The sequence below is a fragment of the Xenopus laevis genome, chromosome 2L (genome assembly GCF_017654675.1).
Source record: "Xenopus laevis strain J_2021 chromosome 2L, Xenopus_laevis_v10.1, whole genome shotgun sequence".
Taxonomy (NCBI): Eukaryota; Metazoa; Chordata; class Amphibia; order Anura; family Pipidae; genus Xenopus; species Xenopus laevis.
The window spans coordinates 69,281,550-69,425,728 of record NC_054373.1 but is presented as its reverse complement, the minus strand read 5'-3'; the positions used below and the strand labels follow the sequence as shown (position 1 = coordinate 69,425,728).

The 144,179-nt window shown below is 41.2% G+C and overlaps 2 protein-coding genes and 1 long non-coding RNA gene across 4 annotated transcripts; 2 read left to right on the top strand and 1 right to left on the bottom strand.

Moving 5' to 3' along the window:
- The first annotated feature begins 38,385 nt into the window (after positions 1-38,385).
- Positions 38,386-41,320, top strand: LOC121399650. Its single transcript, XR_005965236.1, has 3 exons — positions 38,386-38,639; positions 40,978-41,021; positions 41,144-41,320. It is a non-coding gene; the product is annotated as an uncharacterized LOC121399650 (long non-coding RNA).
- Positions 41,321-42,508: 1,188 nt separating this feature from the next.
- On the top strand, positions 42,509-51,614 carry LOC108704546 (gastricsin). 2 transcript variants are annotated; one of them, XM_041582001.1, is made up of 9 exons: positions 42,509-42,627; positions 43,070-43,226; positions 43,300-43,417; positions 44,138-44,265; positions 47,093-47,292; positions 47,750-47,857; positions 48,667-48,811; positions 50,134-50,232; positions 51,368-51,614. In XM_041582001.1, exons 1-9 carry the CDS (start codon positions 42,572-42,574, stop codon positions 51,518-51,520), a joined length of 1,164 nt encoding a protein of 387 aa, XP_041437935.1. In that variant the 5' UTR covers positions 42,509-42,571; the 3' UTR covers positions 51,521-51,614. The 2 variants fall into 2 exon arrangements, with proteins under 2 accessions (XP_041437935.1, XP_018096611.1); XM_018241122.2 differs by having other exon boundaries at positions 42,512-42,627; positions 44,138-44,256.
- Positions 51,615-56,314: 4,700 nt separating this feature from the next.
- Positions 56,315-143,855, bottom strand: LOC108704549 (synaptophysin-like protein 2). The gene is made up of 6 exons (XM_041582000.1): positions 143,202-143,855; positions 143,047-143,115; positions 85,208-85,306; positions 65,576-65,797; positions 60,802-60,993; positions 56,315-56,899 (listed from the first exon to the last, which is right to left on the bottom strand). The coding sequence occupies exons 1-6, from the start codon at positions 143,265-143,267 to the stop codon at positions 56,783-56,785; spliced, it is 765 nt and encodes a 254-aa protein (XP_041437934.1). The 5' UTR covers positions 143,268-143,855; the 3' UTR covers positions 56,315-56,782.
- Between the last annotated feature and the right edge of the window lie 324 nt (positions 143,856-144,179).

The following is a 144,179-nucleotide window of genomic DNA, read 5'->3' as shown; positions in this document are numbered from 1 at the left end:
TTCTCAAGGAAACCGAAACGTCGGATAACAATGCTGTGTTACCAATAAAGACACTTTAATCACCTCTAAAATGAGTGTGCTGATCCATTACTACTGCATATTATGAACATTGATCGTGGACCTCTACTCTATTGGAGATCGAGTGCGGACACCCAAAGCATTTATATGCTTTGTCTAATAAATTACATTCCAGCTGCTTGTATTTACCAGTGTGACTGCTCACATATATTTAGTAGAAAAGTTGGATAGTTACTGTAGAAATAGGTTATAATTTGCTGCTGCATCACCTGGAGTGCTAGTGAGCAGCTGTTACCTGCCTTTAGTCCCCTTACTGGCCACATACACACAAGTGCTACAAGTCCTGAGACTTAGGAATTCTGATGTATAACTGAGCTCCTGCAAACACACAAATAATGACAAAGCCGCGCCTGCATTGATTTGATACATTGCATAGCACATACTCAGATGGCTACTTTCAATTCATTTGGCCAGTGTCGGACTGGGATACCAGGGGCCCACCAGAAAACCTTAGGATGAGAGCCCACTTTCCAAACTATTATTCCTCCTCTCCTCACTCACCCTCTTTATTCTCCTAGTCTCTTTTCTCTACAAACTATTCTCTATACTTTTTTTTATTAAGCGTCTTTATTCCCATAAATAAATAGCGAATGACCATGAAATAGGCCAAAAGGTTAGAAGCAGGAGGGCCCAATAACACCTTGGCTCACCGGGAGTTTTCCTGGTATCCTGGTGGGCCAGTCCGACACTGCATTTGGCTACTCGGGTGTTACATCATTAGTTCGTTTAGTAGCTCGATAAAGACAGACCAATTGCAACTAATACCTCAGCGAAAGGATGGTATTTCATACAACTTCCGCACTCACCTGTCTACATTGGCCAATCCAATTGTGTGTGACACAAACACACAGGAATGTGTTATTATCAGCAGAATGATAACCCCCCCAATTCACAAAGCATTAAATGGGTTGTTCACCTTTGAGATAACTTTTAGTATGATGTAGAGAGTGATATTCTGAGACAATTTGCAATTAGTTTTCATTTTTATTAGTTGAGGTTTTTGAGTTATTTAGCTTTTTATTCAGCAACTCTTTAATTTGCATGGTAGGGAATCTGGTTGCTAGTGTCCAAATTACCCTAGCAACCATACATTGATTTGCATAAGAAACTGGGATATGAATAGAAGGGCCTGAATAGAAGGAACAGTAATAAAAATTAGCAATAACAATACATTTGTAACCTTACAGGGCATTTGCTTTTTATAAGGGAGTCAGCGACACCCATTTGAAAGCTGTAAAGAGTCAGAAGAAAAAGACAAATAATTGATTTTGCATGTATGTGTGAATACTTGTATGAGTGCACGTGCGAGCTTTTTGGAGTCAGAATGTGTGTTTGTTTGTATACATAGTTGTGTCTGTTTAGTATGAATTAGTATTAGTCATACTAATACTGTTGGTCAGGCAGAAAAAATCAAGTAGGTTTGTTGTGTTAAGGTCAGCAAACATCACTCCAGTCCAGTGACCTGGTGAAGGCACATGGAGCTGCTAATAGCAGCTACTTAATTTAACAATTTACCTAATTTGAACATTCATATTGATACTACAGGGATCAGTTCTATAGCTGGCTGCAGAGGGTGGGTAGGGAGTGAAGAAATTATGCTGGACCTTATCCTAGAGTCCTGCATTGGGTCTGGTACCCGCAACGGTGTCGGGTTTTGGGCAGAAAACCTGATGTCCCCTGACAATGCGGGATGTCCTCAGATACCCTGCTTGGGTACTCAGGCTGATTGCAGGCTACATTCCCCCCACCTCCTCTTGTTAAATATAAGGAGCCAAGCGGTGACAGACTCATGATTTGAATTTTCCACCCACACTGGCTCATGTGAAATTGTGACTGTGCCATCCCTCTATAGTACTGGGATTCATGGAATTGCTACTGTGCCCTACTTCTATGAGTTCTGGGGATATTATACATGAAATTCACCCACTATTTTGTGCAGAGGGGGCCCTGAAGATTTTTTTGCAGGGGGGCCCTGGCATCTGAAGTTCCGCCACTGAATGCAAGTTATACACTAAATGGCAGTGTGTTGGGAGTTTCTTTAAATGAGAAGGATCTAGGGGTCTTTGTAGATAACAAGTTGTCTAATTCTGGGCAGTGTCATTCTGTGGCTACTAAAGCAAATAAAGTTCAGTCTTGCATAAAAAAGGTCATTAACTCAAGGGATGAAAACATAATTATGCTTCTTTATAGGTCCCTGGTAAGGCCTCGTCTGGAGTATGCAGTGCAGTTTTGGACTCCAGTCCTTAAGAGGGATATAAATGAGCTGGAGAGAGTGCAGAGACGTGGAACTAAATTGGTTGGAGGGATGGAAGACTTAAATTATGAGGGTAGACTATCAAGGTTGGGGTTGTTTTCACTGGAAAAAAAGCGATTGCAAGGGGACATGATTACACTTTACAAGTACGTTAGAGGACATTATAGACAAATAGCAGGGGACCTTTTTACCCATAAAGTGGATCACCGTACCAGAGGCTACCCCTTTAGACTAGAAGAAAAGAACTTTCATTTGAAGCAACGTGTGGGGTTCTTCACAGTCAGGACAGTGAGGTTGTGGAATGCACTGCCGGGTGATGTTGTGATGGCTGATTCAGTTAATGCCTTTAAGAATGGCTTGGATGGTTTTTTGGACAGACATAATATCAAAGGCTATTGTGATACTAAGCTCTATAGTTTAGTATAGGTATGGGTATATAGAATTTAATTAAAAGTAGAGAGGTGTGTGTGTGTATGGATGCTGGGTTTTCATTTGGAGGGGTTGAACTTGATGGACTTTGTCTTTTTTCAACCCAATTTAACTATGTAACTATTTGGGATGGCCTATCAGTCGCTGTCTGCAGGTGGAGCTACTACTGCTGTACAAGGCTCTCATTCCACAGTCTTCAGCTTTTACCTTACTTGGTGAGATAAATGAATAAAAAAATGCAAAACCCAGTACTAGATATAAAGGATATTTGAAAGAAAACTTTATAATACTGTACAAATTATACTGTATATTGTATAAGTACAATGTTCCAGAGATATATTGCGGTAACATAATGTTAATAATTCAGTTTATTAATCAGTTTTATGTAACTTTCAGACCGCATTCTAGAACGTTTTCCTAAAAAAAGAAAGTGTGTATGCACAATGTAATGGTAAATAATTCAGCCTGCTACTTCAAATCCACTTGGGTTAAACACAGTAGTAGGCAATAGATTTGCTAGTTGTCTAAAACAGGTATGAGGGGAATACCTCTCATGACCTCTCAGCCGCATTTGACACTGTAGATCACCCTCTCCTCCTCCAGTACCTCCAGTCGCTTGGCCTTCGTGACACAGCCCTGTCCTGGTTCTCTTCTTACATCACCAATCATTCCTTCAGTGTCTCCTACAATGGAGTATCATCTTCTCCCCTACCTCTTTCTGTTGGAGTTCCTCAAGGCTCTGTCCTGGGACCAGTACTATTCTCCCTCTATACTTCCTCCCTTGGCAAATTAATAAATTCGTATGGTTTCCACTACCACCTCTATGCTGACGATACTCAGATCTATCTCTCATCTCCTGATCTCAACCCAGAACTCCTAACTCGCGTCTCCTCCTGCCTGTCCGCTATCTCTACCTGGATGTCGCAACGCTACCTTAAATTAAACCTCTCTAAAACTGAAATGGTTCTCTTTCCTCCAATTAACACCAGTAGCATCCCCGAAGTATCCATCATAGTTAACAATTCCACTATCACCCCCTCTCCCCAGGCCCGGTGCCTTGGGGTTATCCTAGATTCTGCCCTGTCATTCACTCCTCATATCCAGTCACTTATTAAATCATGTCACTTCTACCTAAGGAACATATCCAAAATACGATCATTTATCACCCAAGACGCTGCCAAAATTCTTATTCACTCTCTCATCATATCGCGTCTAGACTACTGCAACTCTCTTTTAATTGGCCTCCCCCTCCAGAGACTGTCACCTCTCCAGTCCATAATGAACACTGCTGCGAGGCTCATACACCTCAGCAACCGCTCCTCCTCTGCCTCACCATTCTGTCAATCCCTGCACTGGCTTCCGTTACCTTTCAGAATCAAATTCAAATTAATGACACTGACTTTCAAAGCACTTCACAACTCTGCTCCACCCTACATCTCTGAACTCATCTCTATATACTCACCCGCTCGCTTACTACGCTCCTCTACTGACCTGCTACTCAACTCTTCTCTCATTACCTCCTCACATGCTCGCATTCAAGACTTTGGAAGGGCTGCACCCCTCCTCTGGAACGCTCTCCCACGGTCTGTCCGACTTTCTCCCAACCTTTCTGCTTTCAAAAAATCTCTGAAAACGCACTTCTTTCGAGAAGCCTACCCTCACTCTGCTTAACTACCAAACGCAACACCACATACAGTACCACATTTCTCACCCACTTACTTCGATTTTGCCCACTCCCACACCTTGTGTATTACTCCCTTCCCTTTAGACTGTATGCCTATGCATAGGGCCTTCCTCACCTCTTTGTACCTGTATTGATTGTGATGTTTGTTACTCCATATATTCTATATATGTAATTCATGTGATGTAGTTGTATAATCACATTTACTTTACAGTGCTACGCAATATGTTGGCGCTATATAAATACATGTTAATAATAATAATAATACCTACCTCAGCATAGTTTGATGTCATTTAGTATGCTATGAGAAAATGCAAGAGTTGCTCCTTATGTGGAGAAGTCTATTTTTTTACCTGTTTTTCCCAGTTATGTCCCCAACAACATATGTCATACCAACCTTGTGATCTTTGTATTCCCATTGGCTTCTTGCAAGTTGAAAGGCAGGATTCTTAGTTGTCTGCCCACCTACAATGGCTACAGGCCATTTGTATAAACACCACATATCCCCCTATAGTAGAAAAGCATTTGGACAACTATAATAAACAGCAACAATTAAACAGTATGCATTTTAAAACAATATTATACATTCTTCACATCACAAAGTCCTTGGTCCATGCAGGTCATTTTCTGATTCTCTCAATACGCCTTATAGGTTCACTTTCTTCAGGCTTTTTGCAGTTGACATCAGGAGTAGGAAAATGTCCATCAAATGGAGGTCCTCCAAAGTCATATCTAACAGGAGCAAGACCACTTACATTCCATATGCGTCCATCAGACAGTTCATATGTGTATGGTCCTCGCTGGCGTCTCACTTCAACTGGTGTAGTAAATTTAGATTGTCCTTGTTTCAGTATTCCTGGTTTCTCAATTCTGACTAAAGATCCAGGCTGAAGGTATACTTCTGTGGCACCACGTTTTCTGTCAGTATAAGCCTTGCATTTGGCTTGTTGATGTTTGACAATGTCAGCAGTAGACTATTTTGTAGGCTCAGTATTTTGTGGAAGTTTGATGTCTGCAACATGTAACTTAGTGTGCATCTGTCTGCCATGTAATAATTCAGCTGGAGATGATTGGGTTGTTGCATGGCACATTGCTCTGTAGTTATGTAGGAACTCTGTTGTAAATATTTTCCAAGATTTCCCAGTAAGATTTGCTGTCTGTAGTGCTTCTTTTAGACTGTTGAATTGCTCAATTTCTCCATTTGCTTGTGGTTAATAAACTGAAGATTTCCTATGCACAATATTCCCCTCTCTCAGAAAGGATTCAAATTCAGATGAGACAAACTGTGGTCCATTGTCTTATATTAACTCCTTTGGATTACCTTCTTTGCTGAAGACTGTAGACAGAAATGTTATTACTGTAGCTGATGTTATATGAGAAACAAATGCAATTTATATGAGAAACAAATGCATTTACTGTAATAGTCTATCAAGGTTATAGCAAATCTACAGTCTATAGGAGCATCTGTAAAGGACCGATAATATCAATAGTGCTTCCCATGCTGAATCAGGGAATGGTACTGGCTGAAGTGGTGGTGTATGTGTACCAGTATAGTTCTTGTAGTCTTTGTTTTGTACGTACAATTCCTTGATAACTCTCATGTGCAAGTTGTATGCGCTTTTCTCTCAAGGTTTCTGGTACCAGTAAACGGTGAGCTCCAAGGACAACATAGCCCTCTACTAAGGACAGTTGGTGTCTAATCCTGTAGTAAGGTTGAAGATCAGGACTGAGTTTATTCTCAGCATTTGGTCATTTAATTTGTAAGATGTCCCGTAGTTTTACTTGAATTGGACATGTGAGGCAAGCTTGCTTAAAATCAGCAGCTGTAACTGTAGATGATAGAAAAATCAGTCAATGCTACAACTACTATGTCCTCATCCAGTGTATCAGAAGCTGCAGGTAAAGGTAAACGTGACAAACAATCAGCAGTAACATTTTTCAAACCTGGTTTGTATTGCATTTTGTAGTTGAAATTCAGTCGTTTTCTGACCATCTAGCTTTACACATTCCAGCTTTTCCTAGTCCCTAAGCAGTGTAGTTAAAGCACTATAAGGTAAATTCTCTACCCCATAGATGGGTTCTCCATTTTTCTGTTGCCCGAACACATGCTAGAGCTTCTTTTTCAATGGTTAAATACTTACACTCTGCCTATGTAAGTGTTCTGGATGCAAATGCAACAGTTTTCTCTGTATGATCAGCATGGATCTGGGTGAGAACTGACTGCACCAACTCCATAATCTGAAGCATCTGTAGTAACCATAGTGGGTAGTGCAGAATCAAATAAAGCTAGCGCTGGACTGTTCACAATTAGCTGTTTCACTATTTCAAAGCTATGTTGAGCAGACTCTGACCACACCAGACAAAGTTCCAAGTAGTAGTGCTCTAAGTGGCTCCACAACTGAAGCATAGTTGGGAATAAACTTAGAATACCATGAAGTAAGACCTAAGAAAACTCGTAAGGTCTGGAAATCAGATGGAGTAGGTGCTTGTGTTACAGCGTTGGCATGGTCAGGGTCAGGCAGTAATCCATCTTGTGAAATGATATGACCCAGAAATGACAGCTGAGCTTGAGTGAAGTGGCATTTGGAAAGGTTCAGTTTCAGTCTTGCAGAATTAATGCATTTCAGAACATTTTTTTGGTACTTGTCATGAAGATCCATAGTTGGAGCGTAGACAATTCTATCCTCCTAGTAGCATTCTACACCAGGTATGCAATGGAATATAGAAGAAATCAGTCTTTGAAAACAACTCAGTGCTGAAGCCAATCCATAAGGTACACACTTGAACCGAAACAAACCATCATGGGTGATAAATGCAGTGAGGTCTCTGCTTTCCTCATGCAGTAATACTTGATGATAAGCACTCTGAAGATCCAGAGTAGAAAAGAATTTTGCTCCTCGGAGTTCTGAAAATATTTCCTCTATGTGTGGCAAGGAATGATTATCCATAACAGCTGCTTTATTAGGTTCACGGAGATTAACACACAATCGAATACCTCCAGTTTTCTTCATTGTTACAACAATTGGTGAAACCAATTCAGAGGATTCTGATTTTTAAATCACATCTTGCTCTACCTTATAATTTAGTTCCTGTGAGTCAGTCTCTCTTATAGAGTAGGGCATCTGGTTTTACATCTGGTCTCAACTTAAATTTGTGTACTTTTTGCACAACCCAGTGAAGTGTGGTGAAATTTTAGACACTGGCTGTGTGGCAGGCACTGGTGCTGTAGTAATGAGACCATCAACTAATTGTAGGTTTAATGCAGCAAAGAGATCCCTTCCAAGTATAGCAGTACCCTAAGTCACAATGTAAAAGTCACATTTTGCAGTATTTTATTCAAATTGTTCAGTCACTGGCAAGCAACCAAGCACAGGGATTGTATCCTTTAAGTAACTGACCAGTTTCAGGGCAGGTGCAACAAGCAGATCTTTTGCAAAGTATTTAAAAAAATATCCTTTGGTTGTATAGAAACAGCTGAACCTGTATCAAGCATCAGGTTAATGGTGTGCCCCTTGTCATCAGAAGCAGTATTGACGGTGCATATAAACTTGTCTGGAATAAATGTACCAGCTTTATCCACACTTAATATTGTAACATTTGTAGTAGTGACTTCATGAACATCATTAGCACAACTACGACAAATCTTAGCAAAATGTCCTACCATTTTACATTTTCGGCACTGTACAGCTTTTGCAGGACATGTAATTATTTGCGCATTGAGTCCAACAAACAGTTTTTTCTGGGGTCCCCAGAGGCAGTCCTGCCAGCTCGCTCCAAAAATCTTTTCTGCTCGCTCCAGGTGCCTTGGTCCAGGTTGTTGCGTCCCCCAAACTATGCCTAACGCGTTTCGCTGGATGCTACCAGCTTCCTCAGAGGCGTCTCTGCACATTACACATTTGTGGCTGGCTGTTTTCCAGATTCCCCCGTCTGCCCTATACGTATTCCCTCTTTTGGGGGTTTATATATATTCGATTTTGGATTCATGTACAGTTGAGAGACTGAAGGGGTCGGCAAGAAATAATCTAAGAGACTGACATTTTTTCATTGGGCTGCATTTTGTAAGCTTTATTGTTTTTAAGGTTTTTTAAAGGGAAGGTCAACCATAAACCACACCCCCCAGTGGCGACTATAACTCTCTGTTAAATTAGTTGTTGTAAATAAAATGTCATATCAAATCGGAAAATATGTTTTGGTGAGTACAAACTGTAATAGTTCTACTAGAAAGATCACCAAATGAGTCTCATACCCATGTGGGTATAGTGCTTCCTCAATATACAGTACATAATGTCTTCCATATGAAGAATACTAGTGTAAGGATGTGAAAATGTAGACACCCTTTATTGACAGGCACACCCTTAGTAATATGGACGCCTAAGTGGGTCCTTATGGGGGCCTTGGGCTTATGTAACCCCTGTAATTCTCACAGTGGATGCTAGATGGCACTGTGACATAGTATAAAAGGCTTGAAAACCATGAGGTCAGCATCCATTGCTGCTGAAACTTTCCTCTTTTATGTAGCAGATGTGGTGGAACTCAGTCTGAGTCTAGTAAAGTGATAGAGATGCAGCCAGAAGGGATTGTACATCTGGCGCGCTGTAACGGATCAAGATAAACACGCTGGTCGCGTTACATGCAGGGAAACACGATGCCCCGACGTTCAGAAAAGAAAGGAGCTTAAATTAAAATAGGTGTGCTTCCACGAACGATCACCAGGTGGCGCCTGATCTTACACTCCATTTACAAGTTGTATTCTGTATAGGTCTCCTGTGGCACTAAGTAAGATAAATCCATTCAAACATATACTGGAAGTAGTGGTGGCGTTGTGGATAGAGTGCTAGTTTCTGACCAGTGGGTTTAACTCCCTACATACTTTTATTTTTTCACTGAATTTGTCTCTTCTGCCGATTTTACATTTTCCCCTTATTTTTTCACTCAATTTGTCTCTTCTGCCGATTTTACATTTTCCCCTTATTTTTCATTTTCCCCTGTGTCTGTCTCTCCCTCCGATTTTTTATTTTCCCTTGTGTCTGTCTCTTCTGCTGATTTTACATTTTCCCCTGTGTCTGTCTCTCTTATTTTCCATTTTCCCCTGTGTCTCCTTCCGATTTTACATTTTCCCCTGAGTCTGTCTCTCCCTCGGATTTTTCATTTTCCACTGTGTCTGTCTCTTCTGCAGATTTTTCATTTTCCCCCTGTGTCTGTCTCTTCTGCAGATTTTACATTTTCCCCTGTGTCTGTCTCTCCCTCCGATTTTTCATTTTCCCCTGTGTCTGTCACTTCTGCCGATTTTTCATTTTCCCCTGTGTCTGTCTCTTCTGCCGATTTTAAATTTTCCCCTGTGTCTGTCTCTCCTTCCGATTTTACATTTTCCCCTGTGTATGTCTCTCCCTAGTCCCTCCGATTTTTCATTTTCCCCTGTGTCTGTCTCTTCTGCCGATTTTTCATTTTCCCCTGTGTCTGTCTCTTCTGCTGATTTTAAATGTTCCCCTGTGTCTGTCTCTCCCTCCGATTTTTCATTTTCCTGTGTCTGTCTCTTCTGCCGATTTTTCATTTTCTCCTGTGTCTGTCTCTCCGTCTTATTTTTCATTTTCCCCTGTGTCTGTCTCTTCTGCCGATTTTAAATTTTCCCCTGTGTCTGTCTCTCCCTCTTATTTTTCATTTTCCCCTGTGTCTGACTCTTCTGCCGACTTTTCATTTTCCCCTGTGTCTGTCTCTCCTTCCGATTTTACATTTTCCCCTGTGTATGTCTCTCCCTAGTCCCTCCGATTTTTCATTTTCCCCTGTCTATCTCTTCTGCCGATTTTTCATTTTGCCCTGTGTCTGTCTCTTTTGCCGATTTTTCATTTAACCCCCGTGTCTGTCTCTTCTGCCGATTTTAAATGTTCTCCTGTGTCTGTCTCTTCTGCCGATTTTAAATGTTCCTCTGTGTCTGTCTCTCCCTCCGATTTTTCATTTTCCCGTGTCTGTCTCTTCTGCTGATTTTCATTTTCCCCTGTGTCTGTCTCTCTCTTATTTTTCATTTTCCCCTGTGTCTGTCTCTTCTGCCAATGTTACATTTTCCCCTCTGTTCCTCGCTTCCCGATGTTTTATCTTCCCAGTGTCTCTCCCACAGCACGGACAATATGTCACTGTTGTAGTGTAATGGTTAAGGAAATGGTTTTAGACATAAAAGGACATAGGTTTGAACCTTGATAGTGCTTTTTTTTTAACTCTAGATCAATAAAAACTATATTTTAATTACATGTAACTGAGCTAAATAAATGTAAATGTATGTACATTTCAATCTTGGCTTAGCTACATTATGTAACTAGATAAACAGCTACTAGTAGTAACTACTTGTCATGGCTACAAAATGCACAATAGCGATACTTGATAATAGTGTCTTACTTAATTATCACTATTGTCTATTTTATAGTTATGAGAAGTCGTTGCTACTAGTAATTCTGTGAGTCTTCACTGTTAGGAACTTTTCTTTACAGAATCCACAAATCAGTGTGTCATTGGAAACCCTTTGTTACATTTACATAAAAGTGGTGCCAATGACGTGTGAATGCTCAACTAATCCTTGTGCTTTATCAAATGCAAATCAGCTGTGGTTCTATTCCAGGATCACCTGTAATTAGAAAAGGTGCATGAGCTCTGCTAAATCCACTCAATAGATAGTTTCACTATTCATAAAAGAACATAGTAGTGGGAAAGGAGTTACAGTTATGCAGCTAATCCAATCAATAGACGGTGGCAATGTGCAAGACGCAATGGAATTCCTAGTTCTGTGAATTTTAATTTTCCCCTGTGTCTGTGTCTTCTGCTCATTTTTCATTTTCCCTGTGTCTGTCTCTTCTGCCGATTTTTCATTTTCCCCTGTGTCTGTGTCTTCTGCTCATTTTTCATTTTCCCTGTGTCTGTCTCTTCTGCCGCTTTTTCGTTTTCCCCTGTGTCTGTCTCTTCTGCCGATTTTACATTTTCCCCTGTGTCTGTCTGTCTCTCTGATTTTTCATTTTTCCCTGTGTTTGTGTCTTCTGCCTATTTTACAATTTCCCCTGTGTCTGTCTCTCTGATTTTTCATTTTCCCTGTGTCTTTCTTTCTCTCTCTGATTTTTCATTTTTCCCTGTGCTCACTCACTGCTCAGGATAAAGAGAACGGTTGCATGGACAACATATGTATAAGCTATCTAAATATGCAGTACACAGGCAATAATGTCTTCATCTCATTTTGTTATTTTATTTAACATTGTAATTGTCCTTTTAACGTGTTACATCTGTACGAAAATAAAATTTTCGTCTTCGGAAAATATGGTGTTTCCAATTTATTCACAGAACTAGTGATTCCATTGTGTCTTGCATATTGCCACCTTCTATTGATTGGATTAGCTGCATAACTGTAACTCCTTTCCCACTACTATGATCTTTTATGAATAGTGAAACTATCTATTGAGTGGATTTAGCAGAGCTCAGGCACCTTTTCTAATTACAGGTGATCTTGGTATAGAACCACAGCTGATTTGCATTTGATAAAGCACAAGGATTAGTTGAGCATTCACACGTCATTGGCACCACTTATGTAAATGTAACAAAGGGTTTCCAATGACACACTGATTTGTGGATTCTGTAAAGAAAAGTTCCTAAGGCTAAGGCCACACTAGGCGATAGCCCCGCGATTTGACTCGCGGCGACTTTTCGCCGCGACTTTTAAGCCGCAATCGCTGGGGAAACTTTTGCGCTGGCGTCTATGGGGAATCGCGAAAAATCGCCAGCGTAAAAACACACGCGGCGATCTTTTCTCTACTGTCGCTCGAAATTGCCTCGCTAGGCGATTTCGAGCGACAATAGAAAAAAGATCGCCGCGTGTGTTTTTACGCTGGCGATTTTTCGCGATTCCCCATAGACGCCAGCGCAAAAGTTTCCCCAGCGATTGCGGCTTAAAAGTCGCGGCGAAAAGTCGCCGCGAGTCAAATCGCGGCGCTATCGCCTAGTGTGGCCTTAGCCTAACAGTGAAGACTCACAGAATTACTAGTAGCAATGACTTCTCATAACTATAAAATAGACAATAGGGATAATTAAGTAAGACACTGTTATCAAGTATTTTACATTTGTGCATTTGTGCATTTTGTAGCCATGAGAAGTAGTTACTACTAGTAGCTGTTTATCTAGTTACATAATGTAGCTAAGCCAAGATTGAAATGTACATACATTTACATTTATTTAGCTCAGTTACATGTAATTAAAATATAGTTTTTATTGATCTAGAGTTAAAAAAAAATCACTATCGAGATCCGAACCTATGACCTTTCATTTCTAAAACCATTTCCTTAACCACTACACTACAATAGTGACATCCTCTATCTATACTGTGGGGGAGACACTGGGAAGCGAGGAACAGCGGGGAAAATGTAAAATTGGCAGAAGAGACAGACACAAGGGAAAATAGAAAATAAGAGGGAGAGACAGACACAGGGGAAAATGTAAAATCGGCAGAAGAGACAGACACAGGGGGAAATGAAAAATCAGAGAGAGAGAGAGACAGACACAGGGGAAAATGTAAAATCGACAGAAGAGACAGACAGTGGAAAATATAAAATCGGCAGAAGAGACAGACACAGGAGAAAATGAAAAATTGGAGGGAGAGACAGACACAGGGGAAAATGTAAAATCGGTAAAAGAGACAGACACAGGAAAATGAAAAATTGGAGGGAGAGACAGACACAGGGGAAAATGAAAAATCAGAGAGACAGACAGACACAGGGGAAAATGTAAAATCAGAGAGAGAGACACACAGGGCAATGGAAATTCTATGGGGAGGAGGGGTAAAGACAGATGTGGCTGAGGGGAAAAAAAATCAGGAAGTAGAGAGAGTAGAGTAGAGAGTAGAGAGACATGGAGGTGGCTGAGGGAAAAAGTCGGGAGGATAAGATATAAATCATTTTTTTATACAAGTTATCTTTATCTTTTTAATATAAATTAGAGGGGAGAAAAGTTACATATAGTGCGGGGATTGAACATTGAACCCCTTGCCCAAAAGGCAAGCATTTAATCCATTAGACCACCACTACAACATAAATGCATGGATCTCTTATTTCCCTTAGTAAACCGTGCACTGTATACTGGAATTGATCACATTACCAAGCGGCCTCTAGTGGCAGCAACTTGTATTACATGCTGGTAAATGCGCTAAATGCGACGAGGCTTCATAGCACATTGCACTTGCTGCAGCTTAACTAGCGTTACAGCGCGATAAACATACAAAATAAAGTGACTCCACCTGTAGTTATACCCTTTAATAGATCACTCTAAGAGTGATAGATAGGGTATGTAGTTGAGCAGCTCAAAGCTCCGACGAGGATATTAGAGGGATTAAGATCCTGGGTATTACTGACCCCCATAGTAGGTCCTAAGTGTTAGACTCAGGGAAGTACGTAGTCTTCTGGGTTCTACCTAAAGTAATCCTGAAGATTGGGGAAATACCTTCACACAAGCTGCCTAACTCTCTGCTGTGTATTCTCTGCTCTGCAGGGAGTCGTTTTATGTTTGGTACAGTGAGTATACCTGGTTATATTGGTTGATCTATGTGTTATTCTATGTTCCATACTCCCCTGGGAACTCTGGTTTTGGTTAATAAACTCAGTTTATGGTTTAAGCAAAATAAAAATACTGGCACTAAAACTATCTATTGTGCATTTTTGTGTTTTTTGGTTAATAAACTCAGTTTATGGTTTAAGCAAAATAAAACTACTGGCACTAAATTGTGCATTTCACACTATTACAGTTGTGTGACCCATTGTGTCCAACATAGGGTCAATTTTGCAACCTCTAGATATGTATGTGGATGTGCAGTTACAAGAGGCAGTCTCCTTGATAAAACAGAGTTTGGTAGATACCACAGATTTTTTGAATAAACTGGATACAATTTGTCCACCAGATGGCACTTTTTTTCTTTGCTCACTGGATGTCAAAGATCTTTACACTTCTATCCCACACACTGAGGGGGTGGCGTGTATTAGAGCTTTGTTAGCACGTACAAATTTGCCCAATTACAAAATCAACTTTACCTGCACCCTGTTAGAAATGGTTGTTACGAAAAATTATTTTATGTACAAGGAAGATTTTTTTTCTACAGGAGCAAGGCTGTGCAATGGGTGCCAACATGGCACCGGCATATGCCAATGCATTTATGGATTCTTTTGAAAATACTCATATTTTCCATAACAATTAGTTTGGGGAGTATATTTTGAATTATATGTGATAAGTGGATGACACGTTTTTTCTTTGGGTTGGCACTGTAGTGGACCTACTTGAATTTCTTACACAATTAAACGGCATCCACACATCTCTAAAATTCACATTGGAATATCATGAGAGCATACTGCACTTCTTGGATGTGAAAATCATTTATTCAAAGGGAAAGTTTGAAACTACCCTGTACAAAAAAAGTATGGATAGAAACAATCTGTTAAAAGCCACCAGTTTTCATCCTCCAGCATTGTTTAAAGGGTTGCCATGCAGCCAACTGACCAGGGTTTGCAGAATAACATCTAATGATGATTTATATGAAGCAGAGTCCACACAGATGGTTAGAAAATGTATTGACAGAGGGTACAAGGAGTAAAATATGCTGCAAATGAAAGAGGAGGTAAAAAAGGTCCAGAGAAAGAAAACTTTAGAAAGGAGTACAAAGGGGGTTAAAGGACAAGGAAGGATCCCGTTCATTACGACATATGACACCATGCTAATGCTATACGCAAAACAGTAACTAAATACTGGGGGGTTTTAAAATCTGACCCTAAATATGGGAAATTGTTTACACAGTTACCATTATTTTCGTATAAAAGAGGCAGAAGCATAGGGGACCATTTTAATAAGAAAAAACCAACACAAAAAGAAAGTAATTTGGAACCCCCAAAAACCAGTGGCACGTTTCCATGCAGAAATTGTGGACACTGTAATGGGATTATACAGGGTGACAGTGTCAAACATTCCCTTAAAGGAACGAAAATAATTACAGGCTTCTGTACTTGTGTCAGTACTAACGTTGTGTACTGTATTAAATGCCCTTGTGGGTTGGCATACATAGGACAGACAGGCAGAAGTATAAAAGTAAGTCTAAATGAGCACAAATCAGTTATCCGTAAATGTACCACCCAAAGAGGAGGAAAGAGGAGGGCCAGAGAAAAGAAGAAAAGAAACTACGCTGGCACAACATTTTCATGAACAGGGTCAAAGGGTTTGCCAATTGAGATGGCAAATCTTAGAAAAAGTACGTGGCAGCAACCAGAAGGAAGTAAAAAAGAGGTTATTACAGACGGAGTGCTTCTGGATATGGCTGCTACAGACAAAACAGCCACGAGGGTTAAATGAGGAGTTAAATTTGAAATGTTACTTGTAATGTCAGTTTGTATCAATTTTGTTCCTATGCTTAATTCTTTGTAGTTACAATGTCTCTTTTATTCCCCTCTAGATTGTTTCAGTGAACGTGATTAAGAACAGGGAAAGCTTTCACCTAGGGTAAAGTAGTCTCTTTTCTTTAGTAGTTTTTGCTGCTTGTAAATTTTTTACTCGTTTTGATATGTGTAAATGTTTCACTGGTTTTTAGGAAATGAGGATCTTGCATTAACAGGTTGGATTAACCATTAAAGGACAAGAAGAAAAACACTGGACATTTTCACATTTGTGCGGATCACAGGATGTTTTTATTCACATTTTCTTCAAAACATTTTTCAAAAATGTTTTTATTCACAGCGTTTTTATTAAGGACTTTTATGCATAACTCGGGTTTATATGGCATGGTATACAAAGGGCTATTAGTAAAGCAATGTCTTTGACAAATGTGTTGGGTTTTACACTAGGAAATTGAATTGACATCAGGTGATAAGTGTATGTAATTATGAGGTTATTTATGTTGTGAGTGCACACCACTTTGCATGTCTGACGAAGGGGTCCATCCCCGAAATGTTACATCACAAGACTTGAATAAACACGCAGGGGTCCACCCCGCTTCACTTGCTGTTGAGTGTCTGGTGAATTTTTCACTTCTATGTATATTGGAGAGGTGCCAACCTCTTTTCCTGACACCACGCTAATTGACTGGAGTATGGGGTGCCGTTTGTCCCAAATACATTCTGTATACAAAACTATCCCTACTACACAGAATGAATGTCTCTCATGTTATATAAGTATTTGTGACCATAGACAGAGAAAAAAAATATACAAAAGACTTATTTCTATTAAAGAATGAAAACAAAATCTGGTTAGTGCACAAAAGGATGTCATTATATCACAAACTCCATTCTGTACAGTTTAACAAGCAATCTGTCGCACAAATATATAACCTCCATGTAACGGACGCACTTATGTGCAAAGTTACTTACAGAATGAATTATGTAAAAACAAAGTTGGACATAATATATAATACTGTAACTAACTAGTGCTTGTCAAGCTAGATTTGATTGACAAAATAGATATCTGTGACAGAAAGCAAGATTTTATAGTACAGGATTCATTCTTTCCACAAAATGACAGTTTTGTTCCACAAAACAGATAAAATAACCATTCTGTGAAGCAACACTGTCAGTCACATTCCTGAACCAATAAGAAGAAAGCTTATTGCCATATACAAACAAGATGAGAAGTGGCCAGCTCTGCTCCACATGGCTAAGCCAAAGTATCTGGCCTGCTATAGAGGGCGCCCTCTAATGTCCCCTGTCCTGCATAGTAATGAACATGAACAAACCTTTCCTAAAAGAGCTACTGTTAAACACTATAGGTTCATAAATGGAAGTTTTTACAAATGGCTGAGAAATATAATGCTGCACTTATAATGATTGTAGAGAAAGAAAAGTATGCAAAACTAATATAAATATGATCATTTTAGGTGATATGGCTATTCTTATTGTAGTAACCTGCTTGTGTGGCCATTTTGGTGAAGGGCATTCCTGCTGCTTTGCCATTATCTTATGACTCACTCCTGTTCCTCTTCCTGTCTAAGCTGAGAGCAATAATGGGACAGGCCACACCCACCTGCGATGTTGTATTAAATGTACCAGAAGTTACTGTGCTTGTCTGGCTGCTTTGCCTGACTCTCAGAGTCAGTTATAAGTTTTATATATGATAGTTAGACTCCAATGTCTCCTCCTAGCTGTAATCTTGCACCAATTAGCTTGTAGTAGTCTCTTAATAATGTGCTTAGCTATAGTTCAACTACTACATAATAGCTTTAGCCATAGACTTGGGACTAGGGTTGCCAACCAGCCGGTATTTTACCGGCCTAGCCGGTAAAATACCTGCCAAGGCCGGGATTACAAATTTACCGGCAATGTAGTTGCCGGTAAATTTGTAATACGATTAAAAGGAGCCCTCGACCTGCCCCCAATCCCATGGAACTTACTTTTTCTTTTACTTCTTCTAGTGTCCGTGGCGTGGCCCCACCCACTTTGATGTCACGGCCCGCCCCTTTTGATGTCACGGCCTGCCCCTTTATGTCCCCGCCGCCCAGCAGCCGGTAAAACATTTTAAAAAAGGTGGCAACCCTACTTGGGACTGATCATGTGCACACACATTGTGTTTAGTATGATGTGTAGGTTATATGAGCAGCCACTCTTGAGTACTGTGTGTAAACAAAAGGCTTCAGGACTTCAACTTCACCTCCTTTCATGAATTCGGGTCTTTTCGCCGCTTCGGGTCTTCAGCTTCGTCTTTTCGGCACTTCCGCATTCTGTAATATGCGAAATGGCCGCATGGCTCAGGCGCTCGTAAAGGGGACCCGGCTCTTTGAAAAATGCAGCACTTCTGGGCCCCCCTTCAGGCCCGGAACACTTGTCCCCCCTGCTAGCGGCCCTGGACATGCATGTGACATGGGCACAGTTGTGCTCTCTGCTCTAGTGTTGTGCCCACCTCGACCCACTCTGATGTGAAAGGGTTAAGCACAGGGCAGGTAAGGGGACGGCATCATTAGAGTCTTTTGTTATAAATAAATATAAAGCATTGTGCAGCTTGTTGCTTCTATATAAATAGATTATGATCCCCTAAAATTGCCCCTGCCTAAATGACCCCCTTTTGTTTACACACAGTACTCAGGAGTGGCTGCTCATATAACCTACACATCATATTATACAGAATGCGACTGTGCACATGATCAGTCCCAAGTCTCTGGCTAAAGCTATTATGTAGTAGTTGAACCATACCTCCCAACATTTTGGAAATAAAAAGAGAGACAAAAAATTATTTTGCATGTAGTGCAGCAATTTTTTTGACCACACCCATTTTGTGGCCACCCCCCCTAATTACCATGTTCATTTTACAAAGTTTGGCAGGTTATAAAAATGTGAAAATATTTCTCCTTATCTAAACTGTTAAAATTACTTATTTTCTTATCTCAAAATTGTTATAAAGCATTTTAGTTGCACCTGTTAGCTGTACTGGCCTCTCTGCCAAAAGCCAATTAAATTAGAAACTTTGTTTTTTTTCTGGCTGTTCAGTGCAGAGAAAAGAGGGACTTTCCAGTACAAATGAGGGACCTCAGGTTGAGCTGTCAAAAGAGGGACTGTCCCTCTGAAAAAGGGACAGTTGGGAGGTATGTGTGCACATGATCAGTCCCAAGTCTCTGGCTAAAGCTATTATGTAGTAGTTGAACTATAGCTAAGCGCATTATTAAGAGACTACTACAAGCTAATTGGTGCAAGACTACAGCTAGGAGGAGACATTGGAGTCTAACTATCATATACAAAACTTATAACTGACTCTGAGAGTCAGGCAAAGCAGCCAGACAAGCACAGTAACTTCTGGTACATTTAATACAACATTGCAGGTGGGTGTGGCCTGTCCCATTATTGCTCTCAGCTTAGACAGGAAGAGGAACAGGAGTGAGTCATAAGATAATGGCAAAGCAGCAGGAATGCCCTTAACCAAAATGGCCACACAAGCAGGTTACTACAATAAGAATAGCCATATCACCTAAAATGATCACATTTATATAAGTTTTGCATACTTTTCTTTCTCTACAATCATTATAAGTGCAGCATTATATTTCTCAGCCATTTGTAAAAACTTCCATTTATGAACCTGTAGTGTTAACAGCAGCTCTTTTAGGGAAGGTTTGTTCATGTTTATTACTATGCAGCACAGGGGACATTAGAGGGCGCCCTCTATAGCAGGTCAGATACTTTGCCTTAGCCATGTGGAGCAGAGCTAGCCACTTCTCATCTTGTTTGTATATGGCAATAAGCTTTGTTCTTATTGGTTCAGGAATGTGACTGACAGTGTTGCTTCACAGAATAGTTATTTTATCTGTTTTGTGGAACAAAACTGTCATTTTGTGGAAAGAATGAATCCTGTACTATAAAATCTTGCTTTCTGTCACAGATATCTATTTTGTCAATCAAATCTAGCTTGACAAGCACTAGTTAGTTACAGTATTATATATTATGTCCAACTTTGTTTTTACATAATTCATTCTGTAAGTAACTTTGCACATAAGTGCGTCCGTTACATGGAGGTTAAACATTTGTGAGACAGATTGCTTGTTAAACTGTACAGAATGGAGTTTGTGATATAATGACATCCTTTTGTGCACTAACCAGATTTTGTTTTCATTCTTTAATAGAAATAAGTCTTTTGTATATTTTTTTCCTCTGTGTATGGTCACAAATACTTATATAACATGAGAGACATTCATTCTGTGTATTAGGGATAGTTTTGTATACAGAATGTATTTGGGACAAACGGCACCCCATACTGGAGAGGCTGGGGACACAGGAATCCTTTTTGTGAATTGTAAGATGTGCACCAAGGGACAATGCAATAAGTGGTGCAACACAATTTACTATAGGCTATTAGCCTATAGCAATTAGATGGAACAATTTAAAAAACATAATTTATATGTTAGGATACCAAACATAATGGCATTGGAAGCTGATTTCTTTGTGGTTGATGGAGGTCAGTGTCCATTTATGCCAAAATGTATTTATAAAGGGTGGGTAAACCTGGATGTTATAGTGGCAGAGTTAAATGATACACATTTGAATAGCTATTGGAAAATAATATATTTATTACAACAACAAAATAATACAAAGTAGAAGCAATATATTTTATAGATACAGTAGATAGACAGACAGACAGACAGACAGATAGATAACAGGTAAACATATACTTAACTTAGGTTATCCTAGGTTAATTTAGGTTAATTGCTCTTATTCCTGATGTTAGCTGGGCTTATTACTTATTTTTGGAGGGACTTGTCTGTCTCAATCTTCTGCACTAGCTATGCAATGAAGATCTGCGACCAAAAGCCCAAAGTTACAAAAGAGCATTTGTAAGACTAATCCCAACGGCTTACTTTTAAAGTGCAGGAGTATTTTATACACATTCATTAGTGATGGGCGAATTTGCGGCGTTTCGCTTCGCCGAAAAATTCCCGAATTTCGCGCGAAATTCGCAAAACGGCGAAAAATTCGCGAAACTGCGCCGGCGTCTCGTTATTGACGCCGGCGCCCGTTTTTGATGCCGGCCCCCTTTTTTCCGACGCCGGCGCCCGTTTTTGACGCCGGCGTCCGTTTTTCGAAAAAAAATTTTTGACGCCGGCGAATTTTTTCCGCGAATTTTCGCGGGAGTTTCGCGAATTTATTCGCTGGCGGCGAATCGCGCAAATTCGCCGCGAATTCACGCCTGGCGAATAAATTCGCCCATCACTAACATTCATTTTTCATGCAGACCCATCACAGCCATGTAAAGCATTTCACTAGCGAAAAATACAACCCAGTTGCCATATACACATCCTTTTCCAGGACCTTGCTCCACCTTCCGGTCCTCACAGCCCGGTATACACTCTACGCCTCCCTGCCCTACTGCGGATAGAACTTTTCCTGTATGCCACTGTCACGCACGCCACCACAGACTCATGTGACACAGCATGCAACTGTAAAGGCCTACGCAGTTCCTTGCTAACCTTCGCAGAACTCACACGCACTCACACCCAAACAGTCCCAACATGCCAAAACTTAAAAGCTGCCGCAACCGCGCTTAAGGGCCACAAGCACCCTATCTAGACACTCTGACACTTACTAGAGGCTTATCCCACTATGCTTTCTAGCTAAGCACTATGACATTCACTCCAGCAGATAGGTTAAGGCAATCAACAGTCAACACAAAACCCGCAGACAAAGGATCAAACATGCACAACTTTCCTTCTAACTAGCAAGAGGGGGTTAGCATACATTTGACATACACACTTCTCTTCAGGTCAAAGGTTCATTTAGAGCAGCAAAGACAAACTCTTTTAAATTGTAGATTTAATAGTCCAAAGTGGACAGTGCATAAAATATAAAAAGATCAGCTACAATTACAAATAGCATACAAGGCAGCAAACAGTTATAAAATAAAAAGGGATACAAATACAGAAACCTACATACATCACCTACAGAAGGATCTTATATCCGGGGGAACGGAAGAATAACGACATATACCTCCCAAGCAGCTTGGTCCCCAAAGGCATACATCTTCCCAGTTGCCTGGACCCTTGATATCCAGGTTGGGAAGTGAAAGGTCACGACCCCATCCAATGAGAAAGGTGAGGGCGGGTCACCAATTTACAACTGGTTATTCTGAAAACATAGATCATTCAACCAGCCTAAACTATTTGTGGTTGTATAGCAAAATTATGAAACTATGAATATCAGGTAGGAAATATAATTCTCTTTCCATAGAGACCAAACACCCCAAGACCAACACATATTATTCTGGCCTTATCAGAATATCAGGTAACACTGGGAGGGATCATAATAATGTGGGCGTGTTTGGACTCCTCGAGAAGTCCTAGCTATAAGGTAAGTAATAGGTGCAATGATTTATATCTGTATTAGATGATATTTATGTTATGAGCATAAAACAATATTACATTTTAAATCTGCCTCGAGACAAGACCACTCCGCTATAGCGGATGATAGGTATGATAATTGGGTTTTCAGTCCCCTAGCCAGACAGTCTGTCCTTATGACATTTAGTGGGTATTTGTGAATTACCTTGTGTCAGCTGGAAAGACCTACTGGTAAATAAAGCATTAGAGAGATTATTATATGATCCCCTTATATATTTATACATAGTTATCATATCACCCCTTAAGCACCTCTTCTCCAGCGTGAACATCCCCAATTTGGCCAGTCTTTCCTCATAGCTAAGATTTTCCATACCTATCACCAGCTTAGTTGCCCTTCTCTGTACCCTCTCTAATACAATAATGTCCTGTTTGAGTGATGGAGACCAAAAACATTCTAGATGGGGCCTTACAAGTGCTCTATACAGTGGAAGAATGACCCTCCCTTGACTCTATGTCCCTTTTAATACAGCTCAAGACCTTATTTGCCCTTGATGCTGCTGACTGGCATTGCTTGCTACAGCCAAGTTTATCATCTACAAGGACGCCAAGGTCCTTTTCCATAATGGATTTGCCTAGTGCAGTCCCATTAAGGGTATAAGTGGCTTGGATATTTTTACATCCCAGGTGCATGACTTTACATTTTACATATTTACATAGTTAAATTGGGTTGAAAAAAGACAAAGTCCATCAAGTTCAACCCCTCCAAATGAAAACCCAGCATCCATACACACACCCTTCACTACTTTTAATTAAATTCTATATACCCATACCTATACTAACTATAGAGCTTAGTATCACAATAGCCTTTGATATTATGTCTGTCCAAAAAGTCGCCCAAGCCATTCTTAAAGGCATTAACTGAATCAGCCATCACAACATCACACGGCAGTGCATTCCACAATCTCACTGTCCTGACTGTGAAGAACCCCCTACGTTGCTTCAAATGAAAGTTCTTTTCTTCTAGTCTAAAGGGGTGGCCTCTGGTACGGTGATCCACTTTATGGGTAAAAAGGTCCCCTGCTATTTGTCTATAATGTCCTCTAATGTACTTGTAAAGTGTAATCAAGTCCCCTAGAAAGCGCCTTTTTTAAGAGAAAACAACCCCAATCTTGACAGTCTACTCTCATAATTTAAGTCTTCCATCCCTCTAACCAATTTAGTTGCACGTCTCTGCACTCTCTCCAGCTCATTTATATCCCTTTTAAGGACTGGAGTCCAAAACTGCACTGTATACTCCAGATGCGGCCTTACCAGGGACCTATAAAGAGGCATGATTATGTTTTCATCCCTTGAGTTAATGCCCTTTTTTATGCTAGACAGAACTTTATTTGCTTTAGTAGCCACAGAATGACACTGCCCAGAATTAGACAACGTGTTATCTACAAAGACCCCTAGATCCTTCTCATTTAAGGAAACTCCCAACACACTGCCATTTAGTGTATAACTTGCATTTATGTTATTTTTGCCAAAGTGCATAACCTTGCATTTATCAACATTGAACCTCATTTTCCAGTTTGCTGCCCAGTTTTCCAATTTAGACAAATCACTCTGCAAAGTGGCAGCATACTGCATGGAACCTATAGTTCTGCACAATTTAGTATCATCTGCAAAAATAGAAACAGTACTTTCAATGCCCACCTCCGGGTCATTAATAAACAAGTTGAAAAGCAAGGGACCTAGTACAGAGCCCTACGGTACTCCACTAACAACACTGGTCCAATTAGAAAATGTTCCATTTACCTCCACTCTTTGTAGTCTATCTTTTAGCCAGTTCTCTATCCAGGTACAAATACTACTGTATGTTCCAGACCAACATTCAATTTAACCAGTAACCTTTTGTGTGGCACTGTATCAAATGCTTTAACAAAGTCTAAGTAAATCACATCCACTGCTATCCCAGAATCGAGGTCTCTACTTACCTTCTCATAAAAAGAAATTAAGTTAGTCTGGCAAGATCTATTACACATAAAACCATGCTGGCACAAACTCATAGTATTATGATTTGCTATGAAGTCCAGTATCTTATCCTTTATTAACCCTTCGAAAAGCTTTCCTACCACTGACGTCAGACTAACTGGCCTATAGTTTTGAGGCTGAGAACAGGATACTTCTTTGAATAGAGGCACCACATTAGCAATTCGCCAGTCTCTCAGCACTATGCCAGATCTCAATGAATCCTAAAAAATTAAGTAAAGAGGTTTGCCAACCACAGAGCTAAGATCACTAATTACCCTGGGATGAATACCATCTGGCCCTGGACCTTTGTTAATCTTAACATGTATTAGTCTCTTTTGAATTTCTTCATGTGTGAACCATGCATCATTAGTTGTATTACTAGAATTGGGACTATTAAGAAGGAAACCTTCACTTACTGGTTCCTCATTTGATGAAAAATATGAGTTCAGAATCTGCTCTTTTATTTTGTTTTCATCAACCAGCTGACCCCCTCTGATAGTAAGGTTCCTACCCCTTCCAGCTTCATTTTTTTACTACTAACATATAAAAAATTTTTTATTTTTTTTATTTTTTTACTGCTTGCTGCAATATCCTTTTCTGTATCAATTTTAGCTTGCCTTATAACTTCTTTGCATGATTTATTGGTCTCCTTATAAAGGATTCGGCTGTCCCAGCTAACTTGAACGCCTTAAAAGCACGTCTTTTCTTACCCACCTCAACACCAATGCTTCTATTGAACCTAAGGTTTTGCTTTGCAACAACGTTCCTTGCTTACAAGTGGAATATACTGACAAGTCATTAATGAACAAGTTAAATAAAATTGGACCTAATACCGAGCCCTGGGGGACCCCACTAAGAACCTTACTACAAGAATGTACCATTAGCAACCACCCTCTGTACCCGATCCTGTAGCCAGCTTCTTATCCATGTGCAAGTGACTTCATTAAGCCCAACAGACCTTAGTTTAGAAAGCAGTCATTTGTGGGGCACAATATCAAACACTTTGGCAATATCCAAATAGATCACATCTACTGCCCCCCCACTGTCCAGCATCTTACTTACCTCATCATAAAAAGCAATCAAATTTGTCTGAGATGACCTATCCTTCATAAAGCCATGTTGATTGCTGCTCATAATGCCATTCACTAGGACAAAATTTTGAATGTGATCCCTTAACAAGCCTTCGAATAATTTGCCCACCACAGATGTCAAGTTTACTGGCCTATAATTGCCAGGCTGAGATCGTAATCCCTTTTTAAATATTGGAATAACATCAGCTTTTCTCCAATCCATAGGCACCATACCAGATGAAAGTGAATCTGATAAATGCTTAAATACTAAAATAGAGAGATGCCAAACTAAATGTTAAATAATTAAAAAAACACACAAGAGAAAAAAAATCAAGACCAACAGACCATTTACAAACTTTCTTGTTTGCATTCTATTTAAAGTTACAGGAGATTTACCCTTTTAAACTTAAATTATAAAAAAAATTTAAGAAGTGATGTGCTATGTATTACTAAATGCAAGATAGTGAGAAGATCCAGAACTTAAATTTTATTCAACCAGAACCTACACTGAAGATATGAGCCAACATGAGGTGCAAAATTATGTTTCTTGGTATTTACTTTTTAGGGGCATATTTATCAAGGGTCGAATTTCGAATTGAAAAAATGTAGAAATTCAAATTCAAAAAGACCAACTGAAATTAGGTTGAAGTTTTTTTTTGGCCGAATAGGTCCATTTTCGATTGAATAGGTCCGTAGATGGAAATTTGAAATGTTCGAATAAAATTAATAGCGCAATCGATCAAATTCGATTAGACGTTTTTCCCAAAAAAAATAGATTTTTCAAAGTCCACCAATTGACTCCAAATGGGTTCTAGGAGGTCCCCCATAGGCTAAAACAGCAATTCGGCAGGGTTAAGATGGTGAATGGTCAGAGTCGAATTTTTAAAGAGACAGTACATGATACATTTCGATATTCGATTTTTTTTATTTTTTTTCAAATTTGAATTTTTTTCATTTGAAAGTTCACCTCGACCTTTGATAAATCTGCCCCTTATTGCATATTTCAGCACTCCAGGCTGCGAAAAGTTGAGCCATCCACCATAACATCAATATGTGCAAATATGGTTTAAATGGTTTAAATACCCACCCCCTGAGTGAATAATGGCGCCAACATGACGTCATATAGTGAATACAAAGTGTAATTCGAGTCCATAAGGTCTTGTGTCCATTTCAGTTCATTTTTTTTTTTAACAACTGTTTTTATTTATTTTTCAGAGAACAAAACAAAATCAAATAGAGCAAGAAAATAATCTAATAGGAATTTGGAGGAGCACAGAAAAATTACATGAAACCGATATAGACTGTGAGCGAGACATTCACACATCTCCATCATAATCAGCAAACAACAGACGTAAGATATGAAAGTCCATACCCGAAATGCCTACCGTATCGCTTACACATTATTTATAGATAGCAGCCTATTGATTTGGTGACTCCTGGGGGGTGATTGGTGACTCTGTGTCTGTGAGCTATGGAGATTCCGTATATATTGATCCGTCTCTTGTACTACATTATTGCTATATAACAGTTCAGTATCAAACCACGTGGTATTCCGAAATGTGTAAATCGTTAAATGTTTAATATGGGTGGGGAGTGAGGATATGTATGTCATCCAGGTGGAAAAAAAAGCTGCTGTGTATTTCTCTTTATTTGTAGTAGTTTCCAACCAGTCCATGTGGAAGATGTAGTGAAATTTTTGTTTAACTAGCGAAAGTGGAGGTACTGAAGGGGAAAGCCAATGGTGAAGAATAGTTTTCCTAGATGCTGCCATTAGTCTTTCTGCTAAGCGTCTCTCCGATTGTGACAGCTTTAACTGTGGAGGGGGAATCCCAAAAAGCACCCATAATAAATTAAAGGGAGTTGAGTGATGTGTCAAAGATCTCCAGTACCCCTGTACATTTTCCCAAAATTTCTGTATGACAGGACAGAGCCAAATGCAGTGTAATAGATCAGCTCGAGGCTGACGGCATCTGAGGCAGTTGTCATTGTCTAGAACACCCATACGAAAGCGTCTTAGCGGAGTAAGATAGGAATGATGTAAAAGCTGTAATGACATTTCTTGGTATTTACTTGCGGACAATACCCGCATAGTTTTAGCATGATATTGGAGTATTTGAGCTGTATCTAGTTGCGGAAGCGCTGAGGTCCATTTAGATAAAAAGGTATCTGTCGATTCCACTGGTATAGAGGTGCGAATCATCCGATATATCTGGGATGTAGTTTTGAGTGAGTCATTTTTTGGCCATAAGGAATTTAATGGGTTCTCCTTATCCGCCTGAGATAGATGTTTAAGAACTGTCGTAGCGAAATGGATAATTTGGATGGAAAGCAAATAATCGTCGGAGAGAAAGGGGAATTTTCGAATAAGTGTATCATGTGGTAGGATAGTAAAAGTCTCACCAATGACATCCTTTACCAATCTCAAATTTTGATTTTGCCAGTCGAAAACAGTGCTATTATTTACCCCTGTCGGGAAAGTTGGATTACCAAGCCATGTCAGATATATGGAGTGATGAAGAGCTAATTTATGTCTGCGTCTTACTGCAATCCAGGTTTTATAAGTATCAAAAAATAGGGGGTGTTCAATCATATCCTGGGGAACAGCCTTTAGAGGGGAGTGAAGAAGCACATTAAGAGACACTCCACCTGACAGAAGTTGATCCACTTCCGTTGAAGTATAAGTGTTCCTGTTATGTATCCAATCACCTACAAACCTAAGTAATGATGCCTCATTATATTCTTTTATTTTCGGAAGATTAACTCCACCCTTATCTTTGGTTTGTTGTAGTTTAAACATACTTATCCTGGGCCTCTTTTTCTGCCAAATAAAGGAGCGAAACATTTTAAGCAACCTTTTATGATCCGACGGTTTTATGCTATATGGCAACATCTGTATTTTATAGAGAATTTTTGGGAATAGAATCATTTTTATCAGGTGAATTCTGCCTAGAAAGCTAATGTTTAAGTTATCCCAAGATTTTAACTCTTGCTGGATGTAGTCTATAGTGTGTAGTGTATATAGCGAATATTGATCGGATATAATTCAGTATGCTTTTTTGGTAGCTTAATTCCCAGATATGTAATATAAGAGTCCGCTACTTTAAAAGGGAAGTTATAAGTTCTGTTTGTTACACCAGGGTCCCCAAGATCTAGTGCCTCTGATTTATTTAGATTAATCTTAAACCCTGCAAAAGTGCTGAAAGTTTCTATTGTTTCCAGAATTGTAGGCAATTCCACACGGGGGTCATTAATAAATAGTAAGATGTCGTCAGCAAAAGCTGCTATTTTATATCCGGTGTGGCCTAGTGGAATCCCCGTGAATGTCTCATTCCGCAGCAAATGTTTTATTAGGGGGTCTAATGCGATATTAAACAGTAGAGGGGATAAAGGACAGCCTTGTCTAGTTCCCTGTTGAATTTCAAATGTTTCCGAATTGTAGCCATTAACTGTGAGAAAAGTTTGGGGAGAGTCATATAATGCTTTGAATAAATTTAACATATGTAGTCCGAAATGTTGAAACTTTAAAAGTCTCCTAATATGTATGTGAGCGATCCTATCAAAAGCCTTATCCGCATTCAGATTAATTAACAGTCCTCAATGTCTTTTTTCTAGGTTACAGTGGAAGATAGCAGCGATTGCTTTCCTAATGGCTTGGACTGGATATCTATTTTGGAGAAAGCCCATTTGGTTAGAGGTAAGTAAAGTGGGGAGAATTCGTTGTAGTCTATTAGCCATTATTTTCGTCAGAATCTTTAGATCCTGATTAAGGAGGGAAATAGGTCTATAAGAGGATGGTTCTGTACGATCCTTTCCTTCTTTATGTAATAAGATAATTCTAGCATCCGCTGCTCTATCCCACAACTTATTTCCTTGTAAGATGTCATTATATAAAGATGTTAGTAAAGGGGAAGTTTCTGGTAAGAGCAATTTATAGAATTCCACTCCTAAGCCATCTGGACCCGGAGATTTGCCATTTTTAAATTTAGTAATAGTCATTGCGACCTCTGATTCTGTTACAGGTGCATCTAGGATTTCCCTATCCTGAACAGAAAGCTTATTTAGATGAGCGTCTTGGAGAAACTTAAGGCCAGCCTCCGGGAAATCAAGAGTCCGCTGATATAGCTCTCTAAAATGGGATGCCATCATCTTTGTGATGTCTTGTGTAGTACGAGCCCAACCTGTAGGGGTTCGGAGTTTCTGAATAAAAGTATTGGACTGTTGCCGTTTGACCAAATTCGCTAACAATTTCCCTGATTTGTTTCCCCATCGATAGTATCTATTAGCAGTGTGACTCAATTTGTGTTGCAACTGTTCAGTCAATAAAGTATTAAATAGAGCTTTCGACTCAGTGTATTTTTTCTTAGCCGTCGTCGAATTAGTGGACTTAAAGTTTTTATAAGCCTGTGTAAGTTCCTGTTGTAGCAACCGATACCTTTCACTAAAGGACCTCTTCCGCTTGATCAGGTAAGATATAACGTGACCTCGCATCACCGGTTTGGCTGTTGCCCACAATAAGTTTTTATCATCCCAATGAGCTAAATTGTCATCTATATAATTGGCCCAATGTTGCTTTAAATAATTCCTAAAGTCTTCATTATGGTACAGGTAAGTCGGGAATCTCCAATTGTGCGAGTAAGGTTGGGGTACCGACAGACGTAAGGTAAGTCTCATGGGGGCATGATCCGAAGTATCTATGTTACCAATACTAACATCTTCTAATGAGGCTAAAAGATGAGTAGACACAAAAATGTAATCTATCCTAGAATGGGAATTATGAACTGCAGAAAAGAAGGTATAATCTCTGGTGTCTGGATATAGATATCTATAAGCATCTTGTATCTGGAGATGTTCGCATAGGGAACTCAGTGGTTTGATTCTATTTAAAGGATGTGTGGATGAGGAACCTGACTTATCCATGTAGGGATCACACACTGTATTCATGTCACCACCAATGATCAAATTTGAGGCCCCCCAGGAGTCTAACCGTTGAAGTAGATCTGCGAAAAAGGATCGATTTTCAGTGTTAGGAGCATACATATTAACAAGAGTATAATTATTCCCATATATATTCACATCCATAATGAGATATCTGCCCAGTTTGTCTTTGAAGATTTTCCCCACTGTGCTGTTCAGAGCAGAATGTAGGACAATCGCCACACCCCTAGATTTGGAAGTGTATGAGGCAGTAGTGACAGAGCCTATCCATCTATCTTTTAAAGAGGTCGTGTCACGTCTGCCCCAGTGTGTTTCCTGTAGGAAAGCTATATGGACTTTGTCACGTCTAAGATGGTCCAGTATTTTACGTCTTTTTATAGGGGTATTTAAACCCCCAACATTCCATGAAATTACCTTAATATTCTCAAGGACATCATCCCGCCCAGAGTTAGTAGCTTCTTGATTAAAGGGCATATTAACTTAACCTACGCCTTGTTTTTGGAAAACATGAATCTCAAAGAAAGAAAGAGGTCCGGTCTGGCTGTCCCAGCGAGCAGACCAGGATCCGGGGTAAGGCAGAGGTGTGGGAAAGTATCCAGCTCCGAAAAACACAATGGTCTCCAAATTCCAAATGAAAACACAAAAAACATAATAATAACAATTAAACAAAATATTGAACTTGTAATAATATGGCGGCCTCATAGCCGTGCGGTCACAACACGCCCTAGGTCACTCCAGAAATATATGAAATCAAGTATAAAGCAGGGAGGACCAACAAGTAAACATAACGTTATATAGTATGGAAAATTTTGTTATACAAACAGTATTCTGAGAAAGAAATATCCGGATCAGAAAAATCCAACCGAAAAAGAGAAATTGGCCAGGTCAAAAGAGAAAATCCTTGGAACACAAGATGAAGTTCGGTCTTGCTGACGGAGAAAGGAGAAAACTTCCTACAAAACGTTGTCTGTCCAGTCCATAAGGCCCAATATATAGCCAGCTATCGTCCCATTTGTATATAGAGAATAGTAGCGGCATTTTCCAAAGGATACTAAGACCATAGTCCGATTCCGAGAAGGTATAGAATGAACAAAGCTGCGATGTAAAATGATACCGGACCGGGAACAAAGTTCACAGAGTAGTCCTAAAAAGCGTCGTCTGTCCAGTCCATAAGGCCCAATATATAGCCGGCTATCATCCCAAGTAGCGACATTTTCCAAAGGATACTAAGACCATAGTCCTATTCCGAGAAGGCGCAGCATGAACAAAACTGTTATGTAAAATGATACCGGACCGGGAGCAAAGTTCACAGAGCAGTACAGCTCCTCTCCGAACCAAACACCAAGAACAAAAAATGCAACTCAGCAGGAAACCAAAGACGCCAGAGACGCCGATAGGCAGCAGAAGGTCTTCCAAAGAATCATAATCAACCCTCCTGTGTATTTTGCAAGTGTCAACATATATACGTGCTTCAGTTGGATTCTCAAAGAATTGCGGTTTATCGTTGGTTTTGCTAAGAATTTTCAACTTTGCCGGGTACAATAGAGAGAATTTATAACCCGCTGTGTAGAGAGCTTTACAGATTGGGGAAAATTCCCGTCGTTTTGCGGAAACAGAAGCAGAATAATCCTGAAAAATAGCGAGTCGGTGACCGTCATATAGCAAGTCCTTTGTTTTCCGATATGCATCCAGGATTCCAATTTTGTCAGCGAAGTTTAGTATCCTGAAGATCACTTGTCGTGGTCGGGCTGTATTTTCTTTTTGAGGTGGGCCAATCCGATGGAAACGCTCAATCTGAAAAGGCGGAGGTGATGCTGGTAGGTGGAGAGCTCCAGGGAGCCAAATCATTAGTAGATCCTCCAGATCCTTGCCTTTAACCGTTTCTGGAATTCCAACAATTCTCAAATTGTTCCGTCTGCTACGGTTTTCAAGGTCTTCAAGTTTCTCCGCCAAGATGGTAATTTCTTTCTGTTGTGTATCAATGACATTTTGCGCTTTGCCCACCTCATCTTCTAAAGACGATATACGGTCTTCTACTTCCGATAATCGTTGTGAATGGCTTGTAACTTCCTGAAGAACCTCGGAGATGGAATCTTTTATGGAAGCCAATTTTCTATCCAATAAAGGACCAAGAATCTGCACTAGGTCTTCCGCTGATGACATTTGTAGTCCAGAGTGTGGATGTTGTAAATCTGGTTCAGACTCCTGTTGAAAGTTTCCTGTCGATTTTTTCGCGTCTTTTGGTTTAGTGGATTTAGTTGTCTTTGGTGGCATGTTTACATTACTGTCCAGATATTTATCCATAACTAAGATACAGGTACAAGAATGCGTCGCTGTATCAATACTGAGCAGAATCTGGTGCACCTGGAAGGATTCTAAAGTTTGGCCCAAAACATTATGTGGAGTGAGAGCTTGGGCGTGAGTGTCGTTTTACCACATAATTTCTCTTACGCAACCAGATGCTTATCAGTCAGAGAGTTAGATTGCATAGTGTGGCGGAATCCTAAATTCCAGGCCTGGGTGAGAAAGACCATAATCAATCCAGCAAAATGTATTTACTCCTTCTGCAGCAGGATCTGCTTCCTCTGCAATATCCAGTAGAGCAATAGGCTATAGCAGGGGTCTAACTCGGCCTTTAACTCAACACGACAGAACAGTTATCTCTGCCTGATATGGCCTGTAGCTTGATAGTTCCTTGGGAGAGGCCCAGCACTTGAATGTTAAAAGTGTCCACTTTCTTGTATCTTATGGCCTAACCCACTGAAATAGCACAGCAGAGGATTCCAGCCAACCACAACGATGTAGCCCCACTCAAATACCGTTTTATTTATGGGGGGAGACTCGGTGCCCAACCAGGGGAAGTGGGGGGGAGCGCAGGAGAGAGAACCCGAACTCCTTATTTGCAACTGCGCAAGAGATAGTGTGCGCGTCTTGTGGCCTTGTCACTCTAGAGGCCTATATGGGAATCACGCGCCCCTCCCGCTGTACTCGCCTTCCCGCGACCGGACTCACTGTTTGAAGACAGCGAAGCGTTCGGTGACTGCAGCCAACCCGTTAAAGGTAAGCCGCCTTCCTCCAACACTCTAGTTTTGCGTTGCGGCCGGTCCGGGTCCACGAGGTTATCAGAAAAATCCAACCGAAAAAGAGAAATTGGCCAGGTCAAAAGAGAAAATCCTTGGAACACAAGATGAAGTTCGGTCTTGCTGACGGAGAAAGGAGAAAACTTCCTACAAAACGTTGTCTGTCCAGTCCATAAGGCCCAATATATAGCCAGCTATCGTCCCATTTGTATATAGAGAATAGTAGCGGCATTTTCCAAAGGATACTAAGACCATAGTCCGATTCCGAGAAGGTATAGAATGAACAAAGCTGCGATGTAAAATGATACCGGACCGGGAACAAAGTTCACAGAGTAGTCCTAAAAAGCGTCGTCTGTCCAGTCCATAAGGCCCAATATATAGCCGGCTATCATCCCAAGTAGCGACATTTTCCAAAGGATACTAAGACCATAGTCCTATTCCGAGAAGGCGCAGCATGAACAAAACTGTTATGTAAAATGATACCGGACCGGGAGCAAAGTTCACAGAGCAGTACAGCTCCTCTCCGAACCAAACACCAAGAACAAAAAATGCAACTCAGCAGGAAACCAAAGACGCCAGAGACGCCGATAGGCAGCAGAAGGTCTTCCAAAGAATCATAATCAACCCTCCTGTGTATTTTGCAAGTGTCAACATATATACGTGCTTCAGTTGGATTCTCAAAGAATTGCGGTTTATCGTTGGTTTTGCTAAGAATTTTCAACTTTGCCGGGTACAATAGAGAGAATTTATAACCCGCTGTGTAGAGAGCTTTACAGATTGGGGAAAATTCCCGTCGTTTTGCGGAAACAGAAGCAGAATAATCCTGAAAAATAGCGAGTCGGTGACCGTCATATAGCAAGTCCTTTGTTTTCCGATATGCATCCAGGATTCCAATTTTGTCAGCGAAGTTTAGTATCCTGAAGATCACTTGTCGTGGTCGGGCTGTATTTTCTTTTTGAGGTGGGCCAATCCGATGGAAACGCTCAATCTGAAAAGGCGGAGGTGATGCTGGTAGGTGGAGAGCTCCAGGGAGCCAAATCATTAGTAGATCCTCCAGATCCTTGCCTTTAACCGTTTCTGGAATTCCAACAATTCTCAAATTGTTCCGTCTGCTACGGTTTTCAAGGTCTTCAAGTTTCTCCGCCAAGATGGTAATTTCTTTCTGTTGTGTATCAATGACATTTTGCGCTTTGCCCACCTCATCTTCTAAAGACGATATACGGTCTTCTACTTCCGATAATCGTTGTGAATGGCTTGTAACTTCCTGAAGAACCTCGGAGATGGAATCTTTTATGGAAGCCAATTTTCTATCCAATAAAGGACCAAGAATCTGCACTAGGTCTTCCGCTGATGACATTTGTAGTCCAGAGTGTGGATGTTGTAAATCTGGTTCAGACTCCTGTTGAAAGTTTCCTGTCGATTTTTTCGCGTCTTTTGGTTTAGTGGATTTAGTTGTCTTTGGTGGCATGTTTACATTACTGTCCAGATATTTATCCATAACTAAGATACAGGTACAAGAATGCGTCGCTGTATCAATACTGAGCAGAATCTGGTGCACCTGGAAGGATTCTAAAGTTTGGCCCAAAACATTATGTGGAGTGAGAGCTTGGGCGTGAGTGTCGTTTTACCACATAATTTCTCTTACGCAACCAGATGCTTATCAGTCAGAGAGTTAGATTGCATAGTGTGGCGGAATCCTAAATTCCAGGCCTGGGTGAGAAAGACCATAATCAATCCAGCAAAATGTATTTACTCCTTCTGCAGCAGGATCTGCTTCCTCTGCAATATCCAGTAGAGCAATAGGCTATAGCAGGGGTCTAACTCGGCCTTTAACTCAACACGACAGAACAGTTATCTCTGCCTGATATGGCCTGTAGCTTGATAGTTCCTTGGGAGAGGCCCAGCACTTGAATGTTAAAAGTGTCCACTTTCTTGTATCTTATGGCCTAACCCACTGAAATAGCACAGCAGAGGATTCCAGCCAACCACAACGATGTAGCCCCACTCAAATACCGTTTTATTTATGGGGGGAGACTCGGTGCCCAACCAGGGGAAGTGGGGGGGAGCGCAGGAGAGAGAACCCGAACTCCTTATTTGCAACTGCGCAAGAGATAGTGTGCGCGTCTTGTGGCCTTGTCACTCTAGAGGCCTATATGGGAATCACGCGCCCCTCCCGCTGTACTCGCCTTCCCGCGACCGGACTCACTGTTTGAAGACAGCGAAGCGTTCGGTGACTGCAGCCAACCCGTTAAAGGTAAGCCGCCTTCCTCCAACACTCTAGTTTTGCGTTGCGGCCGGTCCGGGTCCACGAGGTTATCACCCCAGCGGGTGGACTTCGGGGACGCAAAAAAGGTGAGGGGGAGCTGCGACTCCTAAGAGGACTTCTCCCCTCTGTTTATCCTGAGGCACTCGTTGTTTGTTTGGCGAAATTGAGTGCGATGCTGCTCTTTAGACATCAATATGTCGGCAGTCTGCAGGAGCTCTGCTTAAAACGCGGCCATCTCTTGGGACCGCCCCCCGGAAGTCCATTTCAGTTCATTTAAAGAACATGGTGTAATTATTTCAGTTCACCACTGGGTGTCAGTGTTCGCACAGCCCTATCAAGTCAAAGTAATGCTGATAGTAATTGTGTCCATAGAAAAAAAAAAAAAGATACATATATAGTAACAAAAAAACTTCCTGATGTATACAAGCAATTAAAGAAAAGCAACAGTTACTTACAGAGTAGAAAGTGTTCAATTCAAACCCAGAGCTATATTATATATCTGTAAATCAGAGAAACAGGAAGGCATTGAAAACATGTGTAGCTCAGAATGGCACAATAGCAAGAAAAAGCAATGGTTACTTATGTCAAAAACCAATTCAATTGGAGTTGTCCATTCAGACCTTTTGGTGTCACACAATCTAATTCGTATATCCAAAAAGCCTCCCTTTTCAGTAGTAGTTTCTCAAGATCCCCTCCTCTGGGGGGCTTGAGTATCCGATCGATAGGCATGCACTTAAACTGGGATGGATCATGTCCTGCTTCCCGCCAATGTTTAGCCACTGGTTGTTGGGCAATATCTTGTTTGCCAGGGTCTACCTTACGATTGGTATCCAATGCTGCCCTGATACTTGCTCGGTGCATGTTAATCCTATCCTTTAATGGCCTGATGGTCTTACCACAGTAGATTAGGCCACATGGGCACTTGATGATGTAAACCACCATGGGGGAGGTACAAGTTAACCTATGTTTGATAAGATATTTTTTGCCAGTCCTCGGATGCCTAAATTCTGGCCCTAATATCAATGTGCCACATACCACACATCCTGTGCACTTGTACACACCTGGACGGGTACTTAAAAAATGTTGGGCTTGGGGCTGGGTATATTTGCTCACAGGGTCTGATGGACTGAGATACTCTTTAAGATTGGTGTTCCTAGAGTAGCTGAATCTAGGTTTACGAGGGACTTTATTGCCTATGCTTTCATCAATGGACACAATCTACCAGTGCTTGAGTATGGATTTCCTTATGTCGCTACTATAGGGGTTATATGTGCTGACATAGTACATATCATTACTGTTTTCGGTCTGAGCCTGGTTGGCATTGGGGTTTAGTAGATCCTCCTGTTTCATGGCCAGTACTGTGTTGATAGTTTCTCTGATTAGTGTGTTCGGATATCCTCTATCCAAAAACTTTCGTCCCATTTTTTCCAGATCCGCCTCTTTCTGTTTGGGGTCACTGTCTATACGTACTACTCTCAACATCTGGGACTTGGGAAGCGATTCAATAAGATGCCTAGGATGGTGGCTTGTATAGTGTAGTAGCATATTCCTATCGGTTTCTTTGGTGTACAAACGTGTATACAGTTTCTGATTAAATTATGTATCATTTTTTTTTTTCTATGGACACAATTACTATCAGCATTCCTTTGACTTGATAGGGCTGTGCGAACACTGACACCCAGTGGTGAACTGAAATAATTACACCATGTTCTTTAAATGAACTGAAATGGACACAAGACCTTATGGACTCGAATTACACTTTGTATTCACTGTATGACGTCATGTTGGCGCCATTATTCACTCAGGGGGTGGGTATTTAAACCATTTTTTGTTACACTGCATTATCCTTGAAAAAGGTCCCCAGGTGGGACGGAAACGTCGGTTAAAAATGTGTTTTGCTTGAAATAAACACTATTGCTTCACAAAATAACAGTGTGTGCTGATCCATCGTGTTACATACATGCCTGCTTTTGATCGTGCACTGCTGGAAACATCTGTTTGAGTGCTGGTACTGTGGGATCCTATATGCTACACAAGTTAGTACCGAGCACCACAACATTCATCAGATTGATTTCTTCGTTTTGGACCATACAACTTGCATGTGGATATGGCAAGTGACGACCAAAGTGTGGTGTATACAAGCAGAAAAGAAAACTTCACCACAGAGGAAATCCAGAGTATAGTATTCTCTGAAACCTTGACTGATACCTTCGGTAATCTGGGAGCTAAAGAGGCTTATCACGAGCTCTTGAGACTAAGCAAAAAGGATATTGAGCTGTACCTGCATGGTATCTCCCTATCGGACTATTATCGAGAAAAAAAGATACCGAAAGGTTTCAGAATCAATAACGTACCTACAATAGGCAGAAATAATCCAGACTTCTGCAAACGCTGGTGCCAAATTCTGGATCACTGTTCCCTGGACCTCATACTGTTAGTAATAGAAGAGGTCGGCCGAGAGCTGAAAACAGTCAAAAGTGATCTAGAAGTGTTCTGTACTGTGCACGACCCTATCATAGCATCGGATAAGGACACCGACTGGCAAGGACGTCTGCAGGATCAGATCGCTAAATACAGGGCTGATATTCTGTCCTTCAAAAATTCAAAGCGGCTAAGGGTTAACCTGGACTACAAGGAGTCCAGAGTGTACCGCTGGTTATCGGGTAACAGTCCCTTTAAGAGAAGAGGAGGAGTTCGCCGGCTGCAAAGACCACTGGGATACCAGCACGGAGGAAGCGGATCCGACAGTGAAGCAGAGAGCAGCTCGCAGAGAGACCTCGCCGGACGCAGCGCATCCCCTCCCACGCCAGCAACCACTCCTTCACCTTTTTTAGGACGAAAGACCGGCGCCAGAGATCCGGGCAAACCACCCGCAGGGGCGGCAGGAAGCACGCCGGTCACCACACGAGCCCAGCAGCAGCAGCAGATCAAGCAACGGGAGAAGCGAACATGATCTTCAACCTCTCTACATACACGCCGACCCCCACATAGATGGCAGTGCTACGCAGAGGGTTGAGTTTCGTCCCAATGGTGAGTAATCACCCTTTTAAACACGTAGTGGATAACTTTAAATTCACACGACAACTAAGACTGCGTGAACATTTCTCAGATTGTAAAACATGGGGGGAGGGTGCACCGACACTAGAGGAGGGAAGGAAAGACCCAGGCACGGAACTCTGCACAACAGCAAGTGATAAACGGTTTAAACCTGCCAGTACTTTTGATCCTCCTAGCAGCAATGCTTCCCTTAAGATTTTTCATAGGTTGTTAAACAACAATGCATTAGCGTGTTATCATAACAAGAAGAAATGGAGGGGCAACTTTAGCCCAGTAGAAAAAGAGGCTATGGAATCCCTAAAATCCAACAAAGAAATAATCATTAAAAATGCGGACAAGGGGGGTGCCATAGTAATTATGGACTATAGCTACTATAGAAACGAATTATTAATGCAATTATCAAATACTGCAAACTACGAGAGACTCACATTTGACCCCATGCAGCCATGCATTATCACCATAGGCAGTTATCTGAAAGATACTACCGACTTTTTAAATGTCATTGATATGCAAGTTGATGGTTTACTGCTAGTCACTATGGACGTACAAAATCTGTATACCTGCATACCACATGATTCAGGTATTACAGCAGTTGGGAATCTTATAACAAACAATTCCAGTTATGATGGCCCACCCATCGAGTATACTTTGAGATTACTTAATTTTGTCCTTCGGAAAAACTATTTTAAATTTGAGAATCAATTTTACCTACAACGTACAGGAATCGCCATGGGTTCAAGAGTAGCGCCAGCCTATGCAAATGCTTTCATGTATGAGTTTGAAAACGAGCACGAGATGTTTCGAACGCATGGTAGCTTTTTTCGGCGCTATATAGACTATATTTTCTTTTTGTGGACCGCTACATCAGAACAACTGGAATTGTATGTAGATTACCTTAATAAACTCAATACGCCTGTTAAATTTACTTTGAATTACAGTTCGCAGGAGATTAATTTTCTTGATGTTCAACTGTATAAATTTAATCAGAAACTGTATACACGTTTGTACACCAAAGAAACCGATAGGAATACGCTACTACATCTGGAAAAAATGGGATGAAAGTTTTTGTATAGAGGATATCCGAACACACTAATCAGAGAAACTATCAACACAGTACTGGCCATGAAACAGGAGGATCTACTAAACCCCAATGCCAACCAGGCTCAGACCGAAAACAGTAATGATATGTACTATGTCAGCACATATAACCCCTATAGTAGCGACATAAGGAAATCCATACTCAAACACTGGGAGATAGTGTCCATTGATGAAAGCATAGGCAATAAAGTCCCTCATAAACCTAGATTCAGCTACTCTAGGAACACCAATCTTAAAGAGTATCTCAGTCCATCAGACCCTGTGAGCAAATATACCCAGCCCCAAGCCCAACATTTTTTAAGTACCCGTCCAGGTGTGTACAAGTGCACAGGATGTGTGGTATGTGGCACATTGATATTAGGGCCAGAATTTAGGCATCCGAGGACTGGCAAAAAATATCTTATCAAACATAGGTTAACTTGTACCTCCCCCATGGTGGTTTACATCATCAAGTGCCCATGTGGCCTAATCTACTGTGGTAAAACCATCAGGCCATTAAAGGATAGGATTAACATGCACCAAGCAAGTATCAGGGCAGCATTGGATACCAATCGTAAGGTAGACCCTGGCAAACAAGATATTGCCCAACAACCAGTGGCTAAACACTGGCGGGAAGCAGGACATGATCCATCCCAGTTTAAGTGCATGCCTATCGATCGGATACTCAAGCCCCCCAGAGGAGGGGATCTTGAGAAACTACTGCTGAAAAGGGAGGCTTTTTGGATATACGAATTAAGGTGGCCATACACGGGCCGATAAAAGCTGCCGACAGACCGAGTCGGCAGCTTATTGGCCCGTGTATGGGGGCCCCCGACGGGCTTCCCCAATCGAGATCTGGCCGAAAGTCGGCCAGATCTCGATCGGATGGGATTAAAAATCCGCATCTGTTCGTTGATGCGGTCCCGCGATCCGACCGCCCGTTTGGCGAACGCTAGGATCCGATCGTTGGGCCCTAGGGCCCACGATCGGATCAGCCCGATATTGCTCACCTCAAGGTGGGCATATCGGAGGGAGATCCGCTCGTTTGGCGACATCGCCAAACGAGCGGATCTATCCGTGTATGGCCACCTTTAGATTGTGTGACACCAAAAGGTCTGAATGGACAACTCCAATTGAATTGTTTTTTGACATAAGTAACCATTGCTTTTTCTTGCTATCGTGCCATTCTGAGCTATACATGTTTTCAATGCCTTCCTGTTTCTCTGATTTACAGATATATAATATATCTCTGGGTTTGAATTGAACACTTCCTACTCTGTAAGTAACTGTTGCTTTTCTTTAATTGCTTGTATACATCAGGAAGTTTTTTTGTTGCTATATATGTATCATTTTCTTTTTCTATGGACACAATTACTATCAGCATTCCTTTGACTTGATAGGGCTGTGCGAACACTGACACCCAGTGGTGAACTGAAATAATTACACCATGTTCTTTAAATGAACTGAAATGGACACAAGACCTTATGGACTCGAATTACACTTTGTATTCACTGTATGACGTCATGTTGGCGCCATTATTCACTCAGGGGGTGGGTATTTAAACCATTTTTTGTTACACCGCATTATCCTTGAAAAAGGTCCCCAGGTGGGACCGAAATGTCGGATAAAAATGTGTTTTGCTTGAAATAAACACTATTGCTTCACAAAATAACAGTGTGTGCTGATCCATCGTGTTACATACAAGCCTGCTTTTGATCGTGCACTGCTGGAAACATCTGTTTGAGTGCTGGTACTGTGGGATCCTATATATATATATATATATATATATATATATATATATATATATATATACACCATTCAAAAATTCGTGCATGGTGCATCAACGCGTTTCGGCTCTCATAGAGCCGTCGTCAGGATCCTGCATTGATCAATGCCGTGAATGCTTTCTTTGAACTATATATATATATATATATATATATATATATATATATATATATATGCCCAAGTCAGTACGGTGCAAGTCAAAGCCAACTAACCTGAAATGCAAAAAAAAAATCTCTTAAAGTGGACCTGTCACCCATACATAAAAAATATTTAGATTCTTTTTTTTATTAAAGCATTCATAGCTGTAAGCTCATTTAAAAATCTCGGCTGTCAATCAAATGCCGTAGGCATAGAGGCGGGGAAATTACTTTCACTTTCCGTTCAGCACTTCGTAGATGTCACTCCTCTCCCCACATTCCCCCAGTTCTTTTAACCATTTAATTGTGTAACCAGGGCATGAGGATAGACATCTGGTCCCCCATTCTGGTACACAAACAAGATTCTGAGATGATACAAGGCTTGCCTTGTCCACAAAATGGCTCGTGCCTGCTTGCTCTAATTATGAGTTCCCAGGCTGAAAGAAACAAGATTCAAATAATTTATACAATGTAATTAAAGTTAATATTGCTTGACTAACACGATAAAATAGAATTTGGAAGATTTTTTTTGGGTGACAGTTCCCCTTTAATGTTATCTTACATGCACCCACCAAGACCAGATTCGCTATATGCCGAATCTTCAGTTTGGTGAATATCATCTGTCTCATAGAGGTCTTGGCTTCCTACATACATGCTACACATGGAACAGAAATTTATCTGAAGGTGAATTAAAACGTTGCCAACTGCAACTCTGCAACCTCTTTATCGGACAATCTCTCTTATCAAATTAAACTTGGAAGCTTAAATGGAAATCTTTGGTACCAGATTACTGGTTTCATTGGTGGAAATGGAGAGGTGTGGGACACATTAGAGGAGAATACACATTATAAGAGAGGGATTTTGTCTGTGGCTCCTAAATCTGTCTGCAAGCAGTGTAACAGAAAGATGAAGTGGGTGGTACTTGCTTTCATCTGCCTTCAGCTGGCAGAGGGGCTTATAAGGTGAGTAAAGGACATCAAAGCAAACTTGCGCTAAAAGAAAGTAACCAGTGTTTCTATATATTATATCTTATAACCACGTAGCCACAGTGGTACAGGTGGCACAGGTGTAGGTGAACCCATTATTGCTAAGCCCTGAAAACCTTTATTTGTCTATTAACTATCTAATAAAAGAGATCCGCTATTAATGTTAATCTTAGGGCAAATATATTTGTACTGTTCAGTATGTGACTAGAGCCCCAACGGGTTGGTCCCATGTTATAAATGGCTAATACTTAGTGCTATTAGATTAAGATAAATTAAGCCTATTGTAATTCTCTGCAAAGGACATGTATGTTTAGAAATTATAAAGATAAATCAGTATTGCCAATAATAGAAATGATTTTACTAATAAAAGTGTGGTGTTGCTTGGCATTCTGTTTCTTTCCTGTGCTGTCTTCTTCAGAGTCCCCCTAAAAAGATACAAGTCTGCCCGTGATATCATGAGGGAAAAGGGCATTCTAAAGGAATTTATGAAGACTCACAAGAGGGACCCAGCCTTAAAATACCACTTCAACCAGAAATATGACTTTGCTGTGGCATATGAGCCCATGTACATGGATGTGAGTAACATCAGGATAACAGTAAACACAATGCCATGTAAATAGTTATTCATAACTGCTGTGTTTTACCTAGACATATTATTATGGGGAGATCAGCATTGGAACGCCACCCCAAAACCTTTTGGTCCTATTTGACACTGGCTCTTCCAACCTATGGGTTCCATCCGTCAACTGCCAAAGCGAGGCCTGCAGTGAGTATAAAACTGTAAAAAAATGTATAATACCTTTGAATACAGCATCATATTGAACTATTAAGAGCATCCCAATATATGTATTATATTATTGTGGTGTTGTGTGTGTGTGTATGTGTATATATATATATATATATATATATATATATATATATATATATATATATATATATTTATAGGGGACCCTATGAAGGGCAACAAAAGAAAAGTTATGTTATTTAAGTTAAATCACTAAACTGAATGTTACCTAATAAATCTGATATATGCAGAGATGAATGGAGCAATCTCTAAATAATACCAAATATATATATTAAATAGATATGACAAATACAGTTTTCAGCCACATCTGTACAACTGAATTTACACTCCTGCAAAAGAAGTGCTGGTTGCCTAGACGGTAGGCACACATCAACTTGTATGAACAAACAAACAAACAAAAAAAAGACTTGATAGATTAATACACACAAAATATTATGCAATATTAGGGAACTTATTCCTTTTATCATGACTACTGGTGCAACTGGTAATAATAAAAGAGGTAATCTCCCCACCCATATAATATTGTATGTGTGTAGCTGCTTTGAATCTGTTTAGAAAATATATATCTGACACAATTTACTAACAGCTACTTTTCTATACAGTGTAATAAACAACTTTTTATAAGGTAATAATAAAACTGAAAAAGAAAATTATAATTAAGTAATTTCATTTTTAACCTAGGTAATCACAACCTGTTTAACCCCAGCCAGTCCTCTACCTATACATCTAATGGGCAGCAATTCTCAATGTCATATGGCAGCGGTAGCGTCACTGGTGTCTTTGGCTATGATACGGTGACAGTAAGTAATGTGAGCTGAAACCCATTTTGATTAAATGAATGTAACAATTCTGAGGTACAAAAGTAGCACAAATACCTAGGTGCTTCTGCAGTTATATGGTAAGTGCAAACTTGTACTGCAAAACTCACAAGTGTGTAAATGTTTTGACAACAGATCAAGGGGGTCAAGATTTCACCAACCGATCAAGAGCAAATACACCTATATAAAAGTTGGCCATACAGTAACCATATCTACTTATTATGAGTCATATTCAATTACATGAGAAATACTAACTTAATACTAATCTAATACTAATACTAATATCTAGTCAGAACCAGCTCATTTTTTTTAGTTTATCCTTAGTCCATGTACTTGTATAGCAGCTTTGAAAGTAGAAATACAGCAGTAAGCAAAACAAATAGGATATGACTAAAATGGAACAACATATGCAGGAATCAATCAAAAAAGGCCATAAGGCTGTTAGAGGTGTATTATTAAAAAAAAAACCTCCACTAACTTAGACAATTCTACAGTACTTATTCACCTAAGCCAGGTGAAGCCGTTAATGATAATAGAACAACCATTTGTCACTACAAGCACTCTAACTACTGGCTATTAAATCTGCAGTTACGTGTTAATCAATGTTTTAAGCTGGAGACAAAGATTTTAGCAAGCTGTTAGCTTGCCAACTTTTGTCACTTTCTCCACTTCTCCCCTGAACTTTTCTACAAAACATTAAAACAGTAGAAAAATAAACTTTCCAAGGTAGAAAACTTGGAGGAAGAGTGAAACAAAAATCTATTTCTCTTTAAAATTGTTAAAAAACATAATTTAAGAAAATGCTTATATTCTATTTAGGTTTACTGTGTGTTCTACATTCATTTCATGTATAAATACCCCAGGACTCATAGTAAGATGGTACAGAAATTATTTCATGTATAAATACCCCAGAATTCATAGTAAATTGGCACAGAGATTATTTTGTGTATAAATACCCCAGAATTCATAGTATGTTGGCACAGAGATTATTCCATGTACAGTATAAATACCCGAGAATTCATAGTAGGTTGGCACAGAGATTATTTCATGTATAAATACCCAAGAATTTATATAGTAGGTTGGCACAGATATTATTTCATGTATAAATACCCCAGAACTCATATAGTAGGATGGCAGAGTGGTAGTTTGAGGTATAATGCTCCAAGTCAGTACTAAGTAAATTATTTTGAGTGATAGAGACACTTACAAGTTACAGCAGAGGTGACAATAAGTAAAAACTTTCTTTATGTACACTGTGCAACACTATAAATGTGGACTATGTGGAGGGAAAATCAGTCAAGAATGGCAAGGTCAAGCAGATTGACTTTACTCTGGGGCAGGGTCTAAATGACCTGGCTTACGGAACGCATATTAGGACATCATCAGCTGAAATCCATTCCCTGTATGCGATCTCATATGCTAGAGGAATGCAACGTCGCCTGCTTTTACACTCACCCCTCTTCAAAGGAGATGTCACACCTCTCTCCTCCCTTCTCAGCTGTCAGGTCCTGCTCCTCACTCCTCAGCCATCTGACCTGGGTCCTCTCTCCTAACTCCTCCCTCCTCAGCAATCAGTCCTGGGTCCTCGCTCCTCCCTCCTCAGCCATCCGTCCTGGGTCCTAGCTTCTCCCTCCTGAGCCATCTGCTGTACCTTGAATTTGATTGCTGCAATTAAAAAACCTAAAATGCCTATTGGCTAAAAGGAATGGCAAGAACAAGTAACTATAATCAGGGCACAGAGCATTCTTCTTGTTTAGGACAGCGCATGCAGGACAACAATTTCCCCAGACGATGTCCTAAAATGCGTTCCGTACTGGCTATCAGTTTGATTCCTGCACTTCACATGGAATTCTCTCATGCCAGCCAGCTTTGTGAGTGCTGCTGCTGCTGTCTTGCCACATTCCTTTCCTCCATCTGTAACTAAAAGCAGTTCTGTGCAGCAGAAGGGGGCAGAGGAGGGATCAGATTACACCACACAAGATGTACTTGGCAAGTGAAAATAATCATGTCCTTTGTCACAGCCTCTCATGGTGGTGCTTCCGGATTGGCCAATTTGCATAGTGCAGTCTTCTGCTTTGAAGGACCTCCAAAGCTGGCTGCCTGAATGCCTGGCAATCCAGGGATTTCACAGGGGCCTTTTTGCCACACGGACGGCCAACGTGGACAATTTGCACAGGTTAAAATAGAGTTAAGAGGTTGAACTTGATGGACCTAACTCACTATGTTACTATAGAAGGAGTCCCTATAGTGATTGTTTTATATTTTTAATTGGGAATTCTCTTGTTGTTCCCTGAATCACAAGGGTTTGAATATGTAGAATGTATTTCACTGTGATTGAAAACACTAATGGCAAGCCAATGCTAGCTTTTATGTCATCTGTGCTATTACTTGTATGAAGAGCTGTGAAATCTGCCATTGTAACACAGGTTTTTCTTATTTAAGTTAGTTCATACATATGCTAACTAGTAAGAAAAAAACACCATGATTGTAAAAACATATTTATGAACAATTTATGAACAATTTTGAAAAAACTTAGGTTTGAAAACTATTAACTCTTCTTCCCCAAATTGAACATTTTGACAAATGTGTTATATCTGTGTATTAATTAGGAAGTGTCCCTTGTAGAGTCATAAGATGGTGTACATGCAAGAGTAAGAACACAAAAATCAGGACCTAGCTTATTTAAGACCTAGTCTATTCATCTAGGGGCTTGACTTTAACAATACCTAATTTAGAAAGACAATTATACCTATTTATTTCCAACCTGCTCAATAATTGCTTTGCTTCATTTTAACAGCTGAATTTCTTTATATTACAGGTTCAGGGACTCACTCTCACTAACCAAGAATTTGGTTTGACCTACAGTGAGAGTGGCAGCAGTTTCTATTACTCCAAGTTTGATGGCATTTTTGGTATGGCCTATCCTGCAATGTCTGCAGGAGGAGCTACTACTGCCATGCAGGGCATGTTGCAGCAAAATCTGCTCACTTACCCCATATTCAGTGTCTACATGAGCAGGTAAATGACTACACATGCAAATTATATGTGTAATAATAAGGTAGAATGAAGAGTCAATATGATAACATGAGCTTAATGAATATGGTAGAAATTATGGAAAATTAATATTTTAAATAATGTAACCCAGTTAAAGTGAAAATGGTGCCATCTAGATACTCCTGGGCTCAATATATTGCCCAACACCCTACCCAGACAGTGGTGGAACTTTGAACTAGGCATTTGCTCTTCTAGAGCTTGATGAAAAAATGTATCACAATTTACGTGTGAGGTTTTATAAATGTATTAAATAGATTAGACATTAGATTAAATGTATAATATGGCTTGTGATATTTTAGGTTTAGAATACAAGGATGTATCTTAGTAATCGTTTAAAATAGAAGATTATTTACATAAGCAACAAGTTATGCTTGTTTTTTCCCTACATATTGATAATATGTCTGTGGTTTTTAATGCATAGTCAGTCTGGAGAAGTGATCTTTGGTGGTGTTGATAACAACTTGTATTCAGGCCAAATCCAGTGGTCTGCAGTCACCCAAGAGGTTTACTGGCAAATTGGAATTGATGAGTAAGTAATTTAAACAACTATTATTTTATATTTGAAAAAGAGCAGGCAATCCGTCGATCCTAAACAAATGACTGTAACTTACCACAACACAACTGTCTCCCATGATAAAATTTTTTTTTAGAATTATGACTTTATATTAGACTCTTTTATTGTTTTCCAAAACATTAACCAATTTAGAATACTTGACCTCAAAATAAAAAGATAAAAGATGTTGCATCAGAGTTCTGTGTTCAGTATATATTTGGTTGCAAGATTGCATTTATATGTTCATATAATTCCTTGGTGACTTTTAAAATCTTAGTGAATTCCAGTAGCATTTCAGTTTAAGATTGGATTGGATTGTAAAAAGATAACAATGAGAAAGAAATATAAAAAAATTCCATGTGGACCTGAATGGCAGCAATATATGAGGATTATAAGTAGAATTACGACCCAGTCTTCAAATATACTAATTCCATGTGTGGGAATCAAGAGTTGGTCTAGCACTTTGAGATTAAATAAATTTTTAGGTGGAGTTATGGAAGAATATAACATAATAGAATGTAAGAGAAGCAGGAGCAGCTAGGTGTAATAGGGGAGTATGTTTGGAGGGAGAAAGTAGACATACAGAATTAGAATATCCAGTCTAGGTTTTGAAGGAGTGAAAATCTTCCAGGTTGTTATTCCATTGGACTACAGTGGAGAGGTTGGGAACTTAATCCAGAGAAATGCTTTTTATACTGAGCCTGGATTTTTATGCCTAATGCCTTCTACTCTACTAGAACTACTTAAATTTAGACTACTAAAATTCATATATTTTTTGTCTACAGGTTCTTAATTAATGGTCAGGCAACAGGATGGTGCAGTCAGGGCTGCCAAGCCATTGTAGATACTGGAACCTCTCCCCTTACCATCCCCCAGCAGTATATGGGGACACTGCTGCAGTACACTGGAGCACAGAATAATAATGGAATGGTAAGATAGTGTTTTTATATATGGTTGAAGCAGCTCACAAACAATGCAATCTTAGTTCTACTATTATAGTGGATATATAACACACTGATAATCTGAAAATGCCATTCTGAAACTAGGTACTTAACATGTTTAATAATGCCTCCTGAACTAAAACTTTCACACTTTGATAAACATGCAATAAATTTGCTTGGCAAAACAGTTTAAAACTTCTCTAGCGCTGAGTTATCACTAGCAAATGGTGTTATTCGCCTTTTAGTAAATTGGCAATGTCCATGCGAATTGCCATTTTGGCGAATTTTCACAAAAAAAATGAACATCGCTCTTTAGTAACTTTGCCCCATGGTATGGTTATCCAAATTATGGAAAGATCCCTAATCTAGAAAAACCTCAGATCCGAAGAATTCTGGATCATGGATCCTATACTAGAAGTACAAAAGACAGAAAATGAGAATGAACAGATAAACTTTATTTATTAGCCAGGGAAGGTCTTAGACTCCCACCCTATTATTGCCTCTGGAAGACCAGGAAAGTCATAAGACTTTACTGTAGTATACAAGAGCATTTCTATGTACTCTTAGCTACACAGTTACATATAGGTTATACACATGTAGGTTATACACATGCACATAAATGGATGTAAATATTGCACATTAAAGCCCTTTATTTAACAATGTTCAGTAAATCTAATTGCTAACCAGGGACCTCTAACTAGTGATGCTCATATGTACAAAAAAGTGCTTCTAAAGTTATTTGTATATACAACTGCTATTGAAAGCAGCATTTTCTTAACTCCTAGTTGATACATTTTAAATAATATTGCAAAAGTTTGAGTTCCCCAGCAAAGGCAGGTCTGTAATCAGCTGGCTTGTTTTAAATTATATCAACAGTCTGAGCAACCAGGGCAAAGAATAGAAAGGCCGTTTGGTAAGCTTTAATTTTTTTTGGCTGGTATGCCCTTTAATACAACTTGTTTTTGTTTAAAACAATGTTTCTCTGGTTATGATTTATTGCAGGTGATTTCAGTGGCGACAATCCTTACCATGTCAAAACCTGCAAAAGCATTATATGGACCTAACAGTTACAATGTATACATTTTTGTGCAATCTGGTTACAGCCATTTGCCACACCCATTCATGGACAAATTGCACTCATTCAGTTAACCAAATATGGCAAAATCAGTCAGCCATGTTTGTCCCTGACTAGCCAGCCTTAAAGACTTTTTAGAATGAATTCTTAGGTTGTAGCCAATGATTGTATTGCTTGTGATTTTTCCATGTGACCTGCTTCTAGTCATTACAGAAATTTATTTTCTCTCTCTCTAGTTTGTAGTGAATTGCAACAATGTTCAGAGCCTGCCTACCATTACTTTTGTGATAAATGGAGTCCAGTTTCCAATCCCTCCCTCAGCATACATAGTCCAGGTAAAGTGCCTGTTTCTAAAATCCATGTTTAAGATCTGATTTACTGTGGTATTCTCTGGTACAGTATATGTGCATGCTGCATAAATATAAGAAGATAATACACTAAGATATAAAACATCTGATTCTACATATTTTGGGAAATTTTTTTAGAATCCCTCATCAAGAACATCCCCATCAAATGTTCTTAGATTATGTATAGTATAGGGTAATTTACTATACCCTGGGGAGCTAGTGCAAGAGTGCACCACTCAGTGCTCATCCAAGCAGCACTTGTTCCCCAGAAATGCAGTTTTTGTACAGTATCAGGCAGGTGGTAAAGACAGGGCCCTAATGTGGCTGAACCTGCTAAGACTACTTACTACATGTCTCCCACTGCCTACCCCTCTTGGATCAAGTGCTGCCTAATTTAGGCAGAGGTCAATCCAAGAGGCATGCTGTAATATTTGTACTGCAGCAGCCTGCAGCAGTCTGTTAATGCTAGAAATTCTAAATTGACGGAGTGAAAAGGGACAGTCAGGCTGACAAAAGTCAGATTGACAAAAGTTAGGTTTAGGAACTTCAAGTAACAATTATTCAAAAAAGCAAACCGGTAGAAAATCAACCTACAGCTACATTTTTGTACACAATATTTTCAAAGGTAGTTTTTCATGTCAGTATCACTTCAACCTAGAGAAGTGGAACTTAATTAATAACGTGGAATTTAGGTTATATCCCTCATCACATGCCAGTTTATGAGGGCTTCCGAAGGGCCACATCCCGTCGCCGCGCCCATTCTCTTCTTTGTAATCTGATCGTTCAGCCCTAGGAATGAACATTCGGATTAACTCGATATCAACCTGCTGTTGGTGAGCATATCGGGAAAGATCCGCACGTTTGGTGAGGTCGCTTATCTTAACTTGCATGGCCACCTTTAAACAACAAAGATATAATAGCCTGAAAAGTTCAAGTGGTCCATTCAGTTTTATGGCAGACTTTATACAGTCAGAAAACTGATCAAACTGATTACAAATCCAAAAACATTTCAACTAATATTACTGTGAATTGTTTATGTTCTACAAGCATACACAGTGTTTAGGAAGATATTCTTCTGTTTATGTGAATGCTCATTTCAAATAAATATTTTCTTTACATTTAGAACAACGGTTACTGCACTGTTGGAGTTGAAGAAACGTATCTCCCATCTCAGAATGGCCAGCCATTATGGATCCTGGGGGATGTCTTCCTTCGACAATACTATTCTGTCTATGATATGAGCAATAATAGAGTTGGCTTTGCTCAAGCAGCATGAAGACGAGAAAATATGTTACCATTTACTCACACATGCACAATGCCAAGTTATGTTTAGCCCACATATATGAATCAATAAAACAGTTTCAAAAACAGATCTTAAACAGTTTATTCAGAGTATTGAAAAAAGTACTTTTTGAACCATTAAAGAAGAGATCACCTTATGTATTAATACACCTTATGTATTAATACAAAGTAATCATATTCCCTCTTAAAGTACTATGTTAGACACCCTTGGGTGAATCTAATTGCTAACCAGGGACCCCTGAATAGTGCTCCAAAAATCACAAAGTCACATGCTGATCGGTTTGTCACGAGATGGTGAAAAAACACTCACACAGAGAACACTCACACAGAAATACAATAAATAACATTTATACTGTATCACACATTGGCATCTAGTGGCTGAAGTTAAAATAAATCCCTAAGCAGACAGTTAAATATAGCAATGTTAATATAAAAATTACATTGTAAAAACCTTTTGTAGTACATCTCACACAAATGCTGATCATATAATACCCTTTGGCACCAGGGTTTGAAAATGCCTGATCCATTGTGACAATTTATATAACAATAATTTGATCCAACGCCCCTCTTTTCAACTGAAAATACAACTTTTATATAAATATATGCATCATGTATAAATTTATTTCTAAAGCACTGTTAAGGAGCTGTGGCACTGTACAATATATAAAAGTATACACAGGGAGGACAAGTCACATAATAAATACAATAACCCCAGGTTTGCTAGAGCCGCAGTGTTTCAGGAGTTTGTCAGTGACATCTTCCGGGGACCTGCTGGGGATCTTCGTAGTGGTCTACCTAGACGATACTCAGATTTTTTCCTCTAACATGAAGGAACATCAAAATCATGTTCGTGAAGTCTTACGAAGGCTAAGGGGAAATAATCTTTATGCGAAACTAGAGAAATGTACTTTTGGGGTTTCTTCTGTTCAGTTTTTGGGGTTTAACATTTCCAGCAAGGGTCTAGAAATGGATCCAGGCAAGGTGAGAGCAGTCCTGGATTGGACATGGATCGTTACATGCAACCCAAAGGTTTCTTTGTTTTGCTAATTATTACCGTCAGTTTATCAAAACATTTTCCCTCATTGTGGCCCCCATCACTAATCTGACTAAAAAGGGCGCTGACCCCAGCATGTAGCCCCCTGAGGCCATTCAAGCGTTTGAATTCCTCAAAAAGGAATTCAGTTCAGCCCCCATTCTCAGACACCCCGATACTGCACTACCTTTTATTATTGAGGTTGACGCCTCTGAGGTAGGAGCTGGGGCAGTCCTTTCTCAAAGGCACCCGACTATCAACAAATTGCATCCCTGCGCCTTTTTCTCCAGGAAGTTTTCATCTGCTGAGGTGAATTATGATATAGGTAACAGGGAGTTGTTGGCAGTCAAGTGGGTCTTTGAGGAATGGCGGCACCTCCTTGAGGGTGCAAAACATGTTGTGACGGTCTATACTGATCACAAGAATTTACTTTACATTGAATCTGCTAAGCGCCTAAATCCTAGGCAAGCTAGGTGGGCTCTTTTTTTCTCACGATTTAATTTTTCTTTGACATTTCGGCCTGGGTCTAAAAACACCAAGGCGGATGCACTCTCTAGGAGCTTCGAATCCATTTCTAGTGAGTGTACTCCCATCATCCCCAGGGAAATGATCGTAGCAACCCTAGAATCTGACCTTTCTTCTTTATTGCTCCCCTTACAAACATCCGCTCCTAATGATACTCCTTCTGGGAGTTAAGGGAACAAGTATTGAGGGAGGTTCATGATTCTAAAATGGCAGGACATCCAGGCATTGCTAAAACGGTGTCTTTGTTATCCCGTCATGTTTGGTGGCCTTCATTTAAACAAGATACTAAGGCCTTTGTAAATTCTTGTCAAAATCCTCTGCCCAGAGTTTGCTACTTTCTTTACCAATCCCAGAAAAACCATGGACCCATCTTTCGATGGATTTTATTGTTGATTTACCTCCTTCACAGGGGAAAACTGTGATCTGGGTGGTGGTGGATAGGTTTAGCAAGATGAGCCATTTTCTACCCCTTCCACACCTACCTTCTGCTAAATCCTTGGCTGATCTATTTGTCACTCACATTTTTAAGTTACATGGTTTTCCTGAAAATATTGTTTCTGACAGGGGGGTTCAGTTTGTATCTAAGTTTTGGCGTGCTTTCTGTTCTCTGGTTGGGGTTGAATTGTTCTTTTCTTCTGCTTATCACCCCCAAACCAAACTGAAAGGGTAAACCAGTCCCTTGAGCAATACCTCAGGTGTTATGTTTCGCATAACCAGTCCACATGGGCAGAGCTTTTACCCTGGGCAGAATTTGCGTACAATAATGCTACCAATTCCTCCTCAGGGGAGTCCCTTTTTTTGTGGTTAATGGGTTGTACCCCAAAGCATTTTCATTTTCTGGTTCCCCTGTTCTCTCTGCTAATTCTTGTATTGACCATTTTTCTAAGGTTTGGTCGCAGGTTCACGACTCACTGTCAGCAGCTTCCTCAGCTCAGAAAAAGGCTGCTGACAGAACCCATAGAGAAGCACCCCAATATAAAGTGGGAGACTCAGTGTGGCTCTCTACCAGGAATATTAAACTGAAGGTTCCCTCTCTCAAACTGGGGCCTAGATTCATTGGTCCATACCCCATTTCTGAAATTATCAACCCTTCTTGTGTTCGTCTTAAGTTGCCTGTTAATTTTAAGATTTCAGACTCATTTCACGTTTCTTTGTTAAAACCTGCTAACAATGTCCGTTTTGTTTCTGTTCCTCCCCAGTGTTATTTGAAGGTCAGCCTGAATTTGAGATCCAGGAGTTCCTCGATTCCAGCCTTGTGCGTGGTAAGTTGCAGTATATGACCAGGTGGAAGGGCTTTGGCCCTGAGGAGAACTCCTGGGTCTCAGTTGATGACATCAGGGCTGACCGCCTCAGGAAGCAATTCCATCAAAAATTTCCTGGGAAGCCTGGGGGTCCAGTGGCCCCCCCTAGAGGGGGGTAATGTAATGAAATTACCCGTGCGGCGGGGTCGCCCGACGCGTGGTTCTTAGACGTCATCTTGTTTCCTAGGGCGTGCGTGGTGCACCTGCGCGCCTCTTAAAGGTACAGGCGTGCTGCCGTGATTGCGCCAGCGTGCATTGACACACGTTTTGGCGCGAAATCTGACTGTATTTAAGGCCCATTCTGACTCCCAGCCAGTGCCATGATAGAACTCTGTTTCTAGTGGTTTCTGAGCCTAGATCTGAGCCTGATCCTGTTATTCTGATTATCTTGATTATCCGTGTTTGACCCTGCCTGTATCCTGACTACTCTAAACTCTGTATCCTGACCCAGCCTGAACTTTGACCACTCTCTTGCCTGATCCCATCTGTTTGATTACCCGGTTTTGACCCTTGCCTGCCTGACGATTCTTGATATCTGCCTGCCTTGACCCAGCCTATCTGACGATTCTCTCGCCTGCTCCATTTGTACCGTGACCTTCAGCCCAAAAGACTCTGCTAACAGCCGTGCCCCTTTGCCAGCCAGAACATCTCGCCTTGCATGCCTCGTTAAGTCCAGGTGGCACCCAAGTAAACTGAGGGCTCCTCCCGAAGCCCAATGGTGGTCACACTACTGGTGAAGCCGAGCCGAGACCAGGGTGCTTGGCACTTGTTCTGGTATTGGGTGCCGGTCGTGACACTCATGTTGTTGACATGATTATGTGAAATTAGATAATTTTTTGTTTTTGCACTGTTTCACTAGAAAGACTTACCAATAATAGCCAAAATCACTCTAGCACAGTAACCACGGTAACTAGTTCATTTGTTCTTTTTATTGTTCTTTCTGTAGCTGTCTGAACACTGATTGGTTTATATATGTTACTGCCCAGGATCAAATTTGCATAGGTTTTTAAAAGGGGTTGTTCACCTTAAAAAAACTTTTTTCAGTTCATCAGAAATGCTTTTTTCAAAATTTCTATTTTTATTTTTGACCATTTTTAAAAAATGAAAGTCTAATGTTCCTCTCTCTGGTGTTTCTGTGCTGCAGCTAAGTAGTTCAGGTACATATTTTACAATTTGCTACATTAGCGGATACATTTCTCAGCAGCATATGTGGGATATTAGCAATTATTGTATCAATTATAACAGCTGACTTCAATGAATTATGATCAGCAAAGCCAAAAATATGAAATGTATCAACAAATGTAGCAAATTAAACAGTTAACAGGGTTGGTGACCCCTGCCCCACCCAAAGCTGCTGATATGAAAAGGTGAAAATTATGCTTTAAATTTTGAATGAGCTTGACAGATAAAGATATTTTTTCCAAATATTTAGAAAGCACAGGCAAATTGTTCTCAAAGCAGTAGATAAGCCTGACCAGCTAACCTTAACTTTGAGTGTGTTAAAGAATGCCCCATTCCTAGAAGCTTTGCAATTGATCTTCATTTTTGCTATAGTTTTTGAATTATTTGCCTTCCTCTTCTACAGCTTTCCAGTGTTACATTGGGGGTCAGCCAAAAAGCTGTTGCTTATTCCTTATCTATCCATTCAGACCCTCTCCTGTTCATATCCAGTCTCTCAAACCACCTATGGTTAAGGTAAACAAGACTCTAGCAACCACATTTTTGACCAATATTAATGTTTAGCACCATGGAAAAGCAACATTTATTATTTATTTATCCTATGACTCCTTTAAAGTGAACAGCCTCTTGTGAATTATACAGTACAATGTAGTGGGTGTACTAGTTGATGAAATAAAATCACTCTGAATGTAGAGTACTTATTTTTTATTTAATAAATAGCACTAGACACTGGAGATAGATGGGTCATCTTACTGTGGACAGTTGAGAAAGATTATTCTCTTTGAAAAGGATATGGGACAATTCCAATAGAAAGCTTAATATGGGTCACACATATTTAAAAATAATACTATTATTGGCTGAATTATAAAGAGCTCAGCCCTGCTTTCTTCATTTGTATCTATGGGTTACTTGTTGTGACAGATAAAATATGCTGTATACTAGGCTGTATTAAATATGAGGCAACCAAACCTGTATTCACACAAAAAAAAAAAATATATATATATATATATATATGTTTTTGGAGCATATTCGCTAAAAGAGTGGACTGTGTCAAGGCAAATAATAAAGATCATAAAGAATTGAACAGTTTGTCGATTTTAAGCCTGTTAGAGAAAAGGGGAGAATTTCATTCCTAGAATTTCAGGAGATGAGCGTTGATGTTGGAAACCCAGGAATATGTATGTATCACTCGTGGTCCTCAACCTCTCCACACTGCAGATTCCTCTTTGGGGGCAGGTTTCTTACTGACCATGGTTTCTTTAAACACAAACCATATATTGGCAGCCCAGATAAGGAAATTCAGAAAGCCAAAGAGCTGTGTTGTAAAAGAGAAATAGCAATAATTAGACAATGCTTTGGGGTAAATATTCTTAACATAAACATTAGCATTCTGTTTATTTTGTCATTCTGTAAATTTTTGCTAGAGGAAATTTTGCCATACTTCACGCAACTTAGTCATATGTTATTTTGGTGGGAAAATGAGTATTTATAGAAAATACATGGAAAAGAGTTTTGTCTTGGCGAATGAACAATGGCGTACTGTCGCCAGCGAAACTTCATCAGAGTCAACATTTCTAAGCAAATTTTCTTTAGCGTTACTTTCTTACTAGCTAAACTTCATTCACATGCTTATGCTTATGTCAATTTAAATATGGTGGGTACATATAGGTCATAAATATATATATAAATATATATAAATGTATATATATACAGTATATATATACACAGTATGTCTTAATTAGTGATTGTTGGTGAAATTTCTGGAAAAAGGCCAAATTATTATTATAAATGTCAAAGGAAGCAAAATCAAGACAAAACATATCATCTATTGCAGTGATCCCCAACCAGTAGCTCGTGAGCAACATGTTGCTCTCCAACCCCTTGGATGTTGCTCCCAGTGGCCTCAAAGCAGGAGCTTATTTTGAATTCCAGGCTTTGAGGCAAGTTTTGGTTTCATAAAAACCAGGTGTACTACCAAACAGAGCCTCAATGTATGTAGACAATCCACATAGGGGCTGCCAAATGGCCAATCACAGCACTTATTTGGCACCACAAGAACAGTTTTCATGCTAGTGTTGCTCCCCAACTTTTTACTTCTACTTCTTTTACTTCTGAATGTTGCTCAAGGGTTCAAAAGGTTGGGGATCCCTGATCTATTGTCTATGAGCCTACCTTAAAACAAATGTGGCATGGGCTTCAATTGATTAAAAAAAAGTGTATATAATATTTATTTAACAGCTACAATTTGTAAACAAAATCCCACATTAAAATATGAAAAATGCCAGCGTTTTGTCTTTTTTATGACTTTTTTTTGGCTTACAGGATATGACGTCACTGACATAATAATGTTGAGGATGTAACTTCATCTTATCAATTCGCCAGGTAGAACCTGCCGAAACAGACTCTTTCAAAAGGGGTATGGTATTGGAAAGTTCGCACTTTGATAAATTTGCAGAGTAACGATCGTTCGCCTGAGTGAAAATTCATCTGGCAAAATGGTGCTAAACTTCTCTAGAGCAAAGCTTTTTAGCTAGCAAATTGTACTCTTCACCATTTTAGTAAATTAGCGATGTCCCTGCGAATTGTCATTTTTACGAATTTTCCCTTAAAATACCCACTTAGCCCTTTAGCAAATATGCCCCAATTAGGAGAGGGTTAGGATTCTTGGTCATTTTGTAGTTATAGTTGAATGAAAGGCATTAAAACATCTTAGGTCCTCTCAAAATCCTCCCCAATACTGGGCTGTTAACTGTAATACAAAGTAGTGGAATGGTATTCTAAACTAAGGTCTGTTGGGCTTAACTGGCTACAGGATCGGGTACAGAGGGTGGTTGTTAATGGTACATTCTCTACTTGGAGTAAGGTTCTTAGTGGGGTCCCTCAGGGCTCGGTATTGGGTCCACTTTTATTTAACTTGTTCTTTAATCGGATACTGTCATGGGAAAACATTTTTCAAAATGAATCAGTTAATAGTGCTGCTCCAGCAAAAGTCTGCACTGAAATCCATTTCTCAAAAGAGCAAACAGATTTTTTTATATTCAATTTTGAAATCTGACATGGGGCTAGACATATTGTCAATTTCCCAGCTGCGCCAAGTCATGTGACTTGTGCTCTGATAAACTTCAATCACTCTTTACTGCTGTACTGCAAGTTGGAGTGATATCACCCCCTCCCATTCCCCCCCAGCAGCCAAACAAAAGAACAATGGGAAGGTAACCACATAGCAGCTCCCTAACACAAGATAACAGCTGCCTGGTAGATCTAAGAACAACACTCAATAGTAAAAACCCTTGTCTCACTGAGACACATTCAGTTACATTGAGAAGGAAAAACAGCAGCCTGCCAGAAAGAATTTCTCTCCTAAAGTGCAGGCACAAGTCACATGACCAGGGGCAGCTGGGAAATTGACAAAATGTCTAGCCCCATGTCAGATTTCAAAATTGAATATAAAAAAATCTGTTTGCTCTTTTGAGAAATGGATTTCAGTGCAGAATTCTGCTGAAGTAGCACTATTAACTGATGCGTTTTGAAAAAAACATGTTTTCTGATGACAGGATCCCTTTAATGACTTAGGGGAGGGTGTTGTAAGAAATTTATCAGTGTTTGCAGATGACACAAAACTATCCAGCCCAATTAATTCCATCCAGGATGTGGCATCCTTGCAACATGATCTTGACAAACTGGCAATCTGGGCAGCTAAGTGGCAAATTAGATTCAATGTTGATAAATGTAAAGTCATGCAACTGGGATGTAAAAATATCCAAGCCACTTATACCCTCAATGGGACTGCACTAGGCAAATCCATTATGGAAAAGGACCTTGGAGTCCTTGTAGATGATAAACTGGGCTGTAGCAAGCAATGACAGTCAGCAGCATCAAGGGCAAATAAGCTGTATTAAAAGGGGCATAGAGTCAAGGGAGGAGGGGGTCATTCTTCCACTGTATAGAGCACTTGTAAGGCCCCATCCAGAATATGCCGTACAGTTTTGGTCTCCGTCACTCAAACAGGACATTATTGTATAAAGAGGGTACAGAGAAGGGCAACTAAGTTGGTAAAAGGTATGGAAAATATTAGCTATGAGGAAAGACTGGTCAAATTGGGGATGTTCACGCTGGATAAGAGGTGCTTAAGGGGAGTTATGATAACTATGTATAAATTTATAAGAGGATCATATAATAATCTCTCTAATGCTTTATTTACCAGTAGGTCTTTTCAGCTGACACAAGGTCACCCATTCCGATTAGAAGAAAAGAGGTTCTGCCTAAATATTCGGAAGGGGTTTTTTACAGTGAGAGCTGTGAAGATATGGAATTCTCTCCCTGAATTAGTTGTACAGGCTGATACATTAGATATCTTTAAGAAGGGGTTGGATAGCTTTTTAGCAAGTGAGGGAAAACAGGGTTATGGAAGATAGCTCATAGTACTAGTTGATGACTAGTCAGATTGTCTTAAAGACCCATCTGTTTAAAGAGGCCTATTCGATGTACCTTAATTAAACATTGCTGTATCAAAAATGACAAAGTGTTTATATAATCCTAATGTCTCAATTGTACCCTAACCTTTTAGTTTGTAAACCCTATTGTACTCTGTAATCCTTGTCTGTTATCCACCATTTATTCCCTGTTTGCTATAACTGCAGTAACGCACTGCGTATCTTGACAGCGCTATATAAATAAATGATGATGATGATGATGATGATGATTGCCATTTTGGAGTCAGGAAGGAATTTTTTCCCCCTAATTGGAGAGGCTTCAGATGGGTTTTTTGCATCAACTGGATCAACTTGCAGTTAGGCAGATTAAAAAAAACCAAAAAACTAAAAGGTTGAACTTGATGGACGTGTGTTTTTTAGTAACTATGTTACTATGTTTGTGACAGCCTTCTTGTACTACTTGACATAAAATTCCTTGCTTTATGGTGGCCAGGGACATGCACAGTTGAAGCCTATCCAGTCCTGACTTCAAATGTGCATGCTTCTGGGAAGCTGGGAAGGACAAAGAAGCCCAAGATGTTTGCCTTCAGTAAATCTGGTGATTCTTAACAATTATGGCAAAAAAGGCAGCATTTAGTTTCTACTGTGTTGTAGTTCAGCAGAGGGGAGGGAGGCATCTGAATAGGGCCTAAGATGTTTTAATCTCCATTAACCATGAATCATTTGAAAAAACTTGAATGACACGGAAACAAGTGGAATTTTAGGAGGGTTTATTTTGACTTACCACGGATAGATTAGCAAGGGCAAAATATGGTGAAGAGGCAGCATTGCAAGTGTCTTTTTCCATTTGGCATAGAGGCATTGATGAGACAAGGCTGGAAGGTTGAGTGACCACCTTCACATCCATCAGGCCTTTTCCCCAAGCTGAAGCTGCCACAAGCCACAAAAAGGCAAAGGCACCAGTCACACACAAATCCTATAGGAATGGCAGAAATTGCATCATTACAGTTTGCATACAGTCATATGAAAAAGTTTGGGAACCCCTTTCAGCCTGCATAATAATTTACTCCACTTTCAACAAAAAAGATAACAAGGGTATGTCTTTCATTTCCCAGGAACATCTGGGAAAGTGGGAGTACGGAGTGAGGTGTTTTCTGAACAAAGATTTTTAGTGAAGCAGTATGCAGTTGTATGAAATTAAAGGACCAGTAACGTCAAAAATTTTTACAAAAAAATTTGTTCTAAAACAACGAAAAAAAAAACACCAACACAAATTAAAATTTAAAATAGCAAAGCCTTTATTAAGAAATAAGTTACAGAAACTCCACTTCCTGTCCTCTTCAGAAATGGCGAAAGGGCGACAATCCATCTGCAGCGCTCGATTTCTCCTCCTGGCTATACACTGACAGCGTGTCCACTGCCGATCGCCTTCTCCAGCTCTTCTTCATCCAGCAGCAGTAGGAAGGCGATGTCTCCCGCTCCTCCGCTCCAGGAATGCAGCCCTGACTGCCGACTCCGTGCCCACTCCGTCACTGTCAAGGCAGCTGAAACAAAGCAGCCAGAAAAGAATGCGTCCAAGGAAGAACAGGCTGCATTCCTCCCCCTGAGTCTGAGCGCACAATGGATACCGATGCTGTTGCTGGGGAGGTAGGGGTTAGAGGCAGCCGTGGCCATCACTTCCCCCCTGCACACTGCTATCCACAGGTTTGCGGCTCGTCCTCCCCCGCAACAGCCTTTCAAGGCTCCTGCCCTCCTCCACGCAGCCAAGCTCAGTCCTCCTATTAGCGGATGCCGACAGTTTGGGACAGGAGAGCGAGCAAAGTTGTAGAAGGAAAGGCAGCAGGCAGCAGAACGTCTCCAGCAAATGTCATGTCCCGGGAAGGTGGCGAGTGACAGGCAGTGGCGCCACGAGAGACTGGGAGCAAGTAGGGATTGTTACTCTTGGAGAAAAGGAATCCTATAGGATTGTTGTTTTACCAGCAGCCTGGAAGCGTTCTTCCTTGGACGAATTCTTTTCTGGCTGATTTGTTTCAGCTGCCTTGACAGTGACGGAGTGGGCACGGAGTCGGCAGTCAGGGCTGCATTCCTGGAGCGGAGGAGCGGGAGACATCGCCTTCCTACTGCTGCTGGAAGAAGAAGAGCTGGAGAAGGCGATCGGGCAGTGGACACGCTGTCAGTGTATAGTCAGGAGGAGAAATCGAGCGCTGCAGATGGATGGTTGCCCTTTCACCGTTTCTGAAGAGGACAGGAAGTGGAGTTTCTGTAAGTTATTTCTTAATAAAGGCTTTGCTATTTTAAATTTTAATTTGTGTTGGTGTTTTTTTTCCGTTGTATTAGAACGAATTTTTTTGTAATAATTTTTGACGTTACTGGTCCTTTAAATCAAATGTGAAAAATTGGCTGTGCAAAAAATTGGGTACCCTTCTCCCAAATACTTTCTGTATACAAAACTATCCCTAATACACAGAAGGAATGTCTCTCATGTTATATAAGTATTTGTGACCATACACAGAGAAAAAAATATACAAAATACTTATTTCTATTAAAGAATGAAAACAAAATCTGGTTAGTGCACAAAAGGATGTCATTATATCAGAACTCCATTCTGTACAGTTTAACAAGCAATCTGTCGCACAAATGTATAACCTCCATCTAACGGACGCACTTATGTGCAAAGTTACTTACAGAATGAATTATGTAAAAACAAAGTTGGACATAATATATAATAGTGTAACTAACTAGTGCTTGTCAAGCTAGATTTGACTGACAAAATAGATATCTCTGACAGAAAGCAAGATTTTGTAGCACAGGATCCATTCTTTCCAAAAATGACAGTTTTGTTTCACAAAACAGATAAAATAACCATTCTGTGAAGCAACGCTGTCAGTCACATTCCTGAACCAATAAGAAAAAAGCTTATTGCCATATACAAACAAGATGAGATGTGGCCAGCTCTGCTCCACATGGCTAAGGCAATGTATCTGGCCTGCTATAGAGGGCGCCCTCTAATGTCCCCTGTGCTGCATAGTAATAAACATCAACAAACCTTTCCTAAAAGAGCTGCTGTTAAACACTACAGGTTCATAAATGGAAGTTTTTACAAATGGCTGAGAAATATAATGCTCACTTATAATGATTGTAGAGAAAGAAAAGTATGCAAAACTTATATAAATATGACCATTTTAGGTGATATGGCTATTCTTATTGTTGTAACCTGCTTGTGTGGCCATTTTGGTTAAGGGCATTTCTGCTGTTTTGCCATTATCTTATGACTAACTCCTGTTCCTCTTCCTGTCTAAGCTGAGAGTAATAATGGTACAGGCCACACCCACCTGCGATGTTGTATTAAATGTACCAGAAGTTACTGTGCTTGTCTGGCTGCTTTGCCTGACTCTCAGAGTCAGTTATAAGTTTTGTATATGATAGTTAGACTCCAATGTCTCCTCCTAGCTGTAATCTTGCACCAATTAGCTTGTTGTAGTCTCTTAATAATGTGCTTAGCTATAGTTCAACTACTACATGATAGCTTTAGCCAGAGACTTGGGACTGATCGTGTTTAGTATGATGTGAAGGTTATATGAGCAGCCACTCCTGAGTACTGTGTGTAAACAAAAGGCTTCAGGAATTCAACTTCACCTCCTTTCGTGAATTTGGGTCTTTTCGCCGCTTCAGGACTTCTAAGAAAAACACCTGCTACCTACTGTCAAATTTGGTGGAGGTTGCATGATGCTGTGCTGCTATGTGGCTAGTTCAGGGACTGGGGCCTTTGTAAAAGTCAAGGGTCAGATGAATTCAACCCAATATCAACAAATTCTTTAGGATAATGTTCAAGCATCAGTCACAAAGTTGAAGTTACGCAGTGGTTGGATATTGCAACAAGACAATGACCCTAAACACACTTTGAAATCTACAAAGTCATTTATGCAGAGGAAGAAGTACAATATTCTGGAATGACCGTTACATTCCCCCTACTTGAATATCATCGAAAATCTATGGGATGGTTTGAAGCAGACTGTTTATGCTCGGCAGCCATCACATTTAACCGAACTGAGATTTTGTAAGGACGAATGGTCAAAAATACCACCATCAGAATCCAGACACTCATCAAAGGCTATAAGAGGCGTCTAGAGAGTTACATTTTGCAAAACTAAGTATTGATGTAGTATCTCTGTTGGGGTGCCCAAATTTATAAAAATAAAGCTAAAGAAGTAGGCTAGAAATGTTGTACATTCTGTTTAGGCCTTCTATACCAGCCCAAGACAACCACAGTCCTTTAGCAGTAAAAATCTGTGTCTCCAAATATGCCCCAGTAGCTCCCCATCTTCTTTTTTGCTGATTCACTACACATGCTCTGGACCAACTTACAATATACTGTGTATATAGAATAGAAATGCCACAATATAAAGCTGAATAGTAATTAGTACAGATAATTACTACATGACAGCACAGAAACCAGTGGAATTAGCATCATCTTATATTACAGGCCAACCTCATTTTCTGCTTAATAATTTGCAACAACCCTTAAGCTTCTCAACAGCTCCTCAGAGCCTAATGAGCATGTGAGTGTCACAGACACTTTCCAAGATGGTGACCCCCTGTGACAAGTTTGAAGTCCTGCATCATTGCTGATTTTGAGAAGCTGAAACTTTAAGCTGGTGCAATAAATTCAGTATGTAAAATATGCCATTTTTAGCCGCATTCATTTCATATGACTGTAATTTTCATGCAAATCATGGTCAGTGATAATTATGTAGCTATATTTTATTTTATGAGCACTGTCATTCTGCCCAACATATGCATATATCTACTACTAATATCAAACATCCAGCAAATTTTGGATGGGAGCAAGTTTATAAACTTGCTGCATGCCAATTTTATGGCACAGCCAACCAGAACCCATGCTATACCGGATATAGTGATCTCTAATGACCCATAATGTATAGCAAATGTGCAAGTAATTGAACCCTTGGGTACAAGTGACCATAATATGATCCCATTTAAAGTTTGGTGCAAAAAACAAATATACATTAGTGCAACAAAAACCCTGTATTTCAGAAGAAGCTCCTTAAGGGCTGTCCTTCAGAGCATAGATTGTATATACTGAAGAGATTTTTTTCAAATTTTGCAAACTTTGGGAAAGTATCAGTTAGAGGTGCAGGCCTTCTATATGCCTCAGTGTACTTAACTGCAGCAGGATTAAACAATGTGTGAAGTTTTACCAGACAAAGTTCACAGTAATCAGTCTGTATTAATTTGAACATGAAAAGTTTCCACTGAGAACCTCCTATAATTCTGCTGATTTTTGAGATGCTTTGAGGTATTCAACTGAATTCTGAATTTATTTTTCTTAAACTGAAAAAGCCAAAACAAAAAAGGTCAAAAGTATAAGTGATGCCTCCTGAAAATGTGTGTACCAATGTGTCTTTGTATACCTAGCAAAGGTTTCATTAGACAAGAGGTTAAACTAAATGTGAACATTGTAATACTCCATATAATTTTGCAATTTGTTTTTCCTCTCTCACTTGCATTGTATACTCATTTTGTTTTTTGCTTCATACCACAATTGGCACTCTGCGAATCTTTGTGTATTCTTCATGGAAACGTAGATAGATAACCAGTGCAAACATGGAGTATAGGAATGCAAATACTCCCATGGTCACAAAGAACTCTGCAGGGGCTGAGAAATCCCCTGTCAGGTGAAGAATACGCCTTTCAATATCTTCACAATCTGGCATCTCATAGCGTTGGCGATACAGCCAAGACAAGAAAAAAATGTATGTCTAGTGAATGATAAATAATGGACTTAAAATTAAAACATTGCTATTATAAAAACCCTAAATTGCATAGTACACAGTTAGGTTGAAAAACACACTCATCCATCAAGTTAAAACTTTTTTCTAAATAAAACCTGCCTTACTGCTAGTTGATTCAGAGGAAGGTGGAGCCTCTCCAATTTGCCTCAACCTTCCGGACTCATAGAGGGCAACTGGACCAGTCTCTGTGTCAACTTTGTTCTAAGAGCTACAGTATTTTCAGTAACCCTGTATTTGTTGCTTAAGAGCTATCAAACCCCTTCCTGAAGCTATCTAATGTATTTGTCAGTGCAACTAATGTGAAAATAGCATTTCACTGACAACACTGTCCCCTATGTCTAGACCTGTATTGAAAAATACAGGTATGGAATTGTAATGGAAATCGGTGATTCTTCCCAAGATGGCGTCCAAGATGGCGACCGCCTGGATCCTGCTGGGCACAACATTATGACGTCAGCGTCTTCCCGCTCCCGGATTGGTTGCCGGCGTCAGAATGTGCGCCGGCGTCAGGACGTCGGCGTCAGTGCGTCGGCGTCCGCGTCATGACGTCAGGGCGTCCAAATTTGGCGCCAAACCCAGGTCTATTTAAAGCAACTTCAGACTGTCCTCAATGCCCAATTATAGGTTTTCACTTGCTGATTCCTGGGTGTGCTTCCTGTTGAATATCTTGTGTACCGACCTTGCTTGAACCCTCGTATTTGAACCTCGTCTGCCTGAACTGATTCTACTGCCTGTTTACGACTATTCTATTGCTTACTCCCTTTGTACTGCGAACTCGGACTTTTGCTACCTCCTCCTTGGTCCTTACTACCTCAGGGCCCTCGGGCCTTACATTATAATTGGGCCATGGACCCTTCTGAGGAGCCTCAAGTTCCTACGGATGTCGGCAGAGCCGTTTGTGGTTTGGCTTCCCGAATGCAGACCTACGAAGCCCAACAAACCCACTTCGGCCAGGCACTAGAAGCAATCCTGGAAAAATTGCCTGCCTTGTCTCCAGCGGTTTCGGCTCGTCCACCTGTTCCAGCTACCCCGCTCCAGATTTCCGAACCTCGCATCCCTGCACCTCCTCTGTACAGTGGTGATCCGGAATCATGCCGTGGTTTCATTAATCAGTGTGAGATCCAGTTCACCCTGCTTCCTGGTCAGTTTGTCTCGGAGCGAGCAAAGGTGGGCTATATCATCACCCGCCTGCAAGGGAAAGCTCTGGAGTGGGCTTCTCCTCTCTGGGAGAAGGAGGATCCGGTCATTGACGATGCCAAGGCCTTCATCCGTGATCTTCGCACGGTGTTCGACGCCCCTGGTCGTTCCACTTCTGCTTCTGCTCGCTTGTTCCAGCTACAGCAAGGCACTCGTACAGTCCCTGAGTATGCTATTGAATTTCGTACCCTGGTGGCTGAAACTTCGTGGAACAACGATAGCTATCATGCTGCCTTCTATAATGGTCTGGCAATGCGCATAAAGGACGAACTGGTGTCTCGTGAAATGCCTCCACGCTGGGAAGACCTTGTTGCCCTGGCAGTGAAAGTGGATACCCGGCAAAGGGAGCATCAAGTTGATCGTGAACGGGCAAGGAAATTCCAGAGATTTCAACCAGTACTGGCTCCCCGCTTCCAGAGACCATTTCTTCCCAGTTTGGCTTCGCATCCTACTCCTCCTTCTTCTCCTGCGGCTCCTGCAAGTTCTTCTTCTCCGGCTGAAGAGCCGATGCAGATAGGACGGGCTCGCCTTTCCGAACAGGAGAAGCTTCGGAGAAGGGCTGTTGGTCTTTGCCTTTATTGTGGGGGCAAGGCCCACTTCGCCTATGAATGCCCTGTGAAGCCGGGAAACGCCAACACCTAGGTAGGTTTGGGGAGACCTACCTGGGTGGAATTGGTCCTTCTCCCCATTCTTCTACACTACGTTTTCTTCTTCCTGTACAGATCCAGTTTGGAACCCAAAAGATTTCTCGATTCTGGCGCAGCAGGGAATTTTATGGACAGAGAGTTTGCTGGAAGACATTCCATCCCTCTTCAACCCTTGGCTGTTCCCCTTCGAGTCCTAGCCATAGATGATCGTCCATTATCCTCTGCTGTTATTTCACAGTCAACCCTGGAACTTTCTTTCACTGTGGGAACGATGCATCTTGAAAGACTGTCCTTCATCTTAATTGACTGCCCTTCAACTCCCATTGTGCTTGGTCTACCCTGGCTGAGTGTTCACAATCCAGTCATTGATTGGTCCTCAGCTCAGATCTCCCGATGGAGTTCTTTTTGCCAACAGAACTGTCTGCCTGTCAAATCTATTATCAAAGTTTCTTCTGTAACCCCGAATTCTTCTTTACCTCCAGTTTACCAAGCCTTCTCTGACGTTTTCAATAAAAAGTCTGCTGAAACCTTACCCCCTCATCGTCCCTATGATTGTCCTGTTGAACTGCTTCCTGGGTCCATGCCTCCTAGGGGCCGCACCTACCCGCTTTCGCCTTCCGAAACCTCTGCTATGAAGGAATACATCCAGGAGAATCTTCAAAGGGGTTTTATTCGTCCTTCCTCCTCTCCGGCCGGGGCTGGATTCTTCTTTGTGGAAAAGAAGGACGGCGGTTTGCGGCCCTGCATTGACTACAGGGGTCTGAACAAAATCACGGTGAAAAACCGTTACCCTCTTCCTCTCATCTCTGAATTGTTTGACCAGCTCAAGGGTGCAAGTCTCTTCACCAAATTAGACCTGCGTGGTGCCTACAATCTTATCCGGATCAGAGAAGGAGACGAATGGAAGACCGCATTCAATACTCGTGACGGGCATTATGAGTATTTGGTTATGCCCTTCGGCCTTTGCAATGCTCCTGCGGTCTTTCAAGAATTCGTTAATGATATCTTCCGGGATCTGCTGGGGCGATTTGTAGTCGTTTATTTGGACGATATTCTTATTTTTTCCAAAAACCTCCAAGAACATCGTCTTCAGGTTCTAGAAGTCCTTTCTCGGCTACGAAACAACAATCTGTTTGCCAAGTTGGAGAAATGTTCCTTTGAAGTATCATCCATTTCCTTCCTTGGATACATCATTTCCCAACAAGGCTTTAAGATGGATCCAACCAAGGTTTCGGCAATTCAAGACTGGCCTCTTCCCACCAGTGTCAAGGCTATTCAAAGATTCATCGGCTTTGCGAACTATTATAGACAGTTCATTAAAGGTTTTTCTTCCAAGATTGCTCCAATTCTTGCTCTCATACGTAAAGGGGGTAAACCTCAACATTGGTCTCCCCTAGCCTTAGAAGCCTTCAAGACTCTTAAGGAATCCTTTTCGTCTGCCCCAATCCTTAGGCACCCCGAACATCTCCAACCTTTCTTCATCAAAGTAGATGCCTCGGATATCGGAGCAGGAGCAATATTATCCCAAAGATCCTCTTCTGATGGGAAACTTCATCCGTGTGCCTTCTTTTCCAAAAAGTTTTCCTCCTCTGAAAGAAATTATGACGTAGGGAACCGTGAGTTACTGGCTGTCAAACTTGCTCTAGAAGAGTGGAGACATTTACTTGAAGGGTCATCGGTCCCCGTAACTATCTTCACCGACCACAATAACCTAGAGTATATCCAGACCCTTAAGCGCCTCAATCCCCGACAAGCCAGATGGGCACTGTTCTTCTCACGTTTTAACTTCATCTTAACTTTTCGCCCTGGTTCAAGGAACAAGAAAGTGGATGCCCTTTCCAGAAGTTTTTTACCTGAAGATCCCATCTCTGAAGACTCTGAACCCATTGTGCCTCCCACAAAGATCATTGCCGCCCTGTTTCCTTCCATTGCTTCTCATCTTTTGTCTAGTCAATCTTCTGCTCCTGTGGAAACTCCTGTAGGCGTAGCCTTTGTTCCTCCTGAGCTTCGTCAATCCATTCTGGTCCAATCCCACAATTCAAAGCAGGCCGGTCATCCTGGAGTAAAGAAAACAATTGAACTTTTATCTCGTCTTGTCTGGTGGCCTTCGTTAAGAAAAGATGTTAAAGACTTTGTTTCTTCTTGCTCCACTTGTGCTGTATCCAAGTCTGGACATTCTCCTCCTAAAGGCCTACTTTTACCTTTGCCTGTTCCCTCCCGCCCTTGGACCCATTTGGCAATGGATTTCATTGTGGATCTTCCTCCTTCCTCTGGCTACACTGTCATATGGGTGGTGATTGACAGATTTAGTAAGATGGCACACTTCATCCCTCTTCGGAAACTTCCTTCAGCTCCAGAACTTTCTTCATTATTTATTAAACATATTTTTCGTCTTCATGGTTTTCCTGCTGAGATTGTCTCTGACCGTGGATCCCAATTTGTTTCGAAGTTTTGGAGGTCCCTTTGTAAAGCCCTTAATATCTCTCTTCAGTTTTCTTCTTCTTACCATCCCCAGTCTAATGGAGCAGCAGAAAGAGTTAACCAGGCCCTTGAACAATTCCTCCGGTGTCATGTATCCCTGTGTCAGGATGATTGGGCTGACCTTCTTCCTTGGGCCGAGTTTGCACATAATAATGCCCTGCACTCTTCTTCTGAAAAGTCTCCTTTTTTTTGTGTTTATGGTCTTAATCCCTTGGCTTTTCCGCAGGATCTTCTACTCACTAATGTTCCTGCCGCCAACGATCAAGCTGCCCACATGTTGGCCATCTGGCAGGCTACTGCTGTCAACTTAGAGAAGAGTTCCCTTACACAGAAGAGGTTTGCTGACAAGAGAAGAGTTTCTTCCCCTCTGTATGTTCCCGGTGACAAGGTCTGGCTGTCCACTCGCAATATTTGCCTCAAAGTTCCTTCACCTAAACTTGGTCCTAAGTTTATTGGTCCCTTCCCTATCACCGAGATCATCAATCCTGTGGCGGTGCGGTTGCAACTGCCTCCTGAGATGCGGATCCCTAATGCCTTTCATGTTTCTTTGCTCAAACCTGCAGTTTCTTCTTCTTCTTCTTCCCCAGCTCCTGTCATCGTGGATGGGCATCGTGAGTTTGAAGTAAAAAAGATTTTGGACTCTCGGATTTCTAGAGGCAACCTGCAGTACCTCATTGAATGGAAGGGATTCGGTCCTGAAGAGTGCTCATGGGTAAAAGGTTCCGATGTCCATGCTCCTCGCTTGGTCCAAAAATTCCATCGACTATTCCCTTCCAACCCAGGTGGTCCTGAGGCCCCCCCTAAGGAGGGGGGTACTGTAATGGAAATCGGTGATTCTTCCCAAGATGGCGTCCAAGATGGCGACCGCCTGGATCCTGCTGGGCACAACATTATGACGTCAGCGTCTTCCCGCTCCCGGATTGGTCGCCGCTGTAAGAATTGATTATGTGTTTGCTGGGGTCAAGTACAAGGTACTGTTTAATATTACAGAAAAAAAAATATTTTTAAAAAATTTGAACTATTTGATTAAAATGGAGTCTATGGAAGATAGCCTTCCTGTAAGTCAGAACTTTCCGGATAATGGGTTTCCAGATACTGATCCCATAAATATGCTCAGTAAAAGGAACGTTTGTACAGAATGATCCTTATATGTTTTACAATACATTAATATACAGTAAATTAAATGAAGTAGAACTCAAATTGTGGGGTAAATGGATTTTAATGTATACAGACCTTTGAACAAATAGGGCACAAAGTTACAGTGCAAACAACATGTTATTTGCAGCTGACAGCTGTTGCTTAAACGTGATGTATAAGCTTGCACTTTCCTACTTATCTATGTCTTCAGCACATTTTTAATGGTCAAACTACTTATTTTAATAATCAAACTATATGTATATGTTAGTTTGGCTGCTGTGCCAAAGAAGCAGATCTCCACTGTTGGGACAGCTAGAGGTGCTGCACTGGAGTGGAAATATGATGTGATTGGTGTTGTCAAATCATGGCGGAAAGAGTTGCATGACTGGGCACTTAATATCAGTGGCTATACTTTGTTTCATGGGACAGAGGCAATAGAAAAGGAGGAGGAGAAAAGGAGGAGGGATTTAAAAGCTAATATAAAGGAGGAGGTGATGTTAGAAAATGAGGGTGCTGAAGCCTTATGGGTGGAACTCTTCACTGAATATAAAGAGAATTAATTGTAGGAGTATGCTATAGATCCCCTAATGTAAGTGAAGAGGAGGAGCCTAAGCTCCTGATGCAGAAAGAAAAAGGTGCTAGTTTGGGGAAAGTAATGATAATGGGGGTTTTTAATTACTCGGATATTGACTGGAGCAACAGTATTGCCTGGATATTTAAAGGAAGCAGTTTATAAACTAGCATGCCAACCCGTTTCGTACCCCTTCAGGGCACTTAGTCATGAGAGCCCATGACTAAGTGCCCTGAAGGGTTTACGAAACGCATAGGATGGATGGAGATGCAGATATATTTTTAACTTTTCTACAAATAAAATTATTTTTTAACTGAATTTCTTTGGTCCTGTGGATCCGTATGAGTGCCAGTCAGCCCTGTCTTCTCTACATATCCTTTGCTGTACCGCTCCTTAAAACTGTATTAAAAATGGTATTAAATCATTAGTGTTCTCAATTTATCCTATTAAGAAGTAAATGTAGGGGGCGTGGTCTGCATGCTGAACGGGTAGGACGCACGCTGTGTGAGCTCTGCCTGAGGGCCTTACAAAATCCTGTTATTGATCCGGTTTTTACCGATTATATCTTCAATTTCTGGGGTGCGAAGTTACTGCACATACTTTCCTGACTCCTCATGCGAAGAAGCCGGCAGACGCCCAAGTCTCACACCGCTGCGACGACGGAGGGGAAGCACATCCAAGATGGCGCCGCGGCTGTAACACAGCGGGCCGCACCCTCCCCTGGCTCGCAGCCTAAGCTGAAAGACGCTGCTGCCAAGAAGCTGGAACGATTTGCTCGCCAGTCGCCACCTCTGGGGAAAAAACAAGGTATGTCCTCTCCCGCAGACGTTACCCCTGAGGCTAGGGAGGGCCCTTCCACGCCTGGCACCCCAACTCAGCTTGCCTCTCCTACAGACCCCACCCTAGCAGAGGTGCGGCAAATTATAACCAGCAATCACTCCACGTTGATAACAAAAGTGGATGAAATTCACACTGACTTTGCCATATTAAAGCATGACCTGCAAAAAGTGAGAGAAAGAACCAGTGAAGCGGAAAGGAGAATAGGAGATTTGGAGGATTTAACCTCTCCCATACCAAACCGCATGGATTCTCTCTCCAAACAATTAAATTTTCTTGAGACTAAAGCAGACGATTTGGAGAACCGTCTCAGGAGAAATAACATACGCATATTGGGCATACCCGAGCGGGCAGAAGGAAATACCACGGAGGCATTCGTGGAAAATTGGCTTCGGTCGAAGTTTGGCGAGCGCATTTTCTCCCCAGCCTTTGCAGTGGAACGGGCTCACAGGATACCAGGTCGCCCTCCTCCACCGGGCGCCCCGCCCCGACCACTCATAGCACGATTGCTTAATTATAAAGACCGAGATGCAGCCTTAAATGCAGCACGTCTGGCAGGTGAAATACTACACGACAACAATAAGATTTCTCTGTACCCAGACTATCCTACAATTGTCAGGAAACAACGATCCCAATTTGCTGAAGCAAAACGACTGTTACGGCAGAGACAGATCCCGTATGCCATGCTTTTCCCATCGAGACTTAGGGTGTCAGACAGAGGGAAAACCCATTTCTTCAACACTCCGGAGGATACGATCGCATGGATGGAAGGAAGGCCCAGATCGCCTCCACCTCAACATCAGCATCAACCAGAAGCATGAGTATTTGCTGAGCAGCTAACTCAAGATTCAGGACGGTACCGGTAACTCCTATCCTGTCAATATCGGTGAAAAATACCTCTTTTTTTTTTTTTTTTTTTTTTGGGCCTCTCATGGACAATGAGCCTTCACAACGTAATGTAACTTTGAGCACAAGCGCTGTCCAATCTCGGACAGGCTGAGTAGATACTAACCTCCTTTTCTTCCTTACAGGTTGTAGTTCTGGGCGTAAACTCACACAAAATTGCAGTTATATTGGGGATTGTGTGGGTAGGGTGGGTGTGCGAAGGGTTGTTGGGGAACTATTTTGTTCTTAGTTTGGAATTTTTCTTGACATGGCAGCGATATGTGTATGTGATGTGTAGGGGGGTTCTACGGAACGATATCACTATGTTTACAAAATGTCTAGGGTTAAGGTAATGTTGTGGAATGTCCGGGGGTTGGGATCTGCTATCAAACGTAAGCTGGTTTTTGATTTTGTTAGGAAGGAAAAACCCCAAATCATAATACTTTTAGAAACGCATCTTGTTGAAACGAAAACCTTAAGTCTTAAAAAACCGTGGTTAAGTCACTCCTATCACTCTACATATTCCACTTATTCGAGAGGAGTTTCCATACTTGTTTCCAGATCCTGTCCGTTTACTGCTAATTCAGTACTGACTGATCACTTTGGTAGGTTTGTGATTCTGCATGGGCTATTATATGGTCGCCTATATACTATAGCGGGAGTATATGTCCCTCCTCCCTTTGACATCGCACTCCTACAGGAGATTATGCGTAAGATTCTTACACTTCCACTGGCACCGGTACTAATAATGGGGGATTTCAATGTTGCGCCAAACCCGGAGCTTGACAGATTGACTACTTCGAAGGCCCGTCATCCCAATTTCGCCAAATGGGTTTCTACCTATGGCCTCAGTGACATTTGGCGTACCAGACACCCAGTGGCCAGACAATTCACCTGTTATTCCCCCGGGTATCAGTGTTTATCTAGAATTGACCTTGCAATGGGTACATCAGATATGACCAAATTAGTCACTTCTGCTGAGATCCTTACAAGGGGCATATCGGATCATTCTCCTCTCATTGTCAATATTATGGGGTCCTTTGACCCAAGTGATAGAGTCTGGCGCTTAAGCCCCTTCTGGGTGAATCACACAGCTTTGAAAGAACCCATCCGAGACAGTATTGCCTCCTATCTTTCGATCAATCAGGATTCTGCGTCCACGGATGTGGTCTGGGATGCCCTGAAGGCTTATGTTAGGGGAGAATACATTAGAAACATTAAAGCTATCAATGCAACTGTAGGTGCTGAGATAAATACACTTACTCAGGAAGTACAGGCATTAGAGTCTGAATATGTAGCGAACCCCACGGACCTGACTAGGCAGTCATGGTTAGATGCACAGTTAGCTCTTAATCTTGCCCAGGCTGAGTTGACCAAAAAACATATCCTTTATCAACAAGCCAATATATTCGAGCATGGGGATAAGAATGGCAAACTCTTATCCTACCTGTCTAGGAATGAGCAAGTCTCATCTACCATCCCAGCTGTAAAAGTATCTCCGACAGAATACACCTCAGACCCTAACAGGATTAATGATGCTTTCTGTGCCTTTTATAGGGACTTATATTGCTCAAAAATTCAAAAGGGGACCCTGGAAATAGATGCATACCTACGAAACACAGAGATCCCGGTATTGGAGAACCAATACTCCCAGTCCCTAGCTGAAGATATAACGATAGATGAGGTTAAGGAGGCTATTACTTCTTTCCCAGCGAGTAAAACCCCAGGGCTAGATGGGATACCCATGGATTGGTATAAACTATATAAAGATCAAGTGGCCCCCCTTCTCACTAACTTATATAATGCTGTTCTTTTGGGCTCCCCCCTCCCACGATCCATGCAAACAACACTAATAGTTTTGATTTTGAAGCCAGGCAAGGCTGCGCATGACTGTGCGGCATATCGGCCCATATCTCTGATAAATTCAGATGCGAAAATTTTGGCCAAGGTATTGGCTTCCCGTCTAGCTCCGTTGCTGGGTTTGATAATTTCACCTGATCAGACCGGTTTTATGCAGGGGAGGTCAACGGATGCTAATATTAGGCGTCTATACACCAATCTGGCTATTACTCAAGATAATTCGGGGGAAAAGGTGATCGCTTCACTTGATAACGAGAAGGCCTTCGATTCAGTGGAGTGGCCTTATCTATGGTCCACGATGAGAAGAGTGGGCATCCCTGCAGCTTACATTCGATGGGTTCAAGCTCTATATGATAACCCCGTAGCTAGAGTCAGAACGAATTTTACGATTTCACAACCTTTTTCCATTCTGAGAGGTACCCGTCAGGGTTGTCCTCTCTCCCCTTTGCTTTTCTCCCTAGCCATGGAACCTATGGCCTGTCGAATTAGAAATAATCCAAGGGTGGTTGGACTTCAACTGGGTCGAGTCACTGAAACAGTGTCCATGTATGCGGATGACACGTTGTTATATTTAGCTAACCCCGGCAGGGCGCTTGGCGCTGCACTAGACATTATTAATGGCCACACGGCTTACTCTGGCCTGAGAATAAATTGGGCGAAATCCCTTCTTTTTGCCGTTGACCCTAAACACCAAGATGTACCCGCTTTCCCTCATGGTCTGTCTTGGGCAGACTCTTTTAAATATCTAGGGATCTGGATCCACAGGGATTTAACCAAATTTGTAGACCTTAATCTGTCCCCGATTCTGCGTTACATAGAGTCCAAAGTTGAAACATGGTCATCCTTACCATTATCCTTGTACGGCAGAATCTGCCTCTTCAAGATGGTTATCCTTCCAAAGTTAACTTACATATTTCGACAATCTCCCCTGAAAATCAATAAGGATGTGTTCCGTGTCTTAAGGAGCCTCGAAATCTCAATGCTATGGAACAAATCGCAACCTAGGATTGCCCTTGCTACTCTCCAACTCCCTGTTAAAAGTGGAGGGTTGGCAGCACCTAACTTATTCCTGTACTATCTGGCTGCTCAATTGGTCAACGCCTGGCGTTGGGCCTCCCCCTCCCCGCAAGATGCCACCACACAGCTGGAGGCGCAAGTAGTGGGCTCATTTGAGGGACTTAAGAACCTCCTGTATAGGGGTATAACAGATGCTCCGCATCTCACCTCTCTCATGAAGGCTATAGTGGGGGCTTGGCAAGTGGCTCTTAATTTTTCACCCTCCCTCCCTGCACACTGTTCTAAATTTACCCCCCTCTGGTGTAACCCTAAGCTGAAACACCTTGCTATGATCCCAGACCCCCAGTTATGGGCGAGATTTGGCATCAAGTATGTCATGGATATTCTTATTGATGGCAAATTACCCCCCTTCCAAATTCTGAAAGATAAATTTACTTTGCCTAATGTGATGCTTTTTCGCTTTTTTCAAGTGAGACATGCCATAAGCTCGCAATTTCCGGGTGGGCAAGTGGACACCACTCCCAGGAGGCTGGAGACCTATATCCACAACCCTGAACTCCGAAAACCTTTATCAATATTCTATAATCATTTAATGTCAATAGGTAACTCTAATCTTAGAAAGATCCAACTGAAATGGCAACTAGATATACCCTCGCTAGATGATGAAAAATGGAAGGATGCTCTGGAGTCCTACTCAGATGGGATGATATGTAGTAGGGACAAACTAACCCAACTTAAATACCTCCATAGGACTTATATCACCCCTCAAAGGTTGCATAGGATGAATCCCACTTTAGCACCGGCCTGTCCCAGATGTTCTGAACTGGTGGCCAACTATTATCATATGGTGTGGACCTGTCCTGTGATACGCCTTTTTTGGGAACAAGTGTTGCAGAACATTCACGGGAAAACGGGTTGGTTAATCCCTGAAGATCCACTAATAATCTTATTGAACAGGGTAGAGGAAGTGTCTGTTAAAAGTGCAGAATGTACTCTCCTTTCTATTTTACTAATGCTTGCAAAAAAAGCTATAGCCCTCAAATGGAAGGATTCCTCTGGCCCAACTGTCTCGTTTTGGTTGGACCTCATCAGGAAAGCAATGCCCATGTATAAACTGACGTACATGAGGAGGAACTGCCCGGAAAAATTTCATAAAATATGGGGGATCTGGCTGGATGAGGAGGAGGGATGATGATCACGGTCCTACACTAGTGCAGTTACATTGCCAGCTTAGTAGTAGTTTGGTGGCTCCTATAACCCCATCCCCCCGTACGCGGGTCTGTTACACCTGTATATCCAGCATATGTCTGTTATTTATGTGTACCCTTCTGAAATAGGTCACGGTCTCATGTCCTGTTCATAGGTTGGACCTCACGACTACACTAGCAGTTATATGGTCTTAGATTCGCTGCTTGCAATAACAGAGATACAATTGTAGCAACAATTTTCAACATGTCAATTTTATTGTTTTTTTTGTTAACTGCTGTTGTTCCTGCATATTGATTGTAAACTCAGTAACGTATTTTAACTACCACTGTACATTCAAGCCTCTGTTATACTTTCAATAAAGCAGAATTGTTAAAAAAAAAAAGAAGTAAATGTAGAAGCACTAATGGGCACTAACCTCCGAAAATTCGCCAGCAATGGCTTCTCTCACAAAGCAACACTTTCGCCAGGCATAGATTCACCAGGACAGCACTAATTTACTAAAATCCAAAGTTGCGTTCTGGGCACCGAACGCTGGGGAAGTTGTGCTAGCGTTACTGCGCCAAGCGAAGCAAAGTTGCGCTAGCATTGCTAATTTGCATACGGCGGGGGTTAAAGTTCAATGGACATATATGTTGCCATATATATGTATGCCATATGTTAGGAAATGTAGGGGGAAAGCCGTTTTCCTCCAAAAAAAATTTACGCTCTTTTTCAGCCTATCACCCTGAAAAAGGAAAAGACGCTAGCGTTTTTTGGGACTTAGAAGATTTTTCAAATATTTTTTTAGGAAGTCCTATCTACTCTATTGCACTTTGCCTGGTCTAAGGTGGCAAAGGCAAGTCTGGCGCAAGAGGTACGGTTCAGTAAAATCCGCATCTTAGTGAATTTGCGTAGTTACGTCCGTTTGCCAGAGCGCAACTTCACCAGGCATTAGGGAGCGAAATACTGCTAGAGTCTATATCCTTCGCTAGCGAAGTTACGCCAGCGACCATTAGTAAATCGGCAAAGTAACAAAATGACGTCATGCTGGCGAATTTTCACCCGCGTTAGTCACTTCGCCCTCTAGTAAATTTGCCTCTAAGAATCACCTTAATAAAGAAGTAAAGAAGTTAACAGGAATGAAGAGAAAGGCATTTAAAAACTACAAGTGTGTGGGGACAGAAGCTACATTTAATGAATGGAAACATTTACCTGGAAGGCAAAGACAGAAAATGAGAAGCGCATTGTGGCAGAGGCTACAATTAACCACAAAAAGTCTTCGTAAATATATTAATAGTCAAAAGATGCAGGTTAAGAGTGTTGCAACAGTATGTTACCAGTATGGTTGCAACAGATACTGAAAAGGCAAATGTGCTAAATCAGTTATTTTCTTCAGTGTATACAATAGAGGAGTCAGAGTTCACAGACCCACCTTATAGCTGCACTGTTGGCTCAACTCAAACCAGTCAGTGACTGACTTAAGATATGGTCCATAAAGCTTTACTAAAAAATAATGTGAACAAGGTGCCAGGGCCAGATGGGTACTAAGAAAGCTTAGTTCGGTTTTAGACCGGCCTCTATTTCTGATTTTCTCAGACTCGCTTTCATCTGGTATGGTACATATCGATTGGAGGACAGCTGATGTCATTCCTATATTTAAAAAGTGATTATGAGCTCAGCCTGGTAATTATAGGCCAGTAAGTTTGACATCCATGGTGGGAAAGTAGTTTAAAGGCTTTTTAAGGGATCACATTCAAAATGTGTCCTAGTAAATGGCATTATGTGCAGTAACCAGCATGGCTTATGAAGGATAGGTCATGTCAGACAAATCTGATAGCTTTTTATGATGAGCTAAGTAAGATGCTGGACAGCGAAGGAGCAGTAGATGTTATCTATTTGGATTTTGCCAAAGCATTTGATCGGTGCCCCACAAATGACTGCTTTCTAAACGAAGGTCTATTGGGCTGAATTAAGTCATTTGCACATAGATAGGAATCTGGCTATAGGATCTGGTACAGAGGGTGGCTGTTAATGGTACATTCTCTACTTGGAGTAAGGTCCTTTAGCGGGGTCCCTCACTACTAAATGGGAGATTTGAGTTCCTGGTGAGTGCTGACTGAATTGTATTTATCTGCAAACACTGATAACTACTAAATGGGAGATTTGAGTTCCTGGTGAGTGCTGACTGAATTGTATTTATCTGCAAACACTGATACATACATTACTTACAATACCCTCCCCTAAGTCATTAATATACAAGTTAAATAAAAGTGCACCCAATGCCTCTGGATCAGTGTTTGCAGATAAATACAATTCAGTCAGCACTCACCAGGAACTCAAATCTCCCATTTAGTAGTTAGGTGCACGTCATTCGGTGTCCACTCCAACCGACTCTGCAAATCCACACACACTGTAGCAGACAGCACCAACAGGAATATCTGTTTAAAAAGCCTTTATTTTGCTTTATTTCAGTGTTTGCAGATGACACAAAATTATGCAGCCCAATTAATTCCATCCAGGATGCGGCATCCTTGTAGCAGGATCTTGACAAACTGGCAATCTGGACTGATAAATAGCAGATGAGATTCAATGTTGATAAATGTAAAGTCATTCACCTGGGATATAAAAAAGTGCAAGCCACTTATATGTTTAATGGGACTGCACTAGGCAAATTCATAATGGAAAAGGACCTTGAAGCTCTTGTAGATAATAAATTTGGTTGTAGCAAGCAATACTATTAAGCAGCTTCAAGGGAAAAAAAGGTCTTGAGCTGTATTAAAAGGGGCATAGATTTGTGGGAGGAGGAGCTTATTCTAACACTGTACAGAGCACTGGTCCAATCTAGAATATGCCATACAATTTTGGTCTCCATCACTCAAACGGGATATTCTTGAACTAGAGATGGTCCAGGGAAGGGCAACTAAGCTGGTAAAAGGTATAGAATATCTCACCTATAAGGAAAGACTGGCTAAGTTGAGGTTGTTCACGCCTGAGAAGAGGCACTTTAGGGGTGATATAGCTATATATAATTATAATCTACAGTCTGGTCATTTCCCTATGGGACCAGACTGTAAATTATATCCCTATAAACGGCGCGTTCTGGCGTCAGAACGCGCCGTTTATAAGCTTAAAGTGACAGCACTTGCAGCTGCTGCTCTCTCCCTGCAGCGTTCTCTCCACTCGTAACCCCCTCCCACCTTTCTTCCACACATAGCTCTCTTACTTTACAGGCGCGCTGCTTCTGTCCCTCTCAACTATCGTCGCTCTTACTTTACTTTCAGGTCTCTCTCTCTCCCTGCCCCTCCGTCTCCGGTTTCCTGTTTCACTCCGCCCACCCATGATGCCTCTCCTACGGAACGCATTTTAGGTAGGGATGTCGCGAACACTGGCAAAAAATGCGAACGTTCGCGAACTTCGAACACCCGCTAAAATCGTTCGATTCGAACGATCGAAGGATTTTAATCGTTCATTCGAATCGAACGATCGAAGCATTCGATCGAATGCTTTTCATTCGATCGAATGCTTACAATCGTTCGAACGAATGGAAATCGTTCGATTTTTAGCGGTCGAAGGAATTCGAATGGTCGAACGATTTGTATTCGAATCGAACGCGAACTCAAAATGCGAACGTCGCGCGACATTCGTGAACATTCGGCGGACGCGAACGGTCGAAGTTCGCGCGAACAAGTTCGCCGGCGAACAGTTCGCTACATCCCTAATTTTAGGACATGCTGCCCACAAATACCTTTGCTGCATGCGTTGTCCTATGCCTTCTCTAAAGCTCTTTCTCCTCCTCACAGTCTCTCGCTCCCCCTCCCACCGTGGCAAAATCTCTCTCTCTCCCTCTCATGTTCAGCTGCCCCTCCCATCCTCAGTGTCCACAGTCTCACTCGTGTTGCTTTTCCTCATGCTCAATTAAAGGCAGAGCTGATGATCTCACCGATGGCAGGTAAAACTAAAAAAAGCTAAACAAAATCAAATGGAATACAAATAAAAGCAACAAACAAGGAAGTACAGGCAAACACAAAAAAAACAACATTAAATAAGGGGAAACAAACAGGGGTAATAGACACAAAATATAGTGTAGCATTTATAGACCATACATGAAAGCCAGGATGTAAGACATGCAAAAACTGTAGATTATAATGCATAATGTACCCCCTACTTAAATTTATAAAGATATCAGAAGTCACCTTGGAGTTATGTGACCTGTATAAAAGCACTCGGCCTGCGGCCTCGTGCTTTTATATGGTCACATAACTCCACGGTGACTTATAATATCTTTATAAACTACAGTAGGGGGTACATTATCCACTATATATAAGGCATCATATAATAATCTTTCTAATGATTTATTTCCAAGTAGGTACTTCCAGCTGACACGTTGGCACTAATTTCGCAGGGCTCTGTACTAGGTTCCTTGCTTTTCAACTTGTTTATTAATGACCTGGAGGTGGGTATTGAAAATATTATTTCTATTTTTGCAGATGATACTAAATTGTGCAGAACTATAGGTTCCATGCAGGATGCTGCAACTTTGCAGAGTGATTTGTCTAAGTTGGAAAACTGGGCAGCAAACTGGAAAATGAGGATCAATGTTGATAAATGCAAGGTTATGCACTTTGGCAAAAATAATATAAATGCAAGTTATACACTAAATGGCAGTGTGTTGGGAGTTTCCTTAAATGACAAGGATCTAGGGGTTTTTGTAGATAACAAGTTGTCTAATTCTGGGCAGTGTCATTCTGTGGCTACTAAAGCAAATAAAGTTATGTCTTGCATAATAAAGGGCAGTAACTCAAGGGATGAAAACATAATTATGCCTCTTTATAGGTCCCTGGTAAGGCCTCATCTGGAGTATGCAGTGCAGTTTTGGACTCCAGTCCTTAAGAGGGATATAAATGAGCTGAGAGAGTGCAGAGATATGCAACTAAATTGGTTAGGTGTGAAAGACTGAAATTTTGAGGGTAGACTGTCAAGGTTGGTGTTGTTTTCTCTGAAAAAAAGGCACTTGCGAGGGGACATGATTACACTTTACAAGTACATTAGAGGACATTATAGACAAATAGCATTGGACCTTTTTACCCATAAAGTGGATCACCGTACCAGAGGCCACCCCTTTAGACTAGAAGAAAAGAACTTTCATTTGAAGCAACGTAGGGGGTTCTTCACAGTCAGGACAGTGAGGTTGTGGAATGCACTGCCGGGTGATGTTGTGATGGCTGATTCAGTTAATGCCTTTAAGAATGGCTTGGATGATTCAGAAGGGGTTTTTACAGTGAGAGTGGTAAAGATGTGCACTTCTCTCCCTGAATCAGGCTGGCTGATACATTAGATTAGAAGTGAGGGAATACAGGGTTATGGAAGATAGCTGATAGTACAAGTTGATCCAGGGACTGGTCCTATTGCCATCTAAGTGGGACATTCACTAACAATCCGCAAATTCACTAAAATCCGAAGTTGCGCTCAGGGGTAGCGTAAGGTTGCGAAATTGCGCTAGCGTTGATTCGGCAAGCAAATCGAAGTTACGCTAGCGATGGTTAATTTGCATACGGCGCCAAATTCGAATTTCAATGGAAGTATTCGTAGCAGCACTACACAAGCCTGGGAAACCTTCAAAACATCGAATAAAATTTTTATTTTGCCCTACACATGTGCCCACTGTATAGTTAAGTTGCTATGAGTTAGGAAATGTAGAGGGGAAGGAGGGGAGCCCCAAAAAATTTTTGGATCTTTTTCAGCCTATCACCCATAATAAAGAAAAAACGCCAGCGTTTTTTGGGACATAGAAATTTTTTTTACTTTTTTTGAAGCAATCCCTATCTACTCGATTGCGCTTCGCCTGGTCTGAGGTGGCGAAGGAAGTCTGGCGGAAAAGGTAGCGTTCAGAACATTGCGTGCGTTAGTGAATTTGCGTAGTTACATCCGTTGCGCAAATTCGCCAGGCGTAAGGGTGCGAAGTAACACTAGCGAAGTTATGCCAGTGTCCGTTAGTGAATTTGCGAAGTAACGAAAATGCCCAACGCTAGCGAATTCACGCTAGCGTTAGGCGCTTAGAGAGGCTGGATCTATGGATACAAATCTCTACACGGTCACCAGCTGCTCTACAGGGAAACAAACAAAGCTGCTCGAGTTCTGGGAAGTTCTGCTGTTGGAAAGTATGATCAGTTTCCCTGCAGGGACCGTCTTATCCGCAGCAGTCAGAGCAAGTAAAATGAAGGGGGAATTTCACTGCGTACAATCATGTTTCTTATAAAAACTTTACATATTTTTTAATTGAAATATATTGGAGATACATCTGTATGTCTAATATTGTTGCCATGACAAAAGGTAGAGTCGTGTGAAGATTTCCAGAAGCTACAGTGATAAACTCTCCTCCACTTGAAACATCAGAATGTTTATTCATCTTTGTGACCAAACCTTTACCAAACCTAAAAAATCATCCCTTTCTTAGAATCACACAGGTATAACTTATTTTTAGCTATACAGTATCTGTCTGCAAACATACTTCTATCATGCTTATTTATTGCAGTTTTTCTTTTGATATACTGTATAGCCACCTGTACCTCATATTTTTAAGAACACGTATTTGAGCAATAATATTTAGGTGAGATCTTTAAGGTACAGGTATAAAATCTATTGTCCCTAACACTGGCTTCCGTTATCGGCCCTCCACCATGTAGAAATTCCGTCCAAAGACCTGGGGTTTAAAACCCAATAGCAGTGCTGTCCAACTTCTATGGTACCGAGGGCCGGAATTTTTCCAATCTACATGGTGGAGGGCCGATAACGGAAGCCAGTGTTAGCCGCTCCCTGTTTTTAGACCACACCCACTTTAAACCACACCCATGTTACCGCAAGACCATGTCCACATTAATAGCAGACCAAAAAACCAAATGGTTGGTGCTCAATGCAGGGATCAGGGCTGGAACTAGGGGTAGACAGAGTAGACGGCTGTCTAGGACGCCATCATTGAGGGGCGCACTTTTCAATCGTTTATTTAATAATTTGTTTCAGTAATCATGGTCACTCAGTTGGGTGGAATCCATCTCCTTCCCCTTCTCCCTCTTGCCGGCAAGTAATAGCTCCTTTAATGCGGTGCACCGCAACGTGCATACACGCGTCAATGACATCACTGATGTGTTGGATGGCAGAGAGCTGGCAGCCTGCTTGGTGTGGTTCTTGCTGCACTCAGCCTTGCACAGTTGCACTGAACTGAAGACATTCTTTCTAATACTGTAAAGTGTGAAGCTTCCTGCTGGCACAGCCAGGTACAGATTTGTGTGCCATATGTTTGCTGTTGCTGCTGGGATGGGCCCTGGCACATGTATATAAATACTTGGGGGCAATATGATGTGATCAGATTTATTTTTGGATGCTGCTGACACAGGTAAAGATTGGGGGCAATATGATGGCTGCAGGAGGGCTGTATGATGGATGGCTGCTGAGCTTGCACAGGTACAGGGGGCAATAATATAAATGAAAAAGTGGTGTACACTTTCTTGCTCTCTTTATTTAAAAACCATCATGGTAAGGAGGGAAATGGTAATGCAGGACAGGGGGCACTGAGTGAAGCTCTTGCCTAGGATACATGACAGTTGCTGCTGTCTCTCCACTGTATGACTCACAACTTCCAAAGGCAAATATAGCAAACAGCTAAGACAAGGAGATGACAAGAGAAGTTTGAATGAGAAATAATTATTTTTAGATTAGCAAATATGTTTGTCAAGCAAAAAATAAAGTGCTTCAAAAGAGGAAGGAAATATAAAAGAGGTATTTGTAGATTAAATAAACAAATAAACATGCATCTTTCTGAGTTGCTCAATGTACTTTTATTGGATATCATTGCATTTGGTTCTGTAAACCAAAATTAATAAAATACCAGCACAGCTTTAACAAAATCTGCATTTGTTTTGGTTCAGCTTTGGAGGGGTTACTTTAACAACCTAAAAAGGACTTGAACAATATAGTAACAGGTTCCCTCCTCCTGGAGCAGCACTATTAACTGATTCATTTTGAAAAAAACTTGTTTTCCCATGACAGGATCCCTTTAAAGAAGAACTAAACCCTACAAATCAGTGGCCTATTTTATTAACCAAACTTAGATGCTAAAGTTTCATAATCTCCAGGCCTTCAAATTTGTCACAGAAGCTTAACTCCTGTTTGTGTTATTTTGTAAACTCACACTGGTTAGAACTTCAGACTTTTATTCAGAGTAGTGATAGTACCCTGAGGATGGAAAAGTCAGAATCTGAAAATCCGGCATTTTAGATCTGTCAAGGTTGCATATTAGTCAATGGGAGAAGTCCCAATGATTTTTTGATGAGTGCTGGGTTTCCTGCAATACCCCGCAGTTTTCTGAATTTTTGGGCAAAAAGCATAAGAAGTCTGAGTTTTCGGTTGAAAAATCTGAAAAAATCTGAGGAAAAACATTTATTTCGGGAAAATGTGATAATAAATAAGAGTAAAAAAAACCAAGCTGATTTGATCGGAGTTTGTAGCAGAAAATATTGAGATAAATTTGGACTTTGATAAATAACCCCCTAAGTGTGATCTGGGTAGCTGTTGAGAAGCTGCCTGCAAACTATCGTTGAAAATTATCAAGCAGAAAATAAGTCTGGCCTGTAATATAAACTAATACTGTAGGGCTGATTATTAAATTATTAATTGTTGATGCTAATTGAACTGGTATCAGAGCTACAATGTAATGAGAATTTCAATTACTTATTTATCACTCTTGTATTGTGATATTTAGATTATCTATATGCAGTCTATTGTGAGCTCAGGTAGCTCAGGCTACTTGGGGCATCTCTCAAGGCACAGATCTCCACGACTAAAGGGCTGTGGCTGCTTTAACCTGGTACAGAAGCCAAAAAATAATATACAACATATTTGCTAAACTACTTTGCTTTGTTAAGCTTTAGTTCTTCTTTAAAGGGGCTGTTCGCCTTTGAGTATTTTTTTATGATGTAGAGGGTGACACTCTGAAACAATTTGCAACTGTTTTTAATTTTTTATTTGTGGTTTTTGAGCTATTTAGCTTTTTATTCAGCAGCTCTCCAATTTGCAATTGCAGCAATCTGGTTGCTAGGGTCCAAATTACCCTAGCAACTATGCACTGATATGAATAAGAAACTGGAATATGAATAGGAGTGGGCCTCAATAGAAAGATGAGTAATAAAAAGTAGCAATAACAACATATTTTGTAGTCTTACAGAACATTTGTTTTTAGATGGGGTCAGTGAACCCCATTTGAAAGATGGAGAGTCAGAAGGAAAAAGTAGATTATAAAATAACTATAACAAATAAATAATGAAGACCAATTGAAATGTTGCTTAGAATTGGCCATTCTATGACATACTAAAAGGTATGAAAAAGAACCACCCCTTTAAGGTTTTTTTCACTGAGACAGTTCCATGCTAGAGAATACAGTATGACAGCTCTAAGGAGTTACACCACATGTAGCTAAAATTTTTCAAGGTAAATTAATAAAATGTGCAAAATTTGTCCAAATGTTTGTTTTCATAAATCAGAACAATAAGTGCAACCTGCTGACTTGTTTCTATTGTTACTAAACCAGTAACAAACTTTGTACAGAAAGAGAAAGTTACAGTAATAGAACAGAAATTACGTTTACATCCAATAAGGACATGTAAAGAGGCACAAGACTAAAGAGTTCCCTTCTCTATACAGCTTACTATCCTAATGGCTCACAAAAGCTGAGACTATATAAGGTGTCAGTACTCCAAGAGGTAGTCTTTGAGTAATCTCATATGAGATATTTCTATTTTGTCTACAGGAGGTGGAGCCAAGAAAAACATTACATTTGTGTACTGCATTTACAAAATGAGCTGAGCTAAAACAGAGCCATAAGTCTAAACCCAAGTGTAGCATTGAGTGGTTGTCAGGGTGTTATAGGCATATCAGCAGGTAGGATAAAGATAATTTATTATGGTGCAATGTTGCTTTTCAAATTAGCAAAGCCACTATCCAGAAAATGAGATTGAGGGGTTGTTTACTAAACTCTGGTTGGGCTTTTTGGGGCAAAGTTCAAGTTCAGTACAGTGAAGAAAATACTGCCTGCAGTATAGATTTTCTCACTTTTAAGCAATTTATTGACTTTTTCTGGTATTAAAGAAGTCCAAAAATACAACTTTTCTTTAACCACAGAAGTAAGTTTGATTTAAAAACAGAGAAATGCTCTGAAGCAATAAAGTTATAATTGTAGCCAAATATGGTTCTATGATGTATTTCCAAACAATATTTATGTTTTATTATTGTTTAATTAACTTCTTTGTCATAAAAACATGTTTGTATGTTAGGTGCATCATATGGTAAAAATCTATTTTTATTACAGGTTGTGGTAAAATCCTGTGGGGGTAAATTCTTTAATGACCTAATAATGAAAAGACACCAGTTGCCAAAAGGACGGCTTTAAGCCTTCTACTGTAAACACGGTTTTGGCAAGCCAGTTATTGATTGTGCTGCACATCATGCAAAAAAAATTAAAAAAAAATTATGACCATGGGGCACATTTAGTACAATTAGTAGTATGGGTTAGATGAGGAGAAAATTCAGATTTTATTCAATATGCTGCTAATATGGAATCATCACCAAACAGAGATATTTCCAATGAAAATGTGAAGGTAATTTATAAAACACTTAAAATGGATGTTTTGGGCACATTTTGACCACTTTACCAAAAGTATTACTGTGTCAGAAATGAATCATTTGAACATTATTAGAAATAAGTTTTCACTTGCAACAAACGCAACATGAACACACAAAAAAAGCTCACAGAAAACTTTTTATGGATACATATACTTTCAGAAATTTCCCATTTCCCTTTTTATGAAAATATGTTCTAGAGCTGTAGCTTTTCCAGCTGGTTAATAGATATAGGATAAAAAAATGTAAAATTCTACTTGATTCTTATTGCTTTTGGCCTCGGAATTCACGGCAGACATCTTCTTCTTCTCCGGTAATCTTCGTGTCTTGACAGAATTTTCGGCGAATGCGCAGTTGGAGTAAATTTCTGGTCCCAAACAACTGCACATGCGCAGGGTTTTTTTTCTATATTACGGATTGAATTCTCTTTTAAAGTAACAGTAACCTCAAAAAATGAAGGTGTTTACAAATATAAGTAATACAAATATAATGTAATGTTGCCCTGGTATAACTTCTGTGTTTGCATCAGAAACATTTGTTGATAATTGTTGATGTTAATAAAGTTTGTGATAACAAGGAAGCAGGGAGGTGGGGCCAGCACACAGGAGATGAGAGTGAGCTGGACAGAGAAACATGCTTATGAGCAGTGCTGAAGCAAGTAGCGAAAGCGCTACTGACTGGGAGTGGGATTTCCCCTTGTAACAGTGGCGTTTAATTTAGCCAGCGTGTTCGCGCCTGGCGTTTTTTCGCAGGCGCAAGAACAGGGCTGACGTCATCGCGCATGCGTGCATGTACTCAGGAATGGCCTTATAAGGCAGCGCCTCCCACTGAGCTTCCTCTTGGCGCCCATAGCAGCTACAGGCACAACTTCACAACTTCTGAGATGGAGGACGCACTCCTACAGCAGATCCAGGCTAGGATGGCACAAGAGGGTACAGAGTGGTTGCAGAACCTCCTCTACACTGAAAAAGATAAAGCAGCAGGAAGATCAGGGAGAGAAGGGGTAAGAGGCACCAGGGCTCGCCCTGTTCGCCGTTCTCGCCCGCCCACTAGATTAAGTCCCAGTCCCCCTACAGCTCGTAAGAGAGCTCAGCCAGCCATAGTACCGGTTGTAACTTCTACACCGGCAGTAACAGCCCCACAGTTACAGGTGACTGCATAAGTTCATGCATCTGCAGAACCAACCTTAGCTGGGTTGCAGTCACGTTTACACTCCCCAGGTCATGTTAGTTGTGGTCAGAGGCATATGCAAAGTCGTTCCCCATCGCCTTCCATGATTCCCCCTCCCCCCGGCCATGTGGTGGCATACCAACTGGGGTTCGCACGGTGATGGGGGGCCCAGGGGCTAATTTAGTTGAGGAGCTTCATGATTCCATGGCATACAGCTCTGAGGAAAGAGAGCTGCCCAATTTTGATACGGCACCACCACAGGCCATTAGGCCTCAGCCTGTACACACACACCTGTGATTCATCAATCTCCTCCGCCCCTATTCAACCCTCCTCCCTTATACCATCCCGGCTCCAGGCTTCCGGCCTCACTCCCTGCACATAGGGATGGGAGGGTCGGTAGCGGTTAGGGATCTTGCATCACAAGGTTCTGGCGGGTGTAAACATCATTGTAGCGCTGATAGGTCCCCAGATAGGTTTTTGGACAATAGGGGAGCCTCCAGGCATAGGCGCTACGGTCCGGTGTACAGTGACCACAGCTCATCCGCCTCCCGCGCACGAGACACCTCCTCCTCAGAGAGAGACTCTGTTCGCCTTAAAAGGAAGGCAGCTAATACAGTTCCTGCACAACAGACAGCGACGGCTACTCTACCGGTTCCCAACCCATTGTTACAGGCTGGGAGTGATGGCATTTTGCCGAGCAGCGTACAACAGCATACAGGTGAGCATGCTTGTTTGGGTGCTTGGGATCAGCTGAGAGGTAATTCAGAAGTCCTTAATGCTTTACGGTCTATTATGGGTAATTTACTAGGAACTGCTTCGGCAGCGTCTCAACCCTCTTTAGCTTGTCCTTTAAAAGACTCCTATTTTTGTGGTGTTACACCATTAGGGTGCCATATCTCCACTGATATCAGGGAAACAATTTGGCGCAATGAATATATTGACATATGGTCTTTAATTTCACCGGATCAGCCCATAGTTGACCGGGAAAGGCGTTTTGAAAAGCCTGACGACAAGTTTGGAAATTGGCTACAAGCCTTTTCGGTGCTGGCCTGTGTAGTGGGCCAGAAATTTCCCAATAAATGTTCTGAGCTTTTCGTGTACTTGGATTTAATCTATGGAGCCTACAAGACACATGGGGGCCCTGCGTGGTGGAGATATGACGAGGAGTTCAGGAGGCGGTTAGTGCTTAAACCGGATCTGGGTTGGGATAGCAAGGCGACTGATGTTTGGCTTCGGTTAATGACCTCACAGAGGTCACAACCCTTTCAATATCCTGCTGCACAACATACCCTTGGGGCACGCAGTGCAGCGGCCACTAGACGCCCCGGTTCCTGCTGGTTGTTTAATGAGGGACACTGCAGGTTCTACAGCCTGTGTAAGTTCAAACACGAGTGTTCCACTTGCGGAGGAGCCCATTCGGCACTCCGATGCTTTAAGAAATTCAAATCTACTACCCGTAATGGCACCGGTAAGCCAGAGGACCCCGGCGAGCGTACGAAGGATGTCCCCGTGGTTAGACAGTTATCCCAAGAAGCAGGAAGCCGCCCTACTTAGAGTCGGCTTTACCTATGGGTTTTTCATCCCTTTTCAGTACTCGCCCTTTCCTACTTTTGCTGAAAACTTGAAAAGTGCCGTTGACAACCCGGGGGTAGTTGCGCTAAAACTAGCTAAAGAAGTCCAGCTTGGCAGGGTAGCCGGCCCTTTTGACTATTTGCCTTTTCCCAATTTGCGGATGTCTCCTTTGGGTGTGGTACCCAAGAAGGAACCCGGAAAATTCCGTTTGATACACCACCTGTCTTACTCAAAGGGTACATCTGTGAATGATGGGATTAGCAAAGCGGCGGCAGCAGTGTCGTATATTTCCTTTGATAGGGCTGTCTCCTTGGTTAGGGCAGCCGGCTCAGGGGCGCTCCTTGCTAAGTCGGACATAGAATCAGCTTTCCGGCTCCTCCCGGTTCACAATGATTGCTTTCATTTGCTGGGGTGTCATTTCAACAATGCTATTTACTATGATATGTGCCTACCTATGGGCTGCGCAATCTCCTGCAGGTACTTTGAGGTTTTCAGCGTACTGAAACGGGGTTCAATTCAGCGCTGCACTACCTTGACGATTTCCTTTTTGTGGGGCCCCGATCTTCCAAGGTGTGTGGTTCGTTGTTGAATTCCACTTTTTCATGCAGAAATATGGGGTGCCAGTGGCACTGGATAAAACCGAAGGCCCCACTACGGTTCTTTCTTTTTTGGGCATAGAAATAGACTCCAATTTGATGGTTTTTAGGTTGCCACAAGACAAATTGCAAAAATTGAAGGACGCCATCACGGTGGCTCGGCTCTGCAAAAAGGTGACACTTCAACAAATGCAATCATTATTAGGGCTATTGGTTTTTGCCTGCCGCATTATGCCTATGGGCAGAGTGTTTTGCCGAAGGCTGTCTCTGGCCACTCGTGGTGTTGAAAAACCCTATCACCACATTCGCATTACTAAACAATTGCGAGAGGACTTAAGTGTATGGCACTCTTTCCTAGGCATCTACAACGGCCATACTTGCTTATTGGGTGAGGAGGTCCAAAACAGTGAGGTGTCCTTATACACTGATGCGGCTGGTTTGACTGGTTTTGGAGCCGTACTTGGGAATTCCGGGTGTGCGGGTCCTTGGCCAGCCACCTGGCTCGAGCTTGGTCTTTGCAGGAACCTAACTTTATTGGAACTTTTCCCCATTGTAGTTGCCCTTGAACTCTGCGCTCCCGGCCTGGCCAATCGCAAGATTTGTTTTTGGACGGACAATATGAGTGTGGTGCATTGCATTAACGGGTTATCTTCCTCCTCACTTCCTGTTTTGGCGTTGCTGAGACATTTGGTGTATTTGTGCTTAGCCCATAACATTTGGTTTCGTGCTAGGCACGTACCAGGGAAGGTCAACTCCATTGCTGATGCTCTTTCTCGTTTTCAGTGGTCAACGTTTCGACTGCTGGCTCCCGAGGCGGACGAGGAGGGTACGGAATGCCCAGCTTCCCTGTGGCCCCTGGTGGAGACGAATTTATGAGTTTGATACAGGCATCGGTTACGGCAGCGACATGGAAGGGTTACGGTAATGCTTGGACTGAGTGGGTACAGATAGGGCATGGCAGGTCCTTAGCCAGTGACGCTGACAGGCTGCAACTCACGATAGATTATATGAGGGCAAATGGCTATTCTGCCACAGTGGCTCAGAGACGTCTGTCGGGGCTTGCTTTTTATTTTAAGTTGGCGGGTTGGCATGACGTGACGAAACATTTTGTAATTTCACAGGCGCTTAAAGGGTGGAAGAAGGAAGTAGTTAAAAGGGAGAGCCGCCGGCCCGTCTCTTTTGCGTTGCTGCGACAGTTAATTTTGGGTCTGCAGCAGGCAGTTAGTTCCCCTTATGAGATTTCCCTGTTTCAAACTGCTTTTAGCTTGGCATTTTTTGGTGCTCTTCGCATCAGCAAACTGGTCCCCGTGAGTAAGGTCAAAACAGGTGGCCTCCAGGCAGAAGACGTTATTCTTGGTAACTCCTTCATACGCTTCCGTATCCGAAAATCTAAAACGGACATCTATGGGCAGGGGACTTGGGTGACTCTTTCGGCAATTGATGACGTAGCTTGCCCGGCAAGACTTGCGACCGCATTTGCGGCAATTCGGAAGCAGGGTGTGTGTTTTTTGTCTCATGAGGACGGTTCCCCACTGACTAGATATCAGTTTGACACTATTTTTAAGAAATGCTTGACTGCGTTAGGGCTCAACTCCAAGGAGTTTGGGACTCATTCCTTTCGGATAGGGGCAGCCACGGAGGCTAGTGTTCAGGGCATGAGTGAGGATCAATTGAAGAGCATAGGCAGATGGAAATCAAAATGTTATGCTGGTTACATTCGACCGCAGCTTCTTACTAACTGAATTTTCTTTACAGACGGATCATCTCCTGTGGTACTTCTGGTGGGGCATTCTTACATCTGTCGAGCGGCACAGCGTGCGGAGAATCGTCCAGGGGGCAAAAACCTTGGTTTTTCCGGCACACGTGTGATTTGGCGAGGCATCAGTGGCATGCGGTGGCTGCAAGTACTCCCTGAGGTGGTTCGCTTTAGCCGAGCTTATGATGGCCCGCTGGTTCTGGTAATTCACGCTGGGGGTAATGATTTGTGCCAAGTTCGGGTAGCTGAGCTAATTTCTCTCATAAAATCCGATATTGCTTGTTTTCCCCCATTTTTTATGGATTTGGTTATAGTTTGGTCAGAGTTGGTGCCCAGGTTAGCGTGGAGGGGTGCCCGCAATGTTGCTGCAGTTGATAGATCCCACACCCTGCTTAATCAAAGAATCTCGCGTTTTGTGCGTAGCCAGGGCTGGGTGGTGGTTAGGCACCGGCAATTGGAAACGGATACCCCCTTGTTGGCTGACGGGGTTGACCTTAATGAGGTCGGTTTAGATATATTTTTGTCGGGCTTGCGCGATGGCGTAGGGAGAGCCATTTCTCTTCTGGGTGGAGGTCGGAGTTCTGTGTAGGATTACAAGAACTCCTAGTGGCGGTTATTGATCCTTTGCCTGTATTCGGCCTAGTATAAAAGGAGACACCACATGCCCACTGCACCCAGTGGCCGGCATTCGGGGTAAGATATATAAGGTCATATACTTGACAGTTAACGAGATACGTTTTGAAATGGCAAGGATCGGGAATAAATAAATATATATAAATAAAGCTGTGGCCGACTTTCACCCACCATTCTGTTTCAGTGTGTTTTATTCATAAATTAGCATCAAAGGGCTTATCCCTAGCTGGGCATAAATGTTAAGTTCCATAGGCTTAAACATCTTTAAACATCTTCAGAGTCCTTCATGCACTGTATTTGAATAAATAAGTTGCTGTTGCAAACTCAGAATCTGGTTATTAAAGCATACAACACATGGTACCAGAAGTGGATCCACTCAGCACACAAAGCCTGAACAATGTCAGAACCTGCAAAAGGTACAGCGGATGCAGCAGGCCCATCCCATCCTGTGACTGTAACAGTCCCTGTGCAGATAAGGACAGACAGTCTACGTCAGGGGTCAGCAACTTTACTATCAAAAGAGCCATTTTGCCCCCTCTTCCACTAAAGAAAAATAGTCTATAGCAGCAAAACATAATCCAGCTTATAAACTTTTAGACGTTTTAAACTTTTTTTTAATTTTAACTGTTACAACAACAGAATACAACAAACAGAAGTGCAGTATGTATGTGTAGGCCTACTTTGAAATAAATTAAACACTAAATAGCCCTATATGCTAGTGTTCTCATCTTTTAAATGTAAATTCTGTTTCTGAAGTTCAATGCTGATCTTCCCTCTATTGTCTTGAGTTTGTGACATGGTAAGGACCGTGATGAATCATCTTGCTGCGGCTCGGTCTTGCCTATCACTTCTGGGACGTCTATACAGCCCTCGCACCTGCTGGTGCTTACTGAGTGTGCGACTGTGGTAAGCTAACTGTTAACTTACCCCGGTCACACATTCAAGCAGCCGCCAGCAGGTGCGAGGGCTGTATAGCTGACCTGATAGGCAAAGCCGCAAGACTGAGCCGCAGCAAGCAGGATGAAGAGCCACATGAGGCTCCGGAGCCTCAAGTTGCCTACCCCTGGTCTACGTCCACCTACTCCAGTTAATTTTGTGGGAAATGTTGGGGAAGCATGGAAAATCTTTAAGCAGAGACTGTTACTATAAATGAAAGATAGTAACACTATAACACTGCCCAGTGAGCAGAAAGTGGCCCTTTCCCTAACAATAGCAGGGGAAGAAGCCTAGCAAATATTCAATTCATTTCAACTTGATGAACATGACAGTGATAATTTTGAAGTGGTTATGGGAAAGTTTGAAGATTACTGCACCCCTAAGGTGAATGAGACATATGAAAGATTTATCTTTAACTCCAGTGCAGTCTCCAATAGAAAGCATAATGGAATAAATAACAGACCTCAAGTTCAAAAGCAGAACATGTAACTTTGGTCAGCTGAGAGATTCATTAATCAGAGACAGACTTGTAATTGGATGTAATGATCAAAAAGTGCAAGAAAGATTGTCAAGGGAACAGGATCTTACAGTAGAAAAAGCTATACGAATCTGTCAAGCAGCTGAACTCACAGCTCAAAGTGTTAACAGGGATTAGAATGAAGACAAAAATATGGAGAAACCTACAAATGAAAGCAAAACTAAAAAGTAAAACATTAGAGCTTAAGGCATATAATGAGTCTGCAATTCCAACAGTAGGAAAATACACACTCACTCTTACAAGGGAAAGACAAGCAAGCATGAATTCACAGTAGTATCTGGTAATTACTGTCCTCTATTAGGCGCACAAACATGTTAAAAGTTGGGACTGGTAAACAAATTATTTGTTGTGGAAGAATCACCACAAAGCAACATAGACATACTGCAAAGTGAATATAAGAATGTGTTTGAATTTCTTGGAAAACTACCAGTTATATATGATATTTCATTAAAAGCTGTTGTACAAGCCAAAAGGCATGTGCCAGTGGCACTGAGAGAAAGACTTAAACATGAATTGCAGCGCCTGACAGAGTTAGATGTAATTGATCCAGGGCCGCCATCAGAAATCATGGGGCCCCACACAACAAAATTTTCTGGGCCCCCCTCATGACACCTCCCCTAACCACGCCTAACCACGCCCCCACTTTAACCACGCCCCCACCACAAAGGTCACATGGACACATTCACAAACCGTAAATAAAATCATTTTGGCAAAAGGGTTATCAAGCCTACCACCACATCAAGGTAGACTCTTTAAGCAGGTACCTGCTCTAACCTAAATTGCATTTTGTTTTACAATTATTCTCTGTTTAAATTGTACAAATAAGAGCCATTTGGTTTAACCCCTTGGTCAAAAAACAACCAGTCCTAATAAGGACAATGGAAGATTGAAATTTGCCCAATCTAGCTAGCATGTCTAATGTATACACTCATTTATTGTATAATCCATTTTATGTATACATTAAAAAAAACTGAAACCTAACCACTGGGCAATTATACAGTGCAATGGCACTTTGTGATTGTTTGTAAACATATAGGCCATCAATAAGAACTTTAATTAGTATAAATAAACAGATATACAACTTATTTTTATAATAAACAAAATTACTTTTATTAATATGAATAAATAAAGAACATAAGATATAAAACTATTTTTAAAATAAAAATAAGAACTTGTATTAGTATGAACTGTTCAGAAGTATAAATAGAAACCTAGTTGTACATGATTCATGATCTAACCACTGGATGATTATAAAGTGCATTGGCAGTTTGTGATTGTTTGTAAACATAAAGGCCTTATATGACTTTTTATAACAAACAAAATAACTACTTTTATTTGTATGAATAAATTATAAAGCTATTTTTACAATAAAAATAAGAACTTTTATTAGTATGAATAAATATGAATTAGTATGAATAAATAACATTTAACTTTTTAGAAGTATAAATAGAAACCTAGTGGTACGTGATATAAAACAATTTTTACAATAAAAATAAAAACTTTTATCAGTATGAATAAATAACATTTAGCTTTTTAGAAGTATAAATAGAAATCTAGTGGTACGTGATTGATGAAGTAACAAGGGATGTCGCGGACTGTTCGCCCGCGAACTAATTCGCGCGAACATCGACTGTTCGCGTCCGCCGAATGTTCGCAAACGTCGCGCGACGTTCGCCAATTTGGGTTCGCCTTAGCTGGCGCTTATTTTTGACCTCTCACCCCAGACCAGCAGATACATGGCAGCCAATCAGGAAGCTCTCCCTCCTGGACCACCCCCACACCCCCTGGACCACTCCCCTTCCATATATAAACTGAAGCCCTGCAGCGTTTTTTCATTCTGCCTGTGTGTGCTTGGAAGAGCTAGTGTAGGGAGAGAGCTGTTGAGTGATTTGAGGGACAGTTGATAGTAACTTTGCTGGCTAGTAATCTACTTGATACTGCTCTGTATTGTAGGGACAGAACTCTGCAGGGATTTGAGGGACATTTTAGGTTAGGTAGCTTTGCTGGCTAGTAATCTACCTTCTACTGCAGTGCTCTGTATGTAGCTGCTGTGGGCAGCTGTCCTGCTGCTGATCTCTCATCTGCTGACTGCTGCCTGTAACCCAATAGTCCTTGTAAGGACTGCTTTTATTTTCTTTTTTGTTTTTTTACTTTGCTACTATAAGAGCCCAGTGCTATTAGTCTAGCTGTGTTGGGGAGTGGGACTGGTGTGCTGCTCCTAGTAGTTCAGCACCAACCAGAGTAATTTTTTTTTTTAATATACATATATATATTTTTTTATTTTACTTATCTTACTGTTCTTTAATGTGTCCAGTGCTGTTTGCTGTTCTTCATAGTAGTGCACCAATAGTAGTGCACTTGCAGGCATTGTTTGCCCAGTGTGTTCTTCAAACAACTGCCACCTAGCTGTGTGAGCTTGTTCACATTCTGTCTAAATATCAATAATAATACCGTCTCCAGAAACACCACCTGAGTGACGTTTTCCAAGCAGCAATAATATATTCCGTATCCACTGCTGTAGTGTATACGTTGACCTTGCAGGCATTGTTTGCCCAGTGTGTTCTTCAAACAACTGCCGCCTAGCTGTGTGAGCTTTTTCACATTCTGTCTAAATATCAATAATAATACCGTCTCCAGAAACACCACCTGAGTGACTTTTTCCAAGCAGCAATAATATATTCCGTATCCACTGCTGTAGTGTATACGTTGACCTTGCAGGCATTGTTTGCCCAGTGTGTTCTTCAAACAACTGCCGCCTAGCTGTGTGAGCTTGTTCACATTCTGTCTAAATATCAATAATAATACCGTCTCCAGAAACACCACCTGAGTGACGTTTTCCAAGCAGCAATAATATATTCCGTATCCACTGCTGTAGTGTATACGTTGACCTTGCAGGCATTGTTTGCCCAGTGTGTTCTTCAAACAACTGCCGCCTAGCTGTGTGAGCTTTTTCACATTCTGTCTAAATATCAATAATAATACCGTCTCCAGAAACACCACCTGAGTGACGTTTTCCAAGCAGCAATAATATATTCCGTATCCACTGCTGTAGTGTATACGTTGACCTTGCAGGCATTGTTTGCCCAGTGTGTTCTGCAAACAACTGCCGCCTAGCTGTGTGAGCTTTTTCACATTCTGTCTAAATATCAATAATAATACCGTCTCCAGAAACACCACCTGAGTGACGTTTTCCAAGCAGCAATAATATATTCCGTATCCACTGCTGTAGTGTATACGTTGACCTTGCAGGCATTGTTTGCCCAGTGTGTTCTTCAAACAACTGCCGCTTAGCTGTGTGAGCTTGTTCACAAACTGTCTAAATATCAATAATAATACCGTCTCCAGAAACACCACCTGAGTGACGTTTTCCAAGCAGCAATAATATATTCCATATCCACTGCTGTAGTGTATACGTTGACCTTGCAGGCATTGTTTGCCCAGTGTGTTCTTCAAACAACTGCCGCCTAGCTGTGTGAGCTTTTTCACATTCTGTCTAAATATCAATAATAATACCGTCTCCAGAAACACCACCTGAGTGACGTTTTTCAAGCAGCAATAATATATTCCGTATCCACTGCTGTAGTGTATACGTTGACCTTGCAGGCATTGTTTGCCCAGTGTTTTCTTCAAACAACTGCCGCCTAGCTGTGTGAGCTTGTTCACATTCTGTCTAAATATCAATAATAATACCGTCTCCAGAAACACCACCTGAGTTGTTGTTGTTGTTTTAAAAAAAATGCCAGGCAAAGGCAGGCCGCCACGCAGAGGCACTAGGGGCCGTGCTGCTATGCTATCCTGTGGCCCTAGGAAATTGCCCAGTTTTACAAAGGCAATTACCCTGAACTCCCAAAATGCTGAAGAGGTAGTTGACTGGCTTACACAGCACACCCCATCCTCTACCGTTTCTAACTTTGCCACAACATCCTCATCCTCCTCTGCTATGGGCACCCCACGTAACACTTCCTCCACCACCGGCGCCCCTTCTTCACTGGAGTCAGAGGAGTTATTTACACATGAGTTTCTTGAACTGAGTGATGCGCAACCATTATTGGCAGAAGAAGATGAAGGAGATGAGGACGTTACACCAGATATAATTCTGGCAGACAACACAACAGAGATGGACATAATGAGTGATGAGGAGGTCCCCGCTGCTGCTTCCTTCTGTGAGCTGTTAGAAGAAATTGATGCATCTGAGGAGAATGATGATCAGGAGATTGATGTTTTGTGGGTGCCCAGTAGAAGAGAGCAAGAGGAGGATAGTTCAGATGGAGAGACGGAGAGTCAGAGAGGCAGGAGGAGAATAAGACTTAGAAGAAGCAGGGAGGACAGCTCGCAGGGAACAGTAGGGCAACAACATGTATCGGCACCTGTGGTCAGCCGGCCAACGCACCCGCCATTGCCGCCAACTTCTACTGTTACCGCCAGATTGCCAGCTTCAAAAAGGTCAGCAGTGTGGGATTTTTTTCATGTGCGTGCCTCTGACAAAAGCGTTGTAATTTGCAATGAGTGCAGTCAGAAACTGAGTCTTGGGAAGCCCAACACCCACATAGGTACAACTTCTATGCGAAGGCACATGAACGGCAAGCACAAAGCACTATGGGAGCAACACCTCAAAGGCAGCAGACAAACTAAAAGCCACCCTCCTTCTGGTCCAGCATCTTACTGCTCTACCTCTGCTGTCCTTGACCCGTCTGAACCACCCTCCACTCCGCCTTCCACCTTGACCACCAGTTCCCAGTCATCTGCCCCCAGCCAAGTTTCTGTGAGGGCCATGTTTGAGCGTAAGAAGCTAATGTCTGCGAGTCACCCCCTTGCCCGGCGTCTGACAGCTGGCTTGTCTGCACTCTTAGCCCGCCAGCTTTTACCATACCAGCTGGTGGACTCTGAGGCCTTCCGCAAATTTGTAGCAATTGGGACACCGCAGTGGAAGGTACCCAGCCACAATTTTTTTTCCAAGAAGGGAATACCACACCTGTACCACCATGTGCAGAGCCAAGTCACCGCATCTCTGTCACTTAGTGTTGGGGCAAAGGTCCATATGACTACTGACGCATGGTCCTCCAAGCATGGTCAGGGCAGGTATGTCACCTACACTGCCCACTGGGTGAACTTGCTTATGGCTGGGAAGCAGGGAATGCGTGGCTCAACAACAACAGTGGAGTTGGTGTCACCGCCACGGATTGCACGCGGTTCTGCCACCACCTCTACTCCTCCTTCGCTCTCTACCTCGTCTTCTTCCTCTGCTTCCTCCTCCTCTGCTGCTGGGTCCTCCTCCTCCACACCTGTGCACCCCCAGCTCCCCCTAGGCTATTCGACGTGCCAGGTACGCAGTTGTCATGCTGTCTTGGGGATGACGTGCCTGGAAAGCAGAAACCATACCGGATCTGTACTCCTGTCATCTCTGCAGTCACAGGCCGATCGGTGGCTGACCCCACACCAACTGAAGATCGGAAAAGTGGTGTGTGACAACAGAAGCAATCTGTTGGCAGCACTGAGACTGGGCAATTTAACACATGTGCCCTGCATGGCACATGTTCTGAATTTAATAGTCCAACGTTTTGTCTCGAAGTACCCAGGATTCCAGGACATTCTCAGGCAGTCCAGGAAGGTGTCGGCCCATTTCAGACGTTCCTACACAGCCATGGCACGCCTTGCTGACATTCAGCAGCGGTACAACATGCCAGTCAGGCGTTTAATTTGCGACAGCTAGACTCGCTGGAATTCAACGCTCCTCATGTTTGAACGTCTGCTGCAACAACAAAGAGCCGTCAATGAATACCTATTTGAACTGGGTGGTAGGACTGGATCTGCAGAGCTGGGGATTTTTTTCCCCCGTTACTGGGTGCTTTTGCGCGATGCCTGCAGGCTCATGCGCCCTTTTGAAGAGGTTACAAACATGGTCAGTCGCACCGAAGGCACCATCAGCGACCTAATACCCTTTGCTTTCTTCCTGGAGCGTGCCGTGCGACGAGTGACAGATGAGGCTGTAGACCAGCGTGACGAGGAGCAGGAAGCGCACGATTTCTGGTCGGAATCACCAGAACGAGCCCAGGCACCTGCTGCAATGCAGGGAGAGGTGTCAGAAGTGGAGTCAGAGGAGGAAGGTGGCTTTGTGGAGGAGGAGGACCAACAGGAGCAGGCTTCCCAGGGGGCTTGTGGTGACCTTTTGGGGACCCCTGGTCTTGTACGTGGCTGGGGGGAGGAGACCATGGATGATGTAGTCCTTGATAACGAGGAAGCGGAGATGGATACCTCTGCATCCAACCTTGTGAGAATGGGTTCTTTCATGCTGTCATGCCTGTTGAAGGACCCCAGTATCAAGAGGCTTAAGGAGAAGGACCTGTACTGGGTCGCAACGCTACTAGACCCTCGGTACAAGCATAAAGTGGCAGAAATGTTACCAACGTACCACAAGTCCGAAAGGATGCTGCATTTACAAACCAGCCTGCAAAACATGTTGTACAATGCTTTTAAGGGTGATGTCACTTCAGGAACTCATCAACATTCCAGGGGCAGAGGTGCCAGTAATCCTACCACGAGCGCACCTGCAAGGACAATGCACTTTGGCCACTCTGTAACGTCAGACATGCAAAGGTTTTTCAGTCCAAGGCAGCGCCAGAACCTTTCTGGATCCACCCTCAAAGAACGCCTCGACCGGCAGGTAGCGGACTACCTGGCATTAACTGCAGATATCGACACTCTGAGGAGCGATGAACCCCTGGACTACTGGGTGCGCAGGCTTGATCTGTGGCCAGAGCTGTCACAATTTGCCATGAACCTCTTGTCTTGCCCCGCCTCAAGTGTCCTCTCAGAAAGGACCTTCAGTGCAGCAGGAGGGATTGTAACTGAGAAGAGAACTCGCCTAGGTCACAAAAGTGTGGATTACCTGACCTTTATTAAAATGAACGAGGCATGGATCTCGGAGGGTTACTGCACGCCGGAAGACTTGTTCTGACTCCCCATGCAGCTGTCCTTCTCTGCACGCCGCATGACTCCACACACAGCTATCCTTTAGCGTCCTCCTCCCTCCGCCACCGTTACAAACTAGGGTGCAAACCCTACTGGTTTCATTTTAATCAAAACTTTTTGGACAGGTAAATCCTGAGTTTTTCTGCATTTATATGGCATATTTTTTCTGTCCTCTGTGCTTCAGTGGCTGCGACAAAAAAAATTCATATTTTCAGCATTTATATGGCATATTTTTTCTGGCCTCTGTGCTTCAGTGGCTGCGACAAAAAAAATTTCATATTTTCAGCATTTATATGGCATATTTTTTCTGGCCTCTGTGCTTCAGTGGCTGCGACCAAAAAAATTCATATTTTCAGCATTTATATGGCATATTTTTTCTGGCCTCTGTGCTTCAGTGGCTGCAACAAAAAAAAATTCATATTTGCAGCATTTATATGGCATATTTTTTCTGGCCTCTGTGCTTCAGTGGCTGCGACAAAAAAAAATTCATATTTTCAGCATTTATATGGCATATTTTTTCTGGCTTCTGTGCTTCAGTGGCTGCGACAAAAAAAACACAATTTTTCAGGAAAGTACACATGCCTAATTTTTCAGGGTTCTGCAACAGTGGCAAAATCGCATCTTTTATGGTCACCGCAGGTGATCAATAAAGTAGACCAAAACTGGGCCCACACTGCAGAATCAGTGTTTTTTGGTTCACTTCACTGTACATTGAATTACCTCTGCCTGACCGTGCACGTGCGCACAAGCATGGTGACTGCTAAACACACCACTACAGAAATATTGCCACCAACAGGACGAACATCCTGGAGGTGACAAGCAACTAGTAATTAAAAACTATTATTTGCTCACTTGACGGTATCATTCATAAAAATTGTTACAAAGTATCTTATTTGCACCTGTTAGCTGTTCTGAGCTCTCTGCCAAAAGCTAATTAAGTAAGAAACTGTTTTTTTTCTGGCTGTTCAGTGCAGAGAAAAGAGCCAGTACAAAAGAGGGACTGGGGGTTGAGTGGTCAAAAGAGGGACAGTTGGGAGGTATGCAAGTGCCACCTAGCTGTGTGAGCTTTTTCACATTCTGTCTAAATAACAATAATAATTCCGTGTCCGTAAACATCACCTGAGTGATGTTTTTACAGCAGCAATAATATATTCCGTATCCACTACTGTATACGTTGCCCTTGGAGGCATTGTTTGCCCAGTCTTTAACCAAGTGCCACCTAGCTGTGTGAGCTTTTTCACATTCCGTGTCCAGAAACATCACCTGAGTGACGTAGTGTGATTTCTGCCCTTTACAGCACAAAACGCAGCGCTGTGTCAACAATGTATTTTTCAGATACATTTTTGCCCTTGATCCCCCCTCTGGCATGCCACTGTCCAGGTCGTTGCACCCTTTAAACAACTTTAAAATCATTTTTCTGGCCAGAAATGTCTTTTCTAGCTTTTAAAATTCGCCTTCCCATTGAAGTCTATGGGGTTCGCGACGTTCGCGAACCGTTCGCATTTTTGACGCAAGTTCGCGAATATGTTCGCGAACATTTTTTCCGCCGTTCGCTACACCCCTAGAAGTAACCAGGATACTCAAAAATATATGACTGAACCTGAAGCTTATTGCAAATAGTGTTATACACAGGGCTCAAAGTCTCCTCACTTTACTGCTTGCAAAATCTTTGATAAGTTCCAGGTGATTTGCAAGTTCATGTTCAATAGAAAGCATTGCCAGGCTATTCAGTCTCTGTTCACTCATTGTTGACCGTAGATAGTTTTTAATCAAGGACAGTTTGCTGAACACTCTCTCTCCTTCAGCCACTGACAGAGGAAGTGTGATGAAGATACGAAGGGCAACACACACCTGTCCAAATATGCCTTCAAGCTGCAGGTCATAGATACAATTTAATAATTCCAGTTGACCAAGAGACCCTTCAAATGTTTCATTGTAGACCTTACGAAGATGTTGTAACACATCCAGTAACGAGTCTGTAAGATCTTGAGGGTATTTGGCAACCAGCAACTTGGTGGATGCTTCTAGATCTTCATTTGTTAGCTTCCTCAACTTCAATATTGGAGCAAATAAATTGCATATTTCCTCCATTTATTTAAATCTCTGATCTAGGTCAGAAATAATAGTGTCCAGTTGACCGGAGTTTGTGACTTCTTTTGGCGAATCTGTTGTGTGTTCATAAGTTCAGCCAGAATCTCCATGCCATCAGCAACCAATCTAGCCTCTGAGAGTAGAGCAGGCCACTTTTCTCTAAGAGATTTCATTTCTTCTGCCAATGCTCTTATATTTGCGACTCCAATCTCCATGGAAACTGACCGTGCCTGCAGAATTTTGTTCCTCTCATCAAAACACTGTAGAACTTTTAGCCAAAAAGTTGCCAGTAGAATTGCACGGAAAAAAGAAAAATAATTATACAGCCCCACAGCTTCTGACTGTGCATCACTTGTAAGCCTTCTAGAGGAAATGATCTTCTCAAGTGCTTGGAGAATGCTTGGCAGCTTCTTGGCAACAGGCCGAATTGCTTCAACTCTTGAACTCCACCTAGTGTCACTTAGACCATGCAGTGAACCAGCAATTTCCTCAAATAGGGTATGCCACCTCTCAGGACTGTTGCTAAACAGGACATACAGTCTATTCACACTTCAAAAAAATGTCTTCTCTTCAGGACAGCTGGATGCTGCATGCACACCAACAAGGTTTAAAGCGTGTGCAGCACAGGGGCAAAAAATGGCTTGTGGATACTTCTCCAGGATTCTGGATTTTACTCCTTTAATTCTTCCAGCCATGTTGGCTCCATTATCATACCCTTGCCCTCTGCAATCTTTGAGGTCGATATTGTGCTCACGCAATCTTGATGTTAGCATCTCAGCAATTTCCTCACCAGTCTTCTGAAAAAAATCAAAAAATTCAAGAAATCTCTCTTGAATGCACCACTTACCTGTCTGTGAACATCTGTGCACATAACGTAAAACAATGACATTCTGCTTAGTATGGGAAATATCCGGGGAAGCATCGCATGTCACTGTAAAATAGATAGCCTCTTGCCTTTCGGAAAGTATTGCATTGAGAACATGCGGTCCACACAGATTGATGAATTCATTCTGGGTTCCCCATGATAAATAATGAGCTGGAAGCTTTTTCCCTTTTTCTTGGCTTCTCTTCACTTTGTCCAGGTGCTCCTTTAGGACAGCATCATAATGGGCCATGAGCTCTAAGATACCGAGAAAATTCCCATTCTGAATGTCTCCAACTCTTTGTGAACTCCCTCTGAATGCCAAATTTCTTGAAGCAAGAAACAAAGTTACATCAAGAAGCCTCTCCAGGAGCACAGTGAATTTCTCTGCTTCCACTGCCAAAGTTCTTTGAATGTCATGGTCTACACCCTGTCCACCAACAGATTTCTGAAGGCATCGCTAGCTCCAGTAGTTCTTCCTGTGCTGTGCTGAATGTTCATGCTCTGGCAATTTTTTGTACAATTTGTGCCACTTTGACTTCAGTGGATCAAACCCTTCCTTTCTGCAAAGAGAACTTCCTGTTTTATTGGCAGAGTCTGTTGAAAAAGCAAGGCAAGTTGTACAGTACAAGACTTTCTTGCTATCGCTCAATCTAAGCCAATCCCTTAGGATCTTTTCACGTCCATTCGGTGATTTTGAATACAAGTGGAATTCACTAAAGGCCTGGCCATCACAATCCTTGGGCAAAGACTGTACAATTTTCAATAGATCTTGTTCACTCATCAATCCAGCAAGAACTATATACTCTCTAGCTTTACCTCTTAGACTGTCTGGCCATAATGCTGGGTCTTTCCAGTTTACACCTGATAAACCTGCATGACTTTCAAATGCCTCACTCAAGAAATCTTCAGAGGCATTGATGCTTGACAAACTGCATTACCTATGTTCTTCCATCAGTGTGCCATTGGGAACAGCAGACATGCTGCAGGAAGCATTATCTTCGATTTCTGTACTGGGCAAGGAGATGTCACGTGTAGGCAAAATGCAATTCTCGCTGCAGGAAACTGGCTCCTCTTGCACATTGTTTAAAGATGTGCTGACAATTGGCCCAATGACTTAGCCAGCATCCATACAATCTTCTCTTGCATCTTGACTTGCCAGTGTTAGATTTTTTTAAGTATTGGAGCAAAGTTTTCTTATTTTTGATTTTTTCATCTTCATGCTCTCTCCCTCGCTTCTCCTTTCGTTTCTGAGATCCAGACCTATGGTGATACATTCTTGTAGCTGTGTTGAAGGCCCTTTAAAATCTTAACTTTTTTATGCAAGATGAATAAGATGGAGCCCACTTGTTACAAAAAAGTTATGCACAGATTAAGGACACAAGGGCAATTACAAAAACAGCAGATAAAGTGCAAAATGTAAAAAGTGCAAACTGAAAAATAGTGCAAACAGATGCAAACGTATCACACTAGGGACCAAAATCCTAGCAAAATTACCAAAACCCAAGGCAAAATGAAAAAGTAATGCAAACAAACACAAGTGCAAAAGTCTCAATGTATCACACTAGGGACCACAATCCTAGGAAAAAGTACCAAAACCCACAACAAAATAAATAAAGTACAAGTTTACAAAAAATAAAGCTCTACAGTAAACCCACAGCAGAAAAAGTTAAAATAATAATAATAATAAAAAAAAACAGCTAAGCACAAGGCACCAAAAAGCAGCTAGGCCTGTAAATGCAAAATATATATATATATATATATATATATATATATATATATATATATATATATATATATATATATAAAAAAAAACAAAAACAACTGCAAAGATGATTGCAAGCAAATTTAAAGTCCTATGAGATGTCAGAAAAAACCAAAATGCAAATAAATCTACATCATAGGAGGTATTGGAATCAGTATAAAAATAATGCTAATAAACCTCCAGCATACAACTAATAAAACACGTAAAGTGCAGAATTATACAAAGGAAACACCACCAAAACCATAAACTTTTATTAATAAAGCCAAGTGACAACAGATGTAAAACAACAACAGCAAGTGCAATACTTACCTGTTGTCTTCACCTCCGTTCAGTAGGAGGGTTTCAAGGCTGAGAATGACGTCATGCAAACAGCTGGGCCACTCCCGCTAAATACCCACAGTTCCTATTATTTTGCAGCTGTGATACAGTTTAGCTGTTTAAAAAGGAAGGAAAAAAAAAGAATTCACATTATGTCTCAGTACAACTTAAAATCAAAGGTAATCACATACATGCACAATTGGTGGCCAGATTCCTAACAGGGTGAAAAAATTGGTGGGCAAGAGTTTCATAACAGGATTAAAAAACAATTGGGTGACTGGAAGACTTCTCACAGGATTAAAAAAAAACACATTAAGTGTCGAGGAGTTTCATAACAGTGATTAAAAAACAATTGGTGACTGGAAGACTTCTCACAGGATTAAAAAAGAAAACACATTAAGTATCGAGGAGTTTCATAACAGTGATTAACAAACAATTGGTGACTGGAAGATTTTTTACAGGATTAAAAAAGAAAAAACAATAAGTGTCGAGGAGTATCATAACAGGCATTAAAAAACAATGACTGGAAGATTTCTCACAGAATTTTTTTTAAAAAAACACTGGTGGCCAGGTCCCTCTGCAAGTCAATGGCCATGTATTGGTGGATCAGGGGCCCTGCATTGGGGGATATGGGGCCCCTACTTGGGGATCAGGGGGCCGCATTGGGGGATATGGGGCCCTGCACTGGGGATTCAGGGGCCTGCAGGGGATTCAGTGGCCCGCATTATGGACTCAGGGGCTCTCATTGGTGGTTCAGGGGCCTGCATTGGTGGTTCAGGGGCCCTCATTGGTGGTTCAGGGGCCTGCATGGGCATTAGGGGCCATGCATTGGTGGTTCAGGGGCCATATGGGGATCAGGGGCCTGCATTGGGGGCTCAGGGGCTCTCATTGGTGGTTCAGGGGCCGTATGGGGATCAGGGGCCTGCATTGGTGGTTCAGGGGCCCTCATTGGTGGTTCAGGGGCCCTCATTGGTAGTTCAGGGGCAGTATGGGGATCAGGAGCCTGCATTGGTGGTTCAGGGGCCATATGGGGATCAGGGGCCCGCATTGGGGTCCAGAGGCCCACATTGGTGGTTCAGGGGCCGTATGGGGATCAGGGGCCGTATGGGGATCAGGGGCCCTCATTGGTGGTTCAGGGGCCCGCATTGGTGGTTCAGGGGGCCCGCATTGGTGGTTCAGGGGTACTTACCTGCATGTTCTCTTGTGCTGGCGTCTTCTTCCTCCAGGAGGGTCTTCGCTGTCTTTACCGTCCGTTCGCCGTCTCCAGGAAACACGTCCTCCTCCAGCCGCATCCTCTTCTTCTGACGTCACGAGTATGCACGGGACGCAGCTCAGTGCACTATTGAGATACACAGAGTGAGGAGCGGCGTGGCCGGGCCCCCTGGGAAGCTTCAAATCCACCGGGGACCGGGAGGACTTTCCCCTCTGTGACCCCCTGATGGCGGCCCTGCCTATCAGTGAACCTTGAGCTTGGGTGCATTCCTTAAGCTGGCCATAGGCACAACAATCCGATTGTATGAATCGTGGATTCGTACAATTTTCAGACCGTGTGTGGAGAGTCCCGACATTTTTCGTTCGGCGGAGATCGGTCGTTTGGTCGATCGGACAGGTTAGAACATTTCTGTCGTCTGCCGATAATATCTCTGCATGTATTGCTGATTGTACGCTTTTCAGTGGGAGACTGTCACTAGCTTTGTCAGACATAACTATCGTACGATTGCTGTCAGGGGCAGAACATTAGCTGATCTGTTCTTTTACTACTTTATTTGATCGGAATGGTAAGACTTTGATCTGAATGGTTAGTGGAGGGTTGGGAGATGGGAAAGTCCAATCGTACATTGATTCGTACGATCGGATCTTTGCATCTATGGCCAGCTTTAGTCATTATAGAGAAAAAATACGGGTCCCTAAGATTGTGCTTGGATCCCAAAGAGTTAAATAAAACCATAAGGAGAGAACATTTTCACATACCCACTCGGAATGAAATCCTGGGTGATTCAGCCCCAGAGATTTTTCACAGAACAATGCAGCAACTCTTGGAAGGGGTTGAAGGAGTTAAAGTCTATATAGATGATATTTTAATTTGGGGCACCACAGAAGCAGAGTGAAGGGCCATTGTAGGCCTCTGTACTTGTTTTCCTGTACGACCCTGTACTGTCTCTTCTTAGACAACCTTGCATAAGTATCATCATGTACTAAAAACAATATTATCAGCTTGCCTCAGACAAAATATCTTAGCTAACTCGAATGCACATATTTGTCTATCTTCTCCATCCTGAATGCTATACCTATTACAGACATATACTAATTACAGACATATACTATGCTAATAACTATGCTGATACGTCACTATATTGGGACGTCTTTACTTATAACCTATATAAGCCTATGTTTGACCTTCATTAAACGGAACTTGTTATTCTGATCCACTCGTTGGTGTTTCTTTGTGCAAGTTCCCCGGATCCGGAATACTAGGCATTGTTGGTCAGACGAAATCCAAAGGTTCCAGTAGCAGTCGGTTCGTTGTCCCCTTCACAGAGCATGACAAAAGACTAAAGCAAGTCTTACAGATAGCAAAAGAAAATGGACTTAAACTGAATCACGCTAAGGGGCAGATTTACTAAGGGTCGAATATCGAGGGTTAATTAACCCTCGATATTCGACTAGGAACTAAAATCGTTCGACTTCGAATATCGAAGTCGAACGATTTAGCGCTAATCCTACGATCGAACGATCGAAGGATTATTCGTTCGATCGAACGATTAAATCCTTCGAATCGAACGATTCGAAGGATTTTAATACAACGATCGAAGGAATATCCTTCGATTAAAAAAAAACACAGGCAAGCCTATGGGGACCTTCCCCATAGGCTAACATTGAGTTCGGTAGCTTTTAGCTGCCGAACTAGGGGGTCGAAGTTTTTCTTAAAGAGACAGTACTTCGATTATCGAATGGTCGAATAGTCGAACGATTTTTAGTTCGAATCGTTCGATTCGTAGTCGAAGTCGTAGTCGAAGGTCGAACTAGCCCATTCGATGGTCGAAGTAGCCCAAAAAACACTTCGAAATTCTAAGTTTTTTTAATTCGAATCCTTCACTCGAGCTTTGTAAATGTGCCCCTAAATGTCAGTTTAAGAAAACAGAAATTTTGTATCTTGGTGAAATAATTTCTCACAGTGGAGTGAAACCAGATCCTGCAAAAGTTCTAGCAATTAAATGAATGGCCAGCCCCAGTAATAAAAAAGAACTGCAGCGGTTCATATGTATGTTAAACTATCTTAGCAATTATATTCCCAATCTGGCAGACAAGACTCCTCATACAGAGAAACAGGAACAGGAGTTCATATCACTCAAAGACATTCTTTGTTGTGCACAGACGCTGCAATATTTTGACATACGCCGGCTTTCAAAAATATCAACAGATGCATCAAAAGATGGAATAGGTGCAGTTCTACTACAACAATATGGTATGGAATGGAAGCCAGTTGCATATGCATCACGCCCATTCAAACACACAGAGCACAAATATGCACAAATAGAAAAAAAGACTCTTGATATTGCTTTTGGATGTGAAGCCTTCCACAACTTTGTGTATGGGACAAAATTTATTGTTGAAACAGATCACAAGCCACTTCTTACCATCACACAGAAAGAACTGCAGAAAGCTCCTCCACGCATTCAGCGTTTGTTATTGAAATTGCAGAAATATGATTACAAAGTAAAATATACACCAGGCCGATTCATTCTAGTTGCAGATGCTTTATCAGGGACATGGAATGAGGACACTTTTGCATCAGAAGAAATGTGGAAGAAATTTAAAACAAGCACTGCCTCTGATGATCATCTACAAGAAATGATAACAGCATTACATTCAAACAATCAAAAAAATATCTTCCAAATTCATATCGGCAATATTGTGATGAATTTTCTACATGGGATGGAGTATTGCTCAAAGGATCTCAACTTGTTGTGCCTTCATCGCTGCGAATGGACATGCTAAGAATAATACACAAAGGACATCTTGGAATTCAAAAATGCTGTTTGAGCAAAATAATCTTTATTTTGGCCCTCTATAAATGAGGATATTGCTCAAATAATAACAAGCTGCACAACTTGCCAAACTTTTGCTCCAGCACTTCCAAGGGAGCCTTTAATACAGAGAGACATGCCATTTGGTCCCTGGGATACAATTGGAGTTGACATATTCATGTTGAATGGAAAGGAGCATTTGGCAATATTGGACGCATACTCTAATTATCCAGAAGTTCGAAAATTAAAAAATAGCACATCATATGAAATATGCAAAATACTTAAAACACAGATATGGAATACCAAGAGAAGTAAGAATGGACAATGGTCCTCAATTTATAGGAAAAGACACACAGAAGAGTTTGGATTCAATCATATCACTTCAAGCCCTAGATTCCCACAGAGTAATGGACTTGCGGTGTAAAGATTATAAAATAATTGATGAAAAAAGCTGTTCATTCAGAGCAGGACCCAGAAGTGGCACTTTTAAACTACAGAGCAACATCCCTGGAAGGAGGCAAATCTCCAGCAGAGTTATTCCTTGCAAGACAAATACAGACAAAATTACCTGCATTGGAGCTTAAGTGTTACCACAATGATAAGACCCTTCATAAACGGTACAGACAACAGAAACAAAACATGCGTGAGAGACAAAAGAAAAATTATGATAAAAGTACAAAACTTGATAAAAGTACAATATTTACACATTGGATATGAGGTCAGAATCTGGAATGGATCTACCTGGTATGAAAAAGCTCAAGTGCTACGCCTAGTCGCACCTCATTCTTATGAGGTTAAAACAAGTGATGGGAAAATTTTAAGGCGAAATAGACGACATTTATATAAAATCCCCAAAATACCAAGCGTGACTCATTCAGGTGGACAGCACTGTCATTAGTCAGAGGAAGCACAGGATCAGGATTGGATTCACATGGAACAGCATCTTCCAGGGATGCTTACTGTCCAGAGGACATACAAGGAAAATATGCCAATGGAAATAAGCAGGTGTCAGTGGATAACACTGAGAAGGACAACCAGATGGACATATCAGAATCTTTTCTGAGAGATACTTCACCCATTCAAGGAACACGAAACTCAGATCAGTCCACAATTAATACACAAAATACAACTGACAATAACTAGGCACAAACACTTACTAATGGTGTACAAACACGTTATGGCCATATTATCAAGAAACCATCAAGACAAGTTGAACAGTGTTAAAGTCACATGGTCTGTTGCTACAGCAATATACCGTAAATACTTGAGTATAAGCCGACCCGAGTATAAGCCGAGGTACCTAATTTTACCTACGAAAACTGGCAAAACTTATTGACTTGAGTATAAGCCTAGACACAACTACAGCCCTGTCTCCCAGCAGCGCACATTCCGCCAAATCGACCCCCTCATATAACCAACAGAGGGTGCTGTGTGATATTGCAGTCACTGTTAATCTTTCATATAACCAACAGAGGGCGCTGTGTGATATTGCAGTCACTGTTAATCTTTCATATAACCAACAGAGGGCGCACTGTTATTCTTTCATATAACCAACAGAGGGTGCACTGTTATTCTTTCATATAACCAACAGAGGGTGCTGTATAATATTGCAGTCACTGTTATTCTTTCATATAACCAACAGAGGGCGCACTGTTATTCTTTCATATAACCAACAGAAGGTGCTGTGTAATATTGCAGTCACTGTTATTCTTTCATATAACCAACAGATGGCGCTGTGTGATACTGCAGTCACTGTTATTCTTTCATATAACCAACAAAGGGGGCACTGTTATTCTTTCATATAACCAACAGAGGGCGCTGTGTGATATTGCAGTATCTCCCCAAGTGAACTGTTGGTATAGGAATGATTAAAAGTGACTGCAATCTCAGCTACTGGCCACTGACTTGAGTATAAGCACAGGTAGACTTTTTCAGCACATTTTGGATGCTGAAAAACTCGGCTTATTCTCGAGTATATACGGTAAGTGTAGCAAACCACCTGTACTAAGTTTCAGCTATTTCAATGGGTTGTTTTTATTACCACCATTGATGTTAAAATGTTAAAAAGGGAAGGATGTGTTGATAACTGTTAATAAAGTTTGTCATAACAAGGAAGCAGGGAGGTGGGGCCAGCACACAGGAGATGAGAGGGAGCTGGATAGAGAAATATGCTTCCTTTATGCACTGTATTTGAATAAATAAGTTGCTGTTGCAAACTCAGAATCTGGTTATTAAAGCATACAACACAAAACCCTGCTATTGTTTTTATAAATAAGCTTCTGTGTAGCAATGGGGACAGCAATTCAAAAGAGAAGAGTCTCAGGTTACACAGCAGATAGCAGATAAGCTCTGTAGCACATAATAGTGTTATCTGTTATCCACTATTTAACCTGTGCCATATAGCCTTTTTTCAATTTCCGTCACAGCTACACAGCAGCTTGTTTATATGAACTATAGTAGAGTTTCTGAAGCAAACAGATCAGTTTTACCAGTCCAGGGCAACAGTAAATGATATTTTCATTACTTTAAAACACTATAATTTTTTGGTGTCAATGTTCCTTTAAAGTGATAGGGCTTGTGCTGAACATACTTTTTGCTTATTTTTAATTAAGAAATATCTATGTTTTTTGTTATTTTTGGCACTAAAGAAAAAAATTAAACCTGTTTCACTTTGGCACTTCCTGTAATTCTGATGAGTTGCGGAGAAGCTGATAAAACTAATTAACAGTGCACTGAGAAGCCTGCTCAAAGGCAGTAGCGGAGAGCTTTGTTTGTTCCAAGGCAGATAAGGCACTCTGAACAAATTGCCCTATTTATAATATGAGTGTGGGAAGGGCATTCAGTAAAAAAAACAAAAAAAACTATTTCCAAATAGTATATCATAATGGTAAAAACATAGGAAAATATTTTTTTTTATAAAAAGAAGACAGAATGTATTTTGTATGTATGCTGTTCTTTTAAATGATAAAGCATATCAAGAATTATTGACAGCTGTTGATAATTATTGAGTATGTGGAGTGTCAGAATTCTTTGTTTAAAACAATGGCATTAAGACAACACAAGAGAAATTTATACATAGAGAAAAAAGATCTATGGGACAAAAACCTTTCTCAGGGAGAATAATTAAAATTGACACCTCTACTTTTGCTTAACTTGCCCATTAGTCTTCCATTTCTGAGAGATATTTTGTTACTTCAGTCAAATACCAATGCCTGTGTATTGTGCAGATGTTTATAGCACTATTGTGGAGAAACTGCAGGAAAAATCAGCTGAAGAGGTCTCTATTATTATCCTGTGAAAAACTAGAGAAGTTATTTTTTCCTATCTCCACTGAAAATCTTTTCAAATGAGTCCTGTCATGTTTCAATGACTGATTATTATTTACAGTTTTTTAACTGTTATTCTGGGTTCATTCGTCTATGCCCCTGTCTCAGATATAATCTAAATGGCAGCATAGAGTAATATCATGTTCTACCAGGTTCCACCTTTTAGGGGCAGATTTAGCAAGGGTCAAATTTTGAATTCATGGGAGTTTTTTAAAACTCCCATGAACTCAAAATTCGACCAATCGAAATGTATTAAAAGAAATTGAATTTTTAAAACTCGGGTGAATAGGATCGACCCGAAAACTCGAATCAAATTTGAATCTAATTTACTTTGAGTTTTAAAAACTTGATTCAAGTTTTTTTCTCTGAAAAAAACTCAAATGTCATGTAGGCTGCAAACAACTCCAAATTGATCCCAGGAAGTATTCCATTGGCTAAAACAAAGGGCCAGTGTATAATAAATCTCGAAAATATCACATTTGAATTTTTAAAAAAAGACAAATCAAATTTTAATAATTCCCTAGTCGAATTTGACAGTTTTGGCCATAAAAAACTCGAAAATTCTAATTTTCACTTTGACCCTTGATACATCTGCCCACAAGTATCATTTACCTAAACCCTAGAAAAAAAGCACACCACAATCAAAGAGAATTTCTGTCGGAGGTTTAAGTGCACTCTGTACCTTGCCCCAGATAAAAAACTTTGGTGCAATGTACAGAAAGCAGCATTGGTGGGCATAAGGCAGTCTTGTATTTAGTAACTGCCCTATGGCAAGTGGTAAGGATAGATTGCAGCCTATGGCCACCGGCAGGAACAAGGGGCTGGCAGAAGAGGCATCTGTCTATGGAGCAACAATAGGGGAGCATTGGAAAAGTACCTATTAAAGGGTCTTATGCCTACCCCAGTCAATGTTTGCTCCCTCTGCTGCTCTCCCTTCCCCTCTGCCAACCTCCCCTCTGCCGCTCTCACTGCAGCTGTCACAGCTCATGGGTGTGCGCACAAGGGGGGGAAGAGTGACAGTGTGGTGGCCAGCTGGGTTGCCTAGGGCACCTGGTCGGATTGGCCTGCCCCCAGGGCCTGAACTAGGGGTAGGCAGGGTAGGCACGTGCCTAGGGAGCAAAACCGGGGGGGCACCAGGCACGTACCTTCTCTGTCGCCTACCCCAAGTCCGGTACCCTCTCTCCCCGGCTCCCGTTGCTATTTCTCTGTGTAATTGCGCCTCTGCGCATGCATGTGTGCCGCAGCAATCGGCCAGGTTGCCTAGGGTGTCTGCTAACCTGCACTCTCTAACGTACACTTCTAAATGCCTTATTCCCACATTTTTGCCTTATAAACTCATTGCATTCCCAATTAAACAGTGAATATTACTTTTAAAATGCATAACTGTAGATCTTTGGGGGGCAATATTACACTTGGTTACGTTTAGATATAGTTAACTTTAACAGAGAGAACTGCACTGTACTAGACTAGACCTCATGTCTCAGATCTAACCCCCAGGGCCCTTCCTACAGTTGTTCTCTGGCAATTATTACTTCACACAACCCCCTAAAAATTTCTACAGCTGCAACACTATTCTCAGGAGTTGACCCTATTTATACAGTCACTCAAAACAATGAAAAATAATTACAGTATACTAGGAACCCTTTGTTCTTTCACCTAGAACACAATGTTTTGCATCTATTTTCTGATAATAAAAAATGTAGTACATCTGTACTTGACCAAGGTAAATTATACATTTAAGGAAGCAGTAAAATGTACTCCTCACTTGTCTTTTGTCTTTATGGAAGGTAAGTTTTTTTTTATCAATGTTTTAGTATGTCTGTGCATATTATGAATATGACATAAACTTTCCCTGAAAGTGGCAGCATTTGTGCTGAAAGCTATTGGAAGAGCTCATATGTGTCAGAACTGGATGGGGGTATAGGAGTGTGTGATTTTTGAAAAAGGCACGATATAGTAAATGTTTTTGTTGTGGCAGATGCAACACACATCAGACACAGCATGATACCCCCCCAGGAGATCATCTTACAATTGCAACAAATAGAACTCCAAATATGGGTCCTGTTATCCAAAATGCTCAGGACCTGGGGTTTTCCAGATAAGGGGTAATTCTGTAATTTGTGTCTCCCTAGTCTACTCAAAAATTATTTAAACATTAACTAAACCCAATAAGATTGTTTTGCCTCCAATAAGGATTCATTTTAGCTGAGGAAGTACAAAGTACTGTCATTTTTTTAAATAGAAAAAGGAAATATGTTTTAAAATTGGAATCTGTGGGAGATGACCTTTATGTAATTCTGAGCTTTCCAGATAACAGATATTACACATAACCATAGATGGTTATGTAGTGGTTTTGAATTTAATTGCAGTATATTGTACAGTGAAACCTCAATTTTACATCCCCTGATTTTAGGGTTTACCTAATTTGACACCATTTTTTGTGGTCCCACCAATATATAATGCACAATGCAATGCCCTGGTTTATTTTTTTCCTGGATTTCCCACAATTTCTTTCTAGTTTTATTAAAAACATAAAATTGGGGATCTACTGTATATAACATTTTTGGCTCATAACACTGACAGAAATGAGCCAGCATAAAAAAATAGAGATTTACCTCATTTGAGGCTTTTAGAACTAATAAGGTCCACAAATCTCTAGTATTTAGAGTGGTAAGAGTGGAACCTGACACACTGTGAGTGCTGTGAGATCCCAGGTATGTGGCGTATGACAGTGGTTGAAAGGTTACTGACTGGGAGAGATTCCTACTCTGCAGTGCAATATGAGAACAGCTAACTGTAACAGTTGGTTGGGGGGCAAGGTCTGTGGTATACAACTGAAGGCTTGAGAGGGGAACACAAAGCAATCTTTTGGATGAATAATCTGCTGTTATGCATAGGTACAAAGTTTTTGGGGAGATAGCTCTTGAAACAGGACTTTCATTTGCAGTGACGACTTCAAGATTTTATTTATTGAGCTGTATGAACTCCATTTAGCTATATATCTATTAAAGGGTGCCTGTCGGGCAAAAACTTTTTTTATAGAGCCCACACTAAGGAAGCTCCTGGCCATGTTGTGCAAAAAGCATGCATACGTGCATATGAGAAGCTGCAGCATTCAACCATAGTAACATAGTAAGTAAGGTTGAAAAAAGACACACGTCCATCAAGTTCAACCTTTTATTTTTTAAATCTGCCTAACTGCAAGTTGATCCAGAGGAAGGCAAAAAAAACCCATCTGAAGCCTCACCAATTTGCCTCAGAGGGGGAAAAATTTCCTTCCTGACTCCAAAATGGCAATTGGACTAGTCCCTGGATCAACTTGTACTATGAGCCCATAACCCTGTATTCCCTCACTTGCTAATAAGCTATCCAACCCCTTCTTAAAGCTATCTAATTTATCACCCTGCACAACTGATTCAGGGAGTGTAAGGAAAATTAGTGATTCACAGAGCAGAAGATAGAGAGAATAGAACAACACCTTAAAGATGGCATCTAGAGCTTTTGGCAATTCAAGGAATGTGACACTGGTTAATGCTTGATTTTCACCATATATAGTATGCTAAGTGTAGTTTTTACCATATATAGTAGGCTAGCTGCTAAAATGTATAAATCTTCTTATATCCTGTGTGGGGGAAACATATATAAAGCTTCATTTGGGGGGAGGCTCCTGGGTGTCAGTTTAATCACTCTACAGACTGAACAACAGCCCTTCTCAATACATTTGGTACCAGGAGCAGGGTCTGTAATTTGATTTCTGACGGTGTCTGTATGTCTATCTACCTCTTTTCCTTGTCTATCTACAAATTGTATTTTTTGTATTAGGTCTGGGGATAGTAGATACTGTTGGTGTATTGTGTATTTGAATAAGAGACATTCTAAAAAATGTCGTGGATAAAAAGGCTGAAAGGGGTGGGGAAAAGCACTAGTGAGAGAACAGGGATATTGCCCAGTTGGGTGTTTGTCACAGGACAGTGGATATCAGTAGCCCGGGAATGTGCTAAGTACTCCCCGCCATTGAGGTGGCAAACCCAAAGTATGTAGTAGCAAATCTTGACTTCTCAAAGTATGATAAGAGGGAAAGTAGAGCTGCTGCAGAGGTGGGTTGGTTGTGTTTTCAAGTGTTAGAGCAACAGACTAAGCAGATACAGGATTTAGAGTTAAAACTTCAAACTGTCAAAGTCCAATTGCAACTGTTATGGTTATGCAGTCAGAATGCAGAGCAAGAAAAGGAACAAGTTTGAACAGTATATTATAAAGACTGTTAATAGGAAAAGGAGGAGAAAGAAGCAGAAGCTCGTTAGAAATCACGTAGAAGTGCGGGCTTTGATAACCTCTGAGGATTGGGAGGGGGTGAATGAATGGTCAGGGTCTAAAGAGGGGATGGATGATGACATTTGTGAGGTCAGACCCATTGTAACTCATAGACAAAAGAGAGAGGTGAGGGAGAAAAGTAGACAGCAGGCAGATATTCCCATATTCGGGAGGTGATATGTCAGCTGAGCAACAGTTAACTGAGGATACTCGGTCATGGTCAGCTAGTGAATTAACTGAAATTGGGCAAAAGTTTACACAAAAGGTAACATAGTAAGTAAGTAAGGTTGAAAAAGACACATGTCCATCGAGTTCAACCTTTTTTTTTTTTTTTTTTTAAATTAACGACCTATCTGCCAGTTGATCCAGAGGAAGGCAAAAAAAACCCATCTGAAGCCTCTCCAATTTGCCTTAGAGGGGGAAAAATTCGGACTAGTCCCTGGATCAACTTGGACTATGTGCTATTTCCCATAACCCTGTATTCCCTCACTTGTTAAAAAGCCATATAACCCCTTCTTAAAGCTATCTAATGTATCAGCCTGTACAACTGATTCAGGGAGAGAATTCCACATCTTCACAGCTCTCACTGTAAAAAACCCCTTCCGAATATTTAGGCGGAACCTCTTTTCTTCTTATCGGAATGGGTGACCTTGTGTCAGCTGGAAAGACCTACTGGTAAATAAAGCATTAGAGAGATTATTATATGATCCCCTTATATATTTATACATAGTCATCATATCACCCCTTAAGCACCTCTTCTCCAGCGTGAACATCCCCAATTTGGCCAGTCTTTCCTCATAGCTAATATTTTCCATACCTTTTACCAACTTAGTTGCCCTTCTCTGTACCCTCTTTATACAATAATGTCCTGTTTGAGTGAGGGAGACCAAAACTGTACGGCATATTCTGGATGGGGCCTTGCAAGTGCTCTATACAGTGGAAGAATGACCCCCTCCTCCCTTGACTCTATGCCCCTTTTAATACAGCTCAAGACCTTATTTGCCCTTGATGCTGCTGACTGGCATTGCTTGCTACAGCCAAGTTTATCATCTACAAGGACTCCAAGGTCCTTTTCCATAATGGATTTGCCTAGTGCAGTCCCATTAAGGGTATAAGTGGCTTGGATATTTTTACATCCCAGGTGCATGACTTTACATTAATCAACATTGAATCTCATTTGCCACTTAGCTGCCCAGATTGTTTGTCAAGATCATGTTGCAAGGATGCCACATCCTGGATGGAATTAATTGGGCTGGATAATTTTGTGTCATCTGCAAACACTGATACATTACTTACAACACCCTCCCCTAAATCATTAATGAACAAGTTAAATAAAAGTGGACCCAATACTGAGCCCGGGGGGACCCCACTAAGAACCTTACTCCAAGCAGAGAATGTCCCATTAATAACCACCCTCTGTACCCGATCCTGTAGCCAGTTTCCTATCCACGTGCAAACGACTTCATTAAGCCCAACAGACCTAAGTTTAGAAAGCAGTCGTTTGTGGGGCACAGTATCAAACGCTTTGGCAAAATCCAAATAGATCACATCTACTGCCCCCCCACTGTCCAGAATCTTACTTACCACATCATAAAATGCAATCAAATTCGTCTGACATGACCTATCCTTCATAAAGCCCTGCTGATTGTTGCTCACAATGTGTAATGGAAAGTGTAGAACTTACCCCACGGGACATCCAAGATGGCGACCTCCTGCCCCACCATGCGGCTCTTCCTGGTCGTAATATGACTGCGTCAGAAACGTGTCGCCTCAGGATTGGTCGCCGGCGACGGAATGGACGACGGCGTCAGAATGTGCGTCAGCGTCAGGACGTCAACGTGAGGACGCCGGCGTCGGCGTCATGACGTCACCGCGTCAAGTTTTGGCGCCGACCTTGGACTATTTATTCCCAATTGCCCTTTCTGTCTTTGCCCAATTATAGGTCTATCTTGTATAGTTCCTGGGTGTGATTTCTTGCTATTCTGATTATCCGTGTACCGACTTCTTGCCTGTTTAACGATTCTGATCCTTGCTGCCTGTATTGACCATTTGCCTGCTTACGACTATTCTCCTGATAAATCCTTTTGTACCGCGAACTTGGTGTTGTTGTCTCCTCCTTGGTCCACACTACAACAGAGCCTTCGGGCCCTGACAGTATAATTGGGCCATGGACCCCTCTGTGGAGCCTCAAGTTCCTACTGATGTCGACAGAGCCGATCGTGGATTGGCTTCCCGCATGCACACCTATGAAGCCCAGCAAACCCACTTCGGCCAGGCACTTGAAGCAATCCTGGAGAAATTATCTGCTTTATCTCCTGTGGCTCCAGTCCCTATGCCGGTTCCTGCAACTCCGCTCCAGGTTTCCGAGCCTCGCATCCCTGCACCTCCTCTGTATAGCGGTGATCCGGAATCATGCCGTGGTTTCATCAACCAGTGTGAGATCCAATTCACCCTGCTTCCAGGTCAGTTTGTCTCGGAGCGAGCAAAAGTGGGCTATATTATCACCCGCCTGCAAGGGAAAGCTCTGGAGTGGGCTTCTCCTCTTTGGGAGAAGGAGGATCCGGTAATCGACGATGCCAAAGCCTTCATCCGGGACCTTCGCACAGTGTTCGATGCTCCAGGTCGGGCTACTTCTGCCTCGGCTCGTTTATTCCAGCTGCAGCAAGGGACTCGTTCTGTTCCTGAATATGCCATCGAATTCCGAACTCTCGTGGCAGAAACTTTGTGGAATAATGATGGATACCATGCTGCCTTCTACAACGGTCTGGCGATGCGCATCAAGAATGATCTTGTATCTCGTGAGATTCCTTCTCGATGGGAGGACCTTGTTGCGTTGGCTGTGAAGGTTGACACCCGACAGAGGGAGTTCCAAGTCGAACTTGACTGGGAACGTGCTAGGAAGTTTTCCAGGTTCCAACCCACCCTGGCTCCACGCTTCCAAAGACCCTTACTCCCCAGTCCGGCTTCCAACCTTTTTCCTCCTCCTCCTGCGGCACCTGCTACTTCTTCTTTACCACCTGAAGAACCAATGCAGATCGGTCGGGCACGCCTTTCCGAACAGGAGAAGCTCCGGAGAAGGGCTGCTGGGTTATGCCTCTACTGTGGGGGAAAAGCCCACTTCGCCCAGGAATGCCCAGTGAAGCCGGGAAACTCCAAAACCTAGGTAAGCTTGGGGAGACTTACCTGGGTGGAATTTGTTCTCCTCCCCATTCCTCTGCTCAACGTTTTCTTCTTCCTGTTAAAATCCAGTTCGGCTCCAAGAAGATCTCTTCTCAGGCCTTCCTCGATTCTGGTGCTGCAGGCAACTTCATGGATCGTGCCTTTGCTGATAACCATGCCATTCCGCTCCAACCCTTGGCAACCCCTCTTCGAGTCCTGGCGATTGATGATCGTCCTCTTTCTTCTGCCATCATCTCGCAGTCTACTCAGGAACTTTCCTTCAAGGTGGGCACTATGCATTTGGAAAGACTGTCTTTTCTTCTTATCGATTGCCCTTCAACTCCCGTTGTCCTGGGATTGCCTTGGCTGTGTGTTCATAATCCGGTCATTGACTGGTCCTTCTCACAAATTTCCCGTTGGAGTCCATTTTGTGTACACAACTGTTTACCTGCTGTTCCTGTTGTCAAAGTTTCTTCAGTGTCTTCAAGTTCTTCTCTCCCTCCTGTGTACCAAGCCTTTTCCGATGTCTTTGATAAGAAGTCCGCTGAGACTCTCCCACCTCATCGTCCCTATGATTGTCCTATCGAACTTTTACCCGGCTCTATGCCTCCCCGAGGCCGCACTTATCCGCTTTCTCCCTCCGAAACTTCTGCTATGAAGTCTTATATCCAGGAGAATCTTCAAAGAGGTTTTATTCGTCCTTCTACCTCCCCTGCTGGAGCAGGGTTCTTCTTTGTTGAAAAGAAAGACGGTAGTTTGCGGCCCTGCATTGACTACAGGGGGTTAAATAAAATCACCGTAAAGAACAGATATCCTCTTCCTCTCATCTCTGAACTTTTTGATCAGCTCAAGGGGGCTAGTTTCTTTACTAAGCTGGATCTACGTGGGGCCTACAATCTTATTCGGATTCGTGAGGGAGACGAATGGAAGACCGCTTTCAATACTCGTGATGGCCATTACGAGTATCTCGTCATGCCATTCGGTCTTTGCAATGCTCCTGCGGTCTTCCAAGAATTAGTCAATGACATTTTTCGTGATCTTTTGGGACAGTGTGTGGTCGTGTACTTAGACGACATTCTTATTTTTTCCAAAAACCTTTTTGATCATCGTTGCCAAGTGCGTGAAGTTCTTTCCAGGTTGAGGAAAAACAATCTCTTTGCCAAATTGGAAAAATGCACCTTCGAAGTTTCTTCCATTCCTTTTCTTGGCTACATCATTTCTCCACAAGGTTTTAAGATGGATCCCGCCAAAGTTTCTGCAATTTTGGATTGGCCCCTTCCTACGAGCGTCAAGGCAGTTCAGAGATTTATTGGCTTCGCCAACTATTATAGACAATTTATCAAAAACTTTTCTTCCAAGATCCATCCAATTCTTGCCCTGATCCGTAAAGGGAGTAAACCTCAACTCTGGCCTCCTCAAGCTCTCGAAGCCTTCAAGACCCTCAAGGAAGCCTTTTCTTCTGCTCCAATTCTTAGACACCCTGAACCCCTTCTTCATTGAAGTCGATGCCTCTGATGTAGGAGCTGGAGCAGTTCTGTCTCAAAGATCTTCTTCTGACGGTAAACTCCACCCTTGTGCTTTTTTTTCCAAAAAATTTTCTTCCCCTGAGCAGAACTACGATGTGGGCAATCGGGAGCTACTTGCCGTTAAGTTGGCCTTGGAAGAATGGAGACATTTGCTTGAAGGTTCATCTATTCCGGTGACAATCTTTACCGACCACAAGAACCTTGAATTTATTCAATCCCTCAAGCGCCTCAATCCCCGGCAAGCCAGGTGGTCACTTTTCTTTTCTCGTTTTAATTTTATTATCACCTTTCGTCCTGGCTCCAGAAACAGGAAGGCTGACGCTTTGTCCAGAAGCTTTGCTCCTGAAGATTCCTGCCCCGAAGATCCTGTACCCATTGTGCCCTCTACCAAGATTATTGCTGCCTTGTTTCCCTCATGTGCCTCTCAGTTACTTTCTGCTCAGTCTTCGGCTCCTGTAGAGACTCCTCTTGGTGTTGCCTTTGTCCCTCCGGAATTTCGTCATGCCATTTTATCCCAATCTCACAGTTCCAAACAGGCCGGTCATCCAGGGATTAAGAAGACAACCGAGCTCCTGTCTCGTTTGGTCTGGTGGCCGACCCTAAGGAAAGATGTCAAAGACTTTGTTTTGTCCTGTTCCACTTGTGCTGTTTCTAAGTCTGGACATTCCCCCCCAAGGGTTTACTCTTGCCACTTCCCATTCCATCTCGACCTTGGACTCACTTGGCGATGGATTTCATTGTCGATCTCCCTGTTTCGTCTGGTCACACTGTCATCTGGGTGGTGATCGACAGATTCAGCAAAATGGCTCACTTCACGCCTCTTCGGAAACTGCCTTCTGCTCCCGAACTCTCTGAACTTTTCATCAAACATATATTTAGTCTCCATGGTTTTCCTGCCGAGATTGTGTCTGATCGGGGTTCCCAGTTTATTTCCAAGTTCTGGAGATCTCTTTGCAAAGCTCTTAACATTTCTCTTCAATTTTCTTCTGCCTACCACCCACAGTCTAATGGAGCCGCAGAACGGGTCAATCAGGCCTTGGAACAGTTTCTTCGTTGTCATGTGTCCTTGTGCCAGGATGATTGGTCGGATCTTCTTCCCTGGGCTGAATTTGCCCACAACAACGCTCTGCACTCTTCTTCCCAGAAGTCTCCTTTCTTCTGTGTTTATGGTCTCAATCCTTTGGCTTTTTCCCAGGATTTTCTTCTTACCAATGTGCCTGCGGCCAATGACCAAGCTGCTCACATGTTGGCTATTTGGCATGCTACTGCGGCAAACTTAGAGAAGAGTTCCCTGGTGCAGAAAAAGTTTGCTGATAAAAGAAGGATTTCTTCCCCTCCATATATTCCTGGTGATAAAGTTTTTCTTTCCACACACAACATTCGTCTCAAGATTCCTACACCCAAGCTTGGTCCTAAATTCATCAGCCCCTTCCCTATCATCGAAATCATCAACCCTGTGGCTGTTCGTCTTCAACTTCCTCCTGAGCTGCGGATACCCAATGTTTTTCATGTTTCCCTGCTTAAACCTGCTATGTCTTGCCCCTCTTCTTCTTCCTCTCTAGCTCCTGTTTTGGTTGACGATCATAAGGAATTTGAAGTCAAAAGAATCTTGGACTCTCGTATTTCCAGGGGCTTTCTTCAATATCTTATCGAGTGGAAGGGGTTCGGTACAGAGGAGTGTTCTTGGGTGAGAAGCTCTGACGTACATGCACCTGTCCTGGTTCGTAAGTTCCACAGACTTTTTCCTTCTTCCCCTAGCCTCGGTGGTCCTGAGGCCCCCCCTAAGGAGGGGGGTACTGTAATGGAAAGTGTAGAACTTACCCCACGGGACATCCAAGATGGCGACCTCCTGCCCCACCATGCGGCTCTTCCTGGTCGTAATATGACTGCGTCAGAAACGTGTCGCCTCAGGATTGGTCGCCGGCGACGGAATGGACGCCGGCATCAGAATGTGCGTCGGTGTCAGGACGTCAACGTGAGGACGCCGGCGTCGGCGTCATGACGTCACCGCGTCAGGTTTTGGCGCCAACCTTGGACTATTTATTCCCAATTGCCCTTTCTGTCTTTGCCCAATTATAGGTCTATCTTGTATAGTTCCTGGGTGTGATTTCTTGCTATTCTGATTATCCGTGTACCGACTTCTTGCCTGTTTAACGATTCTGATCCTTGCTGCCTGTATTGACCATTTGCCTGCTTACGACTATTCTCCTGATAAATCCTTTTGTACCGCGAACTTGGTGTTGTTGTCTCCTCCTTGGTCCACACTACAACAGAGCCTTCGGGCCCTGACATAATGCCATTCATTAGGACAAAATTTTGAATGTGATCCCTTAACAAGCCTTCAAATAATTTGCCCACCACAGATGTCAAGCTTACTGGCCTATAATTGCCAGGCTGAGATCGTAATCCCTTTTTAAATATTGGAATAACATCAGCTTTTCTCCAATCCATAGGCACCATACCAGATGACAGTGAATCTGAGAAAATCAGAAATAAGGGCTGATCTATAACTGAACTAAGCTCTCTTAGAACCCGAGGGGTGTATGCCATCAGGCCCTGGAGCCTTGTTTACATTAATTTGTATTAAAGCTTTTTGAATCATATCCTGAGTCAGCCACTGACTAGATTGAGCTGAACCATTCGTGCAGTTATTATGTGAGCCTATGAACCCAGACTACTCTATTGTATACACTGAAGAAAAGAACTGATTTAACACATTTGCCTTATCTGTATCTGTTACAACCATACTGGTACCATTATTTAATGGAGCAACACTCTCAACCTGCATCTTTTTACTATTAATATATTTAAAAAACTTTTTAGGGTTAGTTTTCACCTCCACCGCAATTAACTCTTCATTTCTTTTCTTAGCCTTCTGGATTGCTGATTTACAACATTTATTACAGTGTTTATATTCATTAAATGCAGCTTCTGTCCCTACAGATTTGTAGTTTTTAAATGCCTTTCTCTTCTTTCCCATTAACATCTTTACCTCTGTATTAAGCCACACAGGATGATTCTTAGAGCTTCTACGTTTAGTCCTTAAGGGAATAAATTGAGAACAGTAATGATTTAATATCATTTTAAAGGACAACCATTTCTGTTCTGTGTTTTTAGCTGAAAACCTAATGCCCCAATCAATGCTCTGTAGGGCAGCCCTCAAGGCACTAAAATTAGCTTTGGCAAAATTCATGGTTTTTGTTGCCCCAGTATATTTTTGTTTTTTGCACCAGACATTAAAAGATATAACATTATGGTCACTATTACCCAGGAGTTCAATGACTTGCACATTTGCTATAAACAAAAGGAACACCAAGAGCCCCCATAGTGTAATATGTATTGGTAAGAGATAATGAAATAAGAGTAGATAACATATACTCACAAACCAAGGTTACCAATAGGCAACCACTGTAAAGGCAGGTGGGGAGATTGTCCTGACCCCACTCAGGATTAAGAAGTCGCTCTCTGTAGATAGAAAAAGGGTATCAACCCTCCACCCAGGGTGGACTTAGTATTGTATAAAAAGAACAGAGGCGCCAAAAGAATAAAAGGATATAAACGAGTTTCAAAACTTGGTAATCAGAGGAGGCAGTAGTGGACTTACCTCCTCCAAGCAGACACAAAACGAGTGTAATTAAGCAGTCAAAATTTATTAACGAACTCCAATCAGTGCAACGCGTTTCACGGGCTCAGACCCACTTCTTCAGGCAATAAACATAGGAGTTATAGCTGTGAATTGAGACCAAAGTGACAAATAGTATGCTGTATGCTTATTCATCAAAACAAAAGCTTTTTTAGTATTACAAAAATATGTATGGTAGTCATTATTCTGGGATAAAGGTATGGTGCAGGGATTGGTTAGCTATTAAAAAATGGGGGGGTTTTGGGATATACCAACGTAAAGGTTGATAGGTATTAAAGGATACAACAATTATACAGGTGAAGTGCAGTAAATAGGGTAAAAAGGAAGTGCAGTGAGCAAAAACATAGTGGGGCTGCAAAGTTAATATAAAGTCATAACTAACAAAACAGATAAGGCATAGAGTGGTGTGTGGTAATAAATAAGACTCACCATCTGGCAGTAGTATACACACTTAGCGCCTCTGTGCCGGCGAAGGACGCCTGAGTGTCTTTTATAGTGAGAGTTTGGAGGGAAACCAGCATCTTACAAACAGGAAGTGCATCATAGGGAGTGCATCATAGGGGGGCGGGGTTAAGGCAAAAGGTTCAATACTATAGTATAGGAAGTAAATAGTCACCATGTTGGGAGGGGCAGTGTGGGGGTTACTTAGCCGCCATGTTGGATGGGGCAGAGTAGTGAAATAGGTACATAAAAGTGCGTGAGGGTACACATATAAGAAATAGGGGAGTGTTGATCATATTGATGTGGGCAAGCGGCTATAAAATCAGGGCAGGTTATTAAAATAGAGTGCCATAGTGCATGATGCCTGAATAATAACCATATGGAGCAAAAACAGGTTGCTTAAACAGAATAATAAAAACATTATCTAAAACATATATTAAAAATTGTAATCAAAAACATACATCCATAAAGTATCAGATACTGTGATCAAATATAATACATTGATATATAGAATATACCATATGCCACCTTATTTATTATTCCAATGTTCTAAAACATTGGAAGTTTGAATCAAAAATAAAATATATGTTGTTTATTCACAGTAAAAACATGAGACTGTAGGTCGTAAATACGTAAAAAATTCGTTAAAAAAATATATAAAAGAACCATAAAAGAGAGGACTGACTAAAAGTGTTAACGGAACAGAATGGATATGATTATGGGGGTTAATATTTAATAAATTTTCTCTAAGACCTCGTTGAGTCCTTCAGGAACGAGTGTCTGTAGGGTTTGGATCCAATACATCTCAAGTTTTTTAAGTTTTTCGGTTCTGTCTCATTGATATTATCTATAAGGGTGATGGAGAAAGTGTCGGGATTGCTCTGGTGTGCTGAGTGAAAGTGACGTGAAACACTGTAAAAACAATATATAGCTTACAAAATGCAGCCCAATATAAAATGTCAGTCTCTTAGAATATTTCTTGCCGACCCCTCCACAGTCTCTCAACTGTATATGAATCCAAAATCGAACATATATATACCCCCCAAAAGGGATATGTATAAGAAGTGATCAGCGCCTGTGGCAACAGAAATAAAAAACAGACATAGCGCAATATGTTCACAAATGTGAAATATCACCCCGTGCGTGCACTGGATGTTAAGTGGATGTGTTCTCCCCTTCTTCTTTAAATGGCTATTAACGAGGGTATAGAGTGGCAATACAGTGGCAATACAGGTGGACAGAAGAAAAGAAAAGTGCTTTTCCTGTGAAATAAAATATATTCCAAAGATGCAGATGCCTCCACCTTCTGTATAAAATGCCTACTTACAAACCACTGCCGTGGTATGGTGTATTTAACATGAATCTCTTTCGGGTTCCTCCTTCAGCGCTCACCACTCCTTCCGAGTTCCCAAGCAGGAATACAAATCGATGATAGTGTAACACCGTTTATTTAAAACATAATTAAAAACAATTAAAATTCACACTCACATTTCCCTTGTGGGTTTTTGCGCATTGAGTCCAAACAACAGTCTTTCTGGGGTCCCCAGGGGCAATCCTGTTAGCTCACTCCAAGCTCTTGTCAGCTCACTTCAGGTGCCTTGATCTAGGTTGTTGTGTCCCCCAAACTATGCCTAACGCGTTTCGCTGGGTGTTACCAGCTTCCTCAGAGGCGTCTCTGCCATATTTGTTTGTATCCTTCCTTTTAAAGGCCTTTCCAGCGTGTTCGTTCCGTTTCTGCCTTCACTTCCGGTTTGTGCGTTCCAGCTTGCGTTCCAGCGTCTTCACTTCCGGTTTGGCGAACTCTCAGTCTTCTCAACATTATAATAAAGGCAGTATATCTCTCTCCTGCACCTCCTTTTCATCACCCCTCTGGCTAAAAAACCCCATTAAGCCACAATACAACAATCCAGCCCAAAGTATATATACAAAAAAAGGCACATTTTTAGCATCGTATAAGGATAATGATCAGAGGGGATCATGGGAGATGTAGTTCCCCCTTTTTTTTTTTTTTTTTCTAAATCAATAAGCTTTGTTTTCATACACATATATATACAAATGATGCATATCTTTTGGCAACATATAAAGGCAACAATTAAGGAGAATCATGGGAAATGTAGTTTTTCCTGTTTTTTTCATAAAAAACTTTCAGTTCATATATTTTTTCATTGATCTCTCCTACATGTATTCACCTTATGTTATTATTTTGCTTTTCTATTCCCTGTTTACATTTTGTTTGTTTTTATATTAAGTATCTTTCATAAAAAAGCTCTTAAGTTAACATCTATATTTAACCCTTGTGGTATGAATGTGTGCATTTTGTAGATCCATTTGCTTTCTTCTTGTAATGTTTTCCTTGTTAAGTCTCCCCCTCTCCAATCTTTTTGTACTATGCTTACACCCCAAAATTTCAAATCTTTGGCTTTCTGATTATGACACTCTTTAAAGTGCTTTGACACACTGTGATTCATGACTCCCTTTTCTATATTTCTTATGTGTTCGTTAATTCTTTCCCTTAATTTCCTGTTAGTTTTGCCAATGTATTGAAGGCCGCAAGGGCATTCTAAACAATATATCACATTTTGTGTTGTGCATTTAATACAGTGATCAATGGTGTGTTCTTTTTTTGTCACATTGGATATAAATTGTGTCCTTTTCTTCCCGTACTTACAGGCTTTACAGAGTGCACACGGAAAGAAACCTTTCCACTCCTCCTTTGGTTTTTTAATTTGTGTTCTCTCTGTAGGGATGAAATTACGTACTATTATTTGACTTAAGTTGTTTGCCCTTTTATATATTACCCTTGGCTTTTGGGGGATTTTCCCTTTTAGGAGTTCATCTCCCTCCAGGATGTTCCAATGTCGATTTAAAATCCTCTTTATTTCTTGTGCCCCCGGGGTGTAAGAAGTGATGAACGATAAACTTAGTTGTTCATTAATTGGTTCCTTTTTCTTTTTCTCTTTCAATAAATCTACTCTATCTATTCCTCTTAGTTGTTTTCTCGCTTCTTGGATAAGAAGAAATCTTAGATCAGAAGGAGAAAGAATATCTGTATATGAAAAATCCCAAAATCCTGGTCCTTTACTGTCTGCCTAAAATACATAAGAATATAAAAAATCCACCAGGCAGACCCATCGTGTCCGGCATAAATTCAATATCATGTAATATGTCAGAATACGTAGATAAAATACTACAAAACTATGTATTAAGTTTGCCTAGCTACTTAAAGGACTCAACTCAAGTGATCAGAGATTTACAGAATGTAAAATTAAAACAAGGAACATTTTTATGCACTTTGGATGTTAAATCTTTATATACTTCAATTCAACACGAATTAGGAATAAGGGCCGTAACACACTATTTGGAAAAAGACCTAAATATGCCGACTAACCAAAAGGAATTCATAATAGAGGCCATTTCCTATATACTAAACCACAACTACTTCTGGTTTGGGGATAAATACTATTTACAGATATGGGGCACCGCCATGGGAACGAGATTCGCCCCCAGCTATGCAAATCTGTTCCTGGGACACTGGGAGCAGTATAATGTAACATCTAAGCTGGGGGGTGATCTGGTCCTATGGCGGCGCTTCATAGACGACATAGTGTTTTTGTGGCAAGGGTCGGAAGAAGAAATGCTAAAATTTGTCAATGACATTAATAAAAATGATCAAAATTTAGAATTCACCTTAATCTATAGCCAGGAGACAATAAACTTCTTGGATCTAGAAATAAGGAAGAATAAAAACAATGATTTCCTGGATTTTAAAACCTATTTCAAAAAGGTAGATGTCTGCAACTATGTATTAAGCACCAGTAACCACAATCCCACATGGCTCCAGAATATTCCGTATGGACAATTCTGTCGTCTAAAGAAAAACTGCTCCAATCCAATAGAGCTAGAAGGCCAAATGAATTATGTGTCAGAACGGTTTAAACAGAGGGGGTACAAAAATAAACTTATCCAAGAAGCGAGAAAACAACTAAGAGGAATAGATAGAGTAGATTTATTGAAAGAGAAAAAGAAAAAGGAACCAATTAATGAACAACTAAGTTTATCGTTCATCACTTCTTACACCCCGGGGGCACAAGAAATAAAGAGGATTTTAAATCGACATTGGAACATCCTGGAGGGAGATGAACTCCTAAAAGGGAAAATCCCCCAAAAGCCAAGGGTAATATATAAAAGGGCAAACAACTTAAGTCAAATAATAGTACGTAATTTCATCCCTACAGAGAGAACACAAATTAAAAAACCAAAGGAGGAGTGGAAAGGTTTCTTTCCGTGTGCACTCTGTAAAGCCTGTAAGTACGGGAAGAAAAGGACACAATTTATATCCAATGTGACAAAAAAAGAACACACCATTGATCACTGTATTAAATGCACAACACAAAATGTGATATATTGTTTAGAATGCCCTTGCGGCCTTCAATACATTGGCAAAACTAACAGGAAATTAAGGGAAAGAATTAACGAACACATAAGAAATATAGAAAAGGGAGTCATGAATCACAGTGTGTCAAAGCACTTTAAAGAGTGTCATAATCAGAAAGCCAAAGATTTGAAATTTTGGGGTGTAAGCATAGTACAAAAAGATTGGAGAGGGGGAGACTTAACAAGGAAAACATTACAAGAAGAAAGCAAATGGATCTACAAAATGCACACATTCATACCACAAGGGTTAAATATAGATATTAACTTAAGAGCTTTTTTATGAAAGATACTTAATATAAAAACAAACAAAATGTAAACAGGGAATAGAAAAGCAAAATAATAACATAAGGTGAATACATGTAGGAGAGATCAATGAAAAAATATATGAACTGAAAGTTTTTTATGAAAAAAACAGGAAAAACTACATTTCCCATGATTCTCCTTAATTGTTGCCTTTATATGTTGCCAAAAGATATGCATCATTTGTATATATATATGTGTATGAAAACAAAGCTTATTGATTTAGAAAAAAAAAAGGGGGAACTACATCTCCCATGATCCCCTCTGATCATTATCCTTATACAATGCTAAAAATGTGCCTTTTTTTGTATATATACTTTGGGCTGGATTGTTGTATTGTGGCTTAATGGGGGTTTTTAGCCAGAGGGGTGATGAAAAGGAGGTGCAGGAGAGAGATATACTGCCTTTATTATAATGTTGAGAAGACTGAGAGTTAGCCAAACCAGAAGTGAAGACGCTGGAACGCAAGCTGGAACGCAAGCTGGAACGCACAAACCGGAAGTGAAGGCAGAAACGGAACGAACACGCTGGAAAGGCCTTTAAAAGGAAGGATACAAACAAATATGGCAGAGACGCCTCTGAGGAAGCTGGTAACACCCAGCGAAACGCGTTAGGCATAGTTTGGGGGACACAACAACCTAGATCAAGGCACCTGAAGTGAGCTGACAAGAGCTTGGAGTGAGCTAACAGGATTGCCCCTGGGGACCCCAGAAAGACTGTTGTTTGGACTCAATGCGCAAAAACCCGCAAGGGAAATGTGAGTGTGAATTTTAATTGTTTTTAATTATGTTTTAAATAAACGGTGTTACACTATCATCGATTTGTATTCCTGCTTGGGAACTCGGAAGGAGTGGTGAGCGCTGAAGGAGGAACCCGAAAGAGATTCATGTTAAATACACCATACCACGGCAGTGGTTTGTAAGTAGGCATTTTATACAGAAGGTGGAGGCATCTGCATCTTTGGAATATATTTTATTTCACAGGAAAAGCACTTTTCTTTTCTTCTGTCCACCTGTATTGCCACTCTATACCCTCGTTAATAGCCATTTAAAGAAGAAGGGGAGAACACATCCACTTAACATCCAGTGCACGCACGGGGTGATATTTCACATTTGTGAACATATTGCGCTATGTCTGTTTTTTATTTCTGTTGCCACAGGCGCTGATCACTTCTTATACATATCCCTTTTGGGGGGTATATATATGTTCGATTTTGGATTCATATACAGTTGAGAGACTGTGGAGGGGTCGGCAAGAAATATTCTAAGAGACTGACATTTTATATTGGGCTGCATTTTGTAAGCTATATATTGTTTTTACTGTTTTATTCTCTCATAAAAATGTTAGCTTTTAGGAACAGCAGAAATTATGATTTGGAAGAAATCTTCCAAACCATAAATACAGATACCAGCGATCCATCGGAGCTGGTTGATATAGAACTAGTAGATCAGTTCCAAGACCTGGAAAAACTAATGTTGCATGGTGCATGGTGGGATAAAACTACTTTACAAAAATATTTAGAACATAAAATCACCCCAAGGGGTTTACGAATTAAAAAGAATGCCACTTTTGGAACTGATAACACAGAATTCCAAAAAGAGTGGGAAGAAATCCTGGAAAATTGCACAAATAATCTAATTAAACTCATTGTTAAACAAAGGAACTTGGAACTGATAAAATATGATAAAGAGATCAGTGAATTGCAAAAGAAAATGAATATATATGAAAATACACGGGAATATGAAGTGTTGGAACAAGGAATAGTGAAGAAATTAGGTGAAGAAGAGAAAAAGATAATAGGTATCAAACAACACAAGTTCAAAAGGGATAAATATGATTATAATAGTGGACAAATAAGGGTGTGGTCACAAAGGGGAGGCACGAATGTAGAAAAAGATACACAAAGGGCAAACCAAGCCCCAGGGGAGAAACATTTTTTAGGTTACACCAGGGAAAGAGACACCAAGAACAAAATGTATCACAACGACAAGGACACAACAGGGAAAGAAAACAAAATAAAGAAGGGAATGTCACAAAACCAAGAAAGGTGGGAGACAACCACAAAAGGAAAAACACATCAGAACACACAAGCACTTGGGGAAAGAAAAAAACAGACACCTTGGAAGGAACAGAATCACTGGCATACACAGGAAAGGAGGGAAAGGGGAAAGGACAGACACCAGGAAAACTCATGGGCAACACAGAATTTCAGGAGGAGGGAGGAACCAGAGGAATGGATAACACAGACACACCAAGAAAGGGAAACATGGAGGTGGAAACAAGGAGGAGAGGAAAAAAGGGGGGCACAAAATCAAAGAATCCCAAGACAAGAAGTAAGGAGGGGAACTTATTAGGAATATTTAATCTAAGCAGCATTAAATTATCAGAACCCGAACAGAATGTTTTGAGTAAAGGACTAACGTTTGCACCCACCAACAGGCTCAATGGTTTTGATCTATTCGTGGATGCAGAAAAACACATTAGAAAATTGAGACTAAAGAGAGCCTTTAATAATAGTGAGATCATAAATAGAAATCCCCCTCCACAAAATACACAAGAAAAACCCCGATACTATCATACGGGTTTAAAAAAGAAGTCAGAATATATTCCAAAGGACGAAAAAGGCCCTTATATTCAAATATACGAAAAATTGGTAAAACAAGACTTAGACATATTACAAAAAAAGTGGGCAAAAAAACCGATGAAACACAATATCACGAAAAAAGAGAAAGAAGCCCTAAAGGGCCTACAAAATAATAGGGACATCACTATCAAGCCGGCGGATAAGGGGGGCGGCTTGGTAGTGATGGACACAGAAAATTATAAAACAATGTGCATGGATCTCATTTCAGATAGTAATACATATCGATTATTAGTGGGGGATCCCACAGAGACTTTCAATAGAAAAATAAAAATAATAATTGATAAGGCAGCACAAGAAGAAATCCTAGATCAGAAGGAGAAAGAATATCTGTATATGAAAAATCCCAAAATCCCGGTCCTTTACTGTCTGCCTAAAATACATAAGAATATAAAAAATCCACCAGGCAGACCCATCGTGTCCGGCATAAATTCAATATCATGTAATATGTCAGAATACGTAGATAAAATACTACAAAACTATGTATTAAGTTTGCCTAGCTACTTAAAGGACTCAACTCAAGTGATCAGAGATTTACAGAACGTAAAATTAAAACAAGGAACATTTTTATGCACTTTGGATGTTAAATCTTTATATACTTCAATTCAACACGAATTAGGAATAAGGGCCGTAACACACTATTTGGAAAAAGACCTAAATATGCCGACTAACCAAAAGGAATTCATAATAGAGGCCATTTCCTATATACTAAACCACAACTACTTCTGGTTTGGGGATAAATACTATTTACAGATATGGGGCACCGCCATGGGAACGAGATTCGCCCCCAGCTATGCAAATCTGTTCCTGGGACACTGGGAGCAGTATAATGTAACATCTAAGCTGGGGGGTGATCTGGTCCTATGGCGGCGCTTCATAGACGACATAGTGTTTTTGTGGCAAGGGTCGGAAGAAGAAATGCTAAAATTTGTCAATGACATTAATAAAAATGATCAAAATTTAGAATTCACCTTAATCTATAGCCAGGAGACAATAAACTTCTTGGATCTAGAAATAAGGAAGAATAAAAACAATGATTTCCTGGATTTTAAAACCTATTTCAAAAAGGTAGATGTCTGCAACTATGTATTAAGCACCAGTAACCACAATCCCACATGGCTCCAGAATATTCCGTATGGACAATTCTGTCATCTAAAGAAAAACTGCTCCAATCCAATAGAGCTAGAAGGCCAACTGAATTATGTGTCAGAACGGTTTAAACAGAGGGGGTACAAAAATAAACTTATCCAAGAAGCGAGAAAACAACTAAGAGGAATAGATAGAGTAGATTTATTGAAAGAGAAAAAGAAAAAGGAACCAATTAATGAACAACTAAGTTTATCGTTCATCACTTCTTACACCCCGGGGGCACAAGAAATAAAGAGGATTTTAAATCGACATTGGAACATCCTGGAGGGAGATGAACTCCTAAAAGGGAAAATCCCCCAAAAGCCAAGCGTAATATATAAAAGGGCAAACAACTTAAGTCAAATAATAGTACGTAATTTCATTCCTACAGAGAGAACACAAATTAAAAAACCAAAGGAGGAGTGGAAAGGTTTCTTTCCGTGTGCACTCTGTAAAGCCTGTAAGTACGGGAAGAAAAGGACACAATTTATATCCAATGTGACAAAAAAAGAACACACCATTGATCACTGTATTAAATGCACAACACAAAATGTGATATATTGTTTAGAATGCCCTTGCGGCCTTCAATACATTGGCAAAACTAACAGGAAATTAAGGGGAAAGAATTAACGAACACATAAGAAATATAGAAAAGGGAGTCATGAATCACAGTGTGTCAAAGCACTTTAAAGAGTGTCATAATCAGAAAGCCAAAGATTTGAAATTTTGGGGTGTAAGCATAGTACAAAAAGATTGGAGAGGGGAAGACTTAACAAGGAAAACATTACAAGAAGAAAGCAAATGGATCTACAAAATGCACACATTCATACCACAAGGGTTAAATATAGATATTAACTTAAGAGCTTTTTTATGAAAGATACTTAATATAAAAACAAACAAAATGTAAACAGGGAATAGAAAAGCAAAATAATAACATAAGGTGAATACATGTAGGAGAGATCAATGAAAAAATATATGAACTGAAAGTTTTTTATGAAAAAAACAGGAAAAACTACATTTCCCATGCTATATTGATGATCTCTTCTTCATTTGGAAGGGGGACATCACACATCCTTTATACACTTCCTTAATACTAATAGAGCCGGCCTTCAATTCACCTCGCAACACCATCCCACATCCATTGATTTTTTAGACCTCACTATCTTCACAGAACATGATCAGATAAAAACCAAAACTTTTTTTAAATCTGTAGATTCCAACAACTTCATCCACTTCAAAAGCTTCCATCATCGACCCTGGACTCAGAATACACCTTACAGTCAGTTTAGACGCATTTATAGTAACTGTTCCGATCACCACGATTATACCACACAATCCCAAATACTCACGAAAAAATTCTTAGCAAGAAAATACCCGAGAAAATTAATCAAAGACGCCTGTCATCAAGCAAAACAACAACCCCTTGATCAGAATACCACTACCATAATCAATACCCAATTCAATCCACCCCGGTTCATTACTCAATACAGTAAAGAACACCAGGGAATCAGATCCATACTTAACAAAAGATGGGAAATTCTACTTCAGGACCCATACTTAAGACCCCTACTACCCGACAAACCATTAATCACATACAGGAGAGCACCAAACCTTAGGAATTTATTAGCTCCCAGCAGGCTCCGCAATCCCAAGACCAACAATAACACACCTGATCAAGTACCACTGACATTGGGCTCCTGGTCCTGCCACCGCCCCCGCTGTTTAGCCTGTTCTTTTGTTTCCAATACCTCCAATTTCATGTCCACGGTTACCAATATCCAGTACTCCATAAAAAACACATATCCTGTCAGTCTAAATTTGTAATTTACGTTATCACCTGTGCCTGTCATTTCCAATATGTTGGCAGAACCACACAAGAGGCCCGGAGCCGGATAGGTCAACATAAAAGGAATATTTTGAACAAATTCCCCATGCACAGTGTTTCACGTCACTTTCACTCAGCACACCAGAGCAATCCCGACACTTTCTCCATCACCCTTATAGATAATATCAATGAGACAGAACCGGCGGCATTTGAAAAACTTAAAAAACTTGAGATGTATTGGATCCAAACCCTAAAGACACTCGTTCCTGAAGGACTCAACGAGGTCTTAGAGAAAATTTATTAAATATTAACCCCCATAATCATATCCGTTCTGTTCCGTTAACACTTTTAGTCAGTCCTCTCTTTTATGGTTCTTTTATATATATTTTTAACGAATTTTTTACGTATTTACGACCTACAGTCTCATGTTTTTACTGTGAATAAACAACATATATTTTATTTTTGATTCAAACTTCCAATGTTTTAGAACATTGGAATAATAAATAAGGTGGCATATGGTATATTCTATATATCAATGTACTATATTTGATCACAGTATCTGATACTTTATGGATGTATGTTTTTGATTACAATTTTTAATATATGTTTTAGATCATGTTTTTATTATTCTGTATAAGCAACCTGTTTTTGCTCCATATGGTTATTATTCAGGCATCATGCACTATGGCACTCTATTTTAATAACCTGCCCTGATTTTATAGCCGCTTGCCCACATCAATATGATCAACACTCCCCTATTTCTTATATGTGTACCCTCACACACTTTTATGTACCTATTTCACTACTCTGCCCCATCCAACATGGCGGCTAAGTAACCCCCACACTGCCCCTCCCAACATGGTGACTATTTACTTCCTATACTATAGTATTGAACCTTTTGCCTTAACCCCCGCCCCCCTATGATGCACTCCCTATGATGCACTTCCTGTTTGTAAGATGCTGGTTTCCCTCCAAACTCTCACTATAAAAGACACTCAGGCGTCCTTCGCCGGCACAGAGGCGCTAAGTGTGTATACTACTGCCAGATGGTGAGTCTTATTTATTACCACACACCACTCTATGCCTTATCTGTTTTGTTAGTTATGACTTTATATTAACTTTGCAGCCCCACTATGTTTTTGCTCACTGCACTTCCTTTTTACCCTATTTACTGCACTTCACCTGTATAATTGTTGTATCCTTTAATACCTATCAACCTTTACGTTGGTATATCCCAAAACCCCCACATTTTTTAATAGCTAACCAATCCCTGCACCATACCTTTATCCCAGAATAATGACTACCATACATATTTTTGTAATACTAAAAAAGCTTTTGTTTTGATGAATAAGCATACAGCATACTATTTGTCACTTTGGTCTCTGAAATTCACAGCTATAACTCCTATGTTTATTGCCTGAAGAAGCGGGTCTGAGCCCGTGAAACGCGTTGCACTGATTGGAGTTCGTTAATAAATTTTGACTGCTTAATTACACTCGTTTTGTGTCTGCTTGGAGGAGGTAAGTCCACTACTGCCTCCTCTGATTACCAAGTTTTGGTTTTTAAACTCGTTTATATCCTTTTATTCTTTTGGCGCCTCTGTTCTTTTTATACATTTGCTATAAGTTCTGGGTCATTTGAGATCACTAAATCAAGAATAGCATTTTTTCTGGTAGGCTCCTCAACAACCTGTGCTAAAAAATTGTCGTGCAATAAGTTTATAAACTTGTTCCCATTAACTGATCTGGCAGTACCGTTGCTCCAGTCAATATCTGGGTAATTAAAATCCCCCATTATCATTACTTTACCTAAACTAGCAGCCTTTTCTATTTGCATTAGGAGCTTTGTCTCTTCCTCCTCACTTACATAAGGGGGTCTATAACATACTCCTACAATTAATTTGCTGGATTCTTTACAATTGGTGAAGAACTCCACCCATACGACTTCTGCCCCCACATTTTCTAACATAACCTCCTCCTTTATATGAGCTTTTAAATCCTGCCTAACATACAGACATACCCCTCCTCCTTTTCTATTGCCTCTGTCCCTCCGAAACAAAGTATAGCCACTGATATTTACTGCCCAGTCATGCGACTCATTCAGCCATGTTTCGGCCACACCAATCACATCATATTTTCCTTCCAACACCAGCAGCTCCAGCTCTCCCATTTTACCAGTCAGACTTCTTGCATTTGTAAACATACATTTAATACTGGTACAATATTGAACATATGACATGTGGTCCTCCCTATCCTTAACAGTATCCCCAGCCAAATCTCCTCCCCCATTTTCCCTTTCTTTGCCCACTATCTCATCTAACCTGCCTTCCACTGAATCTTTTACTGAACCCCCCCTTCCCACACCTAGTTTAAAATCTCCTCCAACCCTCTAGCCATCTTCTCTCCCAAAACAGCTGCCCCATCATCATTGAGGTGCAGCCCATCCCTAGCAAAGAGCCTGTAGCCGACTGAAAAATCAGCCCAGTTCTCCAAAAACCCAAAACCCTCCTCTCTACACCAATCTTTCAGCCACGCATTAATCTCCCTATGCTCCTGCTTAGTGTTGCTCGTGGCTCAGGTAATATCTCGGAGAAAATTACCTTGGAAGCTTCAGCTTTGCACCTAGTTTTTTAAAATCATTTTTGAGGACTTCACCACCTCCTCTAACTTTGTCATTGGTACCTATGTGTACCAAGACCGCTGGGTCTTCCCCAGCCCCTCCCAATAATCTGTCCACTCGTTCCACCACATGCCGAACTCTAGCACCAGGCAAGCAGCAGACTGTTCGGCATGTAGGGGCCTTGCGACAGATTACCCTATCCACCTTTCTAATAATTTAATGCCCTATAACTAGAACCTGCCTTTCCTTCCTTGCACTCCCCCCACCACCCATATTAGAGCCACTGCCTCCCGGGGTGCTCCGAGAGTCAGCCTGCTCCATACACACCAGTTCGGAGTTTTCCTCCCCAGCATCTTCAGCCAAAACGGCGAATTTGCTGTATTGGACAAACTGTGGCCAGCCCCCCTACTCTTCTGTCCCCTACTTCCCCTCTTGACTGTCACAAACCTTCCTCCCTCATTAGCCTTCACTGCCCATTCTCCTCCCCCCACTCCACTAGCCCCTGCCAGTGGTTGCTCTTGTTATAATGGACTTCATGAGAAAATAATATTAGTGAAAGAGACTCTAATAGTTATCCAAGCAAGCCTTTGTAAACATGGTTATGCTAAACAAAAGAAAGGTTTGGAAGACAGTTGGTGTTACTAAAACAAACTAAGAAGAGAGTTATCTTCCCAGACTGAATCCATGTAAAAAGTGTTGACAATCTCCAAGGAAAACTAGTTTAATAGAAATTGAGTTTACCGGAAATATCCATGGAACACAGTGTACAGCGGCACCTAATGGATGGTGTTCAGTATAGTACATTACTGTAATTCAATAGATGCCTATGGGACTTGAAGTATCTCATGGTCTACAGCGACTATTACTGGACAGTGTTTCATCCTGGTTACAGGATGTGTACAAACAAACTGTAGTGGGCTACAGCCTGCTTGTCATGGAGAGCAAAGGGATAAACAGTAACTGGAAGCTCCTCCATTTGGTCTACACACAGAGAAGAAGAAACCAAGGAATGAGGAATAGGTGGTGTATCTGAAGCCATCTAGACATAACACAATATGCACACACAAAGTCATTAGGTTAGAATAGTTAAAACATACCATATAAATAAGCCTTGTATGTTGTATGCTTCCTTCATTATGAGATTTGATTTACATTATGATAACTTGTAACTTGTTGTAATTGTAGTAGTTAATTGTAGGATGAATAAACTCTTATGTCCATAAGTTACCAAAGTCCTCATATGTTGTCACAAGTATAGAAATATATGGTCCAGAGTTAAGTGAAAGCCTGACAGGTTATAGTCGCAAACCCAGTATTAAGGGGGGCTTTATATACTGTAGTGGTTCATAGTAAAGGGAAAGCCTGACAGGTTATAGTCGGAAACCCGATATTTAGGGTGGCTTTTTACAGCTCTGCGAGCCTGCAACACTTAGATCACATGCCACACTCGCTTTGAATTCACAAGGTTAAGGTTTCAAATCATTATGCACATGTGTGTGCCTCAACATGGTCGGTCGAACCAGGAGTTCCCTCCCTGTTTTTTTTTTTTGTAGCTTTATAATTATTGAAACAGAACAGTTTTCAATATCTAGGAAACACAAATATGTGAAAATTTACATACAAGAAAAATACATTAACCCTCGATATTCGACTGTCGAAGTAAAATCCTTCGACTTCGAATATCGAAGTCGAAGGATTTACCGCATTTCCTACGATCGTATGATGGAAGGAAAAATCGTTCGATCAAATGATTAAATCCTTCGACTCGAACGATTCGAAGGATTTTAATCCATCGATCGAATGATTTTCCTTTTATCAGAAAATTGTTAGGAAGCCTATGGGGACCTAGGCTAACATTGAGGTTCGGTAGGTTTTACTTGGCGAAGTAGGGGGTTGAAGTTTTTTTTAAAGAGACAGTACTTCGACTATCAAATGGTCGAATAGTCAAATGATTTTCAGTTCGAATCGTTCGATTCGAAGTCGAAGTAGCCAAAAAAATCATTTGAAATTTGAAGTTTTTTTTATTCTATTCCTTCACTCGAACTAAGTAAATGTGCCCCCATAGTGTTAAGGAGTGCAGAGGTAATTGTGTAATACAAATTAGCACTCCAAACTTAAAACAGAAACTTTGTAACACTTACCCATTCCAGCAACTTAATAAATCCTAATGGCTCCTCTAACCTCCTCCAGCATAGTCCGGCAAATGGGTTCTAATGGGAGGGAGGAGAGATCAGTATTTGCCCAATTCATACTGAAAACTACACCAAACGTCACATAATCAACCCCTTCTTGCTACCTTCTTGCCAAGTCCTGCAAGGCCCCCCTCTCTGTCCATTGATGAGGAGGAAACTGCTGTTGACATGGTCCTTATTTAAGGGTGCCCAAGGGTAAGTGGCTGGAACCCAGTCATCTGAACAGAAAGGCTCAATTATCTAAGTGACAGGAGTGTGTCTGCTCCTCTTGACCAGATTCTATAAACCTGTTACTTTTTCCTGTACCTACCATTTTCTCTCTCTTACAGCATGGCACAAGTCAATCTATAAATCCAGTTCCTTAAATGTATATAGTATTTGTTTTAGGCAGAAAGGTCCTTATATAACTGCTTGCTGTAAAGTGATATCACTGTTCCAGTTTATATTCTGTAAATATGGCTAAAAATCCTGTTATTTACTGAAAGTTTGATTATTACCTATTTTAAAATATTTCCTACTACTTAATTAAGTCACATTCAATCTGCCAAAGTAGTTGTATATGTCTTCTCTTTCCTGTGCCCCAGACTCACTCAGCCCCTGGCTTTCTGCCCTTTCTGCCTCCTCCCTCCATTCTCCCACTGTCACCTCCTCACTCCCTCTCTTTCTGATCTCTGATCAAAAAATCCTAATAGAGAGAGGGACAGTGTGAATGCAAAGGACACCTGATCCTCACTTACACACCCCATCCCAAAACAAGGCATAAGAAGAAACCAGTCCTAAGATAGGGAGATGTTGGGTGGTGTCACATAGGACTATTTCTAGGCTACAAATAATGAACCCAAACAAACTACAGGAACTTACAAGCATTTCTTTTATTAATAATTTATATATAATTTAATAATAATAACATTGAATAAATAACTAGAGATCTGTGGGCATTAAATGTAAACACACCAACAAGAATCACAATTCAGTGATCAGAACAGTCAGTGTTAAGAGTTTCTTTGAATAAATAATATATTTTGGAATGATTTTTTTCATTGATCAACCACCTACAATCTTGATCAGCAGTATCATTATCA

Excerpts from the sequence above, each read along its gene's own strand:
- LOC108704546 (XM_041582001.1), top strand. The coding sequence starts at position 42,572 with ATGAAGTGGGTGGTACTTGCTTTCATCTGCCTTCAGCTGGCAGAGGGG. Across the intron at positions 43,227-43,299 it reads ATGAGCCCATGTACATGGAT|ACATATTATTATGGGGAGAT; the intron begins GTGAGTAACATC and ends TGTTTTACCTAG. Across the intron at positions 44,266-47,092 it reads ATACGGTGACAGTAAGTAAT|GTTCAGGGACTCACTCTCAC; the intron begins GTGAGCTGAAAC and ends TTTATATTACAG.
- LOC108704549 (XM_041582000.1), bottom strand. The coding sequence starts at position 143,267 with ATGTCAACAGCAGTTTCCTCCTCATCAATGGACAGAGAGGGGGGCCTT. Across the intron at positions 143,116-143,201 it reads TTGCAGGACTTGGCAAGAAG|AACCCATTTGCCGGACTATG; the intron begins GTAGCAAGAAGG and ends CCCTCCCATTAG. Across the intron at positions 56,900-60,801 it reads CCCTTGCTAATCTATCCGTG|CTCTTTGGCTTTCTGAATTT; the intron begins GTAAGTCAAAAT and ends TTTACAACACAG.